At 45.2% G+C, this 144,179-nt stretch overlaps 1 protein-coding gene across 4 annotated transcripts; it reads right to left on the bottom strand.

Annotated features, from left to right (window-relative positions):
- Positions 1–26,971: 26,971 nt before the first annotated feature.
- On the bottom strand, positions 26,972–124,762 carry Tsc22d1 (TSC22 domain family member 1). Of its 4 annotated transcripts, none has more exons than XM_041676968.1 (4): positions 124,026–124,762; positions 120,748–123,860; positions 29,421–29,469; positions 26,972–28,306 (listed from the first exon to the last, which is right to left on the bottom strand). In XM_041676968.1, the coding sequence occupies exons 2-4, from the start codon at positions 123,648–123,650 to the stop codon at positions 28,049–28,051; spliced, it is 3,210 nt and encodes a 1,069-aa protein (XP_041532902.1). In that variant the 5' UTR covers positions 123,651–123,860; positions 124,026–124,762; the 3' UTR covers positions 26,972–28,048. The 4 variants fall into 4 exon arrangements, with proteins under 4 accessions (XP_041532902.1, XP_041532911.1, XP_041532931.1 ...); XM_041676977.1 differs by having other exon boundaries at positions 120,748–123,819; XM_041676997.1 differs by lacking the exons at positions 120,748–123,860; positions 124,026–124,762 and adding an exon at positions 30,431–30,496.
- Positions 124,763–144,179: the final 19,417 nt, after the last annotated feature.

Below are 144,179 nucleotides of genomic sequence, written 5' to 3'. Positions count from 1 at the left end.
ACGAACTGTATGGAAGCTCATAGAGTGCAGACGGGCATGGTATGCTACACCCCCTCCCCGTCCTTCTTCCTACCCACCAGAAAGGCAACACAACTGTCCCCCAAATCAGCATCTCCAGGCACAGGTTGTCCCCCTGTGCTAGGGCCAGCAGCCCGACTGCCCACTAAGAGGCAGAAGAAAGCTTCAGGTCCCAGGGTCCCTGCCTCACCACCCCCTTTGACTCCAGTACTGTGTTTTTGTCTTTCTCCCCATTGCCTTGATTAGACAGATACCTACCACACCCCCCAAAGTCTGTTAGTAGGCCAGGGCATTGTGACTTGGTCTTGAAGGGAACTCCATTTCCGTCTCCTGGATAGAGACTTCCCATGATGGCACCAGTCAAAGGGGATTGGTTATCCTCATTTCAAAGCAAAGTTGAACCGTCTTTCAAAGTCAGCTCCAGAGAAACCCAGCTTGACTCCAGGTGACAGATATGGTGGGCCGGTCAACCACCATTCATAAAAATACCCTGACTGATTTCTTGCCCAGCGGTGAAAAATCACCCACCAGTTGATTTTGTTAGTTTCCGGCTGCCTCCTGGAAGTGTTTGTATGTAACACACTGGTGACTGATTCGGTCAGTCCTCTGCAGAGACGAGCTGCTGCAAGCACCGCAAGCACCTGAGGATCACGGCTGATCCATGCTGCACAGCAGGGGATGTAGTCACACGACAGACACCAAGTAAGAAATAATCAGTTGACCGAGGGGAGCATCTCTGCTTCTTAAGTTTTACGAATGGTGCATCCTCTCACCTCTAGGATACGCTGCTCTTCTTCTACATTATTAACCTTTAAAATGCCATGCTTTAACAACTGATTTTATAGTTCAGAAATGGGTTTAGCCCCTATCCTCAGAAACTTTGAACTCCACGGGAAGTTGAAACACTTGATGGGAGCCAGGTAAAGTGGACTCCACGGGTAGGAAAACTGGAAGCCAATTGATAAGCATCTAAGGTGATGGACGTCTCCATCATAGTCCACACCACTGGCGAAGTAACTAGCAAGCTGACTACGGTGGTTTTCATAGCATTCTAGAGTATAGACATATACCAGATCATCATCAATGTATTTGATTTGTTTATTTTGATTTTTTGGCGTTTTGAGACAAATTGTAATGCAGATTGGTCTCCGACTTGCTGTGTAACAGAGGCTGGCCTTGAACTCTGACCTTCCTGCCCTCACTTCCCAAATGTGGGGATTACAAGCACACACTAACTCCTGAGTGTTGTTTGGAGGTAGGATCTCACTATGTAAAGCTATCTGGCTCGGTGCTACATAAAACAGGGCAGCCTCGAACTTGCAAGGATTCTGCCTCTCCCTAGTGCTGGAAGCACAGGCATGAGCCACCACAGCAAGATTTATACAGCACTGGGATCAAACCCAGGGGTTCTTACATGCTAGCCAAACACTTAGCAACTGAGAGAACTCCTCAACCTTTTTTTTCTCCTTATATTTCTTTACTGTTGGAATAAAGAGAGAAATGAGAAAGAGAAGAGAGAAAAAATGGAGGGCAGAAGAGAAGAAGAGGGAGGGAGTTTGCTGGCATTTGAAAATTCACCTTAATCCTTCACACACCCGCGCACACACACACACACAGCAGATACAGCCTGTCTTGCTCAGGCGCAGCCTGGCATGTGAACCTGTAGCCCTGCCCTCACAGCCTCCACCCTGGGCAGCATGCCTAGGGCAGGGGGGAGGCAGTTAGTTGTAGGATGGTGGCCTGTCCTGTTCGAGCCAGGCATGGGAGCACACAGCTGTAACCCCAGCAGGCAGGATCTCAAGTTTGAAGTCAGTCTGGGCTACATAGTGAGACCCCCATCTCAAAAAGAAAAGAAAAAAGAGGGGGGTGGAGGAATAAAACCAGTTCCTAAATCTAAAATCCACATTGTCCTTCTATGAAAAAAAAAGCCTTCCCTCACCTTGTGTGCTCATCTGAAACTCTACACAGATATGTACGTGTGCACGTTTTATAGACACACACGCACACATTGGTTTCTATGTAACACCTCACTGGGCCAGAACTGGCAGTGTAGCCTAAGGGGCCTGAAACTTGGCGATCCTCCTCCTGCTGCTGCTTCTGCCTCCTGCGTGCTGGGATTGCTGGCATGCAGCACTACCTGGCTTGGCTGTTGTGACTCTGTTAAATGTCTTCATCTGAATAAGGGGTGGATACTGGAGTCCAGGTGACAACAGGATAAAGGTGTATTTCTGGTGACAAGAGCAAACGGGGCAGACCACACACAGGATAGGGTCCACCCTGTGTGAACTAACAGTGGTGTCTCCACAGCTCCCAGCGGCAGATGGCGGTGGGTGAAACCGAGCCCGGGCACAGACACGCATCTTCTGAAGGCTTGTGGGACACTGTAGCATCTTGAGGAGCACAGCAGAATCCTGAAATCTTGGGCCCCTCTGTTCAGACTGCACTGACTACAGAATAACCTTGAAGAAGTCAGGGTGGCTGCCAGGGACACACAGTATGAAAACCACCCAGAAAATATCCATGTGGTAGATGTATGTCCACAAAACTGACCCTTTCTCTTCCTTTGGGAAGCTTATTTGGGGAAATGGGAGAAAGGAGAGAGGCAGCAACACCACTCTGGGCCCCACACAGGGACTCCCACACGTGTGAAGCCCCCGTGTCACCTGTTGGGAAGCTAGCGCTCCCGTCTTGGGGCTTCTCTTTCCCAGCAACTACCACAAACACGCAAGGGTCGGCAAAGTGCCACGCTGCTCCTGTGGATCAGAGCCATTCATGCACAGAGTCACCCAACCTGTATTTCAGAGGACATCTCTGTCGGGTCCCGGGTTGGCCTGCGTCCCTAACAGGGGCTGGGACCTGGCTCTGGGACATCCCCCATGAAACCCATCCTCATCTTCTAACATCACGGTTGCTCCCCGAGGCGATGGTTTATTTGTGTTGGAAAAGCTCCTGCTGCTTTCCACACTAAACTCTCCCCTGGGGCAGAGAGAGGAAAGCCGATGAGGTAACATACCCAGCTTGAGCTTCGCTGCCAGTTTCGGCACAAGGGGAAGCCAGTGCATAACCTTCCCATGGCAGCTAGGCATCTGAGAACCAACCAGCCAAAAATAGCCTGCATAGCCCCACAGCGAGGATGCCATGCTGGGCAGCATGTCCCTCGGACCTCTCCTCTTCATGCCTGACTCCACGGCAGCCCCACCGCCCCGCCCATCGCTAGTCTGTATCTTACAGGGCTACTTATTTTTGCCTTTCGGGTGCAAGCTGTGCCCAGGTTTGTGGCCTTTAATACCAGTGTTTTCATAAGCTTCATCAACCCTTCACTCGGCGGTCCAAGGTGTCCCTGAGCTGGCCAGAACCTTCTTCCCAAAGCCAAACAGGCAGCACACTGTGATCTCAGAAGCCTGGTCTCCTTTAGTTTCTGCTCTTGAAACAGCACAGCAGAGAGGGTCTGAGGCAAATGCAGAGAGTTATCTGGATGGGTGTTTGCTCTGTTCGCACAAGGGTGTGGGAGAATCACAGTCAATACAGCTGCCGTCCACACAAAGGACAGAGACAGTGCCAGGATAGTGGATGCTGGGACCTGCCACCACAGCAACCAGCCTTGTTGGGAATAAGCCCTCTAGCTGACCACTTGTCGGTCTCCATCTAGAAACCAGATAGAAAAATGGAGTTTGGAGCAGTGACTTGAAAAAGTCTCCCTGTGATGGTATGGATTGTAAACCAGTCAGACGGGGCGGGTTCAAGTTCAGGTGGGTTCAGAAGGAGATGGATGAAGGAATCCTGGCAGGCCCTGGAGGGCCCTTCTCTGTCCTTTAATCTTGCATATCTGAAAAGAAGCTCCCCTCCTGCAGAACGGAGGACAAGGCCCAGGAGCTGAGCTGAGGGATTCGGTCAGCGGGCTGAGCCACCGTGCAGTTTCTCCAGATTGATGCCCCATTGCCCCGTGCCTACTGCAGGCAGAGTCTCCAAGCTCAGTCTTCCTTTCATCAACCTGAAGGGGCTTCCAAAGTAGAGCTCCTCTCTACCTCCTGCCTGCCCTCTTCCTCTCCCTCTGCGTGTGCGTCTCTGCCTCAATAATAAAAACCGCTGACGTAACCACTCCCGTGTGCTAGATAGTGTTACCAGGGCAGCAGATCACTTAGCCTCTAAAAAATCTACAGGAGGTCCTACCTGTGTCTCTAAATCATAAAGACGATTTCTTGCTGTCTCTGTTTATACACAGGCATGCGCACACATGCATGCACACACACACACACACACACACACACACACACACACACACACATGCACACAATGTAGTCTACTCCAGGAGCCTGATCGCTGTCTCAGAGCATGTGGGACTCCTTCCATGATGCCACTGGGAAGCCAATAGGAGGTGTCCAGTGCCCCAAAGAGCTCTCAGTCCTGACCAAGCCCTGAACTGCCAAACATTTGCAGAGAAGAAGGCGGCCCTTGCTGCTGTCACAGGCTGCGTGCTGGTCACCCCTGGGCCCTGGGCTGAGGCTATGTCTCAAGAAAGGTCCATTCTTTTTCCTGCTCTGACCAGGACAGAGACAAGCTGAGCGGAGCTAAGAAACAAAGGAAGACACCCTCATTTCTGGCCACTGGCTTGGTGACAGCAGTGTTTGCTCGAGAGGGCCTGGATTCTGTCCTGGCTGGGCCACTCCTGACCCCTGGATGTCTGGCAGGCCATTTACTCTGCGGGTTTCTGTTTTTCCCATGGGGAGTTAGATTAGATCTATTTTTATTTTAGGAGCAGAGTTGCCCTTTCCAACAAAATCAGAGGCAAGAGGCACACACTGTGTGGAAATACGTGCCACCAATGGGGGAGCGAACACACTCTCCCCTGCCCATTCTTTGCCCTCCCTTCTGTGCCAGCCCTGTCCAGATTTGCTCATCCAGTGAGCCTAGTATGGACCACACCTTGTGCCTTACACAGCATCCAGATGGGACATGTAGTGCAGGCTCCCTGCTTGCCATGAAACATGGCAGAGAGAAAGAGGGACCGCCAGCTAACCAGTGTGAGTCACGGGAGACACGCTGCATGGGGAGGGTGAGCAGAGGGGACACAGAGCAGGGACCTGAAATCGCTGTCCTGCCTCTGGGTATGGAAGCTCAGGAACTGAAAGGGGGAACCTGAAGAGATACTAGCACGGTTTGCCACAGCAGTACGGCAGGACGCCCCCAGAGGGAACAGCAGCCATGAGGTAGATGGACAAAAAATTCAATGCATTCATAAAGCAGAGCATGATTCGACTTTAAACTGCAGCATGCGTGAGCCTGTGCTAGGCAAAATAAGACGACTTCAGCTAATCTAACTCATAGAAACAAAAAGGAGGGCTGGCGGCCATCAGCTTGAAGGAGCAGCTGGGAGTTAAGTTTCAATTTGGGATGGTGAAAATATTCAGGAAATGAATAACAGTTCCATGGCAGGTAAAGACTGTCACAGAGCTATCCACACCAGCGTGGTTCAGATACCAAACTTTGCCACGCGGATTTTTTACCACAACAAAACAGCCATTATAAAGACTGGACTATAGCTTAGTGGTATGTATGAACAAGGTCCTCAGTTGGACCTCATCTCTGAAAAACGATAACAATTTGCAGGGTGGTACTAGGAACTGGATCTAGGGTTGGGCATTGCTAAGCAATTGTTTTATTGCTGAGCTACGTTCCTAGAACAAATCATTAAAAAAAAAATCAGTCAGGGCTGGAGAGATGGTTCAGTGCTTAAGATAATTTGCTGCTCTTGCAGAGGACCCAGCACCTACCTGGTGGTCCTCAACTACTTGTAACTCCAATCCCAGTACCCATTTGATGGCTCACAACGGTCCAGTTTTAGGGACTCTAACACGGCCTTCTGACCGTGTTAGACCAGGCACCCACATGATACACATACACACCTGTAGGCAAAACACTCATGACCATAAATCTTCAAAAATAATAGCAAATTGCCCACTTTTAGGCCTGAGCTGAGGGGAGGTGACAAGGGTTTGCCCAGACTGCCATTGCTGCGTCAGTGATCTCTGCATCTCTTCACCACCTCGGGCTTCGGCACATGGCCATCCTCTCACCAAATGTCCCCTCTACTTCAAATGCACTCCTCGCTGACCTGAAAAGCCACCGCCTCCTGAAGCCCTGCTGTGCGGGTACGTCACCACTGTGGCCACACAGTCTGCACTGCACAAGTGTGCACGAGCACGCTTGTTTACACTGCCCTGTACACACCTTCGCAGATTCGCGTCTGCACAGCTCCTGTTTTGATGTGGACCTTGCTTATCTGATTATTTTGAGTTTCTCCTACTAGAGCAGGAACACAAGGACAGGGCATCCATTTTGTCTTCCATCCTGCACTGCATTTGTGTCTGGCCTATTTATTGTAGGTTGGTAACCTAGTAGTGGTCGATAAACTGGTAACTAGATAGTTGATACAGCCAAGGCTCCCCCTTATAGACAGAGACTAAACTCCCATCTGGTCATAGGTCAACATACCCTAGACTTGACTTTCTCTCTCGAGAACCTTGTATGGCGGTGATGTCTGCCTGAACACAGAGTTTATAGATTTGACTCAAAATGGCAGCTAAAAAAAATACCTGTGGCCCTTTTCTGCCATTGGACTTAGCTCTATAATTTAGATATCAGGAGAATGACAGATAGGTGGTGAATCCAAAGAGGAAATTGGAATTTTTAGAGAAGATATAACTCAGTTGCAAACCATACAATTTTGTGGCGGTCAGGCCTGCAGACCAGGACAGAGTTAGAAACACTGAAGGACCCTTGAGTAGCAAGTGGAGCTTAAGGCCCTGGCAACTCTGCCAGGCAGGCCCATGTGCTTTGCCGGTCAAGCACTGAGCAAAACCAGGCATTGGCAAGTGGGAGCCACTTGCGTTAGCAGGTCACGGGGAGGGGGGGTGGCAGGGACTCTCAGGCAAGCATCCCTGGCGAGCTGCCTTCTTCAGGCTTGTTCTAGAGCCCACTGGACCTGGCCAGCTCAGAGACCAATGGTTTGCAGGCACAACCTTCTGAAGAACATGAAATCTAAAATCACTTGTATTAGCAACCTGCTTTGGGAAGTCTAAAATTAGGCCATTCTTAAAACAGGCTAAACCTTTCAAAAGAAAAGGCCAACGCTGGATAAAACTTACAAAAACCTCAGGATAGCCATTACATCTGTGCTTGTTTGTTTACGTTTGTTTGTTTGTTTGTTTGTTTTTGACAAAGACACCAGCTGCCATTAAATGCTTCACTAGGAGGCCGCAGAGGACGCGCTGGGACTAGGTTTGATCTCCAGGGTGGAGGGAGTAACCAAGGTCACCAGGTCGACGCTTTCTCAGCTGTCAGTCGAGTTGCCTTGTAAGCCATGAAATCATTTTAACACACCATAATGAGGAGTTAATTGAAAATTGAAATGGAGCAAAATTAAATAGAATGCACTACATTGTGTCATTCTTTCAGAAAGCTAGGCCCGTTTCCCCTAAGATTCTCAGCCAGTTGTGTGTATGTGAGTATGTAGGGGGGTGTTTGTGTGTGCAAGCCACACTGCAATACAAACTGCATGCCTTACTATGAATCTTAGAAGAAAAAAAAAACAATTTGAATGTTTCTCTTCTAGTTCCTTTGTCACATAGTACTTAATAGTCTTCATTTTCTACATAGTAATTTGTTTTCCTATATAACCAGCCAATGCTTAATCATTCCTTAATTCCCTAATGTTTGAAATGCGTGTGGTATGGAAGGCACTGAGCTGGGTCCCGGGATAATAAAGCTGAATAGAAGCCAGTGTTCAGCAAGGGGCCTGGCAGGAAGCAGGTGGCTTGTTGTGACTGTTTACCATGGAGAGAGCAAAGGACAGGGTGGGAACGTGGGGGACAGAGTCACCCCCAAAGGGTGGTGCGCAGGAAAAGATCGGAGAGGGCAAGCGAAGGAAGCCGTGTTCAGACCCTGACCTATGTGAAAAGGAACACGACAGAGGATGGTCCCCTCCGGTCCAGCAGGCATCCAGCCACCAGGAACCTTCAGAAGTGGCTAGAGAGACAAAGAGCTCAGCTCTCATCTGTGCTCGTGAGCACAGGGCCTCAGTCCAGCAGATGAGAATCAGTCCCGTCATGTCGTCTGCACGGGCAGAGCCTGGCACAGAGGTGAATGTGGACGGTAGAAGGGGCGCGGTTGCCAATAAAATCTCAGCATCCCAGAAGCTTCTGCTGACTGGGAGAACATAATCAATAATGACCACAGCAACACAACTTAGACAGGTAGAGGGAGATTCCTGGGAGTTTTGGAAGAAGGAAGGATAAAGGATCGATTCTCGGGTAAATCAAGGCAGGGAAGCTTGGAGAAGGACTGTGAGTGAGGAGACAGAGGAGCCTGTCCCTAGCATTCTAGTTTGGAGAGCTGCCTCCCTTCTTCCCTTAGGATCTCAGAGCGGTGCCTGTCCCCACTGCAGTGTGACCCAGGTGAGTGTGTCCCGTTCCCAGGTCACAGTTTCCAGAGTCCTCTCTGGGCATCTTTTTCTAGTGATGAAAACTGTTTATTGCTTACCAATATAGGATACCGAGAGGATGCAAAGTTAGAACTTTGTTGTCAGCTGGGTGGTGGTGACACACGCCTTTAATCCGAGCACTCGGGAGGCAGAGGCAGGCGGATCTCTGTGAGTCTGAGGCTAGCCTGGGCTACAAGAGCTAGTTCTAGGACAGGTTCCAAAGCTACAGAGAAACCCTGTCTTGGAAAAAAAAAAAAGAACTTTGCTGTCTCCCCACTCCCAGCAAGCTCCATTAACATTTTACCTAAGGGAAACTGAGGGCAGAATAGTAACTAACTCTCCTTGCTGGGATGCGGTTTACATTCTGGGCCACTTTGTATTCTGGTCTTGTGTTATCTTTCTGTTATAAGATCTGAAACAGCTACCTTGAAGAGAGAAGAAGTCTCTTTATGGCTCAAGGTTTGGGGATTTCTAGTGCACAGCTGATGGGTCCTATTGCTTTAGGTCTGGGAGAAGACCATACATTATGATCGGAGCAGCAGCTGACCTAAACTGCCTACCTGATGATCAGGAGGCTGAAGGACTAGGTTCTAACAACCTCCTTCAAGGACATAGCTTCAATGATATCAAGACCTTACAGTAGTTCCCACCTCTTAAAGGTTCTACCACTTCCCAATAGTTCACCCTGGGGACCAAGTCTCAAATACATGGGTCAAAGTTGAAACTAAACATGTGTGTATGGGTTACTGTGGATGGGTTAATAGGATCTCCTTCTGAGTGAGTTTGAGTTGGGTCTCTGTCCTAACTCTTCATGTGGAGGAAAGTGTGGTGTGGTGAGGTAGAAACGAGAAGGCACTTGGTACACTAAAAACCTATTGGGCGTGTGGCCTGCCTACCATCTAAAATACTTGAAAAAGGAGAGAGGTCACTAGGCTATAACAGTGGGCTTAGGACAGACCATGAAAACCTCGGGCCAGGTGGTGACCATACAGGTGTATGTTAAGAATTATAACAGGGCCAGGCGATGGTGGCACACGCCTTTAATCCCAGCACTCGGGAGGCAGAGGCAGGTGGATCTCTGTGAGTTCAAGACCAGCCTGGTCTACAGAGCTAGTTCCAGGACAGGCTCCAAAGCCACAGAGAAACCCTGTCTCGAAAAACAAAAAACAAAAAACAAACAAACAAAAAAAAAAAGAATTGTAACAGGGAAGCCAGGCAGTGGTGGCACACGCCTTTCATCCCAGTATTCAGGAGGCAGAGGTAGGAGGATCTCTGTGAATTTGAGACCTGGTCTACAAGAGCTAGTTCCAGGACAGGCTCCCAAAGCTACAGAGAAACCCTGTCTGGTAAAACCAAAAAAAAAAAAAACCAGGGAATGACACATATATGAACTTCTGAAAGTTTGACCCAAGAGCTGTGTTAAGCAAGGGATGGATGGGAACAAACCCTGGGGGAAGGGATGGAACAGAAGCTTGTGGGAGACACATGGGTACCAGAACTCTGCTGTGGATAACAAAGGGCATAGATCTAATAGAGCCAGTGCCTGGATCTAAGATACACTGAATGAAGAAAGAGTCTAGAATGAGTACCAAGTTCTGGTTTGGGAGTCAAGGTGCATGGGACATGGAGAGGGTCTTGTCCTTCCCAGTCACCATCCCCTTAAAGCATACTCAACTCCCCCACTTCTCTAAAAAGACACGGGGCGCACAGTAGAACTCCATCTGGAGCCGGCCATGATCAAGTTTTACGAACGTAGCTGGAAGGCTTTAAGGATTTCCTACTCAAACATGTCACAATCATGACTCATGTGGAATCTAATTAGCCCTCATCTCCGTGGGGATTGGAATTCCCAGGAACTCTTATTCCTGTAGAATAAGAGTCCATAGCTACTCAGTCTCTTACATAAAAAGGCTTAGTGTTTTTGCAATATTTATTCACATCTTGCATGTGTTAAAGGATCTCTAGACAGCTTATCATCTCTAACACAATGAAAATACTGTCCAGCGTTATCCTTCATTGCTTAGGGAATCCTGACAACGGGATAAAAGATTATACATGTTCAGTATGGACGCGATGCTTTATCCAAATGTGTTCTATCCTGGGTTGAATCCGTGGAGGTAGAAGTCATAGTTACAGAGGGCTGAGTGCAGTTTTCTGTACTGTAAATCTCTGTCCACGTCGGCTCTGAATTGCCTTATAATAAATAGGCTTGTAAATATTTTCACAAGTAGAAAACTCTTTTTAGATGACCGATAATTTGGGCTTCCGTCATGAAGCTTTACCGTAACATCCTGAAGCTGAGAATGGCAATCCCCTATTTCTCTGGATTCAAGCAAGTAGATGGTGAAGGCTCCAGAACAGATACCAGAGAAGAGTCAAGAAAAGAACAGGGTCACACTGTTCTAAGTTCATTACGACCTGGGAGTGGTGGGGAGAGAGACTCAAGGTAGCGATCACTCCTTGTGGAAGGCTGGTGAGGGTTACCATGGTTTCCTAACATTCCGAGACTGCTTAGCATAGGAGTCCCCACACAAGCTTCCCAGCTCAGCATCTCTGAACTGCCGCTGTGAAACCTTCTTCTCGTCTGTTATCTGTCCACTCTGAGGATGACTCAGGACCAGACAGTAAGCCCGGCAATGCTGTAACCTTTCCTACAGAATGTGTCCCCTGGATCTGGAGATGGCTTCCACACCCACCTTCTCTTTTTAGGGTTCAACTTGTGTTTACGTCCACCAATGTCACTGGTTTTCATGGGTATGACTTACATGAAGCTGCAATAAACGGCATTTCCACATCTGCCCTTGCCAAGTAGAAGATCGTCAACGCACCGTTTTCCCATCCCCCTCTCCGGGAAATTTGTACCTCACCGTCTACATCTCCACAAGCTGTCTTCGGTGAGTCCTGCCTCAACAGTCACCTGGTTTCTCTTGAGCCACCATTTATTCCATCTATGTAGTTGAGCTTGACCTAGAACTTCTGAATATCCTGCCTCCCTCCACTTCTCTCCCAAGGGCTAGGATTATAATTCTGCTTGACGTGGTGCTGGGGATCAAACCCTGGGCTTCACACATGCTAGACAAACATTCTACCCACTGACTATTCCCAGCCCCTTGAGGGAACATGATTACTGGCTGTGGTTCCAAACTGTCTCCTTGAGGGAACATGATTACCGGATCTGGTTCCAAACTGTCTCAGGCCTCTCCCGGCTCAGGCTCACTCTCCCGTCAGAACCTTCAGCATGAAGGGCTCCAGTCAGCAGCTGATCTGCCTTGAACGCTTCTACGTGCACAGTCCTGTGTGACCCTCACCACAAACTCAAGCCATCAACCCTTTCCCGTGAAGGAAACTGAGACATAAGAAGGAAAACAAAGTGCCTAGAGTTCCAGGAGCTGGCACAGGAATAGCCCCGCTGCCCAGCTCTAGCTCTACAGTGGGCCTCCTTCACCAGGACAGCAAAGTCTGGGAAGCTCAGCTCTGGCTCAGAATTGGTCTGCTCTCCCTCCCGAGCTCCAAACCCCAGTCCCAGTGTTCTCTGAGCTCCCCAAGGGCTTTCCCATGACCATCTCTAACCCAAGCCTCCTCACCCCTGCAAGCTCAGTTGCCCTACAGAGCATAGTCATCACAGGGCCTCCTTTTCTTACCTTACCCTTAACATCCTGCCTACACACATACTATCTCTCCAACCTCAGGGCTCCTCTTTCCTTCCAGACATTCCACAACCACGTATGGCCAGTTACCCAACTCTCTGTGCTACAGTGTCAAGTACGGTTTTCTACTAAGGCCCCCATCTTCACCCCACCCGGCCCACCATAGTAACCCAGGGCTTCTAAAGCTGTATCTGAGCATCTGCTGTCTGTCTGTCAGCTCTCTAGGTGCCCTCCCCCCCCCCCCCCAGAGCCTGCTGCCTGCCCTGTTATTGGATTCCGGCGGTGATCAATTTTAAATGTAAGACCCCATTCCCCAAACCCAACAGTACTGCCTCTCCAGTCTTCTGCCTGGAGCCCTGCCCTCCTCCAGCTCCTCAGGAGAGCATGTGTGCGACCTTCTTGGCTCCATCACGCCCTACTGCATCCACCACACTTGTCTGCTTTCCCGTCTTCTTCCAGACAGCAGAGGCTGTCTGGATGGTAGTCAGAGCTACGTGAACTATAGAATAGCTACACAAGAAAGGGCTGTGTGTGTGTGTGTGTATGTGTGTAGTGTGTGGGGGGCATGTGTTAAAAGAGTGAGAGAGAATGTGTATGTATGTTCGTGTGTGTGCATGTGTGCATATGATGTATGGTGTGTGTGTGTAGTGTGTGTGTAGCATGTGTTGAGAGAGCGAGAGAGAATGTGTATGTTGTTTGTGTGTGTATGGTGTGTGTGTAGTGTGTGTGTGGCATGTGTTGAGAGCGTGAGAGAGAATGTGTATGTATGTGTGTGTACATGTGTGTGTGTGGCATGTGTTGAGAGAATGAGAGAGAATGTGTGTGTATGTTTGTGTGTGTATGGTGTATGGTGTATGGTGTGTGGTGTGTGTGTGTGTAGTGTGTGTGTGGCATGTGTTGACAGAGTGAGAGAGAATGTGTATGTATGTGTGTGTATGTGTGTATGGTGTATGGTGTGTGTGTATGTGTAGTATGTGTGTGGCGTGTGTTGAGAGAGAGAGAATGTGTATGTATGTTTGCGTGTGTATGGTGTGTGTGGTACGTGTTGAGAGGCTCAGAGAATATATACGTGGGGGGGGGTATGTGTGTATATGGTGTGTGTGTGTCTGCATGTTGAGAAACAGAGTGAGAGAGAATGCGTATGTGTGTGTTTGCACATGCATATGAAGGCACATTCATTCACTTATGTGTGGAGGGCAGAGTTCATGTCAGGTGTTGCTCTTCAGAAACTACCTTGTTTATTGAGACCACATCACTCCCTGGGACCTGGGAATCACTAATTCAGTTAGGCTGGCCTCAGGGGTCCCTCTGCCCCCGCTCCCCAGTGCTGGGATTGCAAGCATGCACCACCATGCTCGGCCTTTCATATGGGCACTTGGAATTAAACTCAGGTCCTCGCGCTTGCTTGGCCAGCTCTTTACCATCAGAGCCATCTTCCTGACCCCCCAAATAACTCTTCAGATACAGCGGAAGGAAGGAAGGAAGGAAGGAAGGAAGGAAGGAAGGAAGGAAGGAAGGGCGTTATGATTTCATGTGTCAATGTGACTGGGTTAAAAGATGCCCAGAGAGTCGATGAAATGTTACTCCTCGGGGTGTCTCTGAGGACGTTTCTGGAGAGAGATCAGCGATTGAACTGATAAAACAGCACCATCCAGCCCACTGAGGGTCTGAGTAGAATAAAGAGGTGATGGAAGGAAGTGTTTGATGGAAGGATCTGTCCTTGAGGGACACATCCATCCCTAGTCGCTGCTTGTGGTTCTCACGTCTGTGTCTTCCCTTGTTCTCCGGAGAGACGATAGTGGAGAGTCCTGGCATCCCTCATTGTGTGGCCAGTCGCCTGGGTATCTGTACATCTATCTCCTGTTGGGTCTGTTTCTCAGAACAGTCTTACTGTGGGTGTAAAACCCTGCTGATCTGCCCCTTGTACCGCAGCTCAGTTTTCTCCTGCAGAGCCCAGGGCCCTGCCTGGTCCCCTGTAGTCCCTCTTGCTGCCCTTCCTATCCTGCCACCACCCCAGGACAGCATCCTCTGAGCTGAGCCATGGGTCCCTCCCTTCACTGTCCATCAGCTCTACCTGAAGGACCTCCCTTAACCAAATGGAGGAAAACAGATGGGCTCTGCCTTTGGATAATGAGCCTCGGGGTTCCAAGAGGGAGCCACAAACCTGACTGTATCTGATGAAGACGCTTAATAAATATTTGCGGAGCAAAGGCATGGAGGTACTATAATTGTTTATACTGAAGATGCAAACAATCTCTGGAAGCAGTTTTTTTTGTTTGTTTGTTTGGTTTGGAGGGCCAGAGCACCACATCTGGAATTCCAGACATCTGCTGTTAGCAGGGTAGCAGACTCCAGAAGGCTAAGGTCTTATCAGGGGTGCCTCTGCATTCCTTGCCTGGAGCCGTCTGGACCCTGCTGACGAACACTTCAAAGGCCGCCACCCTTGCCTCTCCTGGGAGAGAAGGAGGGTGTCTTCCTTAGGGCTTCTACTGCTGTGAGGAGACGCCATGACCACAGCAACTCTTACAAAGGAAAACATTTAACTGGGGCTGGCTTACAGTTCAGAGGTTTATCTCATTATCATCACCATGGGGAGCGAGGCAGCACACAGACAGATGTAACACCAGAGAAGCAGGTAGAAGTTCTACAAGCAGATCCACAGACAACAGGAAGAGAGAGATGGTGGCCTGACTTTTGAAACCTCAAAGCCCATCATTCCCAGTTACACACTTCCGCCAACGAGGCCACACCTACTCCAGCAAGGCCACCTCGCCTATTCCTTAGAAAGTAGTGCCCTGATGACTAAGCATTTGAATATATTCTTATTCAAACCAGCACAGGGAGGGAAGGGAGGTCTCCGGAATGGGAAGGGCTCCCACTAAAGCTCTAGGGGTCTGTAAGCCAGGAGCAGGTCCTCGTTCATATGACCAGCTCCCAGCCACAGTGGTAGCCTGGGGAGAGCCCTCCTAGCAAAAAGAGACCCAGTTTCACTGCGTGAACCCAGTTTAACAATCAGACAGGCTGCTGTTACTTAATCAAGGAAGAATCTGCAGGGAGGGGCTTGGAGCCTTATCACGCCCAAACATTTCCTTGGCTTGCAGCACCTTTCCCATTTCCTCTTCCCTACCCCACTCCTCCCTCCCATTCCTCTCTCCCTTCCCTTCCCTTCTAGTTCCTTCCTTTCCCTCTCCTCTCCTCTTCTTTCCTCTCCACCACCCCCTCCCTCCCTCCCGTCTTCCTTTGTCATCTCTCTTGCTTCTTCATTTTTTTTCTCTTTATTATTTTATTTCTGCAACTTGTCCTCATTGTCCCCGCACACTTAGAGGCAGAGACAGGTGACAGATGTGATGGGAACTTGTACTTAATGGAGAAGTTCCACTGTCTGAAATAAAAGTGGTGCCCCCCCCCCCCCCCCCCCCAGACACAAGCTCATCGCTCCTGTCTTTGAAAGTCAATCATGACTTTCAGGAGAGCTGGCCATGACCCTACTGGGGACACAACACATCTCTGCTTCCTGTTGCAGGCTCACAAGGGCCCTGCCTCAGTGTGCCTCCTCCTCAAGACCACATGCCACCTTGAAAATGACGGTTGCTGAGGACGCTGAATGGACCGACAGAAGCTCATCACCAACTCTGGGACTCAGCGGCTGCATCAAGGCAGATGGGGAAAAGCATCTGGTTTTATTCCTCTTTGCCAGCATCTCCTTGGGCAGCATTACACCACAACCACATGGGCAGCTGTCTCTGGAGGCAACACAGCTGCTTCCGGTCCTGTTACACTTGTGCCAGATGGTTGAAAATGTCATTATACCCATCACTGCTTCAAAATTACAGTCATCCTTGAAACCTGCTTCTAGACCTTATCATTTAGGATGCTAATAAACAAGGATTCCTAGCACCATAGGCTCTTTAGTTCTTAAAATATTATGCTAAATGTATTTCAAAACAAAAGTTTTCTTCTTGGTCCTGGACGTCTCATTTTAACTTGAAAACTTTGAAGAAGGGTTGGGTCTATGGGTGTCATACTTAGGGTTTCTACTGCTGTGAAGAGACACCATGACCACAGCATCTCTTATAAAGGAAAACATTTCACGGGGGTGGCTTACGTTTTCAGAGGTTTAGTCCATTATCATCATGGCGTGACATGGTGGTGCGCCAGCAGACATGGTGCTGGAGAAGGAGCTTAGAGTCCTACCTCTTGACCTGCAGGCAACAGGAAGTGAACTGACACACTGGGCATGGCTCGAGCATGTGAGACCTCAAAGTCCACCCCCACAATGACACATCCCTCCAACAAGGTCACACCTACTCCAAAAAAGCCACACCTCCTAATAGTGGCACTCCCTATGAGCTTATGGGGGGGGGCGATTACATTCAAGCTACCACAGTTTCAAAGACACCAGGGAAGGGGGTTCATGGCTAAGAAACACAAGTTTTGGGTTTTGTGCATGAAGGAATTCTATTTGAGATGCCCAGAATTTTTTTTTTAAAGCTTAGTAGTGACCCTTTGGATATTTTATTTCCCTTTTCCAGTCATCCATCCATCCATCCGTCAACACTTAGTATCATTCTGCAAGCTGCCCTACAACAACACAGCAAGGCAGCACATCCTAAGACTGTCACTGGCTGTCAGCTGAGAGGAAGGGGCCTCAGTTCTGAGAAATCAGGGAACACTCAAATGCAGCTAGCTGCTCGTTGCTTTGAAATCCATGGACACTCCCTCCCTAAGGTATAAATTCTATCAGAATAATTAATTGTCTCTCCCTGAGAGTCCTCATCATTCTGTGACTCCCAGCCCATTCTGTCAAAACCCCCCACATCTCTCCCCATCCTGGCCCTGATGCCCTTCCTGGAAGTTAACTCCCTCCCCCTCCCCCAGCCCCACACTCCCCCCCTGCAGATATATGCTCTGTCCCTTCTAATTTTCATTATTCCCAGGAGTCTGACTTGCCTCTGGGATCCTGAGCCTTCTGGGTTGTGTGGTGAAGAGGAATAGCCTCCCTCCCCTCTGCCCCCCCATCCCAGAACCTAGCTTGTCTGCTCAGGGTTCTGCTTCCTCCGTTTCTTAACAAATGACTCCTTCTCTACAGATAGATTTGCAGCTCCCAGGAGCAAAATGGTACTCTTCCTCCAAAATCTCTCCGCCTATGTCTCCCACCCCACGGGAACACGATTTCAAGACCGGGCTCCCACTTGTTCAAGTTCTGCCCCCACAGGCCATTTCCTTCTCAAACCAACACTACCAAATCCCTCCTGGCTCACCTGTCAAGGCCCACGGGCATGCCACCCCGCCCCACCCCCACCCCTGCCACTGGAAGGTCCCCTTCTGCTTCGTTCTCAGTTTAAGCGGCCTTCTGTTCCACGATCCTCAACATCCAACCCCCAGGCACAAAAGACCCATCTCCTCTTCATGTCCCATTGTCTCGTATAACTCACCCACCTGATGTCAGTAAGCAGACGTTTAAAGGCAGGTATGGAACCATAGCCATATTTGTGACCCAAACACCTAAAAGGCTATACGGAGCTAAGAGAAGAAAGAGGAGGGACGAGCAAATGGATGAGGGCCTCTCCTTTCCGCAGGGCGTCTCTCTGATAGGCTGCATTTCAGGGCTGCTCCACACTGACTGTTATCACACTTAAGTGACACTACACCTCTGAGATTCACTGTCCCTTCTCTGAAGGCAGAGCAAGGGGTGGCGCTGGAGGCTGCTCCGTGGCTCACCTACTCCTAGCCAGGTGATCCTGTTGTGTGATTCTGTGGGCGTCCCTGCTTGCTGGCCCAGAAGAGCCTTCCGAACAAACCACATTCTCTACCCAGCACCAGGTTCCATTGCCTCTCATCGGAACTGAGAGGCATCCTGAATCTATGGTGCCCTGACTGATCTCAGCGCATCCTGCCCTTTGCCCACCCAGGCGCCAATCCTAGAGCTCAGACTCCAGGCCATTAATTTTGGGGATTGTCAACTGCGAGTTGAAGCTCACAAGGGTATAGGTTTGTTTTTGGAATCCAAAGCCATCGCCTTCAAATGTTTCCATCTGTGAATCCCGAGTCTCTCCTCTGCCTTCCCCAAGTGCCCTCCCAGCCTTGCCTCCTGAGCATCCTGGCAGACCCCGCCTCCTGACTCACACAGGATGTCCTCATCTGTGCTCCTGCAAGCCCATGCGCATTTGCATCCACCTGTGTGTCCCTGCTGGCTCTGAGAAGCTGCCCCACTAACAGCTGCCAATCTTAATATCTGTGGTTGGTAAACACACAAACTATCTTCTATCTTTCCATTTTCCCTTACTTCCCCTCTCTGGTTGTTTTTCCACTTCTTTCTCTGAGCCGGGTCTTAGCACGCTGATTTCTGCTGTCTCCTCCCATCTCCTTTGACCTCTTCACCTCATGGACCATGCCCCTCCAGTTAGGTTTTTGCTTTAATGCGTCTAAACTCATCACCCAACATGTTACTCGACAACCTTTGAGGACACTTAAGCTCACCTCTCGCGCTCATCCTAAGGTTAGGCGCACTTCCAGACTTCTAGAGCTCTTGGGCTTGCCTCTCTCACACTTGCTATTTTCTGCTTAGTCTCCTTTGTTGGTCCCTCCTTCTGTGTCCTCAGCCCCAGGTTCCATCCCCAGTTATCTCCTCCTGGGTTATGCTTGTTCTGAGCCCTAGAATATTTACTTATTCCCCCTAAATCTTTGCTACTGTGTACATCATTCCTCAGAGAACAAAGGAAGGACCCTTATTCACTGGGGACACTGTAGTGTGCAAGCCACAGATAGCCTAATTGAAACCAGTTCAGAGAGTAGAGCCACGCCCCAGGGTAGAGATGGGGCTTCAGGGCCTCCGGGTTACTGAGGGAATGAAACCAGTCACATGGCATCCAGCTCAGTCCAGCTGTCTGTCAGCTCTATCTATTGTAGATCTGCCTATGAGTCCCACAGAGATGTCCAAGAGAAGGAGGATGAGGAGGGGTACACAGGATCATGGCTGAAGTTCATTCTGATAGGACCAAGCTGGGTCCCTATGACCAGGTGTATCCATGCTACCCATGGCCAGTTCTGCTGTCACTTGAGGCCTCCCAAAGGCACCAGGAGTCAACAGTGGAGGGCATGGCCCTTCTTCCCTAAACAAGTAAGCTGCAGAGCGAAGCTTCTTCCCCTGAGCCTCTTCCAACCTTTACATTCCCACCTTGAGAGAATTAATGTTACCCACACTCTAGTGAATGGTCCTTCATATAGCATTATAAGGATTCCCAATCTATTTGGCCACTGGACTGGGATTAGGACTCAAAAGCAAAAGTGTTTTGTTTTGTTTTTTTCCTATTTGATACTCATAGCACCTTGGGGCCTCCCTAAGCATGGTGCGGTGCTGATATTTAATTAGTATGTCAGTTTCACGAATGAACAAATAAGCAGTGGCATCATAAAACAGAAACATTTAATCAACTTGGCGCTGGGCTTTCTGTCAAGTATCTATATGGGATTGGGAAATACAGATGTATAGTGATATTTTATTTATGTTTTAATAAAAGCTCTCATGAAGATCAGAAGGCAAAGCTAAGCCACTAGAAGCCAGGCAGTGGTGGCACACACCTTTAGTCCCGGGATTTGGGAGACAGAGGCAGATGGATCTCTGTGAGTTTAAGGCCACCCTGGGCTACACAAGATCAGTGCAGAAACAGATCCAATGGTGGTGGCTCCCACCTTTAGTATGAGTACTAGGAAGTCACACCTTTAATCCCAGCACTACAGGGGAATATAAATCAGGAGGACAGGGAGGTTCAGCTCATTCTGCAGTCACTCAGCCTTGGTAGAGGTAAGACTTCTCTAGTGGCTTGGCTGTTTTGCTTTTCTGCCCTCCAGCTGTCTTTGGGTCTTTATTGTTCAAGTTACACAGATGATCCGTTTATGCTATGTAGTCAGCTGAGGCCACATCAGGTCAGGCGAGAGGGTGTGATTCAATTTGGGATTTACTGATCGCCTGCAGATCTTCTGCCTCTTGCATCTACTTGTCTTCCCTTTTGGCTCCTTAGTGGCCACGTTCCACGGGCTCCTGCTGGTCCAGTGATTTGATAGCCTCAGAAGAGCTTGAGGCAGCACCGCCTTATGTATTGCTGCTTGCCGGAAGGGATGAAATTCCATGCTAGCCCCAAACTGCTTCCACGTGATCTCTCTTTGGGGCATAAACCAAGGGAATAGTATGTCAGCTCTGGGAGGGCTACAGACCCCCAGATGGGCACTACTTGGCAAAGATAGCTGCCTGTTTGGGAGAAGGGACCGAAAAAGATTTTGGTAAGGGACAAATGTGATTTGTGTCATCTATATTGTGTCCCATAACTGGCACAGTGGCGAGTGACTTCTCTTTTCTGGTGTGAAGAATAAAAGATGCTCTCTTGAAAACGCTTAGCGCACAGTAAGAGCACAATATATATAATAAGAAATGGCTTCCACTTTCCTTTTCCTGGGAGGAGCCTGGGTCTGCCATTTCAGATCTGTCAAGGCAAATCTCCAACTCTGCTCCTCTCCAACTAGCCTGATTAAACAAAGCAAAATCCAATGGTCACGACAGTAAGTTCTGTTTTCTCTTCTTGAAGAGGCCGAATCATATGAACGGTTACATGATTCAGCCATAAATTACAGAGTCAGCTATTCAAGCTGATGGGATGGCCCAGTGGGCAAAAGCCCTGCTGCCAAGCCTAGTGACCTGAGTTACCACCCACAGCCCCACACGGCAGGAGAGAACCAACCCCCCCAGTTCTCTGACCCACGTGTACAAATGGTGTCCACCCCCACTTCAAATGAATCCTGCCTGGTGGCGGTGGTGGTGCGCGCCTTTAATACCAGCACTCAGGAGGCAGAGGCAGGTGGATCTCTGTGAGTTCAAGGCCAGCCTGGTCTATAGGGTGAGTTCCAGGACAGGCTCTAGAGCTACAGCAAAAACCCAGTTAGAAACACACACACACACACACACACACACACACACACACATATAATAAAAAAGAATTATTATAATCTGGCTTTGGAATACGATTTCAAATGCCTACCTGTGCCAGGTATGATGTGAATGAGTGGTACACACCAGTGGCAGATGGTGGAGGCCACCCGAGGGTCTTGGTGGCTGAGGGGTCAGACCTGGTCCAACGTGAACTGTACTCACGACTTGCAGCAGCTGGTTACTGTTAGAGGGATTTAGACTCAAGACTCCTTCAGCTTGGACTAATACCACACATCAGGACCAATGTCACTAATTGACTTCTTTTTTAAAAAAAAAAAACATTCGGAAGCCACATTGGGCCAGTGGGATGGTGCCGAGTACAGCACCCCCGTGTCTACGCTCTGTGCGCTGGCACCCAGTTCCAGAGCTTCGGGCAAGGGGGCTGGAGGTTAAAATACACAGACACACAGAAACAGCGGCACAGGTCATCCTTGAATTCCCCAAGAATGCCCCTGTATTGTGTTCAGGGGCAGATTATATAGAGATAGCCACGGCCCAGCCAAACCCACCAGAAACCACTCTCCTGCCATCAGGAACTCCTGAAGGTCTCGTGCTCAGAGCAGTTGTAGGCACTCAGATCAGAGGATTACAAGAAATTCAGGATCTGGGGTCTCACTGCTCCCAACAGGATGGAGATGACCCCAAACCAACAGACTGACCTCTGATTGCAGTCAATGACCCACCAGTGGTGTCTTTCAAAGTCACACGTTATGACTTTAGCCAGTCAACTCTCATTGCATAATGTTTTTCTAAACTATTAGAAAAACATTCCATCCCTACCACATAGGGAGACAATTGTTTTGATAACTATGCCAAAGATGACTATATAGTTTTTTCAAAGTCAAACTCAAGATTCACTTTCAAGGGCTGGTCACGGTTGGTAGAGCGCTTGCTTGGCGTGTAAGCCCTGAGTTTGACCCTCAAGACTGCGTAAACTGGGTGTGGAGGCACACACCCATAATCCCAGCAGAACCATCAAGAGTTCAAGGTCATCTTTATCTACTTAACAAGCTGGAGGCCAGCCTGGGTCTACGGGAGACCTGGTCTGCCCATCTGTCTGTCACACACACACACACACACACACACACACACACACACACACACAGTCTTTTATGGACAGAAAGGGGGATGAGTTAGTAGGTAAAGTACCTATTGCACAATCATTAGGACCTGAGTTCGGAGCCCAAGCACTTCTGTAACCTTAGAGCTGGGGAAGAGGGAGACAGGCCAACCCTCTGAGTTTGCTGGCTGGCCAGTCTAGCCAACTGGTAAGCTCCAAGTTCAATGAGAGATCCTTTCTTACAAAACAAGGTGGGAGGTAACAGCAAAAGAAGAGCAGTATTGACCTCTGGCTTCCACAAGGACACACAAGCACACATGTACACATATACAAACATGCACACACAAATTATCTTTTAGATATATTCGTCTATTTCTGCTACCAGGCTCTGACATGCTCAATTTGCACTATATAACCCATTAATTCACATTATTTCTTTGTAATAATTTCACACATAGTGTAATGATTGCACAATTTACATAGTGTGTAAATAATAATTTACACAAACATAGGTTTGTGTACTAGTTAATAAGCCTAAAAATGTAATGTACATCTAAATTAATGGTAGAAATGTGTTTCTTGCTCTTTTAGGACAGTGAGAAGTTTCAGTTGGGACTCTGGGGCCAAGGATGCTCCATCAGTTGTCCAGTGCCCCAGGCTGGTAAGCCATCTTCCAACTGGTTTGGCTTCAGGGAAAGATCATCAAGGACGATGATCCTTGGGAAAGGCCTATGAATCAAGCCTGGAAATAACAAGTCAGCACTTCCCTGTGGTGGATCTGGATGGAAGGTATGGAAAGACATTCTCACTGCAAGCAAGGAAACAAACCCAAACCGTTAGCCCCAGTCGTCAGCAACCATGAAGCCATACGAGCAGGCTTTGGGAGGAACTCTGCCTGGCAGCAGGGATGTGTCTGTCTGATCCAGGTGATCCCCAACCTATTGTGACATCTTCATCTACAAAGTTCATGCCAGAGAATGCTACAATTGAGTTTAAAAATAAAAATCGCACTGGGTAGGCGGTGGTGGCACATGCCTTTAATCCCAGCACTCAGCAGGCAGAGACAGGCAGATCTCTGTGAGTTCAAGGCCAGCCTGGTCAACTGAGCCAAACGAGGTCCAGGACAGTCAAAGCTACAGAGAAACCCTGTCTCGAACAACCAAAAATAAAACAAATAAAAATCATACACACATATAGACTAGTTTTAAATAAGTTTACAGTTTTGGATGGGGTCACATTCATAGCAACTCTTTGGTTCCAGGTTAAATACATGTCTGGTAGATTCCAATTCTTCTCTAAGGAAAGAAACCGCTGTCACTTTGTTCTCCAAAGTCCCAGATTTTTACTGCTAGGATTTTCTTGCCTAGTGTCTCCCACAGCCATGTGTAAAAGCATTGAGACTGCACTTCTCAGGACCTAAACAGCTATCCAGACAGTCACTGTACACACTCCCAGCTCCCAAGAGTGCAGGGGCCTGAGGGTTGTTGGAAGGTTTTGCTGTGAAAATGTCTAAGTTTGGACTGGCTTCTTTTCCTTGACAATAAATCCTCCTTGGAGCCGGGTGGTGGTGGCGCGCGCCTTTAATCCCAGCACAAGGGAGGCAGAGGCAGGCGGATCTCTCTGAGTTCGAGGCCAGCCAGGTCTACAAGAGCTAGTTCCAGGACAGGAACCAAAGCTTCAGAGAAACCCTGTCTCGAAAATTTAAAAAAAAAAAAATCCCCCTTGGAAAAATGAGCAGGTATCCTTTACAGTCAGCTCCCTGTGCTGGGAAGGGACTTCTGCACACGTTCAGTTTTCATTCTATTCCTCCCCTCCCTCCCCTTCATCAGTGGCACCTTCTGAAGAAGGCTGTCTAAAACCAAGGCCCATTCCAGGAATCAAACCCTTCGTCTGAACCTAACCTTTGCTGCAGGTCAAAGAACTGCCTAGCTGGGCCTTCGTCCACACTGGGTGATACTTCAGTCTTATTGCCCTCAAGGTGGTATCTAGAAGCGATGGGCTAGTTCAACACTGAACAGCCCCACGTTCTTACAACATGTATCCCCTCTTCTATGTATATAAAACAAGGTCACCCTGAACCCCCTTCTCCGAAACAGGAGGAGTAACATAGTGGTGACCATCGAGGGGCCCCTCAGAGGTATACACTTTGAAAGCCCATGGTTGGCCTTCCACATCACCACAGACAAGGGTTCTACAAAATGCTTTGCCACTTTGTGGAATGGATCTGTCTCTCAACCATTTTACCACTACCAACGACCCATCCATTAGTAGCACAACAGAAGTTTAGGGTGGTCATCAGCAACACCTGACTTTGGGATACTCATCTACGCCAGCTACCAGGGCAGAAGATTCTAAAATATTCAGTGGTGAAAACTTTGCTTGCTTCTAGGGCTGAACCTCCTGGCTCTGGCCAGTATGGGGAGGGCATTCTACTTTGGTCATGGGTCACCCAGGATCGTAAGGGTTTCAGCTCCGTAGTCACTAGGTCTTCCAGCTGAAGAAGGGGAAGAAAGCCAGCAGGTCATTGAAAATGATTTTCTTCTGGGCCAATTTGGCAGAGTTCAAACCCTTCAGCACTCACCTGGAACAAAATCCAAGTCTCAAAATGGCACTTAACCCCAAGGAAGGTGCAAGAAAGGAGAAGACAACAGGACCTAAGGCAACCGCCATGGCCCAGTTTGCCTGGGACTTTCCAGTGTTCAGAACTGGGTGTTCTACTTTCTGGGAAGACCCTAGCAAACCAGTGTGGCTGGGCACCCTAAAAGCTCCTGTAACGAAAGGCACTGAGCTCTTGGGAAGTGATGGAGACGATCTTTATATGCTGTTCCTGGAAATTTAGAGAAAGTGTGATGTAACCTTGTAGCATACACATCCATAGTCACAGTCTTGGTCCCTGGGTCAGCTAGGGGGTAGGGCCATCCTACCCTGAGGCACGGTTACCCACCCACCAAACTTTTTTAGGGACACCTTGTTACACTGCACAGGATGACCTTGAACTAAGACCTTTGTGCTTTAGCTGGAACTACAGGCAGTTATCTCCACACCCATTAACAAGATCTCTTAAAGCTCTCTGTCTCTCACACACACCCATCCATCCATCCACCCACTCACCCATCTGGCAAAGGTTGCTGACTATAGAATCTCGGGGAAGAAGATACTCCTACTATCTAAAGAACCTACCATACCGTATAAGAACCTGTGCCCACAGTCTCCATCAGAAATGCTTTTCTGATTTGAAGTTTAAACAAGCCGGTCTTGAAAGAGATCTTGCCCAATCCTTATTTTATGAATGGGAGAGGAGGTCCAAGGAGCTCCTATCCTCTCCAAAGATCAAAGAGCTGGTTCCCACAGCACGAAGAACAGCTACTGTCTTTCTCCCACACACCGAATGGGAACGTTACCACACAAGCTGCTCCCCAGTTCTGTCGGTGGGCAGTCAGTGTTCAGCCTGTGTTATCTAAGAGGAAATTTAATTTTCTGCTTGTTCCTAATCTTACTGCTGTATTACTTACTGTCCAAATGGATCTGAAATGGACATCTAAACGCACTCATATCACGGGGTCCAGCAGCTTCGGCTGCTTATTTCACACAGCCTGAGGGACAGTAGGGCTTGCACCGAAATTCATTTTCATTTCTAATTATGGTTATAATTAACATTTCTTGAGCAAACGTAAACCTGATTCTGGCATGCCACCTTCATCACAAGATGAAAAAGTAAAAATTTGCTTTTAAGGCATGCAAGAACCAAAGCTCAGCTCCTGAATTCTGAAGATTGTTAATTTGAAACCAAAAGCAGGCATTCGTTAAAATCATGTAAAATCCCTCCCCTCCCTTCTGCCTCTTCACTGTGCTGCCGTCTGTCCTGCTGACGACGTCACGAACACCCAGTGCTCATCCTACATCTCATTCTGCTTTAGAAATTGCTCCTGCTCCATGGAACACAGCGCGTGATGCAATGAATTACATGGTCACCCACAGACCAAAACAGCCTAGGTCAGGTCTGGAAGCAAGTAGCAAAATGTCACTTTAAATATGCTTAAATAGCAGTCAAAGTATGCCTTGTATTTACAAAGGTGAGAAAGGGCATGAAAGCACATCTTGGTTTAAATTATTAATTTGTATATAATTATCAAGATACCAAAGTTTCATGGGAGTTTTAGTGGAGACTCCAAACTCCACAATTACAACTGAGGAACCCAGGACTTGGATGAGCCTCAGAGAATGTGCATGTCCCAAGTCCTGTCGGGTCAAGGAGCTGTTTGCTGAGTTCCTGGGGCAGACTACGAAGCCAAGCCTACCCTGTTGTCTCCAGGACCCTACTTACTCCTGCTTTCGGCTCTGTGTTTATTCTGAGCTACTTTACACATCATCCAAGAGGGACTGAAGTACCAGGCCCTACCTGCCTTGAGACCAGTACATTTATCCCACCCCTGTAGGAAAGATGGCCTGCTTCACAGTAAGAGTTCCCATTTCTACCTTTGGTCCTACAGGTGATTAAGTTCTACACAAAGGCTTAGAATTTTAAACGGGGGATCTGAAGATACTATCCTAGTCATTCACGGGGATGAAGTGGCTTATCCAGGACACACGAGAACAGGGCCCCTCCTTCGCTGGCTCTGGCTTAGCCAAACACAGTGCCAGTAAGCCTGCAATTCCCGTCACGTCTCCAGCCAACCACTGGTGTGGCTCGCCTACTTTGGCCAACCCTTCCACTCCCTTTCAGATTTCACTGAACTGCTGGAACCGTGGTGCAATTATATTGACACTGTCACATGAAACCCTTGTTTATCAACATTTTATATGCTTTATTGAAAGGTGACAAGTACAACAGTTAAATACAGTGGTAACTGGAGAGAACATGCCCGGTAACCTACGCATCCAACTACTATACAGGTGATATGCGCAAACCCCTACTGGGAAATCCATTTCTCCTGGGAAATCCATTTCTCCAAGTAGTCAACCAGCTCGCCCGAGACGTTGGCAAGCAGGGATTTACTTCGTGAGATTCAGCAGCTAGATTTCGGACTACACCAAGTGACTAACTGTGCCAAATTCTTAAACGTTTCTTCAGGTGTGGTTTTTGTCAGTTTTTATGGAGGTCTCCCTCTCTCTCTACAAAGGATAATCCACACCTTCCAGACAGCCAATGTAACATCTAAATTCCAATCTGTATAACCTAAACAGCAGTTACGGCTCTCTATTGTACAAATTCGTTACACTACATACACAAATATACAATAAGCAAAAACAACCTTCATAATGAGATAGCCTAGGTCCCAGCTACCCGTCACCGTTTTTCTCACTAATAGTTTTGTGTCTTCGATGTTTCAGAAAAGAGGGACAGTACTATTGTCTTAGAAACTTTGGTGACAGTTGTCGGTTTGTAAAATGACCGAACCCCTCCCCACCCATTGCAGTCTTGTTTCCGTCCTCTCTTTCGAGTTCCTCGAGGGGACGGAGAGGAGAGAACAAAATCCAGGAGCAGCCCACCTTCCGAGCGTCCTGCAGGCAAGCCCGAGAGCTCTTGGAAGCAGGGTGGGTGGCTGGGAAGGGTTGAAAAGGCACACAGCTCCTCAGCATCAATTAAACCATCCCTCAGACATCTGCCAAGTTGCACAGGGTACATCCATGCTCATTCTCTGATTAACCTTTAATTCACTCAACTAGCACATTTCTTCAAGCCAAAAGCATATGAGTGCTTAATACTGGGGAGAAAGCGAGAATGGCATGTGTGAGTCTCACGTCTCTTCCGTAGACAGCAATGAAATGGGTGGCTGGAGGTGGGTTCTCATCTCACTAGCACATCTCTTCGGTCTGTTCAGTTCAGACAGCAGCAGCCAGTTCTGTAGGGGCATAGCAGGCTATGCGGTTGATCCTGAGCCCTGGGACGCTGGCTGTGCAGGGGGTTGTGTGGTCCCCTGTGGCTGCGTGGTGGCCGGAGGGGAGCCAGTCTGCAGCTGGGCCTGAAACTGGGCGAGCTGCTCCGGACTGGCCAGGGTCTTCAGCAGATTGTTCTCCTGCTCCAGCTGGGAGTTCTTCTCTATTAGTTCTTTGATCTGCTCCTTCAGAACCTCCACTTCCTCCCGAACTGCATACATCAGATGGCTTTTCACCAGATCCTGAACAGAAGCGGGAAGAAGAAAAGGTTCAGCTCACTGTGTCCTGGCCTCTGGCTTTCTGAAGGCCTTTCTTAGCTCTCCCTAGCCACTGGCACCAGAGAGCATTAAAGCACACTTGTGGAAATCTGCGCATAATCACAGCCGCACAAAACTTAAGTTTAATGTATAAGCGATCAAGCTTTCCATAAGTCTCTAGACTTTTTTTTGCAGACATTAGCCAAAGATGCCTACAGTCCAGTTTCCAATACAAGATGGCAAAAGGCACCGGGGCTCCATTCCAGCCCTGTGTTTCCATCCAGGCCTGAGGCCCAGCGGCCGCTTCCCCGCCCCCAGGCCCTCCCAGCAAAGGGAGGCCCTCCTCCCTCCCTCCCTCCCTCGGCACCGGCTGCAGCCAGTTCCTACAGAGCACGCCGCCGCAATTTCTTCCCTCCACCTCTACTCCCCCCCCCCCAACCCCCCCCCCCAGCGATTAAGCTGACATCACAGAAACCTGGGCAGACGTCGTAGCCAATGAAAGCCCGAGTTATTTATAGCTCTGAATTAAAGGTTCAGAGTTTGCCTAGCAACAGTGGGCAGAGAATCCCGTGAGAAGAGCCACAGGCGCTGCTCCAATAACAAAGAACGACCAAGGCGGAAATAAAAATAGGAGAAATGCAGGAGCAGGCCAAGAAAACAAAACTTTTCTCCCATTCGCCCACTGCAGGGGAGATTCTGGTATGCTTTAGGGACCCCATCCCGACCCCCTCGGCGGCGACTCCCCCCCCCCCCCAGCTCCCCTGTAAAATCTCAGGGTGCCCAGTAAAGCCACATCGCTGAAGATGTTCCCAGGGCGACCAAAGGGGAAGCTGAGCTGCTGCCTCCTTAGCCCGACGTTAAAAGAAATGGGTTCAGGGAAGGGACCCTGCTCAGAAACCTCCGGGCCCTTCTCCCTCCGGGGGATACGTGGCTGGTCTCCACATTGGCTGGAGCTAGCACTGGCATTCCTGACTGTATTCTGTTCGACAGCAACCAGCACCATCTGGATTTAGCTAAGGGATGCACTGGTCCTTCCAAGACATCTCGGGTTTTGTGCTGTGCCCACACTGAGTACAAGCAATTTTTAACCAATACATACCATAGCTTGCTCGATTTTGTTGTCGATAGCTACCACACTTGCACCAGAGCTGGAAGAGAGGATAAAAAAGATCGGTAAATGGAATTGATCTTTTAACAATCCAGGATAAGGATAGATCTCCGAACTCAAATGAGTTTACTAGTATCATATTTTGAGTATTCTCTAATGCTATAAAAATGCATCATACTCCAGAAAATATCAGCCACTATCGAATATCCAGGCATTTCCCTATTTTAGGGAGCCACAAAGGGCTAAATTACATAATGAGAGAAAGCCTGTTCTCGAGCCAGGTCTGAAAATAAGGATCTTCTAACCAGTTCAAAAAGCACCATCTATGTCACAGTAACCCTCGGCATGGACAAAGGAATTCGCACGACTATCCTGTATCTGCATTCCCGGCAAGTCAATTTACTCCGAGTCAATTTAAACCAACTATCCCATATGACATTTACCTATTGTCAAGTCTCACAGAAGCGTTTTCAGTTCCCAGCAAAGACGACAAGAAAGAAATTGAAAAATGTCTCAGTTGGTAAACTCCTAGATCCATCGCCACTGGTCTACACCATTGGGATTTCATGCAATTGCAGCCAAAAACACCCTCGTGGAAAAAAAGAGAGAGGGGGGGAGGGAGCACCGGCAGCCTGGTTGAAACTAGAGAAAGCCTCCTTGCTGTCTGCAGCCCGGGGCGAGAGAATGGCAGGGCAGATCAGGCAAGAGGGAAGCGGCGGAGTGCACCGTGGCTGGCGGCTCGCAGCGACCCGACAGCCGGCTCCACTCCTCTAGAGGAGGCCGCCCGGCCCCAGCGCCACATATAGGCGGCGAAGCTCCGCGCCGATTGGTCGCGCCATAGGCCCGCCCCGCGCGCTCCCGGGCTGCGGTCCCTCCCGGTGCCCGTGGCGGGCGGCGCGGAGGGGGCGGGGAGGGGGGGTTGGGTGGGGTGGGCTCAGCCTCCTCTGAGGGCCGCGTCAGGGTCCCCGAAAGCACCCCGTGCCCGCATGCTGCATGCTTACGTCGAAAGGAGTCAGACCCCGTCTCCAGAGCCGCTGGTTTCCGCGGCGCTGAACCCTGCAAGCTTGCTATTTGCGAGCAGACCCGGCCGAGCCACTGGGCATGCTCAGTCCCCACTAAGGCTCGGGAACGCCAGCGTCTCGGTTTCAATTATTGGGTTCTTACAAGAAGCAGTAACGGGAGATTTTAGAGGCTGTGTTATGTACAAAGATAATAACCCTGCTGTAGGAATTCTTTCTTAATGCTAATGAATTAAAAAGAATATTACATTTGCCTTTCTAGTGGGAGATAGTTTCACATAAATTTTATCAGTTACGTGTAGAAAACAATATTGCATTTTTCTTTGCGAGGCAAATAAAGTCAAAGGAATCCACAAGATGAAATGCAGGGAACCTTCCCCAAATGTCTCCAGAGTAGCAAGCCTTAAAATTGCATCACCCTAACTGCACTAGTAATTACGCTTTCTTCCATTTATAGCTAGAAAAGTCAATCTACAGGTCCAATCCCGAACAGATCTATTTTCAGCTAGTCCCTAAGGCAAAGGGTTTTCGAAGTGAGATGGCAATTCCGCCAAGACTTAATCCTTAGTTTTCTTACAGAAGAGGGATTGAAAGATTGTCAAGGACGTTTTCCAAAAAGCATACAATTCCTTATATGTAGCCTTTGCTCATATCCAGTGTGTCTAGAACCAGTAGAAATTTAGAGAAAATCCGATGGTGGTTAAAAATAGTTCTGCAGTCAAAAGAGACGCTGCAGGCTCACCACGACTTTCCAGAGTCAAAGCGAGATGGTTAACGCCACCAAATCATGGTCGTTAGATAAGGGTGTAAATTAGCTTAACCAGGGGCAAAAACATCTCCAATAATTTAAATATCTGTGAAGACACGTCCATGAAGACTATAACATACTATAAGAAATAAGTTTGATTATTACATGTTATTTATATACCGTTTGCAGTATGTTTGAGAAAATTTTAACCTCTACAATACTGCCCTCTAATGGCAGAAAACTATAAAAACAAGAACTACTACCGACTGCTTGGAACCTCTCTAATCATAGGCAAGTGTTGTATTCAACACAAGTCCTATAAAGTTTGATAGTGAAACGTAAATACACTACACTCACATGCAGCACGAACCCCTTTTCCCTCAAGGAGCATCCTTTCCTGAAACTGCCATCAGAGACTTAGACAACTGAAGTTGATCCAAGGCTGGACACCCAAGGCTGGCAGGGGGGTATTTGGTTTCAGAAACCATAAGGCATTTAAATACCAAATATATTGAATACGGCACAAGAAAAGGGTCTCTTCTGTGTTAAAAACTGGTGTGGCTAAAAGAGAATATTCCTTTTATTATGTTTCATATTATGCTAACTTTTTTATTCAAGAAGCAAAGCCCATCTGTAGTTTATAATGTAAGTTCTTGGAAGGCACCGGTTTTCAGTAAAAGGAAATATTTAAGTGAAGTTGATTAATCACAGTAACCCATGAATGCCAAGCGGGATTGTTATTAGTTCTTTGTAGTTTCTGTCCTTGAAAAATTTGGAAAATTAAAATTATAACTCAATCTGTATCCTTTTAAATATTTTAACAGAACACCAACTCCAGAGGAAAGGGTATTCTAGAAAAACACCTTAAATGTAAAGGAGCTAAAAACAGACACCAAACCCTCTAAGGCCATATAAAGAAATGAAGTACAAATCCCCAGCTGGAATTGAAAAGGATCACACCATTTTATTTATTCATGTTGTTTGTGAACAGAAATAAAAGAGCTAAGTAGGATCTGTTTTCCATCATTTTAGCTGAATAACTACCTGCTGTATTAGCCAAAAAAGCAGATATGAACAGTCAGCCTCTCTAATTCACATCCCCGAGGGGTGTTTGTTTCTCCAGCACTTTCCATTTTAAATAACTGACAAGAAACGTGTGTGTGTGTGTGTGTGTGTGTGTGTGTGTGCGCGCGCGCGCGTGCGCGCGCGTGTACTTCCGGAGAAACGAATGAATCAAAGAATATGAAGAAATCAGATCTTTATCTTTCTCCTACAGATGTGCTACATTCCCTTGACACTGGATCTCTATGAGAGGAAAATCTAACTTGAAAATGAAGGCAAAGGAAATCAGAGGAAATCTTCATGAGCTAAAACACTGCAGTGGAATGTCTGAGAATTTCCCCTAAAAATTTTTCCATCTTAACATGAAGAATGAAAATAGATCCATGTCTATCACCATGCACAAGACTCCAGTCCAAATGGGTCGAAGACCTCAACGTAAAGCCAATCATACTGAATCTCATAGAAAAGACAGTGGGAAGTACACTTGAACACAGGGACTACTTCCTAAATATAACCCCAGTAGCACAGACACTGAGAGAAACAATTAATAAATGGGACCTCCTGAAACCGAGGAAGCTTCTGTAAAACAAAGGACAGGGTCAACAAGACAAAACGACAGCCTACAGAATGGGAAACGATCTTCACCAACTCCACATCAGAGGTCTGATCTATAAAATATACGAAGAACTTAAGAAATTGGTCCAGTAAAAAAAAAAAATGGAGTACAGACTAAACAGAACTCTCAGCCACTTTGGATATCACTATGGTGATTTCTCAGAAAATTAGGAAACAACCTTCCTCAAGACCCAGCAGCACCACTTTTGGGTATATATATATCCAAAGGATGCTCAATCATATCACAAGTACATGTGCTCAACTATGTTCATAGCAACATTGTTCATCATAGCCAGAACCTGGAAACAACCTAATGCCCCTCAACTGAAGAATGGATAAGGAAAATGTGGCACATTTACACAATGTAGTACTACACAGTAGAAAATAATGACATCTTGAATTTTGCAGGAAAATGGATGGAGCTAGAAATCATAAAGTAACCCAGACCCAAAAAGACAAATAGCACATGCACTCATACGTGGAGTTTAGACATAAATCAAAGCAAAATCAGCCTACAATTCAGAATCCCAGAGAACCTAGACAATAATGAGGACCCTAAGAGAGACATACATAGATCTAAACTACATGGGATGTAGAAAAAGACAAGATTTCCTGAGTAAATTTGGAGCATGGGGACCATGGGAGAGAACAGAAGAGGGGAGAGAAGTAGAGAAAAATGTATAGCTCAATAAAATAAAGTTCTTCCATCTATCAGACAAGTATCTGTGAGTCTAGCCCATCTCTTGACCACCAGAGGCCCGCTGAGATTGTCCAGGGGAAACGCAACAGCTCTGCCGGAGAGACTCCCAAAGGCGTGGGCCACAAGAGGCAGCCTCAGAGAGCACCTCTAAGTATAGAAAAAGGCACGAACATTAAACTTCCTACTGCAGTCTGCATACGAGCCTTTTCACAGACTCCAGACCAGTGACCTCTGGCTGTTGTTATCAAACATGGGGAATGGTGAAGAGGAGCACAGGCAGGCTCTGTGAGGGTCTATGGTGATCACACTTAGCCAACACTGACAGAAGCAAAGGTTCACCATCTAGGCTCCTTAGGGACGCTATGGGGACTGCCAAGAAAGCAGGCAAGGTATGCATGCACCCTGTAACCTGACGAAACTGCTTGTCTAGGAACCCCTGATCACCTCACTTTCCCAGGTTCCTAGAAACTGGAAGTAGAATGACAAGCCTAACAAAACCACAGACTTCATAGCCAAAGATGAGAATAACCACACACACAAAGACAGGGCGGAGAGGAGAACAGGGGCAAAAATACTACTTGTCCACTAAAATGAAATCCTATCATGGCTATAACATGGATGGAACACAGAATTGAACACAGAGTTTATCTTAAGAGTTCAGGCAGTCAAAGACAACCACCACCTGGCCTCTTGTCTAAAGACGTTGATCTCACTGAAGTAGAGGGCAGAACAGTGGTTACCAAGGCAACAGTGGTGGATGAAGAGGTGAATGAAGGGATGCTGGTCAAAAGATACATACTCTCAGAAAGAATAAGCCAAGAAACCTGTTGACTAGCATAGTAGCTTCAGTTACCGCGGATATACCGTACCCTTTAAAGAAGAGTGGTGGATGCTGAGTGTTCTTGTCACAAAACCGAAAGCGTGTGAAGCAATGCATTTGTAAGTGAGCCACATTAAACTAGCTTACATTATTTCTAGGAACGTATGAAAACAATGTTAAATACCACTGCACGCAATTTTGCCTGTCAATTTAAAGCAGTATTATTTCAAATAAATAGAAATACATTAAAAGGGGGCAGAAACAATGAGTAATGCTTTAGTGACTTCCTCCGCTCACTGCCAGAACAAGACATCATGTCACCAAAAGACAGAAAAGCTGCTAATTCTACCTTCCCTGCTCGCTGTCAGAATAAGACATAATGTCATCAGAAGACGATAAAGCTGCAAAATTCAACCTGCTCTTTTGGGTTAGAAGATAGCGCTGAAAAATCGAACCAAAGGAGGAGAGATTGAGAACCAAAGATGTAGAGAATGGATCTGCAGGGCCAACATGCAAACAGGATGCGCCCTGAGGATGCTGAGTAGCGAGAAGGGAACGGCCGGAGAACCTGAACAGCACAAGTCTCCAGACAAACAACTAAATTCCCAAAATGGTAAAAAAACAAAACCAAACAAATCAAAGTCCATCACAAAACACAAGACAGCTAGGGATGGAGCAGCAAGTCTCAACACTCATAGAAAGGGCAGGTTGCAAACAGAAAAGTGGTTATCAGGAAAAGTGGTGCTCACAGCTGCCAGAAGACCATGGGCCAAGGTCTTTACAGTTCTGAGAGAAACGGCTTCATTGTTTGGAGTTTTTCACTGGGCCATATTATTTCTCTAGTAAAAACCTAGAAAAACTTTTTTTTGGGGGGGGGTTTTTCGAGACAGGGTTTCTCTGTGGCTTTGGAGCCTGTCCTGGAACTAGCTCTGTAGACCAGGCTGGTCTCGAACTCAGAGATCCGCCTGCCTCTGCCTCCCGAGTGCTGGGATTAAAGGCGTGCGCCACCATCGCCCGGCTTAGAAAAACATTTTCTAGATACTTTAATACAATAAGACGGAGACTGAAATTGAGAAAAACGGTGGGCAGGGGCTGCCACAGCCAGAGCCATGGAGGTCAGAGCCTGGGAAAGGGGATTGACAGGCCAGAAGATTGTGACCTCAGGAAAGGCTGCCTGGCAGGCCCACACAGCAGCTGCTTGGTGCCTGGGTGAGCTGGCGGTAGAGGGAGGCTCCAGCAGAAAGAGGGTGAGAAGAGTCAGGTTCGCAGGGTGAGCAGATGTTGCTAGGTAGGTGTGTGCAGCTCTCAGAATCTACAAATGCAAAGTTAGTCCTAAACACCTCCCATCTGGATGACCATCATTTTAGAGATTAAAACAAACTTACTGTTTTACCATTACATTTATTGAGGTGGTAGAAATACATGTAGTGTGTGAACAGCTTTAAAGAGCTAAGCTGCATCTATATTTATCTCAATTTGATCAAATAATGCTCAAAACAAAAAAAAAATCACAGAAATATGGAGGCAAAGTAGAGGGAAAAATAACCTAAACATTCAAAATAGCTGTACCTGAGAAACAGATATGGAGTGGGGGGGGATGCTAAGTGTTTTGACACTCAAGTTTATCATTCTTCGGTTATATGTATGAACTGCTTGGATTAAGAGAATCTTTTAAAGTAAAAAGAATGCAAACACAGGTATCTGACTACCTGCAAGCATCTATGAGATCTACCTCAGACTGGAGACAGCCATGGCCGAAGAGCAGAATAAGAGCAAGAAATCTTACAAGATTTGAGTGGTGAGGGCTACGAAAGCCTGAGCGAAAAAAAATCCAAGTCTAGGGTAGTGAATGCCCAGAGGACACTGTGGAATTCTGGGGGAAGGTGTGTGTGTGTGTGTGCACGCGCATGCACACGTGTCTGTCTCTGTGTGTTTCTGTGGCCTGTGTGTGTGTGTGTGTGTGTGTGTGTGTGTGTGTAAGGTGGCCGTTAGTCCCAGATCGAGCTGGGCTTTGTTCCTCTGGAAAAACTACTCTCCAACATCAGCACCCGATAAAAAGTAGCAGATACACAAACAGGAAGACAGGACTCGCAATGCAAGAAAAATCACCTAAATGACCACAGATGACAAAAGTGATGGAACCCGTAGACAAGGATATTAGATTATAGACTTAGCTATGCTATGTGTTCAAAGGGTAGGCGGAGGAATTAAAGACAGGAGCAGAAACACTATGGAAGACAACGGCGTTTGAGAAGATGCGCTAGATGGGACGACAGCGCAGATCTGATGGCAGACACGATGCCATGTGAACAGCAGACACTATTCAAAGTGAGTCACAGAGGAAAGACTGTAAGGACAAAAAGAAAGGCGGGAGGGGGAGCACTGGCCATGACAGAGCAGTGTGTGGGGACAACCGCAGTAATGGCTCCCTAGAAAACAGGTCAAGAAGGACAACTACATTAGAAGTAACGGCAGCTTCCCCCAAACTTCATCACAACACTGACCCAACGAATCCACACAAACCCCGAGGCAAGGAACCCTGTGATAGACAAAGCCAGTGCCTAAGTCCAGCTGCAGAGAGAAAATCTTAAACTGCCACAGAGAGCAATTCCGCCACACAGAGAGGGACCAGTTTCCAGCTGGCCTTCTGCTTGGAAACAATACCAGTCAGGAGACAGTTCCAGCAATATATTATGGTTGTGAAGGGAAAAGCCAGAAAATAACAGCAAGTTGATTTTCCACATGAACATAATTCAATGAAGAAACAGTAGCTTTTCAAAAAAATGTTCCTACGGTCCTGGGCTAATTGGATAAAGTCAAAATTTAAGAGCAGAAAAAGGAAAACAAAGCAAAGCACCTCGAACTGTTCCTCACACATGAAACATAATCACAAATATATCACAGATAGTGTAAATGTAAAATCCTCATCTAAAAATCCTAGGAGAAACTGTTCACTCCTGGGTTAGCAAATGCTTCTTAGATATGACCCTAAAATCATCATCACAAAGGAGAAAATGCTGGCAGCTGGGCCCTGCTGAGATGCAGTTTCTTCTCCAAAGTCAGTGCCACGAGAATAATGCGAGCAGCTTCAAGGTAACGGGTCAGGAACTCAGAACTCAACAGTCAAGGAAAGAAACGGGCAAACACCAAAGAGATAGAGTTTTTAAAAAGTAAACAAGTTCTGAGATCTGACATCTTCACATAAACACACATGCAGCCAAAATACCAGCACAAAATAAAGAAAAATATTCAAGAGAAAGATATTTAAAAAATAAACAAATGGAAAAACACTAAGCACCACCAGTCATTAAAAAAATGCAAACCAAAGCCATGAGATGCCATTATATAATATACGTATTAGCACTGTTAAAATAAAACTTTACTGCCTTTGGCCTGAAAATGCCGGCACCAACAGTTAGGTGGCGCAATAGGCCACTCATCTATTGGCAGTGGGAATGGATAATGGCACAACTGCCTCTCAACAGACACACACTTTCCATCAAGATCAGTAATCCCAGCTCAAATCTGTATGTGGCTTTACAGTAAGCACCATAAATGTCACTGGAGAACAGATAACCATGTCCCAGCTAACGGGGTTCTACCACTCAGCAGTAAAGAGAACCAAGCTGCTACTAACAGCATAAATGAGTCTCCAATATAACACAGTAAGTGGAAGATGCCGAACGCAAAAGGCTGCAAAACACACGGTCCCATTTATATGACACCCTAGGGAAGGTGAGACAGTAGGGACAGCAGGCAGCTGGCCGAGGAAGGGAAGGTAGTAAGGCTCCATCCAAAGGACCCATGCAGGGGGAGCTCCCTCAAAGCCCCTAGGCAGTATGACACAAATGGTTAACTGTCTTTTTCATGTTTGTAAGAATAATCATTCCAAAGCCAAATTTCTTCATAAATACCACTTCTGCTAAATGGTGGTAGATTATGAAAATCAGGAGCCAGAGACGAAAACGGCACCCCAGATTTAGCAGCTAAATGACATTCCATAAGAAACATCTGAAGTGAAAAGTCGTCCTGATTATGCTTCTATTTCAAGAATTTCACGCACATCGCCTATCAAAAATGAACAGTATTTTTACTTTTATGCAGTCGTGGAAATGGTGGTCAGAGCTCCTCTTACACCTTAAAAAAAAATCTAATATTTCATGATAAATTCCTGAGGGCAAGAGTGGAAGCAGAGAGGTGAAGTGGGGGGACCAGATCAGTCCATTCTCCCTCGATACAGAAACAGTAAGTCCCTTGCTGGCCTTAAAAGACAAAGCTCAACTAAACAGTTTTAGCTACAAAGATAAACTAGAGGGTTTACCTAGTCCTGCTGTAGCGGGGACTCAGGCTAGTCAGGGCACCGGGGAAGGCAACACCGTGCCACCTTCCTGGGTTCCGTGAACGCTTCTGCTTTGACGAAGGACACACGTCTGTATGATGGCCTCTCTGGACACCAGTTGTGCAGCTTCACCTGGGAGTTTCCTCTAGAATGCTATGAACTAGTCAGAATTTTAGAGAGGAACAGTCTTTATAGATTGTTTTTGTTTTGATAGCCTTATTCTGTAGGTTTAGAAATCAAGGCTAAAGACATGCTGGGTGTAGGATTTACGCAACTGGAGGATGAGCACAGAAACGGCTTCTCAGTGGATTAAGTGTTAGAAGTACAGACCAGAAATTCCTGAATCAAGTACAGAGATCTAAAGCAGTGGGTGAGAGGGTAAGAACGCTGGGATGGGAAAGCGGTCAGAGGCGAAGAACCACTGTCCAATTCAGTAGAAGCTTAGTCGACATCTAAACCCACCCTTTTTACAGGCGAGGAAAGCACCTACGAGCCCAGAAACCCACACCACTGCCCAGATGTGGCACCCAAGCCTACAGGCAGGTGCAGGGTGTCTAGTCTGGGGTGGAGAGCGACCCTCCCAGCCTTCTGCAGCAGGCAGGACAGGCTGATCAGACACTTACAGTCCCAGAGGTAGCAAGCTCTGCAGTCTCTTCAGGCCTCGGGACAAAGTCCTGGCAGAGCAAGGCTCACCACGGCTGCAGGCTGGCACACGGCAGTACAGACGTGTCCAAGAAAGATGTTCAAACGGTGATGTCACAAGCCCCACAAGCTCTTCCCAGAGCCCTCTGGAGCTGTGAGAAGGGCCTGAGGGAGTCGAGTGGACAGAGGGAATGATACTTTGTAAGTATTGAAGGGAAGGGAAGCTATGTCTCTAAGGCATGTGGCCAGGGTAAGAGAATGGTTAGCAGTGTGTCCCTGCGATAAGTCTGTGGTGTCCCAGTACTCCCATGGGTCCCAATCTCCTTACACATTGTCTCTATGCGATTCGGACCTCGTTACAGTCTCCCCTAGTGACCACTCAGTGAGGGAGAGGGGACAACAGGACAAAGGGAATAAGGAACTAGGTGGGCCTCGGCCGATGAAAGAGTTGGAGATCATTTTCAACACTTCAGCTCGCTGCTGGTGCTGCCAGGGTGGTGACTCAGCAGGAAAGGCATTTGCTACCAGACAATGTCAGCCTGACGGTGAATTTAACACCCCCCGACCTGCATGCGGGTGGAAGGAGAGAGCGACTCCATAAAATCGTCCTCATTGCCATACATGCGCTGTGCGTGTGTGACCCTAGCCCACACACTATACACACACTAAGTTAAAATATTTGCTATGTTTTTAAAGGACCAATAGAGTATGTTTTGGCTAGAAGGATACAAACTAGATCTTTCACAAGGTCTCTTTGGGCACTCTTTCACCCATTCATTCTTAGTTAATAAGACGGACAGGCTAGGAACTAAGTTATAAAGATGAATGCATCAGAGGCCCTGCTCTTGGCGACCCGGGGGCAGGGGTGGGAGGGTATGCCTATGTCACATAACAGGAAACACATCCAGCATGATGGTTGAGAGGAGCTGAAAACCAGGCATTTACACAGTACCAGGGGGAGAACGTGTGTGGATTGGGTCATGAAGCAGCCATGCCAAGTGTCACTGCCATTCAGGAACTAAGTGGCTGCAGGAGGATGGAGGTTGTGGCAGGAGGTGCAGAGAGAAGTCATCAAAGCGGGGGAGGGGTGAAACAGGCCCGGGCCTGGCAGGAGATGCGGGATGGAGTTCCTGGCAGCCAGGAATGCAATGGGATGTGCGCCTTAGTAAGGTCACCAATGGTGCAGACTCCAGGAGAAGAGGCAGGAATCAAAGAGGGATACCACAAGGGAGGGGACAGCTGGTGCCAAGTAAAGCAGGCAGGATGACCCTCAGCTCTCCAGGTTGTGGGAATGGGTGAGGTGATGTCATTAACCAATCAGATGCGTTAGCCAATCAGATGCATTAGCTAGAGAGAGAAACTGGTTCTGGAAAAGATGGGTGATTGGTTGGACATGGCAGCCAGTGTTGGGAACTTAGGAGAGGGTGGGCCTAAGAAAAACGTTTGAAGTTGTGACGTGGCAAAAATGTCCATGAGAGTGGAGCTGAAGGGTCACATGTCACGAGGGCAATCATTTGGCAGACACCTGAGCTTTCTGCCAGTCTAGTGGACAAGACAAAAGGTGGAGGGGCTTATGCCATTTTTTAAGATCCTTGTCTAGGAGAGCAGTCTGGTGTGGGAAAATGGTCTGTATTCTGTCCATTGTATGTTAATAAAAGGCCGATTGGCCAGTAGCCAGGCAGGAAGTATAGGTGGGACAACCAGACAGGAAGTAGAGTCGGGTCAATGAGAACAGGAGTATTCTGGGAAGAGGAAAGCTTGGTCAGCAGTCCTGGCTCAGACACAAAAGAAAGATGTGACTGCCCCACTGACTAAGTTACCGAGCCATGTGGCTAACACAGACAAGAATAATAGGCTAATATAAGTTATAAGAGCTAATAAGAAGTCTGCGCTACTAACACAGACAAGAAAAATAGGCTAATATAAGTTATAAGAGTTAATAAGAAGTCTGTGCTACTAGGCCAAATTAGTTTATAACTAATGTAGGCTCTCTGTGTGATTTCTTTGGGATTTAACAATTGTGGGAACTGGGCAGGACAGAAAACTCAGATAGTAGCAGTAGCTTGAGTGAGGAAACCAAAATGACAGAGATGACCTGGCAGTGGAGGGCAAAGAGACAAGTCAAATTCATGGTAACGGTGGCCTAAGGGTCCTCTACCAAAGGGGTTCTGTGGGCACACTCACTAAGGACTGATCAGTCCATGGACAGATGTAGACAGGAGCAGTGGCAATCAACGCTGCAGAGAACATTCCGCCTCTGTTCTTCGACGCCTGCATGTTAGCCGCACTACCTGCTAAGAGGGAGGGAAAGCAGGAGGCAAACAAGGCCCAACTGCGGGTGGGGATCCAGATCAAGCTTTTCCTCTGTGGGGAAGAGTGGGCGAGAGGGAGGACTGCTTCACAATGCAAAGAACCCAGCTGCTGCTTTTTCTCAACAATGACTGACAATTAAAATGCCCGAAAGGTATTGGAAGTGATGGAAATGGTTTGACAGACTTATAAATAAGCCTGCCACCATTGTGAAAGGGTCATTCAACAGGCACAATTAGCAGCAGTAATCAGAAGAAATCAAGCCAGGAGATGTATTTCTCTCCAGGGGGTGAAGACAACACCCCCCTCCCCTACAGAGGAGTGAAGTAGAAAACCACCAGCTGAGGGGCACCCTGACTGGGAAGGGACAAGAGGGACCTCACAGGGCTCAGCCTAGCCTTGCCAGATCACTAAGGGCTTCCAAGAAGGGTGTCACTGCTAAGGAGGTCATGTCAAGAGGCAGGAGGCAGACCGGTCCTCCCTTCTCTGTCCCAAACATCTTGACATAGGCCTCCAGGAGAGCTGCGCAGCGACAGACGCTAACAAGCTACGCGCTGTTGCAAGAGTCTGAAGGATCCACACAGCCCACGGTATCAGAAAAGTTAGAGAATTACAGACTGTGGAGCAGCCTGGCTCTAGGGCCAAGGGGAGGAGATCCCCAAAGACAGAGCTTATGGTAATTATCAGATTATCTGCCACATAGAGGCACTCCCTCAGGGGCGGAGACTTCTCAGCAGACTAGGTCTACACACATTACCTCCGTTAAAGACAGCTGATTATCATCCAGCAGGAACCAGGTGGGCGGAGCTCTGTGCTGATGGAACTCACTTTGTAGGGGGGGTTGAAAAGCAAGTCCCATAAACAGGACCCAAGGTGGCGCACGACCCAGCGCTAAATACTGAGAAGGGGAGGAGCTGAAGTGCGCAAGGTCAGAGAGCACGGGGAGCTTAGGGCACGGACCCCGTGACAAAGCCGAGCCAGCACAAAGCATCATGGGAATGCACAGTAACCAATGTGTGGTACAAATGGTCTGTCTTGCTCTTTGATCTGGATATTCTGAGGACTGGCTCTTCTAAGTAGAGGGATGTACGGCTGACATGCGCACTTATTAGCAACGGGTATTATAGACCTCATTGTCTAAGCTAGCTTTTTCAAGAATCATTTTGGGAGAATTCTCGCAAAATTCTCAGAAAAACACTTTCCTGCCATGAGAAGTAATAAGTAATGTTCCCCAATCACAGAACTATCTGCCTCCATCTACACGCATGGGGTAGCTTTTTTTTTAAGCCTGATTTAGATGATTTCATGAACCCATGTGATTCTTAACAGCTCTCTAGCCATGTGAATTCCTGCTAACTACTTCTGACCAAGTTTGGTAGACTGACCTGCACACTGCCAGAGAAAAAAGGAATGCAGCTTTACCTACATAAAGACAGAAGTACGGTAAAGACTTCAACTTTATCCGTTTATCAAAGGAGGGAAAAGGTCATTTATCGTATCAAAGCCTAGGCAAGGAACGTGAGAAAGCGGCTGACAGGCATCAGTGAGCCCCATGTTCACAACCCAGAGTCCAGGTAGTGCAAGGCACCAGTGAGTGGCGTCTCCGCAGAACACAGCTGCCCACTCTTAACAAGAGCAATGCCCGCAGCTGCCCACACCCCTCCAGCGTAAGCCATGGTCAGTGATGGGGATCCTGGGGGAAACAAATGCAACGTGGGAAACGGAAGAGGCTTCGGAAGTCTCATAAGACGGCACAAGTTAAACAAGGATGAGACCCGAATGGGAAGAGCTGAACTTTGAAAAGCTGATGTTGCAAACAACCACAAAATGGATGAAGTGTTAGAAAAACATCTCCCAAACTAGAAGGGAACACAGGGAGGGAAAAGAAAATAGCTACCTAGAAGAGCCAACACCTTCATGAGACGTCAGAAAAAAAAACACTGGGCTAAGTATCATAAAATCATCTGCGGAATTTTCTAGAAATATAGATGAGGCTTTTAAAAATGAAACTGGAGAACATGGGCATAATGTCTGTTTCATACCTGGTGTGGATTTCAGTCGCAAAAAAAGACTGCAAGCAGCTGCACCAAGGCAACACGCGCTGCCTCAGGCCACACCTGCTATCTCACAAGGACATCTTCACTCTTCTGCAAATGCTAACGTTTCTATACAAATGTAAAAGCATTGATTCAACTTCCTAGAGCTGGCCAGTCGCTCTGTCTTTAGCATCAGAGGATAACTTAAGAATCAAGGAGAAGCCAGTGATGAGATCATGAGACATCAACTTTGGAAGAGGCAGAAAGAAATCCATGCCTTGTGCATCACACACACACACACACACACACACACACACACACACACACACACAGAGACAGAACTCCCCTGCCATGAGCACAGTGTCGAGCGTTGCAGTGTCATTACAGACAATGACAGACAAACAGAACGACTAGAAAGAACGTGTAGACTAGGACTACATAGAGTAGACAGCACTGAATACAGAAATCAACCGGAAATGGCCTTTTCCACCACCAGAGAGAATTATTTACATAAAGAGCAGAAATTGCCAGTGCGTGACTCTTTCATGCTAGTGCTGGCTGATTAGCAGTTTCACGCATCTTTACAGTTTCCAGAGCTGTCGGGCACAGAGTCAAACAGAAGAGAACAGCGCGAGAAGGCCCACCAGTGACCGAGACGTTAACTGAAGAAGGCAGCTACATGCTAGACCAAAATTTCGATTCTCCCTCTCGCTCCCTGAGACAGGGCTTTTCTGTTAACAGCTCCAGCTGTCCTGGAACTTGCTTTGTAGACCAGGCCGGCCTCAAACTCAGATCCACCTGCCTCTGCCTCTCAAGTGCTGGCCACCAGGTGTGCGCTACTACCCCCGGCCAAAATTGCAATTTAATCAAATGTAATCAATTTTTAATCAAAGAGATGACCTATTATACTTGCACATATGTTCTCCTAACAGCACAATTCTACATGGCCTTGGGTAGTAAGCTGAAGCTACATCAATTTCTCCACTTTAGTCCCAAAGTATCGCCTTCAGACAGACGGACTTTAAAAGCACTGTGACTTTGTTGTTTCAGACATTTAAGTTCAAATGCAATTGTAAACCTTCCTGGTTGATACTAATTTTTATTTGTTTGTGTGTGTGTACACACATAACAGTGCACTCATGTGCATGTGTATCTCAAATGTAATAGTATGTGCGTGGAGGTCAAAGGGCAGTTTGTAACCGTAAGCTCTCTCTTCCACCTTACGGATCCCCTCTTCCTGCGGCACCGCCTGGCAGACAATACTGATGGCTTTGAAAACACACCTTTGTGTACACAGTCAGATTTGGGGCTCTGAAATCAGACTCTAATTTAAATTTCCCCAAATCATTTTTTTTCTTGTGTAAAATAGGGCTATCATATTTTATAATTTTACTCTAACAACTAAAAGAGATGACGCAGGAATCTGGCATTTTCCATGGGAATTCCAGCTATGACCTTGTGTTCCGAGATACCAGGGTACAGTGGTAATTGGGGTTATTGAAGAAACTTACACATCTCCCCACATACTTTAAAAGTAGAAAGCTTCTTCAGAGTTCTCAATCACAAAATCTCAATCATAAAATTGTTACCGATTCCCCCCCTTCTCTTGTCAACTATACCATTCACCTTTACACATGTTACAGCTTTCGGAACACCAAACCATTACCAAACTATCCAGCTGACTTGAGTTTTCAGCAAAAGGGAAGCTGCTGTTTGTAACAACAACTCAGTCATTTGATTTTCCCCACAATGGACGAGCAAACAGACTGCCCAACAAAGCACTAAGGACACGTCTCTCTAAAAGCCTTCCACGCCCTCCACAGAGATCGCTTTACAGCAGACATCCGAGATACATACTGGCCCACACGACTTTCGGTTAGATGGACCATCATACACCATCCACATGGTTGCACACGGCCATAAACAAGAGCGCCACACAAGCTAAACAGAGTGACCCTTACGCTACACCACGATACACAGACCGACCGAAGAACCCACTCTGCGATCTACGAGGTAGGCCTGGAGCATTCACCCAGGTGTTTCCAAGTTCTTGATACAGGTTCTATTTCCACGACAAAATGAGCACGTAACATTTAGAGGCCCAGCACAGAGCATGCTCTTGTACACATGGGGACACACACACACACACACACACCACCCTAAACAATAACCCCTAAATCCTAAAGAGAAGAAAATACGAGAAAAAAACACAATGTCAGATCCATTAAGTTGGCGAATGGTCTGAGAAATTAAAACAAAACACCTGTTAAGCAGAGAAAAGCAAAATGCTGCAAGCATGTGCATAATTCAACAATTTTATATGCGCTTACTAAGAATGTGAGAACGTAAAACTGTTTTATCAGAGATCACTTAACCAGACATGGTGGCCTACACCTTTAACCTCAGTACGGAGGAGGCTCAAACAGGAGGATTGCCACCAAAGGCTGAAGACAGCCTGGGCTACATAGTAAGACGTGAACGTGTGTGTGCGTGTGTGTGCGTGCGTGTGTGTGTGTGTGCGTGTGTGTGCGCGTGTGTGTGCGTGTGTGTGAGAGAGAGAGGAGAGAGATCACTTAGCAATGTTTTAGCCCTCCCTCATCTGAATCCTAACTACAAAATAAAACTTAAGTAGATGCCGGGCGGTGGTGGCGCACGCCTTTAATCCCAGCACTCGGGAGGCAGAGGCAGGCGGATCTCTGTGAGTTCGAGACCAGCCTGGTCTACAAGAGCTAGTTCCAGGTCAGGCTCCAAAGCCACAGAGAAACCCTGTCTCGAAAAACCAAAAAAAAAAAAAAAAAAAAAAAAACCTTAAGTAGATGATATATAAAAAATCTGGTATTTGCTCTGCCATCTAAGCAGGGCCACAGAAGAGCAGCCCCGGTTAAGCTGCGCCAGGCTCTGAATTAGGGGTGAAGCGGCAAACAGCCCACAAGCAGCGCATACACACCTGGCCTGAGAGCTGGGTCAGTGCAAAAGCAATCAGCTAACTGCTGAATCCCACTACAGGCAAAGTTTCCTCTCCGGATGGTGTTTTGCAGCACCTATTTTGACGTGTGGTCTTTGGTTAGAGGACTTCAGGAATTCTATATGAATATATATCTGGGGTCATACAAAAATCTCCTCTGGGTGGGGGTGGAAGTGGAAAGAGTTTTAGAAGCCCTGCAGGGCCTCTTCCTTCACAGTACCACCCAGAGCAGCACGCGGCAGCAACCCTTTCAATGTATTCAACCAAACTTCAAAGCAGGCATTGCCACCCAGGGTCCCTACCCAACTACCTCGGGGCCACCCGCCACCTCTGCCCCATTACCATGCTGCTGGCATTTCACTCTATCTTTTGTGGATTTTTTATAGCTACCCTCATAGCCTGCAGCTATCCCGAGCTGGTACCAGCATTCTCTTTGCCCAGTGCTCTCTTGTGAGTTGTTGGTCGCCACACAGTTTTAAGTCGCTACTCTCTTATTTTTAAAGTGTGAACAGTAAGATATAAAGACCATCACGAGGAAGGAGCACAGAGTAGGTTTAAGGGGGAGCTTTCTCCTTACCCTGAGAACTTTATCATGAGCTCTCTCCTCGCCCACGCAGAAGACCTCAGCAGCCTAGGAAGTTCTATGGACTTAACACAGAGACAAAATCTGTGTAGAAGCAGAGATGGGAGCGCTACGGCAGGGATGAGCCCGATTCAGCGGCTCTCTCCCGTGGATGAACTTCGGAATAAGGCAGGAAGCTTTTATAGACGACAGATGCTCACACCTGCCTCTCAGTGACTCCAATGTCAGTGATTGGCAGGCAATCGGCTCCCCAGGTGATTTCAGTGTGAAGCCAGGCAGAACAGGCTCCAGCTGCTGCTCTATGGCAGGAGAGAGGTAGAGACACTTTATCCAAAAAGTAGCCGGCCCCAAAACACAAAGCCAGAGACACAGCAGTCCTCCTCAGAGGACGAGTCTACAGCCCTGAAAAACAGAAGGGGCATATGGCCAGCAGCTTCCAAAACCTTAAGTCCAGTTCAGACATCGGTGAGACTGTCTCCCCTGGAGGCAAAGTCCGCAGAGGACAGGAATCACTTCTCTATGACCACAGGGCTCTGGCTAGACCCATCAGGAGAGGCTGCATATAATGGAAGCTCCCTAGGGTCCAAGAGCATGAACCATTATCACAAGTCAGGTCCCAGAACTCAAGCCCCACAGCCACAGCAGGGGAGACAGCCAGGGGAGACTGCCGTGAGTGGGAAGGCCTGACATAGCATACCACAGGCAAAGAAACGTCCAGAAAAAGTAGTCTCACCCTCCCTGGGGGAGAGCAGAACCTATCACTGAGAACAGCTCAGGGGTGGACAGCCCTGCACCTGAGGTTGGTGGGTAGATCTGAAGGCATCTACCTGTAAAGCCTGGGAAATCCGAGGCTGGAGGGGTGACGTGGGGGGAGGGGTGGGCGCTGACACACATCGCTACATCTCTCCAGCAGGATTACTAGGGCTAAGTATGCTTTGACTTTCAAGTCTCACGCAGGCGGGTCTGTGGGCACATTTCCGTGCCACGTTTGTCTACATTTGGGGGACACCTCACAGCCACAGCAGCACCTGCAACAGGAGGTAGGAACTGGGTACATCCTGACCCCGAAAGAATCCGCCAGCCCACAAACAACAAAACTAAGGCCCTTCCTAGGCAAAGAAGAAAAGCTTCGAAAGCGAAGACAGTGAGAAGGGCATTCACATGGGGTACAGGCCCTGCACCAGCATGATCACCTGGGCCTCATCCCCACTGCATGCACCTGCGAGGCTCCAATCTCCGACAATGCCCCGTGCTAGCCCTTCCCCCATTACACAGTATGTTTACTGTACTGATCTCACAAAAGCTTCCCTGCTTTACTTTCTGCTCTTCTTCATATATTTATTTAATTTTGTTTCTGCATTTTTCCACTGTTAGGCCATCTTATTTATTTATTTTTTTGCCTATTTGTCTTTCTCACGTGGCAGCATTCTTCTCTCTGCTCCCTTCTTTCGTATAACCTGACTCTTCTCACCTGCCCCCTCATCTACCCCTTACTTTATTTCACTTGCTTTTCAGAGCCATCATCTCTACGTTTGCCCTGGTCAAGTTTTACCTTCTCAGCCCCATCTGTGGGGTTTTCTGGTCTACACCCACTGGTAATGATTAGCAAGTTGTAATCAATCCTCAGTCCATTCTGTCTGTCCCTCTCTGGGTGGCGTTAGGGATTTACCTTCCTTCAGAAGAGAACCAAATAAAACAGAGAGCTATGTGCACCAAGACATGTACAAACCATAGGACGGGAACTTAGAGAGCACAAACAAGCACAGAAATGTGACTCCTCTAAGAGACCCCAACTACGGAATCCGAAGAGACAGAAATGAGTAAAATGTAGGAGGATGAAGATTTTGAGACTTTGTAAAAACAAGGAATGACTCCTCCTCCAGCAAACAAGTGGGATGAATAAAGTAACCCAATCGTTTCAGGACCCAGAGGAGATAGTCAGCGACACAGATGAGAGAGGGGCAAATGGATGAGAAAAATAGAAACTTATGAACTTAAAAAGTCAGCAATAAGAAACACAAATTCAGTCAAGAAACTGAGGTTTTTGAAAGAAAAAAAAAGGAACAGTGGAATGAAAGAAAGAAATGGCTATATACAGAAAATCTCACCTTCTAAAACTGATAGAGAAATAAGATCATTCCAAGGTAAGCACAAACTAAGGCAGTTCAAGTCCAAGCCAGGACCACAGAAGAGAGTTAAGGAAGGAAGAAAAAGGTGTGTGTGTGTGTGTATGCATGTATGTGTTTTGCATGGTATGTGTATGTGGTACACGCACTTGAGTCTGCAGATAAACAAGCACACGTGTACACATAGAGATAAGTGGTTTCATTCTGGAGAGGCAAAGATCAACAAGTGCCAATCCGTGAAGGACTCCACTGGACTACGTTCTCTGTGGGAAGGACAGTGCTTTGCCCTCACTGCAGTCGATACTTATTCTGGTTATGGATTTGCCTCTCCAGCACGTAATGCTTCTGCCAAAACCACCACCTGTGGACTTACAGAACGCCTGATCCGTTGTCATGGTATTCTACACGGTATTGCTTCTTACCAGGGAACTCACTTCACAAGGAGAGAAGTGTGGCAGTGGCCCACGATCGTGGAATCCACTGGTTTTACCAGGCTCCCCACCATCCTGAAGCAGCTGGCTTGACAGAAAGATGGAACTGCCTTTCGAAGAAACAGTTATAGTGTCAATTAGGCGGCGGCAGCCACAACTAACTAATATTTGGCAAAGCTGTCAAAAGCATACATTGGAGAAAAGACATATTTTTAACATAAGATTTAAGGGGAATAGGATATCCACGTGTGAAGGAATTAAATTCACATCTCTCTCTAACTCGGTGCAAAGAAACCTACTCAAAGTTGATAGCTGACTTCAGTGTGTGACTGGAACTCTGGTTCTGCTAGAGAAAACCACGGGGAACACACTGCAGGACGCACGAACAGGCGAGCGCTTTCTGAAAAGAGTTCAATCGGGACAGAAAACAAGCCAAAGCTTGCTCAGTGCGATTTATGAAGTTAATCAATATCATCTCCGCCACACAAACTGTTGACAGCCTGGACACTCAAGAATTACAGGAAAGAATCCTTAACATTGCTTTAGACTATGAGACCTCACATCTACAGGATGCTTCTCCGCAAGCCACAGGACGCCACGCCCAGGGGAGGGGGCTTGGGACGGACCTTCCACCCAGACAAAGCTGGTATCCGGCAGTGTTTAAGAGCAAAGGCCCACTCCCTGGCCAGGGCCTCTCTGTCCCTTCCATCCACATCTATCTACTGCTCCATCCTGGTCCTTGGTCTACCCAGTCACTGCTATCCAGACGGGTGACTGGGAACAGCTGAGCTACATTTTACTGCCCAACACACCAGGAAATCATGGACTGCAGTTTGGAAAGCATTCTATCATAAAGATTAGAATGTAAGATTCTGGCATATAAAACATTTACTGTTTAACCACACAGAAAAACTGCAAGCGCTTGCTGTGCATGGACGCCAAGGGAACCTACAGACAGACAACCCTGCCACCTTGTGGAACATACTCAAAATTACAACCTCTAAGCTAAATCTTTTTAATAGACTAAAACCCATTAATTAAGATAACATTTATTTTAAAACATTAAGTATTGGTGTTGAGGTTCGCCAACCCCCATTAAATTTGTTGTTATTAATGTTTAGTTTAATGAAATAATCTGAGGTCAAACTAAAAGTTCTGTAAACAAAGAGGAAACTTGGTGTCTCATGCTGACAGTTAAAACAGCCACCGTCTGCACTTAATAAATAGCACCACAATGTCACAGCCACCGGACAGCACCACTGGGCCACTTCAACTATGAAGGAGAATTCCTATAGGATCCTTACTATTTTATAATTAGACTGTAATTAATCCAGACTCTCCAAAGAATCTATTCATTATTTCTTGATATCAAATTGCTAAGAAAGAGTTGGATCTTAATTAATTGATAACAATACAGAACCATGGCCATTTTCAGAGTACTAGTTGCAGTAATGAATTCTTTAGGAAACAGTCAATGATGGAGCCTGAGCCTCCCTTGACAGGCTGAGGGTTGGCAGTGGATCCTGGGAGAACGTGAGCTACCAATTACAGAAATGTCAAGACACCAAGCTGCAAGAACTGTAGGTCAAGTGGCTATGCGCGGCTCCATAAGCTCCTGAGAGCTCCCTATGCCCCCGTCTCAGGTCCTTTCCCAGGCCCTTTAACAGTCAGCCTTGGAGAGCAGGGAGCCTTAGATCCCAATAGCACTGACAAAGCCTTAGACCAGAGCCAATGTACTTCCTCTTTCCTAGGATTTAGTAACCAAACCGGACAGGACAGGCAGCTAAGAGATAAAAACGAAACATTCATTGAAAATGCTTTTGAAAAGACTAGGAATTCAATCTTCTGGCGAATATTTTCCCCTTTCATTCGATGACCACTCCCAAGTGTTTTTCTGTTCTGCTTCCTTCTTTAGCACAACATTTGTAGAAGTGAAGAGATTGTTACCTCGTTCTGTTCTACAGTGTCATTGAAAGAAGCTCTTCAACAAACACCGGCCACCTCCTCATCTCATCTCCCGCCTGAAGAAGAGCTCCTCTCTCCCTAGCCAGTGAGTCAGCATTCCCTCCCGGTGAGTCAGCATTTCTCATCCTACTTTCGGTACAGACCCTCTGACACGCAACACCAAAGGCATAGCTGACATCTCTACTCTCACCCACGCAACACTCAACAAACACCTAAACCCCGGGTCCTGAGACCCTGTGAACGTGAGCGCAGCAGGGAGCCACGGAGCCATGTTAAAGCACTTCAGAACTCGCAGGCAGTTTGACTCACCCTGAAGGAGGGGCTGGACGGTCTGCCTTGAACCTTTTTGTCTCCTTGCACTATTCCAACTCATTCTCCAAATAAGCTACATATTTAATCGTACGACTTTGCAAAGTCTGTGTTTACAGCCCAAAACCTGCAGCTACAGGGGGTTGGACCTGTAGGACCCAGCCACCACAAGCTCAATAGAGGCCTGAGTCCCAGTATTGTACCCTGGTTCCAAGAAAGACCACAAACTGAGACTGCCCAGGCACCACCCGGGAACAGACCATTCAAAGGAAATTCCTAACATTCCAACCTTTGGAGATAGGGTCGCCTGCCAGCACACACCCATCGCTTTTCATCAGGACACCCCTAGACAAATGTCAGTCAATCAGGGCCATGAACCTTAGAAATCCCTCACCCCTACCTATGCTGCTACAAAAACCCAACCCCAACTGAGCTCTGGGGCTCTCCAATCACCCCAATACATTGGACACATGGAGAAACTGAGTTTGTAAACTTGTGTAAGAATAAAGTCTCTTTGCTTTTACATACAGACTTTTTAAATAAAGTCTCCTAGTTGGTTTTGGGGGGAAACCCTGTGATCTGGGCATAACAATTGCCTTCAAAAGAGAAAAAAAGCACAGGGCAAAATTGTAGCAGGGAGTGTGATTATGCAAATGACTTCTTCTGGCACTCTTTTTCTTTAAATTAAGATACCCAGATAGCCTACTAAATAACCACAGGAGAACTCCAGGTAGCAGTACTAACTGTGGATTCCACAAGCAAACACAGTAGCATCTGAAATCAAAGGACTTTCCAGAAACAGCCATGAGAAGGGTGATCTGCTCTGAGCCCCCCTGTGTCAATAGGGCATCAGTTTTACCCTCTAAAGCCTCCAACTCAGCCTCCCAAATTTCTTGGTTAAAAAACTGATAAAAAATGGCTTAAGTTTCTCCATCCCTGAAACATGATATACATTCTGCTGGAAAAGGATTTTACTCAGTTGTACCCAGAAAAGCAAAGGTTTCAGTCTAAAACAGATGTACGTACATAATCCACTATACCACATACCTTGAATGTACAAGTACAAAATGACATGGATATATACATTATAATCACACACATCTGATATAAACACATAAGGTAATTTTTTTAAACTTTATCCAGTGTCTTGGGTAGACATTTACTCAAAAGTTTTAGAATTTCTTATACATTCTAAATGTCCAATTAAGTAAATCCTCATTAAGTCTTTAATAAACATGTTACTTTATTTTTTTTATTATTATTATTATTTTTTTTTTTTTTTTGGTTTTTCGAGACAGGGTTTCTCTGTGGCTTTGGAGCCTGTCCTGGAACTAGCTCTGTAGACCAGGCTGGTCTCGAACTCACAGAGATCCGCCTGCCTCTGCCTCCCGAGTGCTAGGATTAAAGGCGTGCGCCACCACCACCCGGCATACTTTAAATTTTTTTATTCACTGGAGAGATGGCTCAGAGGTTAAGAGCACTAGCTGGCTCTTCCAGAGGTCCTGAGTTCAATTCCTAGAAACCACATGGTAGCTCACAACCATCTACAGTGAGATCTGGTGCCCTCTTCTGGCATGCAGGCATATATGCAGGCAGAACACTGTATGCATAATAAAAAAAAATTAAAAACAAAACAAAATTAAAAACCTTTAGCCAGGTAGTGGTGGCTTACCCCAGGACTTGGGAGATTGCAGAGGAAGGTGGATCTCTATGAGTTCGACCCCAGCCTGGTCTACAGAGCAAGTTTCAGGACAGCTAGGGCTGTTACACAAAGAAACCCAGTCTCGAAAAACAAACAAAAAACTTCTAATTATTCACTAAATATTTATTGAACATGCTTTTTATATACTACAAAGCACAAAATGTGGAGTAAAGAGACTAGGAACTGGTCTAGGAAGCCTCCAACAGTTTCCCGACATGTATTTCTTCACTCCCAAAATAAGGATAAAAATATCTGCCTTCTCTCCCTCGCAATTTATGAATGGTCCAGATGAGAAAACCCATGTAAAAGTACTTGTAATGTATCAAGTTACTTCCAGTGTCCATGATCAGAGAAGTCATACGAAACAGGGAGGAGCACACGCTAGTCAGAACGAGTTTCTTGCCACTCGCAGTTCTGTGCTGAAAATTATTTCAGTCAGTCACTCACTTAAGGGAGATATTTGTGACTCACAAGCTCTACTAGGTATAACAAGAGTGTCCTTTAAAAATGACCACAGGACCCATGAGAGGCCTCAGTGGGTAAAGGCACCTGCCACCAAGCCTCACAACGTGCGCCCCTCTCAAAACCAACATCCCTGGTGAGAAGAGAGAACTGACTCCTGAGTTATCCTGACCTCCACCCACCCTGCATAGCAAATAAATAATAAAAACTACCGCGGCAGTTTTTTAATCCCTCAAATCCTAGTTGTATACTAAAAAAAGTAAAATCTAAATTACTTTAATGATACTTAAAAAAAAAAAACATCTTTTCATCTGTCTCTACAATGCTACTAAGCAGAAACTTTCCCATTGGCAACTTCAGAAATGATGTAATCTGTATCTTTTACTCAAACTGATGCTTTTTTGTTGCTGTTGTTAAGACAGAAGTCTCAAAAATAGTTCAGGTTGGCCTTGAACTCAGTATATGGCTGAAGATGATCTTAAACTCCTGATCCTCCTGCCTCAATTTTCTGACTGCTGCGATGACAGCCACCATGCCAATCCTGATGAATTCTTAATCTGAAGAATTAAGATAAAACTATCGTGAAGTGTTTTAAATTTATCTAGAAGTATAGAATTAGATATGTATATCTGTCAACATTCAAATCAGTTAAAATGACAGAGATGGTACACTGCTTATTACCGGCCCTTGCTATCTTCGGGAGACTGTGTAGGATACCCCACTCTCTAGCAGATACTGAAATCACAGGACGCTCCAGCCCCTTATAGACAATAGTAATGTATACGCGTATACTGTGTATAACCTTGCAAATACTTTAAGCCAACTCTAGATTATGCAGAACACCTGCTACATTGAAAATGATACACAAATAGCTGTGAGCCTCTACTATTTCGGGCACAGTGACAAGAAAAAAGTCTGTGCCTGCAGTGCGGACACTAACTGCTTCCTTCTGAGATATTTCTGATGGGAAACTGGTAGAATTCAAAGAACCTGTACAGACAGAAGACCTCCTGCTACGTACATAATTCTTAAGTTATTAACAATCTCAGCCCCCTCTGAAAGGAGTCACGAAAGTTTTGAACATTTCCAAATAACAAGCCTGTTGAAGCACCTGTTTCTAAATGTAGTACGAATAGTTAACATCAGGCTGGAGAGATGGCTCAGTGGTTAAAAGCACTGACTGCTCTTCCAGAGGTCAGGGGTTCAATTCCCAGCACCCGTGTGGCAGCTCACAACTGTCTGTGACTCCAGTTCTAGGGGATTTGACACCCTCACACAGACCCAAATGCGAGCAAAACACCAATGCATATAAAAATTTAAAAGTAAATTATATATATATGTATATGTAGAATAGCTAACACCATTATCCAAATATATAGATAAGTTAAGCCAGTATGTTCTGACAAAAAGGCTCAGCATAAAGCTCTTATGTAAATACACTACTCCTGGAAGAAATTCCCAAAAAATGTTAATGAAAGAAAAAGAAGAACTCTAAATTATTTTGTGTTAATTCAGAATGGTTTCAACTGAGGCATCAAATTTAAGAGCTAACCATATTATTCAATTTTTTTTTCCTTTTTCTTTAAAGATAGGGTGTCCCACTGGGAGCGGTGGCACCAGGGGAGGCAGAGGCAAGTGGATCTCTCTAAGTTTGAGGCCAGTCTGGTCTAGATAGCAAGGAGAGCTATGTAGTGAGAAACCCTGTCTTGAAGAGGGAGGAGAGCAAGACAGGGTCTGACTCCAGCGCTGGCTGGCCGCGCTACATAGAACAAGCCATCCTCAAGCCCCCAGCCCTCCGCCTCTGCTTCCAAGGTGCAGGGACCGCTCACTGATGGGTACCATCAAGCTAGGGTTTAAGAAAGCATCTCACACAATTCATCTGTCAACCAAAGGAAAACATTGCTCCTGTCACGATCGCCACACAGTCCTCCAGGTCGCCTAAAAGTAGCTCTCAAGATTTCTTAACTAGGACAAATGACACAAAATGGCTGAACCAGACTCAGTGGCGGCCTCCAAGAAGGGCAGGAGCCAACTGCCTCTCCAGGTAAAAATCAGTGCTGGGGAGGGGGAGAGCCAATCCCTCCCTTATTAGAGCCGTGGTTGGTACTCACAGCCTCACGGCGGCTTTATCACCAGGTCACGGTAAAGGTTTCATGTGTAGACACAATGGTGGCCGTCCTCCAAACCTTCCTCTCTCCCCACTCCCCCCACCCAAGCCCAACTGACACTCCTGGGGGACCAACAAGTGCTTCAGAGAAAGGTTCTCGAGTTCCATCCGTTCCTCGAGGCAGTTTCTACTTAAAGGGGAAGCAACCTAATTTATTTACAATGACACATTACTATAGAAAGATGCCCTAATGTGTGATACAGTGATGTGGTGTATTTAAAGGGTTTAAAAAGGCACAGGAGACACACACAGGGCAACCCTACACATACCGTGCACACACATACCCACACACACGCAAAATTAAAATATAAAAGGAAAATGGAGCACAGGATCTAATCTTTAGATATCAAAACAATATAAAATGTTGATTTTTTGTTAGTTTTAATTATAAATATTAAATTATTACATTTTCCATTGGCTATGTTTTCAAAATTAAAGACCATCTTTGAGTATAAGAATTCTATTATTTTGGTTTTTTCGTGTGTGTGTGTGTGTGTGTGTGTGTGTGTATGGATGTGTTTTCTTTAGTTATAGCGTTGTCCTGAAGTTAACAACTGTTATGACCTCTGTTGACCTAACCCAAGACCAGGGACAGTTTGGTGGAAGCTTCCCCGGGTCCTGAAACACATCTCTATAGTGAGAAGGAAACTAGCAATCAACAACAACAAAAGGGTTTGGGGATGGAAGGAAGACTTGAAGAGAAAGGGTAACAGGGAAGGAGGGAGGAGTGGAGAGGGAGGAGGAGAAGGGGGGAGGAAGGAAGGGGGAGAAGAGGAAGGAAGAAGGGAGGAGCTGAGGGGGAAGAAGGGAGGAGCTGAGGGAAGGAAGAAGGGAGGAGCTAAGGGGAGGAAGGAAAAGGACCCAGTACCCCAAGTTAGAAGATAATTTGCAACTGCCACCAAAACATAGATCTAAAATTTGTCACCAGGCGGTAGTGGCGCACGCCTTTAATCCCAGCACTGGGGGGGGGGGGGCAGAGGCAGGCGGATCTCTGTGAGTTCGAGGCCAGCCTGGTCTACAAGAGCTAGTTCCAGGACAGGCTCCAAAGTTACGGAGAAACCCTGTCTCGAAAAATCAAAAAAATAAAATAAAATAAAATTTGTCAATATGCAAAAATAATGACCATGTGCCTTTTTTTTGGTTTTTCAAGATAGGGTTTCTCAATAGTATAGAGCTTGGAACTTGCTCTATAGCCCAGGCTGGCCTTGAACTCACAGAGACCCGCCTGCCTCTGCTTCTTCGTGCACCACCACCGCCCAGCCTATGTGCTCTATTTTTTACTTTTATATTTTAAATTTGTGTGTGTGGTGTGTATGCACAGAATGCATGAGTACATTCACCCTGTGTGTGTCATGGGAAGAACAGACATCAACTCTACCCATTTTCCCACCACAGTCCACCTTAATTAAATTATTATTATTATTATTGTTATTTTATTATTGGTTTCTCTGTGTTAACAGCCCTAGCTGTCCTGGACCTGGCGGTCTCCACTCTCAGAACTGCCTCCCCCATCTTTTACGCAGGTGCAGGAAAGCTAAAAGCAGGTTCTGGTGTCTATGTCGCATCCTCTGCGCTACCCCCTTGCCAAATACTCCATTTATTACAAAAGGAAAGGGGACCAAGAGTATCCATAACTACACAACCTGACACATCCATTATTATGAATAAATGCCTTACTTGTGTACTGCACACCTATCAGCCCAACACTTGGAAGGTTGAGGTGGAAGGATCATAAGTCCTAGGCCAGTCTAGACTATAACACACAAACACACACACACATGGAGAAAGCAAATAATAGAAGGCTTATAATTAAAGACAATCTTTAAAAAATATAGCCAATGGAAAAATATAATTTTAATATTTAATAATGATAAATAACACTAAAAATCAATACCTTAATATTTTCTTATATACATCTTACTAAGAAATTAATCCTCATTAACTGATCAATGTAAAAAAAGTTAAGATTTCTAAGATTACATGTATTTTCTCAGAAGGAGCATAAAAATGACATGACTGAAAAATATAAGACTTTGTTTTATTCTTGAAATACCAGACAAGCCCTTGTGTAGAATAAAGGCTTCTGTGTATCTCTGGGCAGGAAATGTGTAACTGCCTGCAACATGTGCCCTGCTATGCTGACCGTTCAGGCCCGCTGAGTCTCCCAGCCAGAAGTTCCTGTCCTTCCAGACACGGTTCCCAGGAGAACTGCCTCTCCATACCATCAGACAATTCTTTCTATAATGAAAATAAGCTAGTTTGGGCACGCAGGAGGTAGAGATGCAAGAACTGGAGAGTTTGAGGCCAGCCTAGGGTACATAGTGAGACCTTGAAGACGGGGAAGAAAGAGAGGCAGAGAAGAGAGGCAGGAGGGAGAGGAGGCAGTAGACACAGGAGAGAGAGAGAGAAGGGACATGGAGAAGGAGAGGAGGAGGGAAAAGGAGCAGCAACAGAAGGAAGAGGAGAGGGAGGAGGGAGAGGGAGGAAGGAGAGAAAGAGGTAGGCAGCCCACCAGAGTCAGAAAAGCCGCAAGTGACTAGGAAGGGACCAGTAACCACCAAGCACACTACGTTTGCCCCTATTTAGTGCTGCAGATATCCCTACCGAAGAAGTCCGTTCATCTCTAACAGGCGACAGACATTATGAAGTGAGTACACACTAGCTCCATCCCTTGTATTACAGGGAAGCTGCATAAACAGGAAGGTAAACAACTCAAAACAGCTCCAGGAAGTCCCTGAAACTGACCCGATTCACTAGGCCCCTCCCTGCCAGAGTGAGCAAAAAAGCAGAGTCCTCCTCAGAAGAGCTAGTCTGAGCTTCAAAGACCTGGGCAAGCCAAGCTACGACACCAGCAGCCTGAAAGATGCAGAAACCAGCCAGAGAGGCTCACACCAACACAGCCCCTGGGAAGGGCTCTCTCCAGCCTGGGAGCCGCCTGCAGGCTGCGCACATGCAGTGTGCTCCAGGTTCCCAGCTTTGTGGGCTGTCACCCGTGCTGGGGTGGGGTTCGGTGCAGCTGCCTATGAGTGGATTGTGCTCCTGTAAGTAACCCCTCACCCATGTTCCCAGAAGTTCCCTCAAAATTCATTGGTTCACCAAGTTCAAATTTTGTGGTGTCTGCACTTTGAACTGTCACAGACTCCCTATTAGGAAGGATTTCATCCTCCAGACAACTCACAAAATGGAGCTTCTAACGGCTAGCAGTCACCCTGAGGCCGAGGCCAGATGCATGCCCCTGCCAAACTTCCTCTAAAAGATGTGCAGAAAGAATCAGTAGACACCCCGCACATTGATAATCTGGAGGTACACACGGACATTCTAGGTCACTGTAAGAAAGGGATCAGTTACTGCAACTGGGATATATTTATTGAAATGTTAAATGCTGGATATGAAGAACAAATAGAAATGATGACAGTCTGTTGTAGGAGGGAGGAGGCCACTCGTTCCTTCCCAGCTGATCAGCCCCAAAATAACCACTCAGAAACTATATTATTTAAATCACGACTTGGCCAATCACTTAAGTGTATTGCTAGCTAACTCTCATATCTTTGGTTAACCTATTTCTATTATTTTATATTTTACCATGAGGCTTATGGCCTGCTGGCATAAAGATGCTGGCAGCTCGCATCTTTCCCCTTTGGCAGCTATATGATCTCCCGTGACTCTACCTACTCTCTCTATATATATCTTTTCCAGCCTGGCTATGTTCTGTTAAGTCATTGGCCGAAAGCAGCTTCTTTATTAACCAATAAAAGCAACACATATACAATATGCAGAAGGACTTCCTACACCATTTCCCCTTTTCTGTTTAAATAAAAAGGAAGATTTTAACTTTGGCTTATTAAAATTATAAGTAACAAACAGGTATCAAGCAATAATTATAGTTACAATATTTATATCTACTTACCTTTTATTATAACTAAGGAAAACTATAATTATAACTATCTATTCTTCAACTCCATCAAAAACTCCAGAAGGATATAATATTACCTAAGTAAACAGGAAGTGCATTGTAAGCAACTTCCAAAACTCTAGAATTGACAGAGATATCTGCTGCCTGGACAGTCACCCAAAGTTCTTCTGTAACACTGGCCCATAATATGCAGCAGACTTTTCCACAAAGCAGGAAATTTCAAAGACAGTATGCTGGGAGAAAGAAGGCGGAGTCAGGAGAAGCCATGTAGCTCCGCTGGAGACAGATGCTGGACTGAACCTTGCAGGTAAGCCACAGCCATGTGGCCATACACAGATGAACAGAAATGGGTTAAATTAAGATGTAAAAGCTAGCCAGTAAGAAGCTAGTGCTAATAGGCCAAGCAGTGATTAATAGTTTCTATGTGGTTATTTCAAGTCTGGGCAGCCGGGAATGAACAAGCGGGTTCCAACAACAAATGTAAGTTATAGCAGCTAACATTTACTGAGAGCTTCCTGAAGCAGGCTGAGCATGGTGGCACCAGCCTAGAATCTTGGGAGCTGGATGTAGGAACATCAGGAGTGCAAGGCCTCCCTCTACTATGTAGCATGTTTGTGGCCAGCCCTGAAACCCTACCTAAAAACAAAAAGTGCCAGACACTTGGCTAAGTGCTTTAGATGGATTTCACTAATATTTCATAATAATCCTAAAACGCACGAGGCAGTGGTGGCGCATGCCTTTAATCCCAGCACTCAGGAGGTAGAGCAGGAGGATCTCTGTGAGTTCAAGATCAGCCTGGGCTACAGAGTGAGTTCCAGGACAGATTCCAAAATTATACAGAGAAACCCTGTCTCAAAAAACCAGTAATAAAAGTAATAATCCTAAGAAGCAGAAAAAGTGAGAATGGATAACAAATATTAATAATGACAATAAATTATAGCAATTATTATTATCTCTCCTTTCATTTAAGGGGACAAAAACTGAGGCCCAGAGAAGCTAAGGCTGGAGGTCTCCAGGCCACAAATGCAATCACTGGAAAAGCCAGTGCCTCCGTCCTGAACTGATACCTGGAGACCTCCATGAGGAGAGCGAACCTACTCACACCGCCTAATACTCCACACACCCTAAATAATAAATAAGATCAATAAAACTCGGGGGTCGGACTTTTAAACTTAGGCTCTTACTTAGTGTAATGGATGAAATTATTTTTATATAGCCATTCTATTAAGAAATTAAATTCCAAAACAATAAAAATAACAACTATAGCTTTAGACACAATTTTCCCCACAATTGCCCATGTACTGGGTACATAGCACTGGGTAGCTCTGGACACCCACTCATCCTTTTAATAACAAGCAGCACACTGGCACAAATAAAATCATAAAATGTGTTAAGAAATACAAGAAACAATATAGCAACATGAGAAGTTAAAAAATAAGACTAGAACAGGCTGATGAAATTTTACATAAATCATACATTATAGTTCTGAGATTCAGTTAGCCTGAGAATTTGAGACTATTCCTATAAACCAAAAATATATGGAAGGACATGGAAATATTAATTATGGGAAGTGGGGAAAGGCAGCATTGCTAAGTTAAATCATGAAACTCAGAATAGCGTTGCTCAACTGCAATTTTATCCAGTAGTCTTTGTCAGAACGATTGGTTAGCGTAATTTCAAACAAGAATGCTGTGGAAAATAACATCACCAGTAAGTTATAAAGTTATCAAGAATGTTCCTTTGATGACTCTGAAGCCAGAACTCCCAATACTTTCCAGCCTTGACCAGACACTATCATTAGAGTGGCCAAAAACCTAGATTCCACAGAGCAGCGGCTAAATGAAAAGCCCCACAGGAATGCGCCAGTTTTGAAACAAGTCTTCAGAAAAACCTCCAGTGTACACAAAAGGTAATTATCCCTACCGAACAGTAGGTGGCGCCAACACACCACGTCCTTGACAATATTTTCATATATAAAACCCTGGCTACCTAATCATTTTATTCATGTGATAGTTCATAATTTTATTTCTGAGATCACTTTTATTATACATCTATGCATGCTAAGTCCAAAATGATACCAAACCTTGTTAATTTAAAACTTATTTTTAAAAATTCATAGAGTAAAACAAATTAAAAAGAGACAATGAAGAAAATAAAAGCAATAGTATATACATGCACATAAGTTTATTTAGTCTCAAAGTCTGAAAATATTGCCACTGTCAATTATAGAAATGTTAAAATCTTCTTTTAAACCTGAGTGCCTACAATAAGAATTTCATTTCCACATGAGATCATGCAAAATATGCTAATTTTCAAGAGGCAAACTAGAGAGCACCGTCCTTTGTTCCCTTCCCCAACTAACCCATCCAGAGGGCTTCCAACCTGGATGCCAAGAAAGTCTCTGGATGCAGCAGTGGATGGTACTTTAACTATCTGCGACAGGAAATGCGCCTAACCGTTTATTTCTTGTTACATTAGCCTAGGATGGCGACTGAGTTTTGGGAAGGTGGCTACTGACAGAAATGGCTAAACCTGTAGCTAATAATCGTGACAAACAGAACCAAGTATGTACAGCATAAGGTACCTACCTACACACGGTTTTAAGTCACTCCCGAGTGTAGGCTGCTGCCCGCCACAGACAGCAGTGCTGGGCGAGGGGCTTCCTCACGTGGGACGTTAAGGCAACAGAGGTCTGCTTGCCAGGGGGAATCTGACTTGTAGTTGCAGACAACACACAATTGTCCTATCTCAGGAGTTATATACGATAGCAATAGGGAGTCCCTAGCTCTCACACTCAAGTTCCATACCACGGAAGGAAGGGGACAGGAGTGAAAGGGGAGGCGGGTGCACGGCTGAGCTCCTTCCGGGTCCTCCCCATACGGCAGAGGACACAAGGAGCAGACAGAAATAACGGCATAGCTCCACTTATCTGGACTTCAGCCAAGACGACAGACAGAAAACATGATTTTAGAAAAATGGGAAGAAACCGCCTGTTTGTCATCAAGAAAAAGTATGGTACATGTTTTCTGGAAAAAAAAAAAAAGATGAGGGGTCATATAAATAGGAACCAAAAGTTAACCCGTCCCTCACCTCTGCCCCATCCCCATTCCTGCTTAAACCTTTAGCTCTCAATATCCTGCCAACTTCATAGAAGCCTTCTGAAACCCTACTAGTTGGTAACCTGATTTAAAATAGAATCTTCCCTTTTTTTAAACAGGAAAATTTGAACAGAAGTTCCTATATTGGTAAATACTGCTCCTAGAACTTAAGTTATTGAATGACCATCTCAGTCCCAGGGCACCCAAAATAACACGGGCTACCTCCAATGCTCTTAGCTACCCACCACACGCTCTGCTTACAGGACACAGGACATCTTTCACTGTGACTAACTTTCACAGTGCTGGAAGTGCTAGGCAGGCTGCTGGGGAGAGAGGACATCAGGTGCTCTCTACTTGGTGCTGGACCCTCAGGCTGTGGTAGTCACCTGCCAGGAAGAGATATCCGAGAGTTGGAGTAGGGGCAAGACAGCTCTTTTGTCGGCTTCTGAGCCCTGCTCTGCAGGAGGCAATTCACACCTGATACTGTAAGCCTAGGGAAATAACAGAAGAGGAAGAACCTATGGATGTTTGGGGGGGGGGGGGGGTTGGGGGGTTGTGTTGTGTTGTTTTTTTTCTAAATGGTCACTTCACTGGACCGCCATCTAGATTTGTCTGTCCATTGACTGGTGCGCTCCCAACCTTGGTCTGGAAAGCTTCTGATTGCAGAGGGTAGAGGCTAAGGCGCAGACTCTTTGCCGCACTGCCCTTGAAAGTGCCAGTCAAAGGTGACTGCAAGCGCGCGGTCACGGATAGGACATCTATATTCCCGCCAGGGATCAGAGAACACCGTGGGAGAGGGGGCGGAAAGAATGCAAGAACCGGAGGCCAGGCAAGAGTCCGCCAGACATGGATGGCTGTTGTACATCTGAACTCACAGGAGCTGTAGCTACCTGCACGTGTATTCAACTGTAAGGTCCACGGGGAAACAAGGTTTCTTTGTGCATGTGTACGTGGGTAAGTGTGCGCACGCGCGCACAAACGCGCACGTATCTTCTCTTAAAGACACATTGGGTCTATTTGCAGGAGGGAAATTCTTCCAGATTAAAACAAAGAGAACTACAAAGAGATCAAGCCAATATGAAGTCCACTGTGAAGGGGGAGGGGCTCCCAAGGCCCCACTCAGCCTGGGGGGCGCTACTGACCATGGTGGCTGTTAAGGGAGGGAGAGTCACTTTTCTCTAGAGTATGGTCATTGGCGGGTACCCCCATTCTCCAGAGGAGGACCCCACACCTATGTACACAGGGAGGGTACTAACTGGACTCAGTGGGTTTAAAAATATGTTAATGAATTAAAAATTACGAAACTATGGCATGAACATGTGGAGGGATCCTGGGGAGACATGGAGGGTGGATATGGTCTAGATACACTGACATACATACATGTGTATGAAAGCTCCAAACAACTTGCCATATGCAAGAGAGGTGAGCACCGTTCTTAGATTCACAGCCTCCAGACAGCCATTATGTGCATGTGGAAAGCTCGAGTTATTTCAGTCTCCAGACAGCCATTATGTGCATGTGGAAAGCTCGAGTTATTTCAGTCTCTCAGTGCTCAGTAATTCTGCCAGTACCCTACAAATATTCCAGAGACGACGGAGTGCTCTTCTAGTTAAAAAACAAACAAACAAACAAACAAAACTTCAAAGCTGTACATAGCGATTATTAGATTTCTGATTACTTTTCCTAAAAGATATCTCAAAAACACCCTGCTGCTTCAGAGGGAACAGCTAATGAGGGTAACTTTCGGAGCCAGAGAAGGGGACCTAAGTATTCAGAGAGCTGGAGTGGAACAGGTAGGCACAAAATGAAATCCACCTGCCATTGGACACTTGCTGCAGAAACCCAAAACATTTCGTTAAGAAAGTAAGCAAACTTGCCGGGCGGTGGTGGTGCACGCTTCTAATCCCAACATCTCTCCAGCCCTGAAGAAATTCTATAGCCTTTAAACACACCCTAAGAAAGCGTGAAGTGCAATGGGCTAACAGCTGAATCCACTAGAAAAGGAACAGCAATAAACAAAATGCCGAGTGATGGAGATAAGAAGTATTTTTTAAAGTGAGCTTTAGAACAGGATATAATGTTTTCAAGTCCAATTCAGCTTTTTGAAAATCCTAATACAAAAAAGCAGTTAGCAAGAGGCTGGGAGGAAAGGGCATGTGACCGGGAGCGGCGGAGCAAAGAACTCAGTGGTGGCCAGACAGGAGAAGTGGGTTCTCCACAATAGACTGTGTATGTCCAGAAAGCCCAAGGGAAGGAAAGGGAAAATGCTTGGGGAGAGAGACGGGCGCATCCTCAACATTACTCAGGGTGCACCTACCTGTTCCGAAACATCGTCTGCTACTACACAGACATGTAGAGTTTTATGTGGCGATTTAAAAATTAAAGACTAGCAAAGAAAGAAAGGTGGATTTCTTGAAATGTTTAATGAAGAAACTGAGAAGCGAAAACAGATACCTGGGGAAATATGTCTATGGAAGAAAAATATAGATGCTTATAAACCTGAGGACGCATAGGACCAACAGGCAGGAGGCCACAGGCCCAACCCTGAAAACTGCCCAAGGAAAACAACACTGCCCTAAACACCATCCAGAGATCTTACACACGGAGAGACTTTGTTTTAAGCTAAAACTTATTTTAAGAAGCTAGTAAATCCTTGAAAAATAGCCAGAAACGCACAGTTTAAGAACACCATGAGCTGGTCGCCCTTTAGGAACAGTGGTAAAATCCCTTAAAAAAACAAACAAAAAAACCTAAATCTAGGATCCAGGCAAGACTGACTCAATAGGTAGGTGCTTGTTACACAAGCCTCTGACCTGAGCCTGATCTCCAGGACCCACGGAAGGTGGAAGGGGGAGCTGCCCCTGCTTGCTGCACGGACCGCCTCATGCACACCAAGTTGTGAGTGCTTTGTCCCCAACCCTCACGCACAACAGGAGGAAATAACAGCAAAACTAGTAGTACGTAGCGCTGGGTTGGGTTATAGCATTACTGCAGTGGCTCTATATTATGAACTTTATACATCATATCAGATCAACAAAAGAAAGACTAAATCACCCCAAGAAATAAAAAGGTGGAGGCTGGGTGGTGCACGCCTGTAATCCCAGAACTCAGGCAGCTGAGGAAGGAATGCTGGGACTCAAGACTCTAGTGAGAACCTGTCTCGGGCTGGTGAGGTGGCTCGGTGGGCAGAGGCATTTCCACCCAGGCTGATGACCTGGGTTTGATTCCGGGACCCACGTGTAGAAGGAGAGAGCTGACTTCTAGCAACTGTTCTCTGACCTCCACATGTGCCTCATGGCACATATATATGCCCACACACACAAAGAAGCAAATGAGATGAGGAGGAGGATAATAACCTTTTAAAAATCCAAAATCAAAACCAACAGTAACTAATTATTAATAATAAGTATAATTCAATATGAAATTAATAGGAAAACGTCTAATAAACTTTACAAAAAAAGATTAAGCACACAGATGATCGTTACCAAAACCCACAGAGCAAATTCTTCATAATGTACATGTATCAGAAGTATCTGTTTCAAAATTAATAAAAATATAAACAGTATGATTGCCCTTTTCTTTTCTTTTTGTTTTTGTTTTGTTTTCTAGACAAGATCTCCTCATTAAGTAGCCCTGGCTGTCCTGAAACTCACCCTATAGACCGGACTGACCCAGAACTCAGAGATCCACCTGCCTCTGTCTCCCCAGTGCTGGGATTAAAGGTGTGTGCCACCAACACCTGGCTCATCCTTTTCATTTTTAATATGACACGTGTCTTTTTATTGGCATTTATTTTACATAAGTCAGGTTCACAGAAACAGAAAGAATGAATGCTGCATGGGAAACAATTCTAGGACACTCCATAACCAAACATCATATGCAAATATTTATTATAATCAACAGGAAGGCCCAACAAGGGGCAAGTGTGCTCTAAAAACAGCAGCCCCGATAAAGCAAAGCCTCAGAAGGACACCGTTCATAAGAAGCAAAACGAGCTGAAGCACAAGGAAGAGACACATGCGACTTCCCTAACTATATTAAAGAGAGGCAAATTTATGAACCCCAAAATTAATCTCAAAATGATTTTATGAACTATCACAAAATTTACAGGAAGGGCTATAGGCATATCAAAGAGTTCCACAGTAGCCCAGAATGGAGTATAACAAAGGTTTATTTGTTTGTGGATAAATTCACAGTAAGGGTGGCGATTCACAGTCCTCTGTGTATGCTATGAATAGGTTTTATTGTCATTGGCTAATAAAGAAGCTGCTTTGGCCTACAGCAAGGCAGGAAATCCAAGCAGAGATAGGAAGGAAGAAGGCAGAGTCAGGGAGATGCCATGTAGACACCCAAGAAGCAAGATGTGAGGTAACAAACCACGAGCCTCGTGGTAAAATATAAAATAATAGAAATGGGCTAATTTAAGATGTAAGAGCTAGAGAGGAATAGTCTGAGCTAGGCTAAACAGTGCTGTAATTAATATAGTTTTTGTGTGATTATTCAGGTCTGGGTGGCCAGGAAAGGTAGGTGCAGTCTCTGTTTACAGAGGGCCAGAGAGATGGCTCACTGGGTAAATGGCATCTGCCACAAAATCTCAAGATGTGACTCTAATCCCAAGATTCATGGTAGAGAGAACTGACTCCCCAAAATCATCCTCTGAGTTCCGTGAATTCACTGTGGCATGAGCACACACACACAAAGCACAAGCACACATGAACCACACATATGCATGCACTAAAATAAACTTTAAAAATTACAGAATTGCAAAGACCACTGTAGTCAATGCATCGAGGAAAAAGGTGTACTCAGCTCCCCACCCCCAGACATGAAAATGTTTAACAAACAATAACATACTAAACGCACAGAATGATGAATCAAGCCACATCTACATAGACTTATAATAAAGGCAACAGTAGGGAGAGAAGGATGTGTGGTCCTCCCAGTAATGAGGTGGTGACACAGAATGGGGATTTGCAGCACATCCCAGAGCTTGTCTCAGGGATGCCTAAAACCAGTAAGAAAAAAGATGGCCCAGTAGTAAATGGGCAGGCTATAAAATAATACCTGCAAATATGGCACCTGTCTCACCTGTCTTAATTCTATCTGGGCTTAAATTCCATTGGTCGTAGGGGATCCAATTTAAAACCACTAGATCACCTACCAACATAGTTAAAGATAGAAATACTCTCAAGAGGGTTTAAGCTTTAATGGCGGCTGGAAATAGAGCCGAACATGCTACACACACCTAGCAGATGGAAACAGGTGACATCGAGCAAAGATGAACACACAGGAAACAAACTAGATGTCTATCGAGAAGATAAACACAAACAGAAAGTCACGAACGATAGTGCATTCATACGATGGCGTATACAGCTGTGAGAATCTCAGCAACAGGAGTGACTCTCACATACGATTCAGCAAGAACAAGTAGACAATCTGTAAGGAATAGGAAAAGGAATTTCCCAGGAGAAACACAATGGTTCGCACACATAAGAAAGCACTTAACCACAAAACCACAACCGTCTAATATTTACATGCTCCGAGTAGCTGGACGACGCCCAATGCTGGCAACAGCGGCAGTCAGTGGGGTTATTTGATGTGTTACAGCAGAGAGGTAAATCAGGACAACAAGTGGAAATCAACTTGTCATCGTCCAGCCAAGCTGAGAGCACCTCCCGCCATCGCTACTCGGCTCCGCTGCAAACACTGAGTCTCCTGTCATGAAAATGTTTACAGGAGCGGTGCTCACCGAGGACAGAGAGAGACCTGGAGACGAGTCATATTCCGAGGCCAGCGAGAGAAGACCGGACACCTGTGCGGTCACAGAGCTAAGGCTGTGTATTCACAGAGGACCACGGAGGCGCACAGGACACGAGCGAAACTGAAAGAGATGCTGTATAGAATCCTACTCTTACAAAGCTCCCAAACCAGTGTAAGCATCACAGGGACAAGCACCAACAGAGTTAAGCTGTGTTGGGGTCTCCTTTGTTAGGAAACAAGAGTCTAGCTCTCCCCACCCAAACGCCCCATTTGATAGCCAAGAAAACTGAGGCAGAGGTTGAGTTACAGGATCCAGCTTACATGCCAAGCACACCACGGGACCAATATGCAAATTTAACCCAGCTCTAGAGACCTTGCTGCAAAGGTCCTTCTGTTTCTATGAAACCAAACAGGCTTTCCTCCACGCAGGGGCTTTCTGGCCTAGGCTGTAAAAAAAAAAAAAAACTGTTCTTTTCAAATCTTTATTAATTAACTTCTGCAAATTTGGGTTCACTGTAAAACACCAGACATGTAAAGAAGACAAGAAGATTCCCCTGGATTCCCGCAGTTCTGGGCTTACAAAGGGCATTCAGGACTGGCCTGATTGATCATTGCGACTAATAACAGTTACAGGAAAGTGAGTGAGACCAGACAGGCAGGGCTTAGGGCATAAGCACTCCTCAGGTGAAGTCAGCCACTGGGAGCACTAATGGATACAAGGGAACACCCTGGAGCTTGCAGACAGAGATCTGGACAGGCCGCACACCGCAAATATCCATACTCAATCCTTTTCAAGTTACAGGAACACAGTACGAAGGTTGCTAGCGTGTAAGCTTCACCTGGAATGCTCCCTTGCAGATAAGAAACAAACTAAAGCAGAGAACACAAAGACAAAGCCTCTGGAAACCTTACGGAATCGATAAACCTAGTTTTCTTGGTGTCTACCCAAACTACAGAAAGCCGTACGCAAATACCTTTCAATTTTCACACAGTGGTCGCTGCTAATAGGTTTGCAAATCATCCCGATGCCCCAAGATTTCGTCACTTTGAGAAAAGAGGGTGAAGATAAAATCTACAATATGAAATCTCTCTGTACTTCCAACTCTAATGCAGGAAAACACGAATGTTTGCAGTGGAGACATCTTAGCTCTAAGACAAAGGTGGTAAAGACAGGAAACAGGAGCAGAGTTGGCAAGCAGATTAAGTGGGTCGTAAGTATCCTGTCGCCGTCACTCGATCCTCTCCTCCCGCTACCAGAACACACACAGCTCTACTGCAAATACAGCTTTGGACTCCTAGATACAGCTATTTTTTTTTTTTATTTCAATTAGAAACACTTGGGATCGCTTCACCATTAAAAGTACTTCAATGCTATCCTGGAAAAAGTAGAATTAGAGTCAGTTCTAACAGAGTTTATATTAATATAAACATAGTGTTTCAGGACAACCACTTCACTTAGGGATCCGGAACAGTGTAAAATAGCGCCCCCTGCTGGTAGTTCATGCAAGTGCTTCCAAGAGCGTGGAAAACCTCCAGGCTGGAAGGGGGCGTATGTTGTAACCTGATATTGTTCAACAGAGGAAAAAAAAAACCGCCTAGAACATTTCATCAGGTTTTTGCTTACTGGTGAAAATTCTTCTCCAGGAAAAACTAACAGTATTTTTCACCCGTCACCTAGTTTCAAAGCTTCCAGAAGTCCCTATTCAAAGTATTGAGCTGCTAAAAAAAAAAAAACCTACCCCAATGACAATGTCTATCATCTCTTTAAAATCATAGAAAACAAAACCGATACCCAAATTTAAATTTGAAGTGTCACACAAATTTAGCATAGAGGTCAGTGGCAAACCTTAACCCTGGAAATGCCTTCTCAAACACTCTAGTTGACGGTTAGAAAAGGAGGGAGCTGGAAACCGCTATCCTTAAAGGCAGTCACACACTGATACTGGGCACTTGTGCCCTGCGTACATGCCCGCAGAAGGCTGGGTCCCACACAGAAACAGTCAACCTGTTGAGAGTCCCAGAGTTTGGGGCATTTTCCAAACAGTAAAACTGTGTGTTATTTCGGCGTTCAGAGTTTCAATCATTAATCATCTTTGTATGATTTCGGTTAAAACACGTACTTTTTAAATAGCATTAGGTTTGTTTCATCCAAACCATACAATTAAACAAGGAAATCATATGCTCTGTGTTAAACTGTCCTGGAAAACTTCAGTGACCTCACTCTGACTGATGAAACTACTACGTACTGGCTTAAATGACTGGATTTCAAAACACGCTTAGTCGCTGTTGTTAGGTAACTAGGCTTTCTGATAAATTTCAATTTGATTCAAAAGATACTTCATGACATCCTGTCTACGTATAAGGCACCATGCATGATTCTATAGGGCTCTCCCCAGGACAGCGAGCACCTCCCTGTCCCTTTGCTTTCCAACACGTCATAAGGGATCTAGGAAGACATCTCCATCAATACAGTGCTTACTGCACAAGAGAGGATCTGAGCTCAGATCTCCAGCATCCACCCAAAAACCTGAGCACAGGGACAGGCCCTTTGGCCTCCAACACCCAGGGAAAAAGCTGGGTGTGGTGGTTGGCACCCATGATCCCAGTGATGGGATGCAAACTGATGGCTGGCCTATCAGCAAGCCGTCTCAAAACGCTAAGTAGGGGCTCCTAAACGAGGTCATATATGATCCTCCTCTGCCTCCACATGCGCACATCTGTGCACATGCATACACACACACACACACCTGCACAGCCACGTGAGGGTAATAACAATGCAAACAGTTCCCTACTGCTGAGTGGTGGTGGCTCAAGTATTTATTAAAACTATTGAATCCCCCCACAAAAGCCCAGAGATAAGTATTATTACTGCTCCCAACTCAGTGCTGAGGAAATCAAGGCCCAGAGAGGTTGGATAAGCAGCTGAGGGCCCAGCACTGGCAAGAGGTGGGCCTAGGGTGGAAAATGCGGAGAGACCAGTATGAAGCAGCGTGGGTGGAACTAGTTCAAAGTGCAGCAATAATAGACGCCATGGTTTCAAAGGAAGATGGCATCTCAGTGGGCAGAACCCCAAAATGGTCCCCAAGTGGGAGGCGGGTGCCGGGTGGGGGGGGGGAGATTCTGGGCAAAGGGGATGAGAGAAAGGGTTGCGCTGAGGGGATGTGTCAGATGTGAGTAAGAGGGGACGGGCGGGGCGCCACTACCACTGTCTGAACTGGGTACCGGGAGAGTGTGTTTTAATAAGATTAATGCCACAGCTGGGAAGGAGGAAAGTGGCCTTGGCCCTAAGCTGATCAGAAGCCTTTGTGCTCTCCCTTCAGAGACAGTAGGTAAAGAGCTGAGAAGGCAAAAGCCAAACCGTCGGAACAGTTACGAAACTGGGGCCCTGCGTACTGCCTACTGTGTCCCGGTGCAGCGGCTGGGGAACAAGCCTGCTGGAGGCAAGTGAAAACGGAGTCAGAGGTGAGCAGGCTGCTGGGCGAGGGTGACTGGGAAACCAGGGCAATCTTGAGAGGAAGGCAAACGTGGGGGAGGAGCTACCCGTGGGGGAGGAGCCGAGGCACCAGGAGGCAGAGAGTAATCTCCTGAGAGCAGGGCCATGGGGCAGACGGGGCAGAGGCAAAGGAAAAGGGTTGGGGGCATCCATGCAGTACAGGGGGTGAAGAAAAGACAATGAACTACGGGAATGACATCCACAAATGAATCATAATGGAGAGATCTGATATGTGATCCCCATCTAGATTAAGAAACATTTCTTCACTGGGTGATGGTGGTCAATGCCATTAATCCCAGCAGAGGTAGGCGGATCTCTGTGAGTTCAAGACCAACCTGGTCTACAGCACTAGTTCCAGGACAGCTAGGGCTGTGACACAGAGAAACCCTGTCTCGAAAAACAAAACGAAAAGAGTGTATGGAGAGAGGTAAACAGCCAAGAAGGGAGCTACAGCAGCGCAAAGCCCAGACGAGGCAAGAAAGGCCAAGCTCAGAGAGAACTGGTCTGGATCAAAGAAGGCCAGGATGAAAGAATCAAGAATTGAATTGTTTAAAATTCAACTTAAATGCCTTACATGAAATTGTATTTTTTTTTTTAAACTTTCAAAGCTCAGTAATTGGATGCCAACTTAAAAGAAACCAGAACTCTATAGAACTTCAAAACTCTACATTTTGGAGACAGGGACCCCTGTGCTCCCCACAAAAGATGCACCTGTGACAGAATAAAATAAACGGATCACAAGCCTTCGAAGACATCACAGTCTTGCCTGAGTCCCTCCAGGTGTGCCGCCCCAGTATCCCTGGGCTCACACATTCTGTCATCATCTCTGTCCTGGGAGCACCATGTAACCGAGAGTGATGGCTGCTCACAGGGGACCACACAGGGCTTGTGACAGTACCAGTGCAGAGCCTGTCCCTGTGCCCCGGGAGTCAGGTAAATACATGAAGTTGTCACAATAACACAGAGCAAAACGTACGTCAAACACTCTGAGCTCATCTACGGACTGAAGTTACAACAGACGTGGAGAGATTCGGCATTTGACCTTGATAAAATGGGGCTGCAGGCTGGAAGGAGCCGACAGATACTTTCCTTCCTATGTCGGCACAGTAAATGGCCAAGCTTCCTGCCCTTCCGATATAAAGCAGGAATGTGGACGTCCTCCTATATCCACCAAATCATTTACAGTTCAAGTTCAGTAAACTTCACGGGGATGTTCAAAGACAGGTCACAAGAAGCCCCTGAGACTGACAAGCAAAGTGTGTTTGCCTAGGTTTAGCCAGTTCGGCTGGAGCGTCACTGCCAGGCTGAGGTTGCGGGGTTTCTATTTGGTAAGCTTTATTTTTCCATGGAGCGAACCTGGCAGTCATCTTCAATTACGCTGTGGCTGGTCACAATGGGAGTCTAGCTAAAAGTGGAGGAGAGGTGACTAGATGAGCATAACCCTGTCACCAAGGCAACAGAGGTCACTTTCCAACATAGCTCCCAGCTTCTACGATTACTGTCTCCAACCCGGCAGCCAGACGGATCTTAAGAAACAAAACAAAACAAACAAAAGAACATGACTGTTGCCTCCACTCCCAGCTGCTCTCAGAGTCCTCAGCAGGGTTCCAGCAAGCACTGGGACCCTATCTCTGCATATGGCCCTCCAGCCTCCTGCCTCTGCCATGCTGGCTCAGTCACTGGCTCTTAGCTCCAGCCACCCCGGCCTCGCTTCTGCACCCTGAGCAAATCTACTTCCTTCCTCCAACACAGCCCTTGTCTCTCCTGGGCTGTCTCCTCTACAGAAGGGGAGACGGACACAGCCTCCGACCTCTGATACAATTCTGAGAACGAGGAGTCTCCTCAAACCCAACAAGAAACCACAGAAAGCCCCAGGAGACCCACGTCCAAAGCACGAGGTTACAACTGGACAACCTTGGCCAGACGTGCCAAAGAAGGCAGGAAAAATAAAATCAGCAAGTCATGGTCCCCGAACAAAGGTTTCTAAAGCATTGCAGCAGCTCCAGACCCAATCAATATAAACTAAGACAATGGCATTTCCGCCCCACATCAGTCTGCAAGGTTATCAGAAACAATCAGTAACAGGGAGGATGGGTCGCTCAAACTAAAACTCAGGGCAGGTGACACTAGGGCGTCTGAAAGGAACCTGGTTGGTAAGCCAAGAGTCTTCGATAAAAGGATCACGGCCACAGGACACGGTCATGGTCTCCCACCCGTCTCCACGAGTTCACCGGAGGAGGCAAACCTGACAGCGTCCGCAGACAAACGCATGAGCGCTGGGTGCTCATTACGGCACGCGGCATAGGGAAGGAGTGAAAAGTGAGATCAACGCTTGGCACCAGCGAACACAACGCTGGAGCATCCATATGTTTTTATGCAGCAAGTAAAAATGTTTCCGAGGAACTTGCGATGATAACACCGAGACATTTTTTTTTTAGGCTAAAAAAAAAAATTCTGCAGAGTTGTATATGCCAAGCGTACTTCAAACATTTCCAAACAACACGCACAAAATCTTCGCCCAGTGTTCTGCGTTTTACAGCTGAGCTCACGTCACCGCCATGGGGTGGGGGTGGGGGTGCGGTGAATTTAACAATCAAGTTCAACTTATATTTGGGAGGAGAAAGGGGAAGCTAGGAACTTTATAAACTATCCGTCAGCTCTTTGTTTTTATCACTAAGCTGTTGGTACAGTGAGGTTAGCGTGAAATGGGATTTCTCTAACATCTAACGCACAGCCGGCAGGAGTTGTCCAACGTGACTATGTGCAAACACACGCCCCCTCACGCAGCCAGCTTTCTAAGCAAAAATACACACAAATGCTTTTTTTAAACAGTCGGGAACAAGCCTGCCAAGTCGAAACTCTTTTGTGGGAAGTAGAGTTGGTCATTAAAAGCCAGGGCTGATTCCCCTATGTGCCCTTTGAGAAAGCGTCCTGAAAAGGCGAACGCAGCCGCACAACGGGCACAGGCTCTAATTTAAACACTCGGGGCAGAGCTGATCTACTGGGTACAGAGCCTGGAAGGAAATTCCGATAAAGACGGTCCTGGCTGCAGCTCTCAGCAGCAGCCTCCTCTCGGCAGCCTGGAGTTCCACCCCCAGCCTTCTCCACGTGCGGCCTGGGCAGCCACATGTCTATCTTCTCACTGTATGAATTATCACCGTTAAGATGACAGTTCCCAAACCAAACGCCTTCATTCCAAATTCTTACCTCGAACTTGGGGCTCAAATCTGAATGCTCTTCAACCTTCTCTACGCGGATGTTTCAAATTCAATGCACTCAACATGGATTTAGTATTCCTTCTGGAAACTGATTCTTCCCGGGCCCTCAATTTCTATGAAACAGAACCAAGTTTCCATACAGAAAACCAGGTCATTCTTAGCCCCTTCACTTCATCTACATCCATTGATAAGTCTTAGGAAGTCAGAGTACTCTGAAGTTAGGTTCGCTTCTATCCTTAAACCCTGGCCTAGTGCAAGGCTGATATTTTCCAAGAACCCCAGAACTGCCTGCTAGCTGATCTTGCTCCAGTCCTAACCCTCACCAACCCTCCTCAGGAACCAACTTCACAATAGCAATTGCCTTCTCAGAAAGGTCTTCTTGGGCTGGAGAGATGGCTCAGAGGTTAAGAACATTGCCTGCTCTTCCAAAGATCCTGAGTTCAATTCCCAGCAACCACATGGTGGCTCACAACCATCTGTAATGAGGTCTGGTGCCCTCTTTTGGCCTGCAGGCATACACACAGACAGAATATTGTATACATAATAAATAAATATTTTTTTTTAACAAAAAAGGTCCTCTCATTTTCCAGAACAGGCTAGACTTAACAGACATGGATCACGCAGTGTTCCTCCACCACCCACCTCCAACACTCCTAGGAAGTAGGCTTCAGCACACGAAAAACCCCTTTACTCCCCAAGGTCTTGGTTAAAATGGCTCATTGGTCAAGATCTAACACACTGGTTCTCAGCCTGTGAGTCACGATCCCTTTGAGGTCAAATGACCTTTTCACAGGGGTCACCTAAGACCACTGGAAAACACAGATGTTTACATTACAATTCGTAACAGCAGCAAAATTACAGTTACAAAGTAGAAATGAGCAATTTTATGGTTAGGGGTCAGCATAGCATGAGGACCTAATAAAAGGGTCGCAGCACGAGGAAGGTTGAGAACCACTGATCATGCGTGATTGGCAGTTTGAGAGGCCTCACTCCGTAAACCTCAACCACAAGCCTATTTATATTTTTAAATGGATGCACATGTTTTTTTGTCTTCCAACTAAAATCTCACTGATAGCAATGTGTGTCATGCATCTTTTAGCCACTACATGAAAGACACAGAACCGTAACTGGTTCAACACAAGAAATAGGTCTTCACAGGTCACAAACCTAGAGGTAACCAGACAGCCCGCCAGCAACATAAACTGGCCAGAAGAGAAGCCATCTCAGAAGCCACGCTGCTTGTCCATCTCATTTTGATCCCGAAGTTGTGCAAACCCACTGGAAACCACAATGGCTAACAAGAGACTCAACTCCAGTCTCCACGAGTCAACCAGTGCCGTGAGGAGCCATGGCAGGGACCCTCTCGCCTCCTCTACCCGCTTCTCAGCGCTGGGGTTTGCTAGAAAGGACCACGTGCCGCAGACGCAGATGACAAAGCCTGAACAACTACAGAGATCAATTACAAAATGCTTTGGTAGATAATCCCTGAGGAGTGGGAGAGAGAGAGAGAGAGAGAGAGAGAGAGAGAGTTTGTAGCAAGATGAACCCCAAATGGGTCAAAGATTTATACAGGAAAACAAGATAATTTCCTTATATGCTCAAAGTAAGTTTTCCCGACTCTAAACCCCAACCATGAGAGAAAACGTGGATAAACTTTACTATACAAAAAACCCCAAAACCTGCACGTCCAAAACACAGCGCTCACCATAAACGTACGGCGGTAAACTGTCGTACAGGGAGAGATATTTCCTACTCTTTCTATCAAGTTAAAAGGGCCAACACCAACAAAAATCCTGTCAACACAACAAGTTATGCATATAAAAAGAACTTGACCATTTACTAAGGAACATACAATACACACTCTACAGAGAGTTCCAATGGATTCTCTCTCATGCACTGCCAGCGCCAGAGTAAGCTACAATCCTCGCCAAGGGCAGTGTACCAAAGGGCCTTCCGTTCTCCTGGGAACCTAACTTGAAGATATGCACACACAGTCAGCGAATGGCATGTATGAAGTTACTCATCGGAGAACTATGGCAGCAATGGAAAAGATGGTCTAACTATGAGAGGGTGGTTAGGAACACACATGGCCCGTGCAGGACTAGCAACCGTGAAGAGCCAGGAAGAGCCAGCTGTGAAGGTGCATGCTCGAATTCTTGGACAGGACAGGCAGAGAAGCAGGATCATCACTGCAACTTCCAGGCCAGCCGAGGCTGCACAACGAAAACTAATTAAGCAGCTATTCGATATTGGTAAAGGCTGCCCCAAAAGCCGTACGTGAAGACTAGGAAGGGGGCAGGATGAACGTGCTATGCTACCGTTTGTGTACAGTTGTTAGATGAAAGCCTACAGATTGCTAAATGCTGGAGTGTGGACAGAAAACAACCCAACACACAGTAGCCAAACACTTCTCATGGACTCGCTCTACAATAGGTCTTTTCTTTTCTTTTCTTTTCGAGACAGGGTTTCTCTGTAGCTTTTGAGCCTGTCCTGCAACTAACTCTTATATCATGCTGGCCTCAAACTCATGGAGAGCTGACTGCCTCTGCCTCCCGAGTGCTGAGATTAAAGGCGTACGCCATCAGCAAGTGGCTAAAATTAAGGCCGGTTCTAAAGATGTACAAAAAAGCCCCATTTCTCAAAAGTAGTTTCTAAACACTTCAGCTAGTATGCAATGTGTGTTTACCCAGCCTGCAGAATGTTGGCATTTATACTGCTAGAAAAATTAATTAAAAACAAGATCAATTTCATGCTGAACATCATTAGTGTGCCCAAGAATTTTGGAAGGTACTAGAAATAGGCCGGCTCACACTTCCATTTCTCCTCTACACAGACAATCTTCCTTCACTCTAGCTGCCTGACTTTAAAAGGTCTCTTAATGTCCCAAGGAAAAGTACCAAGGACTTGAACTCAGGTCTTGCAGGTGTGGAGCTGGGCGGGTGACAAGTGCCATTCACCTGGCAGTCAGCAGATGACAAGCCAGGGTATCAGGCCACAAACACAACTGGGCCACCCTCCACCTATGGCTACATTATAGCAATAAAGATATCCTTCCTTGTCACGAGGAGCAATCGTCCCAAGTGAAATGCCACCTCATTTCTGTCTGTGGAAACAATCTCAGCATGTACAGAGCCACCTGAGAAAGGCCCCCAGCAAAAACCCACTAAGGGAAGATTTGGCCAGGACTCCGACAGCTTCCTCCCTCTAAGTCAGCCTTCCCATTATCGTTTTTCTTTTATGTCTTATAGACACAGCAACACCACTATCAACAGCAGCGTCTCAGAGCAGAAAACAGAACACTTCGGATCAGGCTGCTCCATGACCTGAAAGGGGGGGGGGGGGACACAGCAGTCTCCCGCGAGTCTGTGCAGAGGTTTGTCACCCTCCTCTTCTTCCTGCCACCTCCTGATCTCCGTGCTCTACCATGCCCATCACACTATAAAAAGCAACTGGCAATGGCAGCTGTCGGGTCCAGCATACCCCTTCTGACCTGGGATGGAGTGTTTATACACACACACACACACACACACACACACACACACACACACGTCTGTGTGTGTGTGTGTGTGTGTGTGTGTGTAAACCCATGTGCGTACAAACACAGGCATTTGATAGAGTGTATGTATATGTATGTGTGCAGACTGGTCTGTGGCCTGGTTTCACTATTTATCTGTGCTCAATAAACCCAGAACTCAGGAAAATTATGACAACCATTGCCACTTAAAAAAAACTACCCCCTTTTCATTAAATATTAGAAAAAATAGAGAAAATGACCAGGAGACACGAGCAGAAAGTTCCTGGAAAGCGACATCACAGCGCATGGTTTACCTTTATAGCTGGAAATGCAGACACACTACCCCTTTACCTATGTGCACCTCGCTCGGCAGCCTAATGCTGCAAATGGAACATTTATCAATAACACATATGTTTTTTTAAAAAAAAGTGAGAAGTTCCTGCAACCCCAATGTGGTAACACACACACCTGCCATCCCAGAACAAAAGAGGTTGAGGCAGGAGAATCTTAAATGAGGACAGCTTGGGCCATGAGTGAGGCCCATGTCTCTCAAAACACAAAGACAAAACAACAAAATCTTCTCTGTCCAAGCAGAGACGACTGGGTTCTATATTAACTTACAAACAGCTTTTCCCATTAGATCCCAGGTGTCCCCTCAAAAGGGACAACGTTAAAGAGCTGGGAGTAGTGGCGGCGCCCCTTTAGTCCCAGCACTTGGGAGTCAGAAGCAGATGAATCTCTGTGAGTCAGAGGCCAGTCTGGTCTACAAAGCAAGTTCAAGGACAGTCAGGGTTATTACACAGGGAAACCCTGTCTTGAGAAATAAAAAGCAAAAACAAAAAAAAAAAACATTCAAAAAATTTTTTTAAAAAGGACAAAGTTAAAAACAAGCTGCCTAATATTACCTAAGCAAATATTACCTAAGCAAAAAACAAGCTGCCTTGATTCATTTTTATGTAGAGGCATAACTAAAGACCCTAATGAGGATGCCCACAATACTTGCTTGAATATTTACCTAATATTTTATAATTCAAGAGAGTTATCTAACCCTGTTTTTGGATTTGTTTTTATTTTTTAAATCATGGCATTAAGATGATAGCAAACATTATGGACGAGTAAGGCTGGAATTAATTTTGATATACAAATCATTTTGACTTTGAAGGACTGTATGAAAGAAAACCCCAAATGTTGCCAAGAGCCCAGCCACCTAGAACAGAGCGACAAGCCTGGTGCAGCAGGGGAGCACTGCACTTGCTGCTGCAGGCTGGGAGGAGCCGACAGATACTTTCCTTCCTATGTCGGCACAGTAAACGGCCCAGCTCCCTGCTCTTCCGATATAAAGCAGGAATGTGGACGTCCTCCTACATCCACCAAATCATTTACAGTTCAAGTTCAGTTAACTTCACGGGGATGTTCAAAGACAGGTCACAAGAAGCCCAGGAGATTGCCATGCAAAGTGTGTTTGCCTAGGTTTAGCCAGTTCGGCTGGAGAGTCATTGACAAGCTGAGGTTGTGGTGTTTCTATTCGGTAAGCTTTATTTTTTCCGAGGGGGGAAAAATAAAGAATCAAAAGGACAAAAGAAATAAAGAAAAATAAATAACGCTGTGCTATTAATACGAAAACCGGCACAAACTGGCACTGCACTCTTGGTCCATCCTCTGTCTGGTCTCCTAACGTCAGTACTGCACATGTCCTGTCCAAGCTGGTTTCCCCAGTGGCCTCACCAGGGTGTAGGATCTCCAGGAGCCCTTTCTGGTAGGTGTGATGCATAAATACACAACTTTCCTGGCTCACACTTGGTGGGCACCTGTCTGAGGTGTTAATGAGGAAGCAGCGACACAGGGTCAGGGTCACTAAGGCCGGGCCGGAAATATTAAAGGAACACATCAGGCCCCAGTTCCCTGTTCGCCTCAGCAGCTAATGAAGACAACAAGAACGTCAAACTGTCAAGCATTCTATACGAAACACATATCGCCTGGCTAATGAAATGATACTCAGTCCTAAGCCCAGTCTTCAGATGCTACGAGCATCACAATCAACAAGCCCTAAAAGCTTCTGAACATCCAAGTTATACAGACAAGCTCGACCAAAGCCACACAATACTCAATGCAGTTAGCTTAGCATTTTCAAGTACGTGCTAAATAGTACTAACACTGCGGGGAAACTTGCTGTTTATTTATACAAAACATCCCACTGACACTAAAATGCAATTGCTTATCAGTAAACCTAGATGAAGTGTTCCCGGAAACAGACAACTGGGAGACACAGAAGGTGGGCTATACAGAAGGTACAAGGACCTGGATGTGACCCTGCAACCTGTAATCACCCCCAACCCAAGGCGGTAGGGGGTGGAGGGGGAGGCACACTAACCCAGGTTGCGAAAAGGGCTGAATGGAAAACTAAGACCTACTTCTTAGAGAGCACGGCCTTTGGCATTTGCTACGTTGTTTTTAAAATAGACGAAACAGTGTGTATGTAAGTGATGGGGACAACTTTTACTGATAGAAACTCACTAACAACTCCTCCTTTTACAGAAACACTGTGTACCTGTAACTTCCACTTTAACTTGAAGTGACTCCCTGAAACCTTACAGAGAGCCACTATAAGTACCCGGGGACTCACTGAGCCATATACACGTCACTGAGCAGAGAAGCCCGAGACAGGTGCCATGGTCCAGGAACCCATCATGTGGTTGACAGACACAGATCTGTGCACATGCATGCGGGAGACCTTTAAACAGAGGAATCTTGAGGACATTTTAAGTGAGAGGACGGAGCTGAAAGTTCCTCTCTTCTATAGCTCACCAGTCACGTAGTGTAAATAACTTGAAAAGACTGTGTGATGTAAAAGCCAGGGCTAGAGCCTGGAGAGATGACTCAGCAGTTAAGAGCACTGGTTGCTCTTCCAGAGGACCAGGGTTCAATTCCCAGCACCCACATGGCTGCTCACCTGCCTGTAACTCCAGTTCCAGGGGACCTGACATTCATGCAGGCATACCCACAGACAAGACACCAATGCACGTAATAATAATAAAAAAATAAATAAAAGCCAGGCTATTGGTTTTTCTCTTACACAGCATAAATCTTAACAGCATGCTGAATCTAACGTCTTTGTAAAGAAAATGCTTCAACAGTTCAGGGGTAAGTGCTCCTCTAGCATTTTATTGCCAAGAGATCTTTAAGAATAGATGCCTTAAAACATATGCATCAAGCCAGGCGGTGGTGGCACACGCCTTTAATCCCAGCACTCGGGAGGCAGAGGCAGGCGGATCTCTGGAAGTTCGAGGCCAGCCTGGTCTACAAGAGCTAGTTCCACACAAACTTTGGAGAGCTGAGGTGCACGCTCGGTGCCACCGGGCTCGGAGGGCCACAAACCATAGTGCCACTTCCTCATAAAATTATTTTAATTGAAACGTTATATATAAATGAGTATTTAAAAATGCCATTTGTCTCTGTTTTGTACTGAGATGTTAGAGTGACAAGAGAAAGTCCCTGATGTCTGCTCAGACAATATGAGTAGTGAGCTTTAAAAAAAAAAAAAAAGCAAACATCCAAGTCACACTCACACACACACACACACACACACACACACACACAGCAGTAAAAATGAATCTAGGGAACAAATCTGGTTCTCTAACAATTAAAAACATGAGGCTGGGCAGTGGTGGCACAGCCTTTAATCCCAGCACTCGGGAGGCAGAGGCAGGCGGATCTCTGTGAGTTCGAGGCCAGCCTGGTCTACCAGAGCTAGTTCCAGGAGAGGCTCCAAAGCTACAGAGAAACCGTTTTGAAAAAACAAACAGCCCCTCCCCCCCAAAAAATATTAAAAACATGAAGGTGATGCCTGAAGTACATCCAATAAGTAGCATCTAATTTTTCACTGGAAGATTGAGTTTAATTTATATAAACCTGTTCATTTTTAATAGAGCTCTCAAGGGACACAATTCATTGAGCATAATCTTTGAATAACTTGACCTTTTCAGTGGAGTGGGTGAAGACGACAATCTAAACACAAAGCCATGCTACCCACCTAGTTCATCCACGGAGGGCGATGGAGCTGAGCTGGATTGTGGAAGGGTATGCTAATTAGAAAATGGGAATAAACCGCATCCTGCTAGAAACAGAGTTATCTGAGAAAGGAATGCTAGCTGGGCTACTAGCTCCCGTGAGAAAACCCAATCACCACAGAACTGTTATTAAAACACTGATGAAAGGCCAGGTGTGGTGGCCCACACCTTAATTCCCAGCACTTGGGAGGCAGAGTTCAAGGCCAGTCTGGTCTACAGAGTGAGCTCCAGGCCAGCCAGGGCTACACAGAGAAACCCTGTCTTGAGAAACCAAAAAAGGAAACAAAAAAAACAAAACTGATGAAAAACAAGTCCCTTATTATCACACTCACATTTTCCATGGAAAAAGAGACAAGCGACAGGTAAACGCTGGCGGAAGGCTGGGCTGGGGAACTTCAAGTCTGGGGAAGTACATACTTAAGGTATTTCCATTTCCCTAACAAGTACTTAGGGAAAACTAACTGCCTTGTGATTAGAAATTTTAGGAAACATGTAACAACCTATTTTGCACAAAAATTTTCCTCAGTGTAAAAATAAATGTGCCTCTCTCTAACTTTAGTAAGAAGAAAAAAAGACGTATTTAAAAGTTTTCCAAAAAGCTGGAAAGGATCAGAGACCTATTAACCACTTTTATAGGTATTTTTTTTTCCCTAAAATAAACTTGTCTGTGCCTGAATACGGGACAGTACTAGACTTCAACCTACACTGTGTTCTCCCAGGGATGCCTTGCAGACAAGATTATCAGTTAGAACGCAGTTTGTGCTCTAGAAATATATATTATTCAGTTGTGTGTGTGTGTGTGGGGGGGTTAACACATTAAACTCACAATTGTCACAAAACTGCTCCACATAGCAAGACAATTCAAGCAAGAAAAACAAAAGAGCTACACTGTAGATGACGTCAAAACCATGACTCACGCCATGCGTATTTTAAGTGATTGAAAAAGGCTGAAGGGATTGACTCCAAATTATTAAATGTGAGACTACCAAGAGACTCTGTCACACAGGTTCCTAGCAAGAAGGTCGCCCTAAAGGCTCCAAAGGAGTTTTTATGTTTCTTTGGGAACTCTACAGCTGTACCTGCAGCGACTCTCCACTGTCACCCCCAGGGCTGGAGCACAGCAGAGAAAATACAAATACCACAATGATCTTATTTTTAAATCAAAAGCGCTAGGGGGAGGGGGAGTGAGTCAGGGAAGCATGTGGGAGTCACAGGCTCACCTGAACGTACAAGGCTTTTCATCAAGAATACCTTACCGGCTTGCCAGGTAACAACCATCGCAGCCTACAGTTGACACACGACAGCCAAACCCACCAATCTAGTTTGGATACTTTCCTTTCTGTTAGAAACAAATCTAGGTTTTCAGTTCTAGAAAACTTGAAAAATTGAAATATTAAAAAGTGCCAATCACTTTCTTAAGATGCCAAGAGTCTTGAAAAAGAAAACACCCAGATTACACACACACACATATATATGTACATACATACATGTGTATATACATGCGTGTATATACCAGTAACTGGAGAGAAGAGGGGTTTGGGGGAGTCACAGTTCTAGAGAAAACTTTTTCAAGCTGGAGAGGTGGCCCAATGGTTAAGAGCACTTGCTGCTCTTGCAAGGACCCCAAGTTCAGTTCCCAGAACCCACATGGGGCAGCGCACAATCACCTCTAGCTACAGGTCCATAGAATGTGAAGCCTTCTAGACTCCACAGGTAACTACAAACACAGGGTGCACATACAGGCAGGCAGAAACACACACACACACACACACACATATATATATATAATATGTATATATACATACATATACACACATATAAACCATCTTCAAGCTAAGTTATTAGACATAAATGACAGGCAAAGATAAGCCTGACAACATTCTGGGCTTTAGGAAGTCAGGCAATACTGACAATGCTGGGACCCTTAAATTTGGAAACTAGTTTTTTGTTGTTGTTATTTTAATAGAAACAATCAAACTCATGGTCCATTAAAGGTAAGTCTGATGAGGCACAGCTCATTAAACTTAAACCCCTCTCTTCTACCAGGCTCTGTGGAGTGAATGAAAGAACAAGCCACAGGATGGGAGGAAGTATCAGCCATCAGGTAAAGAAGCAGCGCTGAGCTAGGACTCTTCGGAGTCGCTAAGAAAACAACTTATTTAGAAAGTTATAAATATCTCACCAAAGAGAGGGAGACAAGACTTTGACAGAGATTCCAGTATGGACCAGGGAACTGCAGATTGAAATGGCTAAAGGCCACATGACAGCCCGAGCTGACAGGATCGCACACTGGCCCTGCCAGAAGACGGTAACAACGTCAAGCGACAGAACTGGAGGCCACAGCTGGCAAGAAGGCAGAAAGAGGTGGTGTGGGCTTCTGCAAGTCTCCTGCCTTCTCCCCATTTGGACCGGGGTACATAAGGGCTATAAGAAATAAACGTGGGCGGATTGCCATACTCACCGGACGCCTGCCTGATTCATCTGCTGTCTCTTGTCTGTTTTTTTCTTAGTCCTCACCTCCCCCCTCCAAGTATGTATAGACAAATCGGGCGGGACACGGGGAAAATGGTCACTTTACAAGATGGTGGCAGACTGTGCTATAGAGTGAAAGTCAAGAACGGGCACTTCCCCACACGAACTGAGACTTGGGGCCTCATAAAGAAAGCAGGATACGAATATTCATGTAGGTTTTAGTCTTATCAGCCCCAAACCAGGAACAACCAAGATGCCATCCGATACACAAACCTTGGCATGACAGAAAGGAGTCATCTGCCACAAAATAAAAACAGCCAGTCTGCCCCTCTGGGACACTCAAGTCAGGCAAAAATAGAGACTAGAGACAGTAAGGTGACCAATGGGAGTCAGAGTCACAGCGGGGTGATTAACATGTTATTTTCAACTTTATCGCGCAACTTCCTTGTCTGTGTACAGAACTGCTTCACCAAATGTAACGAATATGCCACCTCAGACAAGAGAGTAACGGGGCAACAGCAGAGAAGGGCTTAGGAGCTACTCTGAGATGAGGCAGACTTCCAGAAAACAGCCAAGGGCTAGCTAGACATCACCTTTCTCCCCTGAGTGAGGATTTCAGGGCAGATTAAAAACTGGTGGATGGCTAGCAGAAGGAAACCACCAGATTGGGTAAAGCCATTATAGATGCAGAGAGAACAGAGAAAACCATGGGGTGAGCTGAGGTACACTCTGGACTGGGTTGGGATAACAAGGACAACCGGAAAGACACTAGTAAGAGTTGGGGAGAAAATGCAGTTACAGAAGCCAAGAACGTGCACCTCATAAGGTAGACGTGGTCATTCAGCAGAGGGCTGGGCTAGTACAAGGTCAGACACAGAGTAGGAGCAGGCCGTTTTCTCCTGCGTTTGGCGTGGGGTGGGCTGGGGGCCACGGAACCTTGATGACTTTAACAAGAGTGGTCAGTGGTGCAGGAAGCTACAGCCAGGATGGAACACATTGAAGAGGAAACAGAATCTGGAAAACTGTGACAGCACAAACAGATCATTCTGGGGAACCAAAGAGCAAAGGGCAGAGACCGGAGACATTGGTGGAGAGGGAAAGGGCGCATGGCTTTCTGCTTCAAGTCCACTATAAGGTGAGCTGCTTTGTACCACCCTCTGGTCCCAATCACAGATGGAACCAGCCAACCAGACTCAACAATTCACGTGAGACGTTCTCTCCGAGGGGCACTGTCAGAGTTATTAGCGCCTGTGGTTTCCACTCATTTCCTAACTCTCAGGCTAAATACGCCTGCCTTATTAAAATGTGGTTATGAAGGCACAAAGACACTTGTGGGCCTGGAGAGATGGCGTGGCGGAGAAGAGCGCAGACTGCTCTTACAGAGCAGAACACAGCACCCACAGCGGATGGTTGATACTGTCTGTAACTCCAGCTCTACGACCCCTTCTGGCCTCCATGAGGCGCTTCACTGGTGCACGCTTGCACACGTGCGCGCGCACACACACACACACACACACACACAAAGGGGCAGGGAGAGGGGGAGAGTTAAAAAATTAAAAACACATAGTTTTTAAATAGATACTCATAGCAAATATCTATCAGAGAGGGCAATCTGATAATAGAATAACAAGAGTCAGAGCTGAAGTGCAGAGAACAAGGATTGGAGCTCTGGAAAGAGGAGGATGGGGAGGAAAGCAGCTTGGCCTCTCATGTTCTTGGAAAGGCACATGGGATAGAGGGAGGATGCTCAGGAAAGAGTAAATAAATTCAGTCACAGTGGTGACTTGCCAAGGTGAAGCAGCTCTCCTACACTCTGGGGCCCAAATAGAGTCAAGGCAAGCTCAACCAGGGTTCTGACTCTGGGTTTCCAGCTCAACCAAGTTGAACAGACAAATGCAGAAGCCGCTGCCTACCTTCACAGCTGGTGCAGACCAGGGCACGAGAGAGTAGCTAGTAGGGACTAGGACAGAAAAAACCCTGGCACGGCCCTGTGGGGAACTCACACCTACATGATCATTAATGGCAGAAACACGTCCAGGTTCTGGTGGTAAAGAACATACAAAATTCAGGCTTCTGGAGAAGGGAAAACCACCACAGCTACGTTCCCAGAATAGCCTCCCCACTCAGTGAAGATTCCCTATGGCGAGGAGAGGGGACAGGGTATGTCCAGACGCCAGCCAGCATGGGCTCAACCCACACAGTGTAGTTCAATTCTAACACTAACTCGCTGAGGGATGGATGATCTTCTGTGATTCTGTGAAAAGGCTGAAGATATGAAACTGGGAGTGGCAGGTATTTCTCCAGGGGCCACATGAGCAGGGTGACTGCTGCGAAATATTCTTTAAGAGGCTGAACAGAAAGTAGGAACCCACGATTCTGTGTCCAGGTAAACTGCCCTTGAAAAGTCAAACAACACTTTGGCAAACAGGAAGAGACGGAGAAATGGCCACAAAAACGTGCCTGAGAATGTGAAAAGCCCTGTAAAAGGAGAGCAACAAACATCTCCACCGAGAAAGGAGAGCTTAGAGACAGTGAGACAATGTAAGTTATTTCTACAGTTCTCAGCTGGTCTAAGTCTTTGTGAAATGGCAACAGCACCACTACGGAAAAGGGAACAAAAGATGGCATGCCGTCCACGGTAAGGCAGTTGCAGGGCTCAGGATGTGAAGAGTCAGTTACCTGAGGTGGATTTGCCATCCACAGAACTGTAAATTCAAGGACTAAAACCTGGAAGGATAAGGCTAGGAGAAAAGATACGTAGAATTTCATAAAATGTTTGATTACTACAGAAGGGGGTGGCAGAGTAATGTGGAAAGAACATAAAAAAAAAAAAAGTTATTTCAGCCATCATTGCAAGTGCTGTGTAAGTAAGCCCCTTAAGGACAAATGCTCTCAGGAAAACAAGTACAAAGATCCAAATATGTGCGATCTACAAGACAATTTGAATTCAGAAGCACGCACAGACTAGGAATTGAGCGGTAAGAGGGAGGCATAGCAGTGTATACTTGTAGTGCCAGGGATCTTGAGTTTGAGGCTAGCCTGGGACTACAAAGTGAGCTCCTACACAGAAGGCAGGGGGAAGGGTGGGGCTGGAGAGATAGGGTAAAAGGCCCCTCTAAGTGAGGTGGATGCAGCGTTCTATATCTGTAGTCCCAGCATCCCCATGGGGGGGGGGGGTGGTGGCAGGTAGAGACAGAATTGCCAAGTTCAAGAGTAGCTACTTAGCCTAAAGCATGCAGCTCGACAGAAAATAACAGGGGAGAGCTGATGCCCGAACACTGTCCTCTGATTTCCAAACATGCCCCAAGATGTGCGCCTACGCTCAGAAATACACTTTTTAAAGTAGAGGAAAGATAGTATGATACCATGCTCACACTAATCAAAAGAAATTGGGGAGCTGGGGATGTAGCTCAGTTGGCGGAAAGCCTGCTGATCACACACGAAGCCCAGAGTTTGTGCCCCAACTCCACATAGACCAAGTATGGCGTCACAAGATCAAGGTCATCAATGACTACACATTGAGCTTAAGGCCAACCACCCAATACAAAAGGAACTTTAAGGGCTAGAGGGCTGCCTCAGTGGTTAAAAACTCACTGTTCTTCCAAAAAACCTTAGTTTGGCTCCTAGCACCCAAGTCAGGTGACTCACAACTGCCTCAAGACCCAGCTCCTGGGCACCCAAAGTCTTCCATAGGTGCCTGCATCCACATGCCCAAACCACACGCAGACTCTCACATACACATAATAAAAAAAAAAATCTTTTTAAAAAGAAAACCTGAGAATGTGGAAGTAGCTATATTCACTTCAAAGTGGGTTTGAGAACAGAAAAGCGTCAAGATATAGATACATATCACTGATTAAAAAGGTCGCAGTCTAAGACGCAAACATCTGTAGTATATATGTACCTGACTAAAAACATGAGAATACTTAAGAAAAAGCTGATAGAAATATTAGGAAAAACAAGCAAATCCTCCATGACCATGAAAGACTTACGTGAATTAAGTCACTAGTAGACCTATCAGAGAGTAAAGACACAACCTAACAGCACCATCAACCGGCAGGACCGAAATGACAGCTACAGGCCACTCCACCCAGAGGAAGAACTGACGTTCCTCTGTAGCATGGTACGTCCACCCAGCCCACATACACCCTGAGCAGTAAAACACGCAACAAACGCAAAAGAATTCAAATGTTTTCTTTGATGAAATTAACCTAAGGCGCGGTAACACTCACCACTAATTTCCAGTCAGCTCAAGTACTTGGCAACTCAACATGAATTCAAAGGTCAAAGAAGAAAAACTGTTTCAAACTAGGGGCTGACAGGATGACTCGGCATGTCAAGACTCCGACTGGGCAAACCTGGTGATCTGAGGTGGACCCAGAAAACCAACTCCAGAAAGCTGTTCTCTGAACACACATCAATATAAACAAAACTTCTCAAAAATGTTTCAAACTGGGCTGGAAAGATGGCTCAGAGATTAAGAGCATTGAGTTCAATTCCCAGCAACCCCATGGTGGGTCACACCATCAATATTGAGATCTGGTGCCCTCTTATGGCATGCAGGTATACATGCAGGCAGAACACTGGATACATAATAAATCTTTTAAAAAAAAATGCCAACCAATTCATCAAGACCTCTGGATCAGTGCAACAAAAATAATACCTAAGGAAATTTATAGTGCTGAATGTTCATGTGGAAAAAGATTCAATAATCTAAACTTCCATCTTAGGAAAACTAGATACAGAAAAGGAAGGTAAACCTAAAGCAAAAGGCAGGTAAAATTTTTTCATCAGAAATCCAACAACCCAAAATCAAGAAAATCAACAAAACCCAAGTCTAGTTCTTAGATCAATGCTGTCCATAATCACCAACAAGGGACGAGAAAACACACTAACAACACACCTGAGACCACATGATCCCACAGACACGAAAAGGACAGAGAGCATTGGTAAGCTATTCCTTTGGCAACTTAGATGAAATAGATCAAATGACACAACATACTAACACATAGGGGAAATGTTTCTAAATGCACAGACCTGTACCTACTAAAGAAAGGAAGGCAGTAATTAGTAACTTTCCCAAACAGAAGCAAGCACTAGATACTGAAAACTATACATCTGTACCCAGCCAAATCTTTAAGGAACAATATTCTCTACCGTTTGTTTGGCTTGTGGACATGTGTGGTGTGCCCACATGTACTCACGCAGTCTCTTCAGAAAGATGAAACAGGTAGAAACTGCTAAGCGTGACACTAGCATCTAAAACACAGGTAACACAAGAAAGGGAAATTACCAAGAATGAGGCAAAAATCCCTGACAAATGAAATCTGACAACACATAAAGGGAACTATAACCCGTGCCAAATGAAGTTTATTGCCATCTGATGTATGCAAGGCTGGCTCAACTCTGATGCCAATGAAGAGAACTAATGGGAAAAAGAAACAGCAGAAAAATCAGCCACAGAACAGGTATTCATTATTTCAAAGATGTGCTTTTTATGGCTTTTTAATCTGTGTGTCTCTGTGTTATGTGTAACTAGTATGTGGGAGCCTTTGGAGACCATAAGAGGGCATTTGGTCCTCTAGAGCTGGAGTTAGAGACAGTTTTAAGCCACCTAACATGGGTGCTGGAACCCAAACTTGGTTCCTCTGGAAAAGTAGCAAGGGCATTAAACCCCTAAGTCATCTCTCCAGTCTCTTTAGCAAATGCTTCTTATGCATTTGTTAAGATTCAACATCCACTCAGGATTAAAAGCGCTGGTGAAACTGGAATGGGGAGGAAGTCAATCACTAAGAGTGCCTACAAAACACTACGGCTAACCTCAAAACGCCTTCCCTAACACTAAGACAAGGACATCTCTCCCACTTATCCAGCATCAGATGGAAGTCTTAACTAGGGCAATGGGTAAAAGAAAAGAAAGGTAGATTCAAGAGGAACAAATCACCCTTGTCTTTGTCCCCAGATACCACTCCACACGTTGAGAGTCCCTGAGCACAAGGGGGGAGGGGGGCTCAACTCTGCAAGGCACTGCCGCAAGAGTGCAGAGCGAGAGAACATGACAAGACAGCACTTCAAGCAATGAGCCACTGAAATTTTTTTAAAAAGAAATTGCGTCACTGTTACATTAACACAAAGTAAAAATGGGCGGTACACATCTATCAAGGACCAAGAGGCTACAGCGGAAGGCTGAATTTGAGGCTAGTCTGAGCTACCTAACAAGACCTTGTCTCGTTTTCTAAAATGGGAATTGAATCTTGTAAAAATGCTATCTCCTATAAGACCTGGGCGAAGACTAAAAAAGTGCCAAAGAAAAATGAAAACGGAGATAGGTCCCATCTTCATGGATGGGAGACTGAAGCTGTTCAGGATATGAGCTCATCCCAAACTGACACGAGATCCAACACAGCCAATCAAATTCTTCAGGTTATTTTGTGGGTGGAGACTACGAGATCTGAAAGATTCTGAGGCCTGGCCTGGAAAAGCAAAGATGGAAAATAGCTCAAGACTGCAGATAAGCAAACCCTAGCACCACCGTGGCTCCCAATCTTCCCTACGGCGTCAGTACTGAGAGGAAGGTGGTAGCAGAGCACCAGGACAAAGCAGCAAGCCAAGAGAAGAAACCAGGGACAGCAACAAGGGCAACTCTGGGAGAAAAGCCTCATATTTGTAAAATGCCAAACTCTGGGGAGATACCCAGGAGGAAATACATCTGTGTGAACAGATTTACAACAAAGTTTTACAAACACTACCAAATCATGACTCATTGAAGGGTAAAGTATCAGGATGGACTTTCCTTAAAACAAATAAAAAGGAAACACCCCTTTGCAAAAGAACATCATCAAAGAGACTGAAGACAAGCCACAGAACTGGGGGTAAATTTTGCCAAACATACATCTGATGAAGGACTGGCATGCAAAACACACCAGACACTTGTCAAAATCAATTAGCTGACTTTCCAGGAGGCAAAAGCCCTTTGGATACCTAAGACCAAAGAAGCTAACAGAGATGAAAAGGACCTTATGGAATATTTCTAGCAAACTATGAACTGAAACAGTGAGATACTAACGCACCCCTAGAACAGCCAGAACCAGACACCACCTAGGTGGGGCTGCACAACACAGTCACTGCTGGTGAAGGCAAAAACTATCAGTATAGATAAAATCCTTCCTGGGTTGGGGGCTAGCCCAGTCAGTTAAGCGCCTGCCTGGGAACAGTCTGGCACTTTGTGTAGGATGGAGCTGAGCAAGGCTTACCATAGGACCCAGTCACACCGTGAGCAGGAGAGCCCAGGAGACTCCTAAGGCAGTGAAGTTCTTCTGATGCTGTCAGTCCATCTGTGACATTGTGCAATAGGGCAAGGGACACAGCAGGGGCAGGAACGTAGACTGTTAACAAGGTGCCCAAGTTGGTTCATCAGTTTTAAGTGTGCCCACATTGATATAAGATGGAAAGGGCAGTACAGAGGAGATGGCCACTTCATGGTCTGGTACATTTTCCTACTATTCCAAAATAGCTCTTGAAAGTCTAAGTGCACACTAAGTGAATCGATCCTTTTTAGACCTGATACTACAGTTCTAACTGAAAATTGTCCTGAGAATTGGCCTTTTGGGGGCAAAGATTTTTGGTAAACAAAGACATTAGAATTCTTTAGACTAACAGATTGCTTTCAAATGCCATCTCCTTTGCCCATGGACGGCATGCTCTTGGACAGGTTTTGTAACCTCGGAGTTGCTTGGCATATAAAATGGCAATACTAACTTTCACAGGTTAGCTGAACTGTTGGCTAAGCATCGGTGAAGGACCCAAAAAGGGTGTCACCTGTACCTAAACAGTATTCTTGTTTTCTCCAAAATTCTATCTCCCTTAAAGTAGGATACAGGCCTCCTCTGTACCCATGGCTCCAAGGCTTCAGACTGTCTCGCTGTACACATGTGGTCCTGTTCTGTTGTTATTCCTAAGTATCAATGGGTTTCAACACCGACAGTGTATCAGCTAGAGATGATCTCTAACACATGGGACGATGTGGATGGTTACACATTTGTCATTTTATAAAAGGCACTTGAGCATCCGTGGATCTGGGCACCCACTTGTACTCCCGAGACCGGTAAGTGCCGTGTGTCTTCCTGGAGGTCACTTTTGTATTCTGGTGGAAAACTATTCTAACTGGCAACTACAAATACTGTTAGGCTCCAAGGATGCTGCCCTGTGGAGCATCAAGGCCCGGTTCGGTATGCTGCATAGGACTGCATTTGCACTGGAGCTCAGGTTTCCATGTCTCCTTCTTCACCATCTTCAGGGCTTTGGTACACTTCCCAAACTGTCCCAGGGAAGCACTGCTTCTCACTTGTAATTCTCTTATTAAACACAAGCCTATCTTCTTCTCAATGCCAGGGATGTAACAGTTTGGCTCCAAAAGGCCTGATTAACCTTTAAGTCTGCAAGGACACCCTGAAAAGTAACATTTTTATATTATATAGGTCACTTAATACATAATTCAGTTATTGATGTCAGAACTAAGCAAGCAAACCAAAAAGACTTTAAATGGAGATTATACTTTGTAATCTGATTTTCCAAGGTCTTAGCTGTCACCTGAACTTTCTTCTTTTAATAAATTATGCACCTTGTACAGTCTTTGACTACTGACCTGGTTCTTACAAACAGAGTAATTTCCTTGTGCATCACTATAAACATTATCTGCTTAGGAAAGTCTTAGTTAATGAAATTAAGTGTCAGAGCAAAGGAACAAGAGGAGCCTGTGGACAAGCAAGGTCAGATTTTAAAAGTCAGACACATCTATGCTGTCATGGGATAAACACTGAGAAACAATGAGGAAAAACAAATCATGTTCAGAGCTATACTTAAGACTCTCAAACATGCTTCACGAGTAGGGGTTGATCTAGTGGAAAGGGGGCTCAGACGACAGGGATGTACAAGACTGCCGTGTATGAAAAGGACCAAACCTGTTTTGTCATCCAGAAGCAGGACAAGACCTGGTAATATGACACCTATGTCCCAGCTGTAGCCGAGTCTTCCACACATTTATTATTTATCAATGGTGTGGGATTAGAAATGCTATATATACTGTTTCTATATAACAGTCAAGAAGCCTGTAGCGAGGTGATAAATTGGTCAATTTGAAGGTCAAGCTTAAAAAGTATACAGGAGCAAATTCTGGGTCAAGTTTTTTCCCAAACTATTTCTAAACTCAGACCCATGAAATGGTGACTGATTTTATCAGCAATTATTCTGGTTTACATTCAAAGTAGAACAAAAAAAAAATCCTTTTAAGTAGAAACAAAACGTCAACAAGCTGGAATTCCTAAGAAAACTCAAACGCGATGTAAGATCATGTTGTTTTCTATAGTACCTCATGAGTCTACGACACTGACTGGAGACCTTAAGAAAAAGTCTAACCTGTTTTCCCATCTCATCCATAGGTGAGAATTAATTTCTCAGATATACTAAGTACTGTACTAACATTCAAATTTTTGAGCCTATTTAGCTGTCCTTAAAGAATGTAAGGGCATAACTTCCTCCTTTCAGTTATTCTTACATATTAGATATTATTTCTTAATCTTGGGAATAAAGGATTCCCAAGTTACTTTAAGTGAATTCTTGTAAAACCCCCCTTAATTTATCAACCAAAAGAAAGACTTAGTATTTTCCTGAATCATAAGTGTGAAACAAGAGAACCAGGAAGACACAGCAGACTGAAGCCGGGCAATAATGGAGGAACACTGAAGCTCCCGGGCCAGGTGCAGGACCTTCCCAGTCCCACAGGATGCAAAACCCTACATCAAAGGCCAGGAACAGTGAAACACACCTGCAATATCCTCAGGAGGCTGAGGCAGGAGGATCACAAGCTGAGGACGGCCTGTGTCACACAAGAAGACTGTGTCTCAAATAAAACTCACTACATTAAATATGGATCGTAAACACTGACAGAGGAAAAGGCAGAAGCTGCCTTGGTACCTTATGAGATTAGAGGCTATGTGTGCACAAAAGAGGACACAATGTCTGATATAGTTCTCAATAAACCCCAAATATGTAAACGCAAATTTGTGGCTTGTCTATTTCTGTAGTCTGGAAAAGTTTCTGGGCAGATTGCTTTCCTACCTCTTTACCTGTCTGCAGAGCAGCCAACCTGGTAGGCTTACGTCACCTGCAGCCACTGCACTGTCCGCATTCTGAAGGTTCCTCTATCTGGACCGTGCCTTACCTCTTGTGCTGGGAATCCCTTTCACCAGAATGTCTGAAAACTCCAGGGCACATTTCAAACTTCTGTAGAACTTTCACTCCTAAGAATCTAATTTGCCTTAGGTGTATGTATTAGTGGAAAAACTCCAGGGCACCTGTGTGACCACTTTGAAACAGGAATTTTTCCCATTTAGAACCCAATTACTGAAATCTTCACAGGTGACAAAAATAACTGAATGAAAAAAGACCTTGCTTGGGGCATTCGAGCACCCACACTGCTCGGCAGAGCACAGGAAAACGAGAGGTGCACACATCTGCTGTGAGTTCAAAGGTCAGTACTTTCCAGTCACTGCCTTGTGACTTTTCATAGGAAAGCAGCTTCCAAAGACCCATCCCCTCAAAAAAAACAAAAAAACAAAAAACAAATAACCAAAAACCCAACCTTTATTTCATCAGACAAAAAGGAAAAAAAATAAATAAATAAAATCATGTTTGCACTACGGCTAAGCTCATCAGTGGTGGTGAAGCCATAGCCTGTACCTGAATCCTGGAGATAACAGTGAACACTCCCACTGTGCAATGTTGTATTTGAAGGAAGAGCTCATGTAAAAGAAGCATGTAAAGCTCTTGTTTCACCACTGTTTTTACAATGGTTTTGAAATTTCCAATGCATACAGAAAAGATTGTGCGGAGAAAACACAGCCTTCCGCTGGAACCGGGCTGTGAACCTTACAACAATTTAATCCCAGCATTAGGAACTTTGCACTTTAGTACAAACTTCGACTCATTTTTTCCAAACTTACCAGGTGAACAAAACCAAAAAATCTTGGCTTCATTTCCCCTGCCCCAAAGTAGGAGCTATTCCAAATTAAAATATCCATTTATAGCACTCATTTGTTCAGAGTATCGCTTCCTTGGGAGGCCCAAAGTCCCTGGCTGTCGAGTCTCGAGCTTTATTTCTGGGGTGGGCTCCATCTTATGTGATTTTAAACTGCTGGAGTCCACGCTCTGAACTGCACTTCAAATCCAAAGGCAACCTCGTTCTGACAGGCTCTGCACATGAAGGGGTGACTGCTCTGGCGGCCAGCTTCAGGTGAGTGAGTATATCATCCACGCTGTCTAGATAAGGTTAAAAGCAACAGACTGTGAAGTCAGGAGCTGGTATTTGTTCAAGCCGAACAGGAAACAGAAAACACCTTTCTTGGGAATGACTCATGACTTGGGTAGTTCTCCGATCGGCCTTCATTTTCAAATGGTTTCTGCTCTGAGCGGACTATTTATGTATGCTATTTTGTAAGGGGTTATATTTTGATCAATTTAATCTGAGAAATTTGACTAAATTACTCCTGTTATTTACCATGCTGACTCTAGAATCTTAACAATTAGAGGAATTTTTTATCAAAAAAAGTTAGACAGAAGACAATATAAATCAGAAATACTTAGCAAAAGACACATTAAATTACACTTAAAAATATGATTGCAATTTTCACTTTCTATTCCTGAAACAAAAATCAGCCATTTATCAGTAAGTGCATTTTTCCATGGAGAAAATATTTATTAGTTTTCAAATGATCACATAATACAAATATTACACAATTAATCATTCTAGAAAAATAACTTATATTAATATTCATAAAATAAACACGGAAATGATATAAGATTGCATATTGTAACACGAAATTGTTCTTTAAAATCTGAAAGGAAAATGCATCAAAATTAAAATTTCCAACAAATCAGTACACAGTAACATACAAAAAGTTTCACTTTGCAATAGCTTGCCGTGCATGAGGTAATGGAACCGCACTGACATCTCTTTCGCATACTTAAGAACAGAGTGAACTTAACTCAAGCTTGAGATCCCAAGCTTAAACCACTTTCTGTCTGCAGTGCTGAGACAAAAGGCTAATGACCTCAGGCCATAAAATTGTTTCTACAATGGTTTAAAGAATGCAACTAGGCAAATGTCACTTTCAGTTCCCTGAGCTCCTACTAAAATGTCAGGTAATTTGGTTTTTGTTTATATGTACTTATAAAGTATTTTATTAAGTCAGGAATACAAAACTGTAATCATTCAAGGGAATTCAGAGTTCTCTGGGGGAAATTTTCCATTCAAAATTATCTTTAACATGTACTTTTAAGGATTATACTTTTGAAAAATGATTTATAATTTCTAAGAAAAAATAGTTCTTATAGTCAAGAAAGACTAAGAACAGATTATATTTTTAGCAAATGTAGCTATTATACTTTGAGAGCCTAACATCTCAGTTGTTTTTCTATTATTAACTTTACAATTTCTCTTCTTATAAAACTTACTCCAAATTAAAAGGAACTGGCAGCATCAGGTGACTGTTAAAGAGTTTCCTTAATAGCTCTGACTGGTTTCTAGAGTTACTAGATAACCAAAGAAACCAGCCTTTTGAAAGCTCCTGTCAGCTGGTGATTTCGTTCCCACCTGCAGGCTCAGAACTCTGTGGATTAGCTGGGTCCCCCACCAATGCTCTGCCTCATCCATGTGTATATGCCATCAGCGCAGAGGAGACCTAACAGGCACTTACTACTTAGGAACACAGACAGGATTCCATCGGTCTGAGACAGCTCTAGACTTTGTTGTAGTCTGACAGATTACGATAAGATAAGGCTCAGGACCAGCAAGAGATGAGCCAAGAGTACATCTTAACATTAACAGACTCTTGAAGAGCTGCGCTGCGTTCATCCTTTATTTGCTAGTCCCCTTTAGCATTGGGTAACAAAGAGGAGGAGGTGGAGAGGGCCTATCACGCTTTTTATATTTTTTCTGCTTCTTTTTAAAGTGGGGGTCGCCTACTTGATTAAAATGGTTTTCAGTCCCACAAATTTTTGAAGTGAAACAGATACAGAGAGCTGCTCTGAAAGACAAGACTCTCAAGCTTCCTCTATTTCAGTCTTTAGAATAAGAAATATTTTTTATGGCCATATAAAACTCTAATATGAAAGATTACTTCACTTTGAGCCTTTCCATTTTCAGACCAAAAATAAAGCAGAGTGACTGTTAAGAAGTTTGTAAGCAACAAGATGGGGTGCTGCGCATCCTTGTCTTGTAGACATATGCATGGGTCCATTCACCACTGCCTTCCACTGCAGGTCCTGGCATGTGTGACAGACCATCCAGGAGGGCTCTGCTAGAAGAGTTCCTTTTGCTGAAGAGGTATGATGTTTTACCAGTTGAAAGAAATCTGGGCAATTAGAGAACAAATAAACCGGTCTCCCATTATCAAGATACCTGGAGTCACAGAAGGAAGCCACCAAGGAAACAATGAAAACTTGCCAAAGCACCAACTTCAACTTCACATTCTACCCACTGTAGATGGTGAGAACTGCCTGGACTCACACCCTACCCCTGGCATCAGAGAGACTAAGAAAGAACCGTCTTAGTGCCCTAGTCATTCCTAGGGACTAGAAAACTACTTGGGAGTGTATTACATATAACTTTCAGGGACATTAAATCTTGGAACTTATGTTCCTTCATATTTACTTTATTAAAGAATGAAGCCTACGTTTGACAGTAAAGCCACAACAGTACTATCATTCCATCCCCTAAGAGACTGAGTGGGAAGGGCCTAACATTTACAGTAGGAAAAGACCAAGACGTCCTCACTAACAGGGCAGGGTGACATCTGGACATTCAACTGTATAACTTAGGAGATCTCAGATGTTCACCTCACCCAAAGACGAAGGACAGGAATTTCAATTTCTGGACTCTAAGAGAACTCTATCCAGTCCACTGTTACCATAAAGGCCAAAGCGGGAAGTTACCGCTTTTCTTAAATTCCTGTGAACTACACAGGCATAGACCAAATAATGTATGTGCCCCAGATTAGCCACTGGTTTAATTATCTGGAGAGAAATTAAATCAATTTTAGTTTGTCTTTTGAATGGGCACTAGATAGTACTCTCAGAAAAACCAAGATTGCAGTCCCACCTGGTTCTCGTAAGGAGCCAAGGAGATTACCAACAGAATAAAATGGGCAACGTAAGGACACTCCACTCTACATACACCCAAGTAAACAACGGAAAGCACCCACTTGTTTCTTATCCTTTCCCACTCTCTCCAGAAGCTGGATATTCTGTCTCCAAGGGTTCAGTGGAGAAAGTGGACCCCTGACGTCAAAAGCTCTCCGTGGTCTTGGCTGTATCTGTGGCTCTAGGATCACTCCTTGCACCTCTGGGAGGAGAGAAGCACTGGAATAGAGCTGAATATAGATTTAAGAAAAAATTCTTATTAAAAAATTACATACTCTGGTCATTTTGAGTTTGCAATGGCTTATCCTCAGGACAAAAAGGAGCTAGCTTGGGACAAACTTTCTTGAGTACCATCTTAATTTGAATTTTAGAAGTCTGTTACCACAATGATTAATACCTTAGTAGCTATTAAGAAGGGACCTGTACTGGTCTAAGCCATAACATACTCTGTGACAAACCACTCAACTTCAAATAGAAGATAGAAGCAAAAAAAAAAAAAATCATATATTATGATGGGAAATAAGATCATAATTGTCTTAAAGGGACAGGGAGAAGGCAGTCAACCTCAGATACAAAGACCCTGTTAATTCTTCCATCAAAGAGAAGAAGATGGATCAGAAAGGAGAAACAGAATAATCACAGTAACAGAATACTACACTTCAGGAATATCTAAAAAGTTCAATTTAACCGTTTAAATTCCAGTACTTTAGAGAGATTGATCCACACTATAGGTCAAAATTATGGCCAAAAAAGGTTAAATTTGAGTTTTATCAAAGCTCTGACTAACGTCACTGAAAAGGTTAAATTTGAGTTTTATCAAAGCTCTGACTAATGTCACTGAAAAGGTTAAATTTGAGTTTTACCAAAGCTCTGACTAATGTCACTGAAAAGGGTTTCTTTTCCAGCATTCATCTTTGGAACTGGAGGGCAGGATAATGCTCATAGATAACAGATACTTAAAGTTTTCAAATGCATGATCATTTTGTTTGGAGCCAAGAGGGACCAGGAATAAATCATTAGTGGCCATAATGTAGGAATTAAAGTATCAAAGCACAGCAAACAGTAGATGATGCTGAAGACCCTGGAAAATAGCTTTACTGTAGGACAGAAGTTAAAGCACATAGCATCTGATCAAGGAGAAGCTGAAAGGAGAACCAGAGAGGCAGGCAGGCATTTAAAGTTATAGGGATTAACAGTTTGTCTTGGGGGAAACGACCAATCATCTTTGTGGTACAGAGTGATAAGTTCCTGTTGAATCTGAAGATCTTCCGCTGACTATAAAGGTGCCATTCGTCCTTGCTCTCTGATTAGTCAGCAAGGGGTCCTACTTCTGGGGCATGTTATATTTTGGGTAAATGAAAGGGGAGAATTCTACTAAGTTATTTCCTTCTCATGTGGACTAGTGATGATCACAGGGGCTCCTTACCTGTTAGTGGAACGAGGACTGTGCTCTCTCCTGTTCTCTACCAAACCAACAAGGGGTATAGTCTCAGCATTAAGGAGGTAGTAACCAACAGTTAGTGACACTGCCTTCACTTCCTCCTGGCTCTGGCAGCCAGTTTGGAAACAAACCAAAGCTGAAAAGGAATGGTTACTCCATTATCTAACAACATTCAGAATGAATTTTAAAAGCCTGAAGATAAAGAGAAAGCTGAGCCCTTCTCCTTAGGAACATATCCAAATCTCTGCACAAATGAGAAATAAAACAATCTGGCCCAGGAAAAAGAAACCTGTGATGAATTTAACCAACCAACCTATAATTATCTAAAAGTTAAAAGAAATGAAAAAAAAAATGAAAGTAACAGAGAAGGTAGAGTTGCCACCCAGGAAAGACACATGGGATAAACAACCACAGAGCACTCCATGAGTCAGGTGGCAAAACCCCGTCCTTCCTTAGAGCCCAGCAGCTGGATCTGCAGCAGGGAGCTCTAAACAGTGCTGTCCCGTTACTACGCTGGGGCGGGCTGGGGCGGGAGACCGGGCACGAAGACAGCAAAGGAGTGTGAGTTAAAACCAGACCCGAGTGTGGAATATCTCAAACGTACTCTAGGTTAGGTAGGTCTTAGGAATAAGAAAAAGGATCCCACAGCTTACTCACATGCGTTACCTTCCTGGTAACTCATGAGGACAGCATGTCAGAGAGCTGCCTCATACCCCCCTTTCTACCTCTGCAACACAAGCTAGGTGCTAGAGAAATATGCAGCAAACATTATGGGACAATAACCCTCTAATTTTTTCTAACTAATTTTATGGGCAAACCCTCTTTCGTGATACTGTTTCAATATAAACTGAAAATTATTTAAGAATTCTACATTACTGAAATCGAAGTAAAATTTAACTGTAACAATCAAAAAATTTTTAAATGTTTTTTAAAAAATTATTTGGAAATCATAAACAAAGGTTGAGATTTTTCCAAATTTCTCCCCAATTGTCAAATAATAACCAATCCTAACACACAGCTGGGTGAGAACTAGAAAAAGGTAAAGGGCCTTTTGAACAAACACACAACAATCTTTTTAAGTTTAGAACCAACTTGTTCAGCTTAGCATTAGGTTAAGTTTACAACTTCAGCAGGAACTTTAAACCAACCATCTCTAAAGCTTTATTTTTTGTACCTTCCAGAATACACGTTCTTAGCTTCAAAACAACAAAGCCAAAGAAAAGAAAACCATAAACCTTTACGTTAGGTTACAAAGCAAGGTCAGTATGACTTGGCTCAAGAAATCAAGCAATCTGTAAACTTCCCAACGTGAGATTCCATTCAGAATGCTTCTTTATTTTGCCTGTGGTATCAGGCCTTCAGTAGACTTACTCGGCAATCAGTAAACACACAAATTTTGCTAAATAAAAATTTGAAATCATTAGAGGAACCTGGTGATCTTTAAAGTGCTACAAGTTAAAAATTTGGATTTGATGATTTTATCAAATGTACAGTTTCAAAACAAGGTCATGCGTTAAGAGCACCAATGTTATAGCTCATCAGAAGACTGTCTCGCTCTGCTTTCCCCAACAGCATTCCTCATGACAGTGGTTCTCAACCCTAATGCTGAAACCCTCATGTTGTGATGACCCCCAACCATAAAACTTTTCGTTGCCACTTCGTAACTGTCATTTTGCTACTGTATGAATCGTAATGTAAATACCTGACAACGAAGGATATCTGATACCCTTCACCCTGGTGAAAGGTCTGCTTGACCCGAAAGGGGTAGCGACCCACAGGTTGAGAACCGCTGCTCTATGTGCTGCTTCAATGGGAGAAAACTAAGTATTCTGCAAGAACCAAATGTAATCACTAGAGAATTAATTTTAAACCAAAGGCAACAAGACCCACGGTGCTGTGATGTGACTGCAAATGGGGGCGAGAGGTCTCCACCAGCAGGCTAAGTGGTCAGTGTACTCTGCAACCACCTACGCTTCTAAAGACTCTCACAAACCCAAAAAACCCAGCTATGGTCCAATCAAAAAGAAATGCTTACTTATTTATTGTTATACACTTAGCATTATATACATTCACACATACCCCCGAGAAAGAGAAACTCTGTTGAAATGCCTATCAAATGAGGTTATTTGTGAAATTTGCCCTCAGTACGAAATTACTAAATAATGAGGATATAGAGCTTATTCGTTTTAAACATTTCTATACCTAGTTAATTATAAACAGTGAACTAAAATAACATGATTTCTGTTGTTTTTGAGCTAGGGCCTCACATAGCTCAGGATGGCCTTCATCTTCCTACCTCTGCCTCCCTACTGCTAGGACCACACACAGTCCTTCCCAGTCCAGGAGAGAGATTTGACCGAAAAGACTTGGACCATGGCTGACCTAAATTTAAACCACTGCTTACAAATGTGTAATTTATAAAATAAAATAAAACAGAAACGAGTTAGTGGCCTGCCTTATGTACTTTATCACTGATTCTTACTGGTTCAAAAGAACTTCTATCTGAAAATGAACTTCCCACAGATTCCTCTGTCCATTGGACAAACAGTCATGGTTGGCTGTCAGAAGAAAAGAGTATTTAAAAAAAAAAAAACGCACTATCTCTGTCTTTCCGGCCCCTAGAAAAGTGTGTGGCACTCTGAATATGTAATTCAGTAAATGCTTTCCAAACGAAGCTTGCTGAAACAGTAAGAAAGTGAGCACTGGGTTTCCTGGCTAACATACAGGTAGACAGCACATAGTTCAGCTTTAATTCCAGTGGAAACGACTTTATCCAAAGTATCAGAGTTGAGACAGAAGGTGAGACCAGATGGGGCTACCTATCAAATGCCAAACCAGTCAGGCTAAATAGACTCCAACTCAAAACAGACCACCTACCAAAAAACAAAACCCCCTCAACACCTAACAAAATCCCATTATATTTTCTCATCCTTTTGAACAAGTTACCGTCCAAAATGTTACTGGGACTGAAGTCAGACCACTAGATGTAAATGCCAAGTTCTATTAAAAGAAAAGAGATAAACAATCCATAACATGAGATATATTTACAGCAGCCAACTTACTACAGAATGAAAGGCAAAAAGCAATCACAAACCGTTAAATTCTATCAACCAATAGTAAAAGGCAACGTCAAAGGAAAGACAAAACAAACATACTTAAATTTGTCTGACTCTTTTAAATGAAAGAGTGTTTTTCCAGGTAGTGGTAGCACACACATTTGATCTGAGTACTTGGGAGGGAGAGGCAGGAAGATCTCTTTGAGTTCAAAACCAGCCTGGTCTACAAAGTGAGTTCCAGGCCAGCCAAGGCTGTTACACAGAGAAACACTGTCTCAAAAAACCCCAAAAAAATAAACCAATAAAAACTGGCTATTGGATCCACCCTAGTAATTGAAAGTCATTTTAGATCAAGTTACCCAACTGTGACTTTTATAATTAGCCTACCTTTTCCCTGTCCAACAGCTCCTATGTCTGCATTTTTTTTTTTAGTATATAAATGTATTGGCTTTGTCCTTAGGATGTCAGGAGACTTGGAAATATATATTACTTTAAGATAAAGCACCTCTTCTACTATATTCTTTTTATCCTAGGAGCCTGGGTTGCACACTATATGAATACACGCAGAAAAAGTGAAAAAAAGACAACGTGTAATAGTCTTGTTTCATTAATTACATTTACATCAATTCCTTTAGTATCTTTATCCATTAGTCAACAACAGCAACAAAAATGAAGAATAAAACTTAAAATGCCCTGATGCAGCAAGGATGCCAAAGGCACTGAAATCAAAAGACAGTAGGACAAGTAATAGAATACTTAACAACTCAGCAGTAAAGCCACAGAGGGCAAGCATGCACCTCCCGTTCCTGGCACCAACACTCTGCCCCATCTGATCCTAGGAACACAGCAGGTGAACAGAAAGCAAAAGCCCATCAAATGAGTTGGTACACATCATGGCCAATGAGACCCAACATGGGAGGAAGCACATCCCAGAGACACGACTACCAAGTACAATGGGAATCTAGACTGAAACCTACAAAGAGCAGAATAAACATTATGTCAAAGTTCAAGGCCATCTTACAGACTGGTTCCAACTTCCTAATTTCTAAATTAGTGTAAGGCTGTGTAAAAGAGAAATAACAAGGAAAGCTGGATAGGAGTTTTTGAAAAGGCTTTTCACTCCTCCAGTTTCAAAACAAAAGGCTAAAATTAAAAAACAAAACAAAACAAAAAAATCCTGAACCAGTTTCTACACCCATGTAATTCTCACTAGAAAAAAAAATCAATTTTTTCAGGTATAATTTTTTCAGAATAATTTCGTCCATTATTTCTGTAAAAGCTAATCCTAATGGAAATAGCAATAGTATGTCATTGTGAACCGTGAAAGTACACAATAACAAACTAAAAGAAGTCTGTGTTTGCCTACTGCTCACCAAGATAAGACTCCTACACGGCATTCAGACTGCAACACCCCCACACACTAAAAACATCCAACCTGATTTTCTGTATTTAAAATCCTATTCAAAGCTAACTATTCAAAGCTTTCATATCTGTTTCTACTTTTCAAACATTTTGAGAACAAAATTTTGATGCTAACAATTAATGTCTAAAAAGGAAAATACTGCCAAAAAAGAATACGGTGAAAAAAAAACACTATTACCATCAAGTCCACAACTCCAGAAATACGATTTAGGGCTTTTGTGACAGACTACATCTTCAATACCAGCACTCAGAGGCAGAGGAAAGCAGTCCTTAGTGAGTTCAAGGCCAGCCAGGCCTACATAGTGAAAAGCTGTTTTTAAAAAAGAGGCAGCTGGGCTGGTAGCACACACGCACACCTTTAATCCCAGCACTCGGGAGGCAGAGGCAGGCAGATCTGTGAGTTCCAAGCCAGCCTGTTCTACAAAGCGAGTTCCAGGGCAGCCAGGACCGTTACACTGAGACACTGTCTCAGAAAAACAAAAAGGGGGGGAGGTTCACAGCACTTGTGAGGATAGGAACAGGAAGATTAGATGTTCAAGGCCAGTCTCGATACAGGAGACAAAGCAAAAACAAAAACAGACCAGCCAACTTTAGTTCTCAGTGTGTCAGCTACCAGTAAAATTTCAAGTCACGTGAGCTATTGGTTTCAATCCTTCCTACACAAGCTCATTTTCTTCACATTTACCAAGGACAAGAGCTAAATGTCCATAAAGAAACAGTGTGGTGCTGGAAAGATAGCTCAGCAGCTAAGAGCACTGCCTGCTCTTCCAGAGGACCTGATTCAGGTCCCAGCACTTCCATCAGGAGTTTACCAAAATGTCCTGCAACTCCAACCCTAGGGAGCTGAAACTCTTCTGCCCTCAGGTAAATGTACACATGCACATAATTTAAAAATAAAAAAATTTAAAAAAAATAAAATGAAGCGATCTGGCCTCCTTCACACGTTCTGGGAAGTCACTGGCTGTGTACTATTCAGGAGTAGTACCAGACTGTGGCATTTCTAAGAAGAAAAAGAAATCCATTCTGTCCTCCAATTTTGAGTTCACCTAATGCTTTAAGGCCGGAGATCTGTTTTATGGTAGCCCAGAATATATGCTACTGAACACGGAGGAACTTTTACCTTCACAAAACATCTTCCATGATAAATTCTTCCCCTCTTTAAAATCTCTCAGGTCACAAAGGACTTCAATTTTTATCCCCCAAATTTGGCATTCTTAAACCACACATGGTGGCTCCAGTCTCTAATTCCCTGCTTAGAAGGCTGCATCAGGAGGATCATTGCAGGAGGCTAGCTTGGACCACACGGCAAGTACTTCCTATAGTCTGAGCTATAGAAACGAGTAGTATGACCAGGTTAGATCAAGAAAACAAACAACAAAAAACAGTAAAAGAAAGAATCTGACCCCCTTTCTTGTATCTGTCTTGTATTCCAGTTCTCAAATGAACGCAGGAGGAAACTGACAGACAGATTCAATACCCTCTTTGCTCAGCTAACACCACCTGCAGTATGTTGAGCCAAGGACATCAAGTTAATAAAATGCTTTCTTTTATCTCTGTTTATTATCAGCTAGCTCCTTGTAACCTAATTTGGCTTTTCCTCAAGAATACAGATTCCATCCCTAATGACTGCAGACTGTTTACAAAGCAGGATCAGGTAAGGGAGCCAGGGTGTGTCGACAAAGCACCTTCCCAAGCCCCTGGCAAACATGTCTTTGGTGCGTTCTCATGGCAACAGTGATACGAACGGATACTTACAAAAGCAGGATAGAAAGCAAGCCAACTATTACGGTGGGATAATAAATGTAGACAGAAATGGGCTCAGAGATATAAAAAGCATTTGGCAAAAGCCCTGTGCTCTAGAACTTTCCTTTTCCCATGTGACAAACTAGTATTACAAAAACACTCATTTTGAAAGTTTATAGAGAACATCAAAGTTCAGTTCAATGAATCTGTGAACCTGCAAACGCCTGATACTGACTCATTATCTTATTAAGCCAAACTGATTGGTTCCATTCACTCTGTGAGATGGTTTACCATCCCATATGGGGCTGAGAACGGAACAGATGGTCGTCAGGGCACTGTGCCCATCTAAACAATCTTTACAAAGTTTCAGATCGCTTCGTCTGGAACATGACTCTACTTTGGAGTATTAAACTGCCACATGACACTGTATTTCTCTGGGTTCCCCCCACCCTTCGCTCCCATTAGGAAAAATGGAAGGCATGTTTTGTAACAACTTTGGCTTTTATGAACTTTTCCCGAGCTCCTACTAAGTTATAGGATAGTCCTTTGCTACTAAGTTATAGGATAGTCCTTTGCGAATGGAATCAGGAAAAGAATCAACCCCATTGTCTCCATTGAACAGAATGAGGTTGGGTTTTTTTTAATAGAACGGAGGCATTTAATAGATCTATACTGTAGAAATTAGAAGTTCTTTCATATAATCCTGATGATGCGGACTATACCAAACATCACAAAGACCAAGAACCATCTTCTCAACAGGCTGTGGGGGTGCAGGAGTCTCACCCTGGCAGGCAATCTTTCTTCTTTAATTTACAATGTTACAAGGGAGGCTTCTTATTTGGCACAGTATGAGCACCTATCATATACACAGCTACAAAGAACTGAGCCGGCTGCACTGCACATCTGTCTCCGTTAATCTTCCCAAACAGTACTTGGGTGTGGTCTCTCTACAGAAAAGGTAAGGAAACTGGACTTGGAAGCTTAACATACAGAAGTCATGCAATTAAGAGGTGGAAGAAACAAGGTGAGATACCAGGTCTGAAGTCAAAACTGGTTCTCAGTAAAAATCTATCTCATTATATGCTGGGAGCACTGAAAGCTGTGATCCATCAACTAATCTGAATGCCAAAGCTGTCATGCACACTATAATGGAACAACACCTGAGTATATACTTAACCTGGACGCCATCAAGATCTACTACGCTCAAAACGCATGAAGATCTTAATGAACCCCCCTCCCCATATCCTTAGCACTTCTGCTAAACACTAGGTATGTATCAAGCATTCGATATTCTGAAACAAGTACATCTCTCCACAGGGAGTACTGTAAAGAGCTTCCGAGACAGACAATTTCTTAAGCTAGCTGGCATCCTCTTTACTTCCCATAGGTGGATCTCTAAATGTAGGCAATGAGGAGAAAGTACCCCTGGAGAGTGGGCTATACCAAGCTTTTCCACAATTACCCACTATCACACCTGCTTCTTTCTCTCCCACCCTCTACGACGGTTTATCCACCCTGCTTCCTGGTTTGTCTGTTCATCTCCTAGCCACGTGCTAATGATACCCTAACTCGGCCTGGCAGTACTAACGGTATTTAAGTGTCCCATTCGAAGGCTCAAACAGAGCACACTTGGCTCTGTTAGACCAGACCGCCTCTTACACACTGCATCTATTTATACTAAGCCACTGTAAAGTCGCTTAGGCTCCAAGTACCACTAGGAAAATAATGGAAACTCTTAAGAAAAAGTCTAAAAGGAGCCTTAACGTCCACAAAATTAACTCATTAAAACATTCTTGTGCAACTGCTGGCCTAGAGACAGCAAGTCTAGCAGCAGTCAACATGCAGAAGTAAACTGAGCAGCTGTAGCTCCCTCCCACTGGTGACAGTGGGGACTGGGGACCCAGGTAAGAGGCAACCGCTATCCAGGGATGACGCAAGGACTCGCTTCTTTTCAGGGCTGCACCGTCACACCCCAAACACCCCAGCTCCAATGTTCATTATGAAAATGAACAAATGAACTTCTGCAACAACTTTTGAGTAAGATACTTAATGAAACCGTTCCAACAAAAAAAAATTCACATTCCAAAATGAAGGAGCAAATCATAAATTCTATTTTTCAGCTGCATATTAAGCACTCATATAAATTAGCACTTCTGCATTCCAGTAACAAACATGTGATACGAATATAAGTTGCAACAACTCAAAATTAAAGACCTGAGTCATAAACATGCTATTCAATTAATTAGAATGAGATTTCTGCATTTAAAGTATTTTAATGTAATTTATACTGAGCTTAAAGAAAATACCATAAGCTTATCTCTGAGACCCACAGATGGCTACCAACCTCATTTACTGATCGTTCATGGCACAAAACTGTGTCTTCCAGTGCCTCACACAATCCCAACTTCAAAGTTGAATACTGAGCTATGAACGTGGAAATGCTAACCACAGCAAAGGGCATGTCATCACTGTCCCTCTCAGGCATCCATGGCCCTTACGAATGTATCATCAATGAACAATTCTGTCAAGAGAAGAAGCTAAAAGGACCAGAGTGTGGGGTGGTGATGTCTGTCATGACAGGCGTGGGGTGGAAGTAAAGACAAAGGGCTTCTTACTTTCACACCTCCTGGTTCTCAACCCACCCTTTTGGCCTGGACCTTCAAAACAGGTGCAAGGGCTAGTGAAAAACAAACGTTACAGACATCACAGCTTGTACAAACGCGCACAGCCTGCTTCAGAGAGTGACTGATGGGTGTGCACGGTGGATCTCCACAAAGGAAGAGAACAGTAAAGACGGCAGCTTGGGTGTGTGCGGGAGAAAGGGGAAAGGAATGGAGATGATCAAAACGCTGCCCGACCATCAGCTGAGAGTCTAATGGGAAGCCAAGCGCCATGCTGAACCTGAGAAACGTGGTGCGATGTGACCAGAAGGCCTGTTCAAAGTACTGGAGGAAAGCTTCCCGTCACTGGCGCTCATGTACCTGGGCTGCCGAATTAACGCACACACAAAACCAGGAGTGTGTCAACTAGTTCCTTATCTTTGTCCCCAAAGGAGTACACTTGAAGAAACATGCAACCACATAAACATTCAAGGCAAAATGCTCACTTGGCATATTTTAAAAACTGTATTTATTAAGTAACCATCAGATACCATCTTTTAAAGTAAATTTTAAAATAGGACTATACTCAAAAGATAACTATGTGTAACTATCAAAAATACAACAAAATTATCCAGAGAGCACAACTAAGAAAGCAAACAACACTTCCTTATGAAAAAAGTTAACTGGAATCTTCGTTTATTTAAAAGACTAAAGCGTGAGAGGGTATCTGAAAGATGTTCACTAGCCACCCTCGTCAACACAGCAAATCACAGAAGAAGAAAAACCTAAGGGCACCTCTATTACATCAAAATATCTTTATTAGTCAGTAATTTTCCTATGATAACAGAAGGACTAAGGCCCAGCACCTCACAGTGTACTTTAACTCGAGGAAGGGGGGCCACGGAAGTGTGATGGTTCATCTTCAGGTTTAGATGACCATGGAACACAGTCTTAAGGCACAGTGGGGACCTGAACTGAGAAGCCTCAGCCCGACTCACCAGCAACCCCTCAACTGTTTCTGTCAGTTTTTCTGCGGCAGTCAAGCCAAAGTCCAAACTCTGAAACCAGAATTTCCTACTTTGATCCCAAACCCCACCTAACAGGTAGGTGACTGAATAAAGAGCCAGTCTCCGTCCTCAGTTTCCTCACTTGTAAATGAGGGGAATAATGGCACTCAATCCAGAAGCTCGGTCTATGCTCAGAACCACTTGGAGCAGCTGTGCTGATTCTCAAGTACTCTACACAGACACCGCCAAGGACATCACTGCAGTCTGACCGTGCTAGCGACACCCACCACACAGCAGAACTGTGATGTCTCATTTTAGACTGGACAAGTGAACCTGTCACTTCTTCATGAAGCGTGATCAGAGAAAAACTACCACCTACAAGACAGGAGCAAGCCTCAAGAGAGCGTAATCTAATTCAAAGTTAGATTTAGTCAAAAGCAAATTAAAAAGCATATGAAAAGTAACCTTATTACTATCAGCACTAAGATACAACATGATCTCATGGTGATTTTAATGGCAAATATCATTATAACTGTATGTGCACACTTTCAAAGCACTCCTAACTAGGCAATACTCTGTTAGTATGTATATACACAATAGGAAAGAAAACGACAAAAAGGGTAATTGAATAACCTGAACAAGATATAAGAGAATTAAGTCTTACCAACAATGAACAACTTGAATTTGTAAGTAACTCATCAAAGAATCCTCAGGAATGTAATCGGATATCAAGAATTCCCCAAACTAAGCAGTCAGATGTTACTGCAAAAACAATCTGAAAGTCTTGGGAAGAAAGCAAGTCATTGCTTCATCTATCTTAACCACATAATGCTCTGAGTTCCTCTGCTCTGTGGCTCCATGGATGAGCAAAGCCATGCCATGCACCATGAGTCCTGTATGAAACCAAGTGACAGTAAGTCTCCCCAGTCAACACAAAACGGCTCTGGGGCAGGCAACCACGTTGACCACAGTAGGTTCCCAGAGATGATGGGGAATTTGTTCACTAGTCTTGGAGCTAGCCTCTGGTGACCACTCCGTTACATCATGTTTCTTTCTGGTGGTGCTATTGTTAGTAGTATTATCCCTGCTTTCCTATTTTGGATAACAGGCAGCTGATAATGACCACAACTAATACAGGTCACAGAAATTGTAAACAGTCAATAAACTGGTTAGCAGAAAAAAAAAAAAACACCCCAACAGAGTGAGTGGCGGTCTATAAGCTCAAAGCCTGTTTTGAACAGTTGAGGTTGAATCAAAAGATTTCCAAGATAATACCTAGGTATTTTAGAATTGCTTTTATGGAAAATACTGTTCTGGTCAAAAGCAGGAAAAAAAAATACTGATCATTCCAATTAGGAAGTAAGATCTAAGAATTCTTAATGGCATAATCTTAAGTGAATACATAATAAAACAAAAGGCTTGTTTAGAGAACAGCCACCTCCTAAGCAGCCAAAAGTAAACCAAGTGTCAATCATATATCCATTAAGGGAGAAACTGATGTCATGATAACCTATAAAGAACTGAAATTCTATTCTCTAAAAGGATACATTTCACTTGTCCGCTCTTATGTCACAATTAATAACAGATTTTCTTCATTGAACAAACTTTTACCATTTCTATAAACACTGAAATAGGTTTAGATACTTAGTAAATCCCAAATATTATTATGTTTTATCACATAATCACAAAACTAATAAAACTGTAGCAAGCATTATAAACACAACAACAAGATGCTTTCAATCAGTTTTAGCAAACAACCTAAATTTAAACCGGTATGCCAGAGGCCTCTCAAAATGGGAGCACTTTAGCCAGGTGTAGTGGTACATACCTGTAATCCCAGGATTCCAGGGGCTGACGCAGGAGGACCGAAAATTCAAGGCCACGTTGGGCTATGTAGCTAGTTCAAGGTTGGCCTAGGCTACATAGCAAGACCATGTCTCAAAACAAGAAAAAAACTTGACAATTAAAGTTTAAGGAAGGGTTAGGGAGGTGAATGTGGGCATGTTTATGATCAAGAACAAGGTGCAAATGCCCAGAGGTAGAATGGATGGCAGGTGACAGTTTCTGGAAGGTCATCAATGTCATCAGGACTTCAGAAAGGAGGGGAGTGGGTGGAAGCCTGGGGACCTGGCTCAGTGGCAGAGTCCTTGCCTGACATGCTTGAGGCTTTAGGCTCTCTGCCCAGCACTAAAAGAAGAGAGAATTTACTTTTCCCTTTTATCTGTTTCTCGTCTGCCAAGAACAGCAAGCCCTTGCCACATGTTCCCACCACCGAGCGCGTGAGGCCAAACAACCAAGGACAGAACCTTCTGAAACCAGGAGCCAAAAGAAACCTTTCCTAGGGGAATGGGAGTCTGATAGGAGGCCAGGAATGAGCTGAGATGAAGGGATTGCCTTACAGCAAATGGCTTTAAGGGAATCTGGGCAGGTGAGTTACATAAAAGTCTCCCACGTTAAGACTATCTATCACAGAGTACCAGGGAAAGTCAGGCCGTGTGCAGAAGACCCAGGGAGAAAGCTACCGCACACCACACTTTTTAAGTTAGGGCTGTTTTATCTTAGACTAGAATTGTGCCCGCAGAGAAAGGATGGGAAATAAAGAGGAACGCTACATTCAGGATGTAAAATTCTGTGAGTTCAGGACGTAAAATTCGGTGAGGAAGAAGACATACAGAGAACGTGACTCTTGGTGTCAGAGGGCAACCTGAAGGCCTTGGTAGACAGAAAGCTGTAGCAGGCACAGCAGCTCAGGCCTGTGATGACAGCACTTGGGAGGCTGAGGCAGGACAACTGTCTCCCTCAAGCTTGAGGCCAAGAAGCCTGTGAGAACAAGAAATGCTAGGAAAGCTGCCGCTGACAGTCTGGCAGAGAACGATCTCAAAAAGACCAGCACAGAACGACAAGAAAAGTAGGAAACAAAACAAAACAGAAGAACAAAAACAAAGGAGGGCGGCACAGATAGCCAGAGCGCTTGAGGAAGAAGTTCGATCAGCCAGCGAAGGAGTCTAAGACAGCTTTCTGGTCAAGCTGACTGGAAAGGAAGAAGTGTTGGCAAGAAAAGGCATTTCTGTACATGAGATCATAAACCATTATTTTACAAGTGGGTAAAGAAGCTTTAGTTCTTTTTCCTTCTCCTGTACCTTCCTTTTAAAGAGACATTAAAAGATACATTGAAGCCACATGTGGTAGGCCTAACCAGGAATCCCAGCATTTGGAAGGCTGAGGCAGGAGAATTGCCGCAGGCTAGTCTCTGCTACACAAAACAGCAAGCAGTATTCTACTAGGCTGTCCAGTCTTGACAGTGACGATTAAACCCAGCACAGGACTCTGAAGGAAACTCCAAGACCAGGTCTTTTCAGTTTCATGTTTTAAAGTTAAATTTCTAAACAAGAAATCAAATCTACTCTTTTGCTATCAAAATAAAATTTTAAGGCCCTATCTCGTATAAATAAAAGGAGAGGTATATAAAGACGTAAGCCATGAAAAGACAACAGTAGCACAAATCTGGAAGCTAGAGAGCAGATGTTGAGTGACAAATGACTTGGCAAACAGCAGAGAAAGCCAAGAGCAAGCCCAATTTAAACTTCACAAGGCCCCAAAGGCCCAGGACTGAAGAAGACAGGCTTCACCAGTTCTCCAGGCCTGCTCCTTACCCAAGACCAGCCAGCCCAAACCTGCAGTCTGAGGAGGGCAAGAGGGAGAACAGAAACACAGCTGAAGGAAGACAAGCTCCGGGGAGCCCAAGACTTGCAAGACTTCAAATTCCTCACTTCCCTCTCCCTTCCTGGAGCCCTTGCTGACAAGCCTTTCGGTCTAATCACAGAAGACCCTCCTGAGAGGGAGCTAACTCAACTAGAGGGCAATACAAAGACAACCAGCCCAGTCAGATTACCATCCAGGGAGACCAACGGCTAAGAAGCTTGACTGAGAATCTGTAACCAGTATTTCCACCCCTTACTCTACCATACAGCTGCCAACTATGCAAAGGAATAGAACGTGAAAGAGAAAGGATCAAGGCAAGAAAGGAAGCAGGACCTGGAGAAGACGGAGTGCACAGAAAGAAAACTGCTCAAGCTACCCATGAAAAACAGAGCTGGAGGATGGCAAGTTCAAGGCCAGCCTGGACTACAGAGAGCAACCCTGTCTCATAAAACAACCAAATCTAATGTGCTCACAGAGCTAAAAGAAAGCACCACTATTCCACTATTGCTAAACTAGGGCAATACACAGCTAACAAAAAGGAAAGACGAGCAAAAAAAAAAAAAAAAAAATTCTTGGAAATTACAAGAAAAAATTCAATAGAAACAGAGCAAAGAGAAAGAGATGAAAACGAAGGAAGTCAGAAGATCAGTCAAGGAGGCCCGTGATGCAGGTAAGTTTGAGAAGGAGCTCTTTGGCAGAGTGTTTGCCAAGGCTATATGAGGCCTCGGTTCAGTCTCAGCATCACAAACTATCCAGGCAGAAACAACACCCATCAAAACCTTGAGTAAAAGCAGGTTCCACCCCCCCTCCTCCCCCAACCACACGCATGCGTGCAATCCGTGTAAAATTTAAAGCAATGGAAGCAACTTAAAAGCTTTCATAGATTTTAAAAATGAGGAGAGAGAAAGAAAGCAAACACAAATCGGCTTGAGAAACCAATGTGGCTACAGAATCCTCAAAAGCAATATAGAAGCTACCAAGTGGTGGCAGAGTTGCAAGAGAACGATTTTTACAACCTGGTAGCCTTTACCTAAACAAAGAATCAACTGAGTGCAAGGTAAGCTGACACCATTTAAAAATAGCAAGTAAATCAAGAATGAAGTCAACACTGGCGGTGGAAAACGAAGACGGACCACTGGGGAAAATTAAAAAGGGAACCCTAGAGTAACAGATGAGTGGAAACCCAGGCCAAGGTCCAGAAGAGAGGCCGGGGTGATACTAGGCTTCCTCGAAAATTAATCTTAGTAACTAATTAATACCCTGAGGTTGATGAAGAGGCGGGTGATACAGAACATTAGTGATAACGAAGAGGAACCTAAATACAGGGCGTGATGGGAACGAAGCCCAACGTTCTAAGCGGCTCTCTAGTGCCCAGGGACTGCAAGCACAGAACCTCGAAATCACCAGAGTTGAGGAAGGACTCTATCAAGGTGGGGACCGGACCGGGACATTTAACCTGGAGAAAAGACACGGAGCTGATAAAGGAATTCAGGGGAGGAGGGGGGCTGACCCACCCCTTTCAATATACTAAATAGCCAGGGACAAGGAGAGGAGCAAGGCAGCCACAGGACACGGTACTGTGGGTGGACAGAAGGCATACTCTTGCAAGACTTATGAATATTCAAGAGTGATATAACTACTGGGAGAAAGGAATATCGGAACAAGGGCAACCAGCAGGGCAGATTCATTTCATCCAAGGAATTTAAAAACACAAGCAAAAACCAAGGGAGGACTGTTTTATTATTATAAACTCTTAGGAGCACAGTGAGTTAAGTTCTGAGAGTTTTCTAAGTTTATTTAATTCACGTAACAATTCTGTGAGAAACGCTATTGCCTTCACTGTTTTCAAATGAGGAAACTGAGGCAAAAGCAAATTAAAAAGCCCAAAGTCACATGAAAGGAGCTGAGGACAGAGAAAAGAGAAGCTGAGAGTTGCTCCTGTTGCCTGTCCAGTAGAAAGACTGGCTTGTTAAAGAGGAATCATCTACAAGAGATTAGAGGGATTCTAGAAAGAAAACCTGGGAAGGAAGAAGGCAGCAAGTACAAACTTTGATTCTTTAAATTGTGCGTGTAAAAAAATAAATATTTCAAGTTGGGTGTGATGGCGCACACCTCTAGTCCCAGCACTCGGAAGGCAGAAGCAGACTGAGGTCTCTGAGTTCAAGGCCAGCCAGGGCTAGAGAGAGAGAGACCTGTCTCAAAACAAAAACCTTTTAAAAGACACTTGCATTTAAAAGTATTTTGCATTATTTTAACCCATGCATCCTACCATTCTCAGTAGATAAGTAAGACAAGTATTGTTCCTTCTTTTGCAAAACACTCAATTCCAGGCTGGAGATGACTTGCTATGTATACATAGCACGTGAATCGGAGTCTGGACCCCAGAACCCACATAAAAGCCTGATGCAGAGGCACAGAAGCGGAGACAGGTGCATCCCTGAAGCTCACTGGCTATCCGGTCCAGCCAATAGAGTGAGCGCCAATTCAGTGAGATCCTGTCTCAAAAAATAAGGTGGGCACAACTGAGGAAGACACCTGGAACTGACCTCTGATGTCCATATTCACATGCACACATGCAACACACAAAAATAAACATGAAAGCAAAAACATATGATACTTGAGAACTTACTGCAAAGCAGATACTCTTTAGAAGGTTAATGCCATGTCACCTTAAGGAGCAGGAAGCTAACCAAGTCATATTGCTATTTCCATTTGTTACAGAAATTTTAGCACCTGCATTTCTGTGTGCTTAAGATGACAGAATGAAATGTGTCATGATAGGAAAACAGAAAAGGATCTGCTCACAAAGTTTGTTAAAAAATATATTTAGTTCCTCCCCTTGTGGGAAAGACTGGTAAACATAATTATCACCAAATATACAGTACTTAAATAGAGGGACAGTAAGACGTGCTAAGGAAACGCCCCCTGGGGAAGAAAAATCTTTCAGAGGGAACATCTGAGCTTTGCCTAAAAACAAGAGACTAGAAATTCACATAATACTTTGATAACAAGCACAAAACATTATAATAAAGTAATTGTATGTCCCCATTCCTGTAAAGGTTAAGTTCACATTAAAGGCCAAGACATTGAGATCTTTATAATAAAAATGATCTATAAAAAAGGAAGTCATATAATCTTAATACCTCGGTCCTTATTTTTATGTTTATTTATATGTAATGTTTATCGTCTCTCTGCTTTACAGACGACAAGAGGGCAAGAGAAAGCACTCTCCCCGAGTACTAAGCAGGCATGTACATCGCAATATATATGCAAGGGTGATCTCTCTTCTGCCACCAAAAATGTTATGCTAACATATTTCCTGGGTCATAAACTTAAATGAGGGCACAACCCTTTCTTCCAGAGGAGATGGATGGTGAAAAGCCTGGAAGATGCAAGGACACAGAGGCTGGCATGAAGAAAGGTAAACGTGATATTTATTCCCTTTTTTCTCTCGTAGGTATCCCAATTATCTCCCAGAGGCAAATTTCAACATTTTTTTCTAAACCAAACTACATTGAAATAAATAAAAAAAAAAAAAAACTCAAAAACCCTGCAATAAAACACAATTAAAACAGACCTCACTGATTGGTCTTGCATGTGCTTTAGTAGCAGACTCAGACCTCAGTGAAACTGAAGGAGACCTGGAAAAAAGTGTGTCCGGTTTTGATGACTCAACAGTGACGTCAATTAACACAAGTTTGTGGGATAAAGTTCAAATGCCATCTGAAGATAACTTATGATAATAATGGAGAGAAATATTTTATATTCATTCTTGTGCTTTCCCAGAACATAACTCTCCATCACAGGAGCCCGGTCTACCTTTATCTCAGTTAGTCTGTCTATAAGGAAAATGGCTCTGCAGCATCACCACCTGGGATGACTGAGCTAGTGTGCAGGCAGCACCCTGACTTAACTGTGTGACAGCCAGCCTTTCAAAGGCCTGCCACCCTCCCTACTGAGAGGAGGAAAACAAAGAAAGTCCTCCCAGGAGCCCACAAACAGTAATTAAGAAAACCTTCACGGGTTGGTAATCAGTGTGCGGTTTTCATTTCTGGCACCTGTCTTTCACTGTTAAGTCAGCATCTACACTGTACATTATTTTAACAGAACTTCACTCCATTCCTACCCTTTTGACTTAGGAAACAAAAATCAGGGTAAATAATTCCTTAAATTGAAAGTACGGGTGAGGATCGGAATGATAAAGACAAAATTAAAGGCTGAACAATAATTATAATTAGACTATTAAAGAAAACTACCTCTTAGAAATCCATCTTGTGAGGTAGTTTTGTACAATGATTAAGAACTACTGTTAGTAACAAAATTTAAATATATGACTATCAGAAAAACAAAAACCCTGAAAAAGTATTTCCGCATGTTTCAATATCACAACCTTTTATCTTTTAAACTCACGGGAAAAAAAATATGAAAATTTCACTGACACAATTGGCCTTGTTTTCTTTTTATAAAATTATTTTGCAATATTCTCAGTTTTTCCAAAATGAACCCACAAATACACATATAAACACTTCAATTGGAATAATGAAAATGTCAAAAATCTCCAAAAGATACTAAAATACTTAAGTATCTTAATGCTTTTTCAAAACTCCAGTGAAAAAGAAGTCTTTTTACAACTCCTATACTTCTGATCGCTGTAAATACTGGCAAACTTGCAAAAAGAACAACATTCCTCTAAATAACAAAACAAACAACCCTTAATCTTAAAGCAATGTAGAAACAGTTTTTCTAGCCAGCCTCTAGGTGTGATCAGCATATTATCGCCAATATAAATGGAAAAGAAAATGCTGGCTTAGTACTGACTAAGTTTTAGACTTTCTGTATTTTGGCGAGAGTACAAACAGGTGGGACAGATTAGCCTGTTAAAATCAGCCCTTTAAGACTGATTTCACTCCTTAAAATGGCTACCACCTTCATCTCTCTAGCAAAAGAAAAACCCCACAGCATTCCTCACTACCAAGCATAAATCCAGGTATCTTGCCCTTGAAATACATGCTGTTGAACTTAGATTGTTCTTTTGTTCAAATAAAGTAACCGTTACATTAAGTTTATAAGAGCTGGTTACTAACAGCATGAGGGCAACCTATATCACCCAGATTAGGTCATCTTTCCCACAGTGCCTTGGGAGGACAAGCAGGTAACAGGATCTTTAACAGCCTAAGATCAAACATCCCAGAACAGAAAAGGGCTGTAGGGCAGGAACAAACGTGGGAACCACAACACCCAGCAAAAAAATGATCATAAAGATTTTAGGAGCTCAAGAGAAGTGCTTAACGCTTTCGTGGAGTAACAAAATGTAGGCTGCTTTTCATAAATTATCTTTTCAAAAGCATTTTATGAACAATAAAATCTACCTGACAGCCGAACCTATCTGTAACATACACACTGTAGCTGTCGTGAACACTATTTTCATAATCTACTCTACACCCCACCTACTCTGAAGCCGTTCCTTAACACTGACTCTAGAGAACTTACCATGCATATGCATTTTTTCCCATACAAATGCAAAGGTCTGATGCTTTAGACTAATGGTACCCGCACACTGCCACTAGAGAGATTGACTCTGAACTGCTCAGTTCTACAGCAGCCCGTGATCTTACCTCTCGTCTTCGCCATCCACCAGGGGTGTTGTCAGCGGTAGCACCTTCAACGGGAAGAGAGAAGCAGAGGCTGCTAGGCTGCTGCTACTCCCATCTGAAACTGCTGACATTCCCCCACTGTCACCACTGAGAGTCTGAGGTAAGCCGACTACGGAGGGCTCCGCTGGGCGCCTGGCATCTTCCATTTGGCTTCCAATTGCCTGAGCTAATGATTGTGTAGAGAACTGTGTAGAACTGAGTGGTATCTGCTGTGCCAGAGGCAAATTTATGTTAGTGGCTATCAAGGGGGATTGACTAACACTTTGAACCAAATTGCCATTTTGGGTAGCCGGGGGTTGTGCTATATTCTGTGGTGGAGCTAAGTTTGTCGGGGCGGAAGGCATTCCAGAAGGAGCAGCTGAACTAACCTGACTTGGAACAGAAATACTACTAGCGGAGGGCAAAGGGCTACCTGCGGGCATCTGCTGGGTAACAACTCCTGGGGCCACAGTTTCGACTCCCTGTGGCTGGGGAGGCACAGTTAACAAGGTACTCTGGGGTGCGATAACCAGTTGTGGAGGAAGGCCTGAAGCACTAGTTTGAACTCCCTGATGAATGATCCCAGTCGGAGCAGGTAGGACTACTTGTGAAGATGGAGGAGCACCTTGCTGGATAACTGAAGGTGTAACTTGGGTGGGTGGCTGCTGTGCTGCAGTGGGCATGTTGGCCTGGTGACCAAGATTTGCAATTTGACTGCCAGCTGGGACAGCAGACACTGCTGTTTGAGCCTGGCCAATGGGCTGCCCAGATGCCCCTGCAGGTTGTGCTTGTACTGCTGTGGGCTGCACTGGCAGCTGGATCCCCTGTGGCTGGGCCACAGGAATCACGGATGGTCCTGCTCCCGATCCTGCGGAACTGGCCTGTCCAGAGGGCATCGCTGCTTGAAGAATTGGCTGCTGCTGTACGTATTCTGACGAAGGGTTTTGAGTCATCGACTGGCCATGGCCTGGAGCTAGCTGTGTAGAAACCATTGGTTGCTGTTGCCCATACGGTAACTGTTGGGGTGGCGGCCCTGGAAGAGGAGTTTGCACTGGAGGCGCTGTCTGTGTGTACGGCAGTTGAGGTTGAGCCAAGCTGGAAATGGAGGGCTGCTGACCTCCAGCTGCTGGTACACCGACCACGTTCACAGACGAAGGCTGGATGCCGGCTGCGCTCCTAGCGGCTTGCAGAGGTACAGGCTGAAGACCCGGCTTCTGCTGAAAGCTCAATTCTTGAGGCTGTAATTGAACTTGTGACATCTGTGGCTGAGAAATACTCTGCGGTATACTAGCTGCTGCAATACTCTGTGGCCCGGGGCTACTGAAATCCATCTGCTGGAGGGCCACACCTGGAAGAACTGGCTGTGGCGGTGGTGGCGCCTGCGGCGGCTGCGCCACCACAGCAGGGGCCCCCATCTCGCCACTTCCCACACTGTCCGTGTAGTGGCTCAGTGTGCTGACACTACTGCTCACAGAACTCCCACTAGTGCTCTCCCTCTCCGAAGACACTTCCGTGGGGGTTTGCTTCACGGTCTCCACCACCTTATTTATGGCCACGCCTTCTGCGGCCGGCAGGGCATTCTCTTTTTCATAGAACTCGGTGCAAGTCCATCTACCTTTTTTAAAGGGTTCAGAAGTAGAGTCTAACTTCACAACTCTGAACCTTGACGTGTTAACTGTTGGTTGCTGCTGCTGACTTGAAACCACTCCCACAGTGATACCTGCAGCTGCATTAAGGACACTGTTAGCAACAGAAGAGGAAGAGACAGTACCATTGCCCATGCCACTCAGGGCACTCACATTAACACCACTGCTAACTCCAGGCCCTACACTACTAGCAGCACTAGGAATATTGCTTGTACTTATATTAGCATTACCATGCACGCCGCTTGTCACGTGAGGACTGAAACTACCCGCAGCAGCAGCAGCAACGCTAACATTATTCGTCGCATTCGTGCCAGGCACAGAATTTATACCTATGCTGCCTGCAGTACTTGGAGCACGGAGGTTCGGCATCCCGGACGCAGGTAAGCCGCTGGATGATACAGCAGAAGCAGGGGCAACCGGCACAGCGCCATCAGAACTTCCAGTTGTAGAGAGTTTTCGGGACACTGGGCTCGAGGGTGGCCCTCCAGGAATGGACGGAGTGGCCACAGCAGCATGGGACGAATGGTGGTGTCCATGGTGAAGGTGGTGCCCGTGATGAAGGTGATGGTGGTGATGGAGGTGGTGGGGATGAGCGTTCCCATTGATCACAACGTTCTGAGGTGGGAGGTGAGGCAAATGAGGCTGAGGAAGGTGCGGCTGGTTAGGAGAGACTGCCCCAGGTGTTTCGGCTTCCTGGAAGTTATTCAGAGTCTCTTCCGAGGAGCTGCGTTCAGGCTCGCCCAAGTCAGTGGCCCTGGAAAGAGACACGTCAAGGATCTCGGAAGAAGACAGGTCCTCCGTGTGAGACTCGTCCAGATCGTCGTAGCTCTCGGTGTCCTCCGCTATGCTGTTGTTCGAGCTGATGCTGGCAGAGATCTGAGCCGGAGTAACGCTAGTTATCTGGAAGCCACTTTTCTTTTTCATCTGAGTTCCGCCCGGCGCAAGAGGCTGTGCCTGCAGCGGAGCCTGCGAGAGGAGGTTCAGGCTTTGTGGAGGCGGAGGCTGAGGTCCCTGCGTGGAAGATGCAGCAGGAGGCGGCGGCTGGAGCAGCGAAGGAGGAGGAAAATCCTCAGAAGATGGAGCAGCACCACTGACGACGGTACCTGCTGCACTGAGCGCAGAGGCGCCTCCGCCACTGCTGCCCCTTCGAGGGAACATCGCCGGGTGCGCCATCTTCCTAGTACTAATGTCTGCGGCGGCGGCGGCGGCCGCGGCAGTGGACTCTGGCGGCTGGTGCATTGTGCTGGGTACCGGGGGGCGGAGGAGGCGAGTGCAATTTCCTTCTGCACCGTAATCTTTGTATGGAGAAGCCGGAGAGGAGAACAGGACCTGAAGCTCCGCCCGACGCGATTCCTCCTCCTCCTCCTCCTCCTCGGCCAAAGGCGCCGGCTGCTCCTGCCTTCGAGGGCTAGCTTCGGGAAGGGAGGATGAACCGGGTGAACCAGGTGGCTGGGGAACCGAAGGGGGACCCCTTCAGTCCTTCGCCATTCACTTTCCCCTCCAGTCACACACCCCCCTTTATATTCCGCTTCACGTGGGGTGCGGGGCGGGAGGAGGGAGGGAGGGGAACCCAGGAGGGGGCGGGGGAGGCAAGGAGAAGCGAGAAATGCCCACCTTCTTTGGCCAACTCCGGAGCCAGCTCAGCCCCCTCCTCCCGCGGCGGCGGCCACTGCAAAGCCTCGCCGCTCGCCCTGCACCGAGGCAGCACGGAGCGAGCGGTCGGCCGGCCCTAGCCACCCCCGGCGCCGCGGCCGCCGGCGAGCCCCGAGCTCAGCGTCGCTCCAACCTCCCCTGCCGGCGCGGCCGGCCCCACTCGGGCCTCCCCCCGCGGCCCGCGGCCCCTCTCAAACCCCCTGGGCTCGCGACGGCTGCTCCGGGAGCAAAGACTGGCCGCGGCTGGGACCCGGGCGGCGCGGCTGCGAGCGGGAAGGAGGAGGCGGCGACGGCGGCGGCGGGGCGCCCGGTACGGTGAACCCAGCAACGAGGCGCGGGCGGGCGCGCAGAGACGCCTGGTCCTCGCGGAGCGCGTCCGGGGCGCGGCGGCGGCGGTGGTGGTGGCAGCGGCGGCAGCGGGAGCCCAGGGACCGCTCCATCACTGGCAGCCATGGAGCCCGAGCATTTTCCTCCCTCGGGGCAGGCGCTCGGCTAGGCACACGTCCTCGGGGAGGAAGAGGGCGCCGGCGCCCGGGCCGCTCCGGCGGGCGACGGGGACGTGCGCGGGAGCCGAGGGGCGAGCTCGCGTCCTCTTCTCAGCCCGCCGGCTGCCTCGGCACCGCGCTGCTCCCGCGGCCGGGAGGGAGAAAGGGAGGGAGGGGGCCGCGGGCGGCGACGGTGGTGGTGGCAGCTCCTTTCGCGGTGGCGGCGGCGGCCAGACGGGGCTGGTGCAGCGACTGCAGCCGACGCCGTTCAAAGAAATGGGAGGTGGGGTTGGTCGGTGGCGGCGCGGGGCGGGGGAGTGGGAGGGCGTCGGGCGAGGAGGGGGCTGTGGTGGTTGTTACTAGTGCTCTTCCCGAGCTGCTCTGTATCCCCCGTCTCTCGCGGCACCAAGAAAGGAGGGACCAGCGCCCCAACGCAAAAGGAGGAGGGTCGAGCGAGCGCCTACCGAGAAGGAGGAGGAGGAGGAGAAGGCGGCGGGGGGGAGGGGTCGCGGAGGAGAGGAGGGAAGATGGCGTCTGCGCCTGCGCGCCGGCGCTGCAGACATAAAGCCGGGTCTGACTAGGGAGAGGCGGCCTGTCTTCGGGCCCCGCCGAGCTCCCGACTGGGGCTACGGCGGAAATTGCCGAAGGCCGGCGGAGCCGCCGACGCCTGAGGGCGGTGGGGGTGGGGCACGCGGGCGCGCGCGCGAGCGAATCCGGGTCGCGTGGAGAGTCGGGGTGGGGCGCGGGGGGCCACGCGGCGCGCGCGCGCGAGTTAGGCGTGTCCGCTGCTGGCTCCCACGCGACCCGAGCGAGCGAGCGAGGGAACGAGCGAGCGAGGCGGGTGAGGAGTGCTAGGTCTCGGGCGTGCGCGCCCCGGGGCGGTATCCCCCGGCCTGCAGAATGGCTAATGAGGCTTTTCTCCTCAGCAACAGCATCACGAGTAGCAGCTCCCAGGGGCCCTCCGCTGCTGCCACGTGAGTCAGGCTTTCTTCCCCGGCGTGTGGCAGATCCTCCTCCATCTCCTCTTCCCTGCCGCACCTGGGCTCCCTCCTCGACCCGCACCTCCCTCGCCTCTTCCGGGGATGCCCGGGCTGCGGATCCCCCAGGACTGACTCCCCCAGCCCACCCCAAGCCAGTGGTACCTTTTGTGCAGAGCGGTGGTGGCTACCGCAGGGACCCTCGCCCTTCGACGGACTGGAGGGGCGAGGCTGCTTAGCTGAGGTTGCGGTTCTTGACCGGGATCCGCCTGAGCCCCTTCAGGGGAAGGCTCGCTCCTGAGGGAGTGGTCCTTTCTGTCCCTCGGTACCTGGAGGGAAGAAGCCACCCTGCAGGGCCAGCCAGCTAACCAACAGGTGAAGCTTCCCTCCAGCTATTCATTGTCTTTTTGTGTCCACACTGTGGCCCTCTGGGGTAAAGGCGAGGTCTTGCTGGAATTTAGTGAAGAATGCCTTTTAGGATTAGAAAAGGGAAAGGGCCAGCTGAAATTCCCTCTTTAAAAGAAAACAAAAACAAACAAACAAAAAAAAACCCCACTAAACTAAAACTACGTTTCATGAAGGTAAAGTAGTTAGGTTTAGGTGTGCTTGGAGGCAGTCTTCTGTTAAGTATTACATGGTAAACCTCTCTAAACATGGCTTTGCTTCTAACCTAGAATTTTTTTTTTAAGCAAGTTTGAGAACCGGTTTGTTTCTGTTCTAACTTAGGTGTGGGGATACAGATTGTTTGCAAGATAGACCCCCGACTCAGGAAATTACCCATCTAATATTGGGAGGTTAACACCAAAAAAAAAAAAAAAACTGTTACCTTCGGTTTTCTTTTAGCTTGGCACCCCTCAGTCTATACATGAAAATCCTGAATGTCACCTAAGATTCACATTGTTACTACTTTTTTCTTTCTAAGTGAGACTGGGTCTCCTGAAGCCGAAGGTGACCTTAAACCCCTTGTATCCCTACCGCGGTTTCCTAAGTGCTGTAATTACAAGCCCTCACCAGCGTGCCTACTTGCTAATGTAAAGGGCTCTGGGCTAAGTACAAAGTATGTGCTCACAAATTCTGAAAGTAATAGACCCTGATAGGTAATTGGGGGGAGGGGGAGAAGAGACTGGGTTTGTCTTCTAATTAGTATGTGAGTACCTGTATTTTCAGACAGCTGAGGCCATCAGAGTATTTTACAAAAATAATCATTGCACTGAGTGTGGTGAGAAAACTTGTAAGGCCAGTGCTGAGGTGGTAGTGGCAGGAGGGTCTTGAGTCCCAGGGCAGCCTGAGCTACATAGGGAGACTGAGTCTGTAAACAAAGAAAATCTTTTGTAGCGCCCTATTTGGATGTCACCTGTGTTCGTGGACATAACCCCCAGCGGCTTTTGGTGCAAGTGACTCACCAGTTTCTGAAGTACATACTGGGCATGCTTTCTCAGCAATTTTTTTTTAATAGAAAATAGAAGCTGTCCTAATGGCTTGAAACTGCAAGAGGACGTAGAATGACAGAAAGCTGTTTCTTTGGACGGTAGTGAGGAAGAAAATGTCCCTGGTATCTCAAAACGTTGCCTCAAGCCAAAGCTTTAAATGGCAAAGGGCAGTTTGTCACCCCCTGGCTTTTGTAACGCCTACTGTTATTTTGATAATAGCGCTAAAAAGTAAAAGTCATGAATGTTCTATGCAAAGTTGGCAAAATGGAAACCTTGTAGAAAGGGCCCTATCAGAAACAGAACTCATTCTGATCATCCAGCAGTGGGCTGGGTTGTGATCGGCTTGGGAAGAGGAATTCCTTTCAGAAGAAATGTTCAAAAGGAAAATTAAAGGGCTGGAGAGATGGCTCAGCGGTTAAGAACATTGCCTGCTCTTCTAAAAGTCCTGAGTTCAATTCCCGGCAACCACATGGTGGCTCACAACCATCTGTAATGAGGTCTGGTGCCCTCGTCTGGCCTGCAGGCATACACACAGACAGAACATTGTATACATAATAAATAAATAAATATTTTAAAAAAGAAAGAAAGACATTTATGCTGTGGGATAATGGTCTCATACACGGTAAAAATTTGTCATTCATATGGGTTTAATAAAATGTTGATTGGCCAGTAGCCAGGCAGGAAATATAGGTGGGGGGGGGGGGGGGCGAGACTAGGAGAATTCTGGGAAGAGGAAAGGCAGAGACGCCAATCATCCAAAAGCAGAGGAAGCAAGATGAGAATGCCACATGGCTAAACATAGATAAGAATTATGGGTTGACTGGATAGAGGTGGGCAGTCCTTGGGCTTCCCACAGGTCAGGGAACCCTGATTGCTCTTCGAGCAGATGAGGGGGGGGGGGACTTGATCGGGGGAGGGGGAGGGAAATGGGAAGCGGTTGTGGGGACGAGGCAGAAATCCTTAATAAATAAATAAATTTAAAAAAAAAAGAATTATGGGTTGATATAAGTTGTTAGAGGTAGTTAGTAATAAGCCTAAACAATAGGTCAAACAGTTTATAATTAATGTAAGCTTCTGTGTGTTTATTTGGGACTGAATGGCTGTGGGACCTGGTGGGACAGAAACTTCTGTCTGCATGTTTAACTGGGTGTGGTGGCGCATGCCTTTAATCCCAGCACTCAAGAGGCAGAGGCAGGCGGATCTCTGAGTTTAAGGCCAGTCTAGTCTACATAAGGAGTTCCAGGCCAGCCAGGGCTATATAGTAAGACCTTGTTATTCCTGTGTCTGTTACACACCTATTAAATAACATGGAAAAAAAGAAATACTATGTTAAGTCCAGAGCTGAGATGGTATCCCATGCATATAATCCCAGTACTAAGGAGACCAACGCAGGAGTGCCCAAGTTTATGAACAACCTGGACTACATAGTGAAATCCAGGCCAACCTGGACTGTTGAGTGAGACCTTCCCCCACCACCACCTAAAAATGACAATTTTTTTTTTTTAAGGCTTTAATCCTGGCATAGGGATGTAGCTCCTTGGTAGAGCACTTCTGTACTGTACAGAAAGCCCTGGATGCAATCCCTAAAACCACAGATATAAAGATTAAAAACAAGTGCTTACTCCAATAGCCCTCCAGGTCTCACCAATAATAATAGCCCATGCTTATGGCTCACTATAACCACACCATTGTTCTCTGTGTTAAGAGTTTTAGCTCACTTAATCCCCACAGTAGTATAAAATAGGAGCTGTAATTGTCCCCATCTGACAAATGAGGAAAGTGAGTTCGGAGAAGTTGTGGTCTTCTAGCTTGGCTAGTCGCCAGGCCAAGATGAAAACCCCAGGAGTCTACCGCCCTGGCATAACCTACCACCAACACATAATTCAGGATCCTGTCAACTCGCTAGAGACACGTGTATGAATTTTTCTAACCAGACATCTCCAAAGAATCTCCAAGCACTGTTTTCTCCTTGTGCAGAGGCATTCCAGGAAAGGATGCTTCTCCTGTAGGGACCTACCGTGGCCACATAGGAATTGGGCATAAATGAGCAGAACAATAATTTGATTAAGTTGGATGATTATTTTCTGATCAAAGCAGGTGCCAAATGCATGGAAGAAAGATGTTGCTCGTACTTAAGTGAGAAATATTTTCTGGCCGGGCGATGGTGGCGCACGCCTTTAATCCCAGCACTCGGGAGGCAGAGGCAGGTGGATCTCTGTGAGTTCGAGACCAGCCTGGTCTACAGAGCTAGTTCCAGGACAGGCTCCAAAGCCACAGAGAAACCCTGTCTTGAAAAACCAAAAAAAAAAAAAAAAAAAGAAATATTTTCTGTATAGGACAAGATAAATGCCTTTTTATTTGAGCACTTAGCATTCTGATTCTCATAAGAGCCTATAGAAGAGATGTAATCGTATCGTCCTTACATGTTCTTTCAAAGGATCCATTTATATTTGTGTGTCTTTTTAACTACAGAAACGCATACATCATACTTGCTTGTATCATGATTCTAACAAGACCCTGCCCAATATGAACAAAAAGTGGGTCCAAGCACCACAAATAATCCAAAGCAACCAAGACAGTAATCATCTTCTCAAACACCAAAGTTCATTATCAATCTCAACTCTCAAGAATGGATATTGCCAGGTGTAGTAGTGCACACCTTCGATCCCAGCACTTGGGAGGCAGAAGCAGGTGATCTCTCTGAGTTCGCAGCCAGCCTGGTCTACTAGTGAGTTCCAGGATAGCCAGAGATACCCTGTCTCCAAAAAGGAGTTGGGGAGGGCAGTAAGGGGGAGGAGTAAGAAGATGATGTTATATGCTTAGGAATTGTCTTTCGGTCACTCATTTTCTCCTCAGCTCTAACCTAACTTTCAGAAGAAGATTGATAAGGTTATAAGTAGCATATTCAAATTATTGTTTTCATTTAATTTTGTTGTAGTAGAAAAATAGAAAATCAGTAGTCTTAAGGGCCAGAATAGTTTGTCTGTTTGTTTTAATGCCTTTAAAAAGTAAAGAAAATCTTAAATCAAATAAAGTGGCTCATATCTGTAATCCTAGTATTCTGAATACTGAGGCAGGAGGATCACTAAGAGTCTGAGACCTGGCTACAAAGTTCCCAGGCCAGCGGAGGAGACAAAGTAAGGTCCTGTCTCAAAAAGAAAAAGATGGTGGACAAAACAACTAAGCAACATTACTTAGAGGGAAAAGGCATTTGCTGCAAGCCTGAGGACCTGAATTTGATCTCCAGGATTCACGTAATGGAAAGAGAAAACGGACTCCTGCAAGCTGTCCGCTTACTCAAACACACACACATACACACACACACACACACACACAAACACACACACACATACACACACATGCACACACACATACACACACATACATACACACATACATACACACACATACACACACATACACACACACATACACACATACATACACACATACACATACATACACACATACACACACACATACACATACACACACACATACACACATACATACACACACATACACACACACACAGTGTGCTGCACTCCTCCAATAAATAAGTTTTAAAATACCTTAAATATATGCAAGCTAAATTGCAGTCAGAAGCATACAATAAAATTCTGTTAATATCACTAACATTTCAAGGTAACTTCTATTTCACACGCAGGCGATTTATAATGTCTTTCTATATGAATGATAAATTAGAGTTCATAAACAAAGTGCCGAAATTTCTGAAGAAACTGCAAGATTTAGGAAGAAATGCTCAACAACATTATATGCAACATAAAGATACCTGTCAAGTGCAAGAAAACTAGGTGTCAGACTGACTCAGTCTCTTCACTGAGTTAAAGTTAATTGCAAAGATGCCAGCAAAGCTTTCCGTCAAAAACTAGCTGGGAAAGCCCAGGTGCCTTGCCCCCATTAGGAATAGACGAGTCCGATAGCAGGTGGTAATTTCCACCCATGGGTGTAACGCTGATGTCTTCAAAGAACTGCTTGACTCTTAAGTGAGATACAAAAGCTAGGTTACAGTGACCTCAGTGTTTACTTTGGGTGGAGAAGGGGCAACGTTCTCTGCTGCCCCAGTGTTGATCCTAACTGATTGATAAATAAAAGCGAAGTTTTGAAACACTTATAATGCAAAGCATCTTGAGAAAGAAGTTGACTGTTCTTCTTTCAATAGGGAAAGAATAGAAACCTAGTGTATGATTGCAGAGAATGTAAGTCTCACATTATATAGAAACTGTGCTAATGTAATTCATCATCTGAACTTTATAACTGGACTTTTTGAATGTCTCCAAAGAAGATTGGGTTCGGAAATGATAGTATCAGCCAACAAGCTCATTATTAAAATTCTGATTCAGGTATCCAACACTATTAGATTGACTTGATCTCTGTAAAATTCCTTATGCCCATAGTTGCTGACTATGCTTATTGGTGGAACACCACCCAAAAAGCATTCTTTACGAGACAGAGTCCAGTGAGAATGGCACATATATTGGAGCTGAATCTATATCTGCTGAACACTGTGGACCTACTTAGGGGTAGCTTAGGTGTGGACTGGGACTGGGAGCCTCTGTCTTTGTGAATTCGGGAAGTGCTGTCCTTACATCCCGGCCTTCAGACATGCGGAGTCCCTGTGAATCTTCTGCTCAGGTGAGCTGTGCATAGTTTCTGAGGTGTTTTCTCGGTGATCTTTTATTTTTTTTTTAATTTATTTTTGTGTTGTCATTTTGTTTTGTTTTTCAAGACAGGGTTTCACTGTGTAACCCTAGCTGTCCTGGAACTCGTTGTGTAGACCAGGATGGCCTTGAACTCACAGGGATGCACTTGCCTCTGTCTTCCTGAGTGCTGGGCTTAAAGGTGTGCGCTACCACTGCCCCGCCCTCAGTGATCTTTGTTGTGGCTAGTCATACCTCTCACAAGAAGCCCACAAGAAACAGTGATTGCAGATGCAGTGGCTCACTAGAGAAGAATGACTTAGTCACTATGTCTAAAGCCTTTACCACCTGTTTGCGGGACAAAAGTCCCATTGTGTAGTGTTACCAAATGAAGTTTCTGCTGTCATTTTTCGTTTCGTTTTCACAGGAGAACTTTTTGTATGTCATTTATGATCAGTGCAATAAAAACCACTTTGGGGCCAGCAAGGTGGCTTAGCAGGTGAAGACAGTTGTCAGCAAGCCTGATGATCTGAATTCAGTCCTCTAACCGACATGATGGAATTGGACAACGACTCCTAACGGTTCTCCTCTCACCTCCATACCACTGTGGAAGTTATATGCAGAGGTATGCATGCGCGTGCACACACACACACACACACACACACACACAACAATGCATAAATGTAAATTTTAAAGGAAATATTTTAAACTACTTTCTATTATACAACTAAAGTTAGACTAAAGAAACTACCGCCTAGATATGTAGAAGATCCAAAGGAAGCAAATCACTGTTTCTGCCCTGCTCGGAATTACTAAAAAAAGTCAAAACAGAATAATGGCATTTGACCCTGTTATCAGGACTCTGTTCTAGGAACACATTAATTCAGCATTCATCTTACTACTACTTGTACTGAATTGTAGCTCATTGAACACCTAACTGCTAATATGCTTACAAACAGCTTAGAATTCAGTTCTCAGAGGGGTCATGACCCCTCTTGGGGTTGCATGTCGGATCTCTTGCATGTAAGATATTTACATCATGATTCATAACAGTAGCAAAATTAGTTATGAATTAGCAATGAAATAATTTTATGGTTGGGGGTCACCACTACATGGAGAACTGTATTAAGGGGTTACAGTATTAGGAAGGTTGAGAACCACTTGCTTAGACGCAGTCCTCTGGATGTTAAATTTTTAAGATTTTGGGAGAGGCAGTTCAAGCCCCCACTTTGCTCTGCTTCCCATTGACTTGCTGTACACACCACTCCCTTCCTTGTAATTTCCCTCACTCTACCTCCAAATTTGAAGTCAGAACAGTTTTCATGTTGACAAAACCCCAGAACAGTAATATTTTCTTTCCTGCCTTGTGCTGGTTGTGCCACAGCGGTCAACCTCTGACACCGTTTGCCAGGCTGCTCATCCGAGGTGCGTGCTGAGCTGTGTTCCACGATGGCTTACATTGCTTGTATTTCAAGAATGGTACTGCTGCAGAAGCATGGGGGAGGAAAACATGAAAGGACATGTATTAATTATTGAAAAGAACATTAAACGTCTCCAAACTACATGTTGACAGCAGTGGCTGATCTCATCTGAATCAGATTGCAGGAGCTATTTTACTTTATTAGGTTACGATATGTTCCCCCTAGTCAAAGTTGAATTAGCCAAGAATATATAATAATCTGTGTGCTGCTACATAAATAAGATTAGAAGATGGGAAATATACAACTTGATTCTCTTTATAAAACTCCGGAATAGGACGGATAAGATGGATCGAATTTTTATTTTATTAAATCATAGCATCTGCTGACTTGTTTGGTAGTTGTGTCCGTGATTTGTTTTATTTATTTATTTATTTTTTTGTTTTTCGAGACAGGGTTTCTCTGTAGCTTTAGAGGTTGTCCTGAAGCTAGCTCTTGTAGACCAGGCTGGCCTCGAACTCACAGAGATTCACCTACCTCTGCCCTCCCGAGTGCTGGGATTAAAGGCGTGTGCCACCACCACCCGGCGATTTGTTTTATTTTAATATATATGTACCGTGGAGGCAGCTTCTTGGTCCACCCCCAAAATCTGCACAAACTTATTGTAAATACAGGGCAAACAGAAAACAGCAGGAGAATGATTTGGTTCAAATTGCCCCCAATTCATTTTTCCTCTTACAAGCAATGGGACACTTGCAAGTCGTCACAAACCCTAGAGTTGCTAATCGCCTACTCGTACAATACAGATCTTTGGAAATTAGATGGGGTTAGTTTTAATGGGAAACAATAGCAACTCTGTTTAAGACCATGATGCTGAGACCTCATCGGTGCACAGGTCTGCTAGGGAGTAAGCAAATGGGAGAGTCTGGTACAGCTTAGGAAGACTCGAGAGTCCGAGCCCGTGGGTGAGTGTGTTAGCTGTCACCCTGCGCTCACTCTCACTCTTCGCTTGCTGATGACCCGGGAGGAGAAAACCCCAAGAGAAGATTCTGTTTGTGATGTAACTAAATGTAACGATATTGTAACACCGGGAAACTACATAACACTTAGTAGGAAACAGAGCCACTGACAGCCACTGAAGGACTCAGACGGTCGAGGCTGCTAAATGTCAGGACAATATACAACCATGCAGAGAATAAAATCATATCCTTTTTGTATTGGCAATCACCAATTTTATTCCATGGCAAAGTATTTTTTGTTTAATGAGAGAATGTTCCATAAGGAGAAAGTGGGATATGTTTACAAGTTACTCTAAGTTATCAACCGCATTTTTTTAAATATATTTATTTATTTATTTATACAATATTCTGTCTGTATGACTGAAGGCCAGAAGAGGGCGCCAGACCTCTTTAGAGATGGTTGTGAGCCACCATGTGGTTGCTGGGAATTGAACTCAGGACCTTTGGAAGAGCAGGCAATGCTCTTAACCACTGAGCCATCTCTCCAGCCCCTATCAACCGCATTTTTAAAGCACTGGATTGAAGTCTTCCTCCAATCTCAACAGGGACAGGGGCCATCAGAGATGTTCAGACCCATTTGTCCTCTTAAGGAAAGCCCTGTGACATTGACTGGGCTCACCACGGCAGCCCAGGATGAGATCAGAGCATTTGAACAAACTCAACTCAGCTCCATTTTCATCTGCATTTTGGAGACAAGCGTGTCCTAGTCTACTTTCTACTGTTGTGATAAAACACTAACCCAAAGCAATTTGGGGGAAGGGAGGTTGTTTGGATACTTTTCCCTATCGTAATCCAACCGTGCTGGAATTTAGGGCAGGAACTCAAGCAGGAACCTGCAGATAAGAACTGAAGCAGAGGCCAAGGAGGAATGCCACTTACAGGCTTGCTCCAGGACTTACTCAGCTTGCTTTCTCATATCACCCAGTACTCTGGCCCACAGTGGGACCACGCGCAGTGGACCAAGCCCTCCCACATCCTAATAGTAACCAAGAAAATGCCCAGAGTTGCCCATGAGTTGTCCACAAAATAATCTGATTGAGACACAACTGAGATTCCCTCTTCCCAGATATGTCTAGGTTTGTGTCAACTAACAAACTAACTAGCATACACCACAACCTCAGTCTCTGAATGTCAACTCCCCATGGGCAGTTCACACCAGACACGTTGAAGCTCTCTGTACCAGTCGGGTCCACCATCCCCTCCCCCAGCCCATCACATGCTATGTACACACAAAGAATGTGGAATCATTCCAAGTATGATCTAGACCCAAAGAAAAGGTTTAGGCAAGCAAATCCATTGAGTAAGAATGAGTCCAGTAAATTTAATTCAAATTCTATTATAGCTTAACCCCATTTTAGGAAAACTCCATGAATGTTTTATTCTAATAGTAAACTAAACAAAGAGTTGATTTGGCATTGTCCTGAGGGTTCTCTGTCATCAGACTTTTACTAAGGACTTGACAAAATGTAGCTCATTTTTAACGTGGAACAGAAAACTGCTTGTGCCTACAGACTTTGTTGGAGATCATTATAAGATGGCTAGAGCCTTACACTTCCTTAGGCTCTTCTAAGCTTACGCAACCAGCAGACACCTAGACTGAGCCAAGAGGGTGAGCTGTAGAACTGACTACCTTCAGGAAATGCTCCCTTGGGCATAGTATTTAAGGTTAAAACAACTCATTTGATTGTCCTAAAGGCTGTGGAAATGGAAGAAGATCCACCCTGGTCAACACAAACCCCTTCATAGTTAAAGTTCCCTGGCTTGACTGGTTGTTTTAATTCAGGGGAACACAACCATGCCTTCATAAACTAAACACAAAGCCTAGGTGTACTCGGGCTCCTGAACATAATCTTACATCTCTGTTGTCTGCCATGGAGGCCCAAGCTGATTTCCTAATAACCATGACCTGAAGACCTGAAGGACCATTGGGTGATTTGAATGACAGATGTAGCTGGAACTACATGTTTTTTGTTTGTTTGTTTGTTTGTTTGTTTTTTGTAGTACTCAAATTTAAAATTGTACATCAAAATTCACCATCAAAATTAGTTCATAAGCTTCTTTCTAGGATTTTTCATATCCTGCTTTCAGGTTTGTTGATTATCTAAGTTTCTAGTATTTTTTTCTGTGTCCATAGTCCACTATAGATTCCATGATTTCCCTTTTCTACTCGTTTTGTTCCTTTGCTGTGGGGTTTGCTTGGTTTTGTTCTGCTTTTGAGACAGGGTCCCGGCTAACCTGGAACTCACTGTGTAGCCCAGGCTGGCCCCAAGCTTGCAGTGGCTCTCCTGCTTCTGTCTCCTGGGTGCTGGGATTCCAGATGTGCCGCACCATGCACAGTGCTGCTGGTTAGAGACAGAATCTCATTTTGAAGCCCAGCCTGGCCTGGAACTCACTATGTAGCCTAGACTAACTTTAGACTCATGACAGTTCTGCCCTGGCCTCTCCAGAAGTAAGATTAAAGGCACAACCCACCACATCTGCTTCTGACGTTTGAATTTCTTATGCAACTCATTATTTTCAATTTGTCTTATGTTTAAAATGAGTTCATGTACCCTTATGTATTTAATTTTAATTACCAATAATTACTGTTGTCTTCCTAACCCACAAGTTTCTATTTAATATCCAAGTAAAAGTAGTTTGCAATTTCTGCTATAATCTTTCTCAAGTCTGGGAATTCCATATGAGACTTTCTGTTTTTGTTTGAGAGCCCAGCGTTCTATTTTACGGGTAAAGAAATTAAATTTGAGCCGGGCGGTGGTGGCGCACGCCTTTAATCCCAGCACTTGGGAGGCAGAGGCAGGCGGATCTCTGTGAGTTCGAGACCAGCCTGGTCTACAGAGCTAGTTCCAGGACAGGCTCCAAAGCCACAGAGAAACCCTGTCTCGAAAAACCAAAAAAAAAAAAAAAAAAGAAATTAAATTTGAGGCCGAGTGGTGATGGCGCACGCCTTTAATCCCAGCACTGGGGAGGCAGAGGCAGGCGGATCTTTGTGAGTTCGAGACCAGCCTGGTCTACAAGAGCTAGTTCCAGGACAGGCTCCAAAGCCACAGAGAAACCCTGTCTCGAAAAAACAAAAACAAAAAAGAAAGAAAGAAAGAAAGAAATTAAAGTTGAGAGTAACCAAATTCTTGCTCAAAATTTTGTATAGAACACATGCGTATAGTCCCACCTGCCTACCACAGGATGGTTCGTGAGTCGGGCAATGGGGCTAGAGATTGAAACATACACACACAGAGATTTGTGTCATCCTTGAAACAAGAATGCCAACTTTAAATTGTGTTCCAGGGCAGCTTATATAGGAGTCCCCTTGACTAATGGCCCCGTCCCAGCTCTTGGGATTTCTCAGCTGCAAGCCCACCAGAATCCACTCCGCTGCCATCAGGAACTCATGAGGGTCTCGCACCCAGAGCAGCTATAAGCGCAGGAAGACAAGCTGTTTACTCCGAAAGGCAAGGGGTCATAGAAAGTTCAGGGTCTGAGGGTCTGCAGTCCCCAACACATGTAACTTAAAAATATAAACTCTTCCAATTGCTCTTCTACTTGTGATGTGCCCCCTTGCTTAGTTCATATTCTTTTCCTATCTGGGAGCTTTCTGAAACCCAGCGTCATTGTCTTTAACCCATTGAACCTAGAGTTCCGCATTTTCATTAACACTGTCATTTGTGGGCGGGCGGTGGTGGCGCACACCTTTAATCCCAGCACTCGGGAGGCAGAGGCAGGCGGATCTCTGGGAGTTCGAGGCCAGCCTGGTCTACAAGAGCTAGTTCCAGGATAGGCACCAAAGCTACAGAGAAACCCTGTCTCGAAAAACCAAAAAAAAAAAAAAAAAATACTGTCATTTGTGTTCCTCATATGTGCCTAATTCTTTCTCAGGGTGTCTTGAAACAACTTTCTTGTAGTTGGTTGCTTTTACTCTTTACTCTTTGGGAGCCACCCAGCTCTCAAATAAATACTTGGCGGCTTATTCTTTCTTTTGAATGCCCGGCCTTAGCTTGGCTTGTTCTAGACAGCTTTTCCTTACTTAAATTATCCTGTCTACTTTTGGCCTCTGGTCTTTTACCTTTCTCTATTTCTGTATCTCTTTTTTCCTTCTTATTCTATGTCTGGCTGTGACTGGGTGTCTGGGCTTCAGCATCCTCCTCCTTTTCTCACTCCCCCATCTCCTCTTCCCAGATTTCTCGTTCTATTTATTCTCTCTGCCTGCCAGCCCCACCAATCCTTTCTCCTGCCTGCTATTGACTATTCAGTTATTTACTCAGACCAATCAGGTGTTTTAAACAGGCAAAGTAACACAGCTTCACAGAGTTAAACAAATACAAAATAAAAGAATGCAACACATCTTTGTATCATTGAAACAAGTGTTTCACAGTATAAACGAATGTAACACATCTTCAGCTAATATTCTACAACACTTTCTCTTTGACTTTTTGGTGCATCAGGACTTACTAATTTCTAGACGTTACTTCTAGTATTCAGCGTCTACTGTGACGTCTAAAGAAACTCCATTTTATGCTAGACATCTAACGTGGTACCCACTAGCCATTTATCTCTCACTCTAGTTCCCAGTAACTCTGATCCAGTGACCCCCCACCCAGAAATGTGCAGCTGTGAGCATCTATTTATTTTTTGGCTTTTTTTATTGTTTGTTTATTTTGTTTTTCAAGACCAGGTTTCTCTGTGTAACAGTCCTAGCTGTCCTGAAAATCATTCTGTAGACTAGGCTGGCCTCGAATCCCCAGAGCTCTGCCTGCCTCTGCCTTCCAAGCGCTGGGATTAAAGACATGCACCACCACCACCTGGCAACTATCTGCTTGTCATGATATAGCTGACTGACTGCCTTTTGGCTTCTGTAAAGTGCTTATACCAACCTTGAAGGAGTATGTTGAGGTCACCTTGACTACCTAGCCTTCTCAGAGCAAAACAGCTCTTGGCTGGTTTGATGCTCAAGGTCTTGTGGTTTTTACCTCTAACAATTCTTCCCTCAACTGTCCCTCCCGCTTCATACAGCAGTCTCAAGTTTGGATCAGAGATTGTTTTCCGGCTAGTAGTATCAGTAAAGTTAACAAATTCTAATCCTGACTGAGTCTATGTTCTTTTCCCAGAGGCCACAAACTCCACAGCACTACTAGGCTTTCAAGTTAAAACAGTTATCAGCCTATATGAGTCCTGTAATCTAGGACTCGGGAGACTGAAGTAAGGGCATTGCCAGGAAGCTGGCCTATGCTGCACCGTGAATAGCAAACATAGTGCTAAGAACTGGTGACTGGCTCCTCTGCTTCTCTGATCTTTCAGCATTTGCCCATGATAGCTGAGGCTGGGTTTTTGTTATTAAGACCAATTAGAATTTGTACTACATGCAGGTGTACACATGTCTGTGTCTGTGTTGCATGGCCTTTTATCTTAACTTTCCCTCTGAACTTACCCATTGCTCTTCTTTCTGGGAAATAAGACAAAAGAAGGGAATTACAGTCGTCTTTCAAAGTTTGTTTCATGTTTATCCCATGTGAATGCAATCTGGCATAGCTGAGAAACATTACGGATGTGACCATTTTGGTCCATAACATGGAATCATTCATCAAATATTAATGAGTCATTTCATAAGGTGATGTTTATAATTGCTTTTGTAGAATGGAGGCCCAAGCAATTTTAAGAAAAGCAAAGGACCCCCAAAACTTTTCTCACTCAAGGGAGCCTTGACCTAGGTGGTTTCCCCTCAAGCTACATTTCCTTGAACAGAAAAATTTGATGTCATTCCACATAGCAAATTAATATATATATATATATAAAGGATATTTTCTTTTTTTTTTTTTTTTTGGTTTTTTGAGACAGGGTTTCTCTGTGGCTTTGGAGCCTGTCCTGGAACTAGCTCTGTAGACCAGGCTGGTCTCGAACTCACAGAGATCCGCCTGCCTCTGCCTCCCGAGTGCTGGGATTAAAGGCGTACGCCACCACCGCCCGGCTTATAAAGGATATTTTCAAGGAGCTCATTTTACAAGAGCTAACAGCCAGAGTTCAGTTCCTGTCCATCAAACCATATTCCCCCAAATTCAGCCTCTGGCTTCCCACACTCTTTTGGACCAATAGACCTAATAGCTGATTAAAGTTGAAATGATACAATTTGATCACTCCAGCATGACCTGCCTCATCATGAAGTCTAAATGGGCCATCAGTTTCCTTTGGTACAGCTCAGAACTCCACGCACCAATTATGAGTAAATAAAATTTGGAAAACAGTGCATGTCTGAGAGTGAAGGGTAAAGGGTAAAGAAGCAGCCATATCCTGTGTTTTGATCGTCTTTAAGCTCAACACATCTCATGTTTGCACAACACCAACACTGGTGTCACTGGTGTGTGGAGAGAACGTGGAGTCAGCTCTCACCATCAAGATAGAAGTCAATAAAGCCAGACCCACAGGCAGAATTAAGGCTGAATTCTAACTCAGTCAAGAATGGCTGAAGTCACTTACCAGCTAAACTGTCAAACCAGCCAGCAGCAGGTGGATCATACCGTGGAGACTGCTTCATGCTCATGGTGGGGCAAACAGAGACATCTTCACTGTGCAGTGAATGTAAGAACCAACAGCTACCCACTTCCACGTTTTCATTTGCTTTGACTTTAAAAAACATTTAGACAATCGGTTAAATCATGTTTGTTGTTCCAGTATATGGAAAGTCTAAAATGTTCTGTTGAGCCTTGGATGACATCATTTAGGATTCCTGGACATACCAGATATTGGCAGCAAGCCATTCACTATGGAGATGTTTGTTTGGTACTTAAATATGCCAAACTTTGGGATCTTCTTTCAAAGGAAGAGTAACAGTTTCTTGTTAGACATAAATGATGATTCTTTTGATGACCCAAAAAGTCAATAAGAAACTCAGTTTGAAACCAGACTTTGTCCCAGTGTGAATGAGAGTCGAATTGTTTTCTCGTGTAAGCCTTGACATTGCTTTTCTCTCTTTGGACAGTTTTGTATCTCATTTTTCTGGACAGATATCTATTGCCTTCAAGGCTTTCACAGAGAAGCTAATCCTTGGCAGTGAAAAGAAAGAATCCCAAAGGGTCAAATCAGTAGGGAAAGGAGAGAGACTAGACAAGTTGGAGGGATTTAATTCAAACTGAAAATCCTTTAGCTATGCCAAAGATGTGTAATTATCAAAGAAATGGGCATTTATGTTGTATAAACAGAGCAAAAGTTCTGCCTTGCAGGAAACAGATTTTATTCCTTGGAACCTAAAGATGTGATTATAAATGCTGCAATAACCTTTGCTGTGGGTTTATTTTATTTTATTTTTATGAAACTGTCTTGTCCTATAACCCAACCTGTCTAGGCACTCTTGGTAATCTTCCTGCCTCAGACTCTAGTACTGGGATTACAGGTTTGAACTACCACTCCCAGCAAGTTCTTCTTGAAAAGGAATATTACTCTTGTCTTTGGAAGTCCTCTGCCGCCTTATGGCATGATTATTTTTACCCCTAGATGTGTGCTGAGATGATTGAATGCTAATTTGCATTTTGATTCAGGGTTAAACTGGAATTGTTTGTTCTCCTTGGCTGTCTTTGGAACTGAAAATATATTCTCAATGGATCTCATCCCAAGCCTTATTTTGCATCTATCCCAAGTTATTTTCCTTAGATGTATCAGTTAACTTTTGGGTTGCAAGCTGCAGTAGCTGTAGACCTAAGCAGGGACACTTATTGGGCCAGTTACAGGAGGTGCAAGAGACTGAAGAGAAGGCTGAAGAACCGACATTGGGAAGGGAGATGAGGCGCTTCACGTAGGTCTCATACCGTGAATACCAGACCCATACAGAATAAATGCCTCCGGAAGACAGCACCTAACTGGGTTAAATAAAGTCAATTCCTCTTCCCTGGGCTGGAGGGAAGATGGCCATGTGAACAGCAGGTCCATCAGATGACAGCCAAACAGATGTTACAACTGAAAGAAGCTGGCTGCTGGGCAACGGCAGTGAGTAAGAAGTAAGGACCGATAGGATGGTTCCGAGGCTCAACCTCACAGGCCCGGTGACACGAGTTAGAGCCCCCAAATGTGTAGGGAGGGAGGGAGAATCATGTCTACAGAGTTGTCTTCTGACCTCCACTTGTCCACTCTATCACTCGTACCCACAGATACACCCCAGCCCCTCTCCTGCCTCCTTCCCCTCTCCCCTCCACACACACACACACACACACACACACACACACACACGCTAATGAATAATTTTTTAAGTAGTAACACAAAACCCAACAACCATCCTCATCTTATGCATTTTTTTCTCTTTGTTGGCCAAGCCTTGACCTAACTCTGTGACCCAGGCAAATCTGGAACTTGTGATACTCCCGGCATTAGTCTCCCAAGTAGCTGGAGTCATAGGCCTGTTCCAGCAGGCCTGGCTAAAGTCTTTCTTATGCCCACCCCTGCTAAACTCCCTGGGAGAGATACAGTGGAGAAAACAGGGATTGCATCAACCAAAATCAAATACTCGTTAAGGTCTATGGATAATGGCACTCATACAACGTAATATAGAAATGAATTAATTAAGGAAAGTACTAACAGTCAAGTTGAAGTCACTGGAGATATGTGGTTGATAAGTCTGAAATTCAGGGCAAACTAACACATAGCCAAAGAGGATTTTATTAAAGAGGTCATAGCTCTATACTTGTGTAAGGAAAAGAAACATGGTTTTGCTTGGTGACAAACTCGTGTGTGTGTGTGTGTGTGTGTGTGTGTGTGTGTGTGTAGGCATACATGTGTGCGGCTTTGTGGAGTAGGTTCTCTCTCTACACTCATATGGGTTCTGTGGGCTCTGAGGATTGAACTCAAATTGCCAGGTTGCATTACGAGCACATTTACCCACTGAGCCACCTTACAAGTCTGCTGGGAAGATTTAATTGTATATAGTTTCACATGGAAGATCTTTGCAGATTGAAATAATACACGTGAATGATTTAGGCACTATATGAATTAGTCTGTGAGTAGTATTTGAGTATTCAGATCATGCTAAGTTATGACACTTGGGCTGATAATGCTCCCCGCAGGAGCCAGAGACTAACAAAAACCCTGGTACCACGCATGAGCAACCCCCTTTCAAGTTGTTGATCTAGGTAATCTAAGTGACTCCCCAAATAATAAAGGCTATTGCTGTTTCCCATGGTTGCCTCCCAAGGTTAAATATAAGTTTCTAATCCTGATGATTAGAAACACACTTAGGACCCAGGATTTGGATGCTTTGAACTGGTTCTAACCTGAAATCCTCTTTCCTGAAGTCTCTTTCACAGTACCAGAATTTACTATGCAAGCTGCTAAGGGACGGGAGCTGTTAATAGTTCTATCTAGCTGCGATGCCTGTGAACCACAGCAATGACCAACACGGCAAGATATCCCTAAAGGTGCAACAGCGACACTCATATTTTGGCAGCAACCAAAAACTGTCTAGTTGGACTTAAGATCCATTCCACAGTGAGGGAATCATGCCTGGCATTAGAAACCTGCCCAAGTACCTTGGGATAGTGAGGTCACGGATCTTAAAAGAGAACCTAGCACTGCCTCTTTACTAGATCAGTTTAATTCCTAAACACACTCTAAAGCTCATCCTTTATACCCACGGGTAAGTATACCCCCTCCTGCATCATAGACACTTTCTTTACAGCCAGTGGAAACCAATACCTGGACACAGTAGAGAGGTCAGCAGACCATGCGGAGCACAGCCCCCAGTCCTGTACCTAAGGTTTAGGGAGCATCGTCGAAGAGTAGGGAGGAAGGTCTTATGAGCCAAAAGACTAGGAAGTCAGCTATGAGACTGTTTACTAGAAACGGTTGCCTAAACAAGACGGGAGAAATGACGGTATCAATAGACGTGGTAATGCAGAAGGAGAAAAAGCTCGCCAGGTCCCATCCCTAGACAAAGAATTACACTAAGCAGCTAATGACTGCTGAGTGATGGAGAATGAGCTTATCCCAGGAATGAACCCTTCAACTGGGTACCCATTTAAAGTGGTCACAAACCACAAAAACGAGCTGACAGGTTGTAGTTACATATTTGTGCATCTCACTCTTCATCCGTGTGTGTGTGTGTGTAACAATAATAGTGAAAGAAGGAGACCATAACTTTGAGAGGAAGGATGC

This window comes from Microtus oregoni, unplaced genomic scaffold, assembly GCF_018167655.1.
Source record: "Microtus oregoni isolate MIOR12 unplaced genomic scaffold, Mior012 000001F_ref0000356, whole genome shotgun sequence".
In the NCBI taxonomy this organism is placed as follows: domain Eukaryota; kingdom Metazoa; phylum Chordata; class Mammalia; order Rodentia; family Cricetidae; genus Microtus; species Microtus oregoni.
This window is presented reverse-complemented; position numbering and strand designations above follow the sequence as displayed.

Coding starts and splice junctions, on each gene's coding strand:
- Tsc22d1 (XM_041676968.1), bottom strand. CDS start 123,650: ATGCACCAGCCGCCAGAGTCCACTGCCGCGGCCGCCGCCGCCGCCGCA. Junction 29,470..120,747: donor GTGGATGGCGAAGACGAGAG/GTAAGATCACGG, acceptor CCTCTCTTCCAG/CTCTGGTGCAAGTGTGGTAG. Junction 28,307..29,420: donor ACAAAATCGAGCAAGCTATG/GTATGTATTGGT, acceptor GCTTCTGTTCAG/GATCTGGTGAAAAGCCATCT.